The following is a 144179-nucleotide window of genomic DNA, read 5'->3' as shown; positions in this document are numbered from 1 at the left end:
CTTTTACTATATAGGATAGAGGCCTGGTACACGGGTGGAGGCCGGCTAGTTTGCCCTGAAGGGTGTCCTGGATCAGGGTGGGGGTCCCCACTGGGGTGCCTGGACAGCCTGGGTGAGGGGATGATGGCTGTTTGCAGCTGGTCACACGCCCTTCAGGGTGAGGGTCCCCACTGGGATGCCTGGCCAGTCTGGGTGAGGGGCTGAGGGCTGTTTTCAGGCTGGTGGGTGACTGAAGCTCCCAACCGCTCCTTTTTTTCTTTTTTTTATTCTGGGCCAGCTTTAGCTCTGAGGCTTGGCTCCAGCTCTGAGGTCTCTGCTGCTGAAAGCAGGTATCTGGTTTGTTTGAGTTCTATAATTGAAACACTGCTTCAACTCCAGCTCTGAGATCCTGGCTGGCTGACAGCAGGTTTCTGGGGTTTTGTTTAGCTTCTATATTTGTAACAATGTTTCAAACTGCAAGCTCAGAGGCCGGCAGTGGCAGGTGGGGAACGTTGGAGTCCTCCATCACTGAAGCAAGCAAGCCTCATGTTCGCTTCAAGCTGCCTGGCTGCCGGCCGCCATCTTGGCTGGCAGTTAATTTGCATATCGCCCTGATTAGCCAATGGGAAGGGTAGCGGAGGTACGGCTAATTACCATGTTTCTCTTTTATTAGATAGGATAGATATATTAGTAGCCCTGAACACGAATCCATGCGCCAGTAGTTCCCTTCACCCTCCAGCAGCTCTCCGCCCGCTGCCCCCCTCCTCATAGCTTGCTACCCTACCCCCTCCTGTAGCTCTCCGCTGCCCGCTGTAGCTCGCTGCCCTCCCTCCAGCTGATCCGTGATCCAGTAGTTACACAGTCAGTCATTATGTAATGACCATTTGCGTATTACATCTTTATTATATAGGATATGTGTGTGTGTGTGTGTGTGTGTGTATTTTTTTTACTGGCTTTTTTAAAGAGAGAGAAAGGGAGAGGGATGATGACAGAGAAACATCCACCGGCTGCCTCCTGCACACCCCCTACTGGGGATCGAGCCGGCAACCCGAGCGTGTGCCCTGACCAAAATCTAACCAACGACCTTTTGGTGCAGGAGGCAATCAACCACTGTGTTTCTCTTAGATGAATATTTGTCTCTGTCTTTCCCTCTCTCTTCCATTCTCCCTAAAAATAAATGGAAAAATATCCTCGGGTGAGGATTTAAAAAAAACACCAGCCCCATCCTGTTCATAAACGCCACCGAGAAGCCTGCGTGCGCTCAGCGACCCCCACAGAGTGGCTTGTGTGCGCCCTGTCCCTGGAAGGATCCGCCCGTTACATGTAATGGGCTTTGAGACTTCTTACTGTGGTCCATGAAAGCGATTAGTAAAATGAGAGATTGCCACCGCTGAGTGCCCGTGGTCCGTCTTCTCTTTCAGCTGACTGAGCCATTGGCATCGGGACTCCCGTAAGTCCCTCGGATTGTCTATTGACGAGGTCTCATAAGGAGTTGTTTCAAAGACCCTATCGGCCTCCTTTACTCCCGGGGCTGGGAAGGTGCAGAGACCACGGCCTTCCCACAGGCAGGGGCGTGGGGCCTCCCCACCCCTCCCACCACTCCCCCCACATGACGAGCCGGCGTCCTCATAAGCGTATTTATGAAACCAGAGCAACGCCACGCCTGGCAGCACGCAGTCCAACGCCCACTGCATCTCCCTTACTTGCAGGCACAGACACCACCGATTCCTGGAATGCTCTCCGGGGCACAAGTGACAACAGCTGCATCTGTCTGCTCACTGTCCCTCCATGTGCCCCCCCCCCCCCCGCGTGAGGGACATGCCCACACAGCCAAACAGCGGCTGCCTGTTCCAGTGGCTGGAGCCAAGACAGAGCCTGCCAGACAGACAGACAGACAGACAGACAGATGGACAGGCAGTCCCCGACCTGCACGGGAGGCTCCAGAGAACCGGCTGCCCCTGCTTCCCATCCATCTCTCCATAGGCAAAGGCGCTGACACCTGACCTCTCAGCCTCCGTCTCCTCACCCCAAACCAGGGCCTGCGTCGATCCTCTCACGAGGTCCCCCAGTCCCTGACCGCACAGAGCAAACCCACAGACGAACCAAAACTCCTCGAGCATCAGGACCAATCTCTGCCCAAACTCAGAGCCAAGTGGTCAGAGAAGGATGGTCAATTTCTACCCCAAGGGCCCCTCACTGGCTGCTGTGCCTTCCGGACATTGACTCAAATGGCTTATAACCCCTCTATCCAGATACCCTTCGTCAGATATGGACGTCGGGGAGGATGGGTGACAGACAGACGGACGGGAGGACAGGAACTAAGGTGGGGGTATCTTAAAATTGTCAAATAGGAATGAAGTAAAATGCAATATGCTCTCTCTGCATCCCTACCACAACCTGAGCCTTTATCTCCCCCTAAAGCTACACATTGTTGGAAGTTCCATGTGTATCTCACCAGGAAAACAAATTTTTTTTACACTGATACCAGCATCTATACTAACTAGTATAGAGATCCACTGCATGAAATTTGTGCATGGGGGCGGGGGGGGGGGGGAGCGGGATGTCCCTCAGCCCGGCCTGCACCCTGTCCAATCTGGGACCTCTTGGGGGATGTCTGACTGCCAGTTTAGGTCGGATCCTTGGGGGATCAGGCCTAAACTGGCAGTCAGACATCCCTCTCACAATCTGGGACTGCTGGCTCCTAACCGCTCACCTGCCTGCCTACCTAACTGCCCCTAACCACTCTTCCTGCCAGCCTGATCAACCCCAACTGCCCTCCCTTCCAGCCTGATCACCCCTAACTGACCTCCCCACCAGCCTGATCACCCCTAACCGCCTCTGCCTCAGCCCTGCCACCATGGCTGTGTCCGGAAAGACATCCAGAAGGTCTCCTGGAAGGTCTCCTGGTCTAATTAGCATATTACCCTTTTATTAGTATAGATATGCTTACTCCAAAGGGAACATAATCTACCAATATTTAGCTTTCTGCAGAATTCTTCAAACATACAGAAAATAATATATCAGACATCCATGTATGTACCACCCAGATTTAAGATATATTTGCCTTATTTTATTTGCTTCCAATCCAAAACAAGAAATGAAAGAAAGGAAGTGGGTGGGGAAGAGAGGGAGGGAGGGAGACATACAAGTAAAAGCCCCAAGTCCCATCCTGTCCCTCCTACGGAAGTAGCTATGACCATGAAGCTTGGTGTGTGTGACCCTCATGCACATTTTTGCAATTTTACTACAGTGTTATATCCATAAAAAAATATAATGTGGTTTTATGTGTATGTATTTTATATCATGTGAAAAAGATCATACTGAATATATCTTCCTAGAGCAGTGATGGGGTCCCGAGGCCAGTGGGTTCAAGGACACACGTGCCAGGAGTGTTTGGATGAGAGGGCAAAGGGAAGGAGGGGGACTGGGGACCCCACGGCCCACGGTGAGAACTTGGGATTGAATCCCACGTGGGATGGATGCCTTCAACAGTTCCACCAGGGACCTCTGCTCCCCCAGAGACCCCTCCTCCCCTAGGGACCTGCCCTCCCCCAGGGACCTGCCCTCCCCCAAGGACTTCCCCTCCCCCTGGGACCCCTCATCACCATGAGAGTCATTCATCCACTTCCCCAGCCCAGCACAGTGTCTGGCCCATTGAGGATGGAGTGAACTCACTTGTCGATACAGCCTCCATCCCCTACGCTGCCAGACATGCGAGATAGCTGTTGACATTGCCATTGAACATCCAGATGACTTTTCGGCTTAGAAGACAAAACCCTCCTTTCTTTGTGGCCGGTTCCCTAACATCCAAACTGCCAGCGTCTTCGCGGGCCTTGGGCCGTCCTTAAACTCACCTCCACCCACTTAACACAAAAAAAATCGCACCGTGTATCGCGGCCTGGACCCCTTATTTCCCTAAAGGTGATCACCCCCCACCCCCAACACACACACACACACACACACACACACACACACACACACACAGGGCCTCCCACCAGGAATGGGGAGGGCAGGTTATCTAGAGGTTTCTGACCACTAGGTTCCACAAATGTCACCCCCACTATTGGCACCTAAATGCCACTGAGCTCTCAGCAAACATGACGGGCAAGGGGCCTTGCTGAGCAAGCCTGGCGTTGCCACCAGCGTGATGAAGGCAGCACTGAGCTGGGTATTTTAAAAGAGGAGCGGGGGAGGGGAGAAGGTGGGGAGGCTACACAACAGCATTTTTCCAACCAATCAAAATCAAATTATACCTGAGCAACATAATTGGAGTTTAATGAGTAGTTTTATGTTTTGCTAATCAAATCACCATATTGATGGGGTTGATCAGCAGAAATACAATGTTAATTACTAAGGAATGCTAAGAAATTAATGCAACTCTGAAAGCAACATTCCACATCACACGCGAAAGGGGCCACGTGGACGGTCCGGGCGGGGGAGGGGTGGTCATTTTCCCTTTTAATGAGCCCGTGGCTGCCGGGCATGGCATGCTGGTGGGACGATGTTCATTTGCCGTTTTCAGTTAAGCATGGTCTCAGGGCGGGATGTCACCTGTGGGCACTGACGGGAAGCACTTGGAAGTGAGTGGACTCCAGCCCTGGGCGTTCATGGGAGGAAGGGAAGTGGCCCGTTTCTAAAGCCTCACCGGACCCCTTCGCTCTGGTATTCAGGGGGGCAGGGAGCCTGCCACGTGATGGCAAGAACAGCCCAAATCCAAAAATAAATAAATTCACTACATGCACTGGGATTGCCAAGGTCAACTGGATTCATGCGCTGCCATCCAAAAGAGACCTGAAGATGATCTCTTTTTCAAAAGAGCTGATCAATGAGGAATGGTTAAATTAATTTGTTCAATAAGGAATGACTAGCTCTAGTAGGTTCGGCTCAGTGGATAGAGCGTCGGCCTGTGGCCCAAAGGGTCCCGGGTTCGATTCCGGTGAAGGGCATGGACCTCGGTTGCAGTCTCCCCCTCAGCCTGGGCCCTGGTCGGGGCTCACGCAGGAGGCAACCAATCAATGCGTCGATGTTTCTCTCTGTCTTCCCTCTCTCTCCCACTCTCCCTAAAAATCAGTGGGAAAATATCCTCAGGTGATGATTAAAAAACAAAAAAGGGAATAACTAAACAGACAGCGCGGGATAATAAATTCAGATCTGCCGGAGGTGTCCACGTGTAATAACTTGCTACACAGCATCAGAGCACGACTAGGAACCACCGGGCGAAGGAGGCGAGGGCAGCGAACTCGGCTGAAGGCCTGCTCTGGAACCATGAAGTCCATTTCCTTTCTCCTGGGCGGAGCAGTGCTGCAGGCCTTGGGTTTTCCTGCGAGAGGGGCGGGAGGTGACGGAGGTCAGCCTGCGCAAGGGGAGCAAACGTTAGGGGGGCTGAGGCAAGGCCTGCGACCCAGTGACTCTCCACCCACTCGCTCCCTTCCCTCCAGCCTAGGGGGAGGGTCCCAAGCCACGAAAGCAGTGGTTCTCAACCTTCTGGCCCTTTAAATACAGTCCTCCTGTTGTGACACAACCATAAAATTATTTTCGTTGCTACTTCATCACTGTAATGTTGCTACTGTGATGAATCGTCATGTAAATGTCTGATATGCAGGATGGTCTTAGGCGACCCCTGTGAAAGGGTCGTTCGACCGCCAAAGGGGTCGCGACCCACAAGCTGAGAACCACTGTCCTAGAGGAAGCAGCGCGGGGGAGGGAGAACCTGGATCTGAGTGGCTGCAGGAAAGGCTGCCCAGCATGCCCTCGGCTACAAGCAGGCAGGTCAACGCGCTGCGCTGAGCGCTCTCTATGACTGGGCCCTCTGCTAGGCGCTGTGTGGCCATGATCACACGCAGCCAGCTGGTCAACCATCTAATGAAGGATTGATTCTTCCACTGAGGCTCCGGGAGGTTCCATAACCCGCCCCTCGTATGACTAATAAGTAGTGGAGGCAGAATCTGAACAGGACTGCCTGACTCCAATGCTAAAGGAATCTCTACCATGGGACACACTGTGCGCCAAGGAGGGGACAGAGGAAAGGTGCTCTGGGACATCAGAGTAAAAACAATTCACGTTTGATCAGGAAGAGCCACAAATGCCCCAGGAGGAGGGAGCCTGCGAGAGGGCCTGTGAAAGATGAGCAGAGTCGAACCAATTACAGTGACCGGTGCAATTTCCAGCCGAGGAGACGGCTGAGCACATGGACGGGTTTGAGAGGGGCAGAGCCCAGATGGAGGAAGAGGAGGGGCTGGGTGTGTCCACAGTGTGGGTGCAACAGGAGATGAGGAGGTGCAAGTGTAGAGACAGAGATTCAGTTTAAACCACGGAGGATCTTGGATGCCAAAAAATAAATAAAGGAAGGAATTTGTACTTATTATAGTAAAGGGTTTTGGTTTGTTTTATTTTAAATATGTTTTTATTCTTTTTTAAAAAATATATTTTATTGATTTTTTACAGAGAAGAAGGGAGAGGGATAGAGAGTTAGAAACATCGATGAGAGAGAAACATCGATCAGCTGCCTCCTGCACGCCCCCCATTGAGGATGTGCCTGCAACCAAGGTACATGCCCTTGACCGGAATAGAACCTGGGACCCTTGAGTCCGCAGGCCGACGCTCTATCCACTGAGCCAAACCGGTTCAGCTGTTTTTATTCTTTTATTTATTTATTTTTTTTGAGAGAGAGAGAGAGAGAGAGAGAGAGAGAAAGGGAGAAGAAAAGAGAGAAACATTAATGTGAGAGAGAAACATCGATTGGTTGCCTCCCAACTGGTAGTTAGCCAAACCCGAAATCCGGCATGTGCCCTGAGTAGGAATCGAACCGGCGACCTTTCAGTGCCTGGCACGACCCTCAACCAAATGAGCCACACCAGCCAGTTTCTTGAGCAGAGGAGCTATATAATCACAGCTGTCATCAGAAACCTGGCTTCACACAAGCTCACGGAAACACAAATACTCTCGTCCACACAGAAGGATCCGTGTCATTATATATCCATGTCAGGATCTGGGGTAGCAGAGCCACACCTGTGAGCACACGCGTGTGCATGGGTGTCTGTGTGTGACAGGGATGCTTTGCCCACGGCCAGGCAGCCACCAGCACACACAGGACGGGGAGGGGAGGGGCGGGTGACGGCCGCGTCTCCTGAAACACCGGCTGGCTGTTGCTTTTGCGTTTCACACGAGGGGCTGCGTCTCCTTTGCATTCCCAGCCCCCTCAGCTCTTCAGGGAGATTGTCTTTTCAGGAACAGGAGACCTGTTAGCCCACCCATGACCACAGCCGCGTCCACAATTTCAGGCCTGAGAAGCCGCGGGGCCAGGAGCCCAGACGGGGACTGCGGGAGGGCTGCGGCTGGCTGGGCTCCACTCCGGTCCCCAGACAGAGGCGGCCCTGTGATGGAGACGGGGAGGTGACCCCCGACGGCCCCCACCTCCGGGAGGCAGGAGCAGGAGCTGGGCGCGCCTGCAGGCAGTCGCAATAGGGACGCCCTGCTCAGGGTCCTGCAGATGACGTCAGGGGGGTAAGGGCCCAAGTGGTGGGTGGGCCTCTTCAGACAGCCACGAGGCCTGGTGACCCCGCCCTCCGTCCTCCCCCCACCAGAGACAGGACTGGCCTTGGCTCCTGAGCCCAGACGACAGGCTTTGCACCCGGATGTCTGGGTTCGAATCCTGGTTCAGTGGCTCCAAAGCTCCTGAGACTTCGAGTAGGTGACCTACTCTCTCTGAACCCGGGAGAACAGTGGGAGAGCGAAAGGGACCGATCGTTTATAACATGCCTGGCACATAAAGGGACTCGGTAAGTAATGGCTGTTATTGGCCAGAAGTTCCCTTCTCTCATGAAAACGCGTATTAAACCATATTGTTGAGATTTTTTAAAGAATTGTTTATTGATTTTTAGAGAGAGAGGAAGGGACAGGGAGAGAGAGAAACATCGATGCAAGAGTTCAACATCCATCTGCCACCTCCTGCACCCACCCCTCACCGGGCATCCAGCCCACAATCCGGGCCTGTGCCTGACCGGGAATCGAACCGGCAACCTCCTGGTGCCCAGAACCATGCCCAACCCACTGAACCGCACCAGCCAGGGCAAGGTCGTTGGGATTTTGGCAAGCCTTTCAGGGAGCCGGGAACTGTAGAGCAGTGTGTGACCTCTCTCTTGGGAGCTTGGACATAGACTAGGAATCGGGGTCATGTCAAGTCCAGAACTGGCAACCAATACATCGTCGCCAGCTCCTCCCCACCTCGTACCAGCTGGTAAGAAACCTTCGATGCCTCGTCCGAGTTGCCAAGGAAAACAAGCAACTGGCTGAGCTGGAGACAGAGCCGTGGGCATCACCCGGGCACCTCGGTGGTGACGTGGGTCTGACAGTCGGTGGATTCCCTTTGCGCACAGTTGCTGACAAAGGCCCCTCGCCCCTGCTTCAGTTGTGCCCCACCCTCCTCTCGTCTGCCAGGCTCTCCCGGGAGACTTGGTTTCATCCCTTGAGGAGTCCCGCCCGGGGCTCACCCACGACCATCCCCAGAGAACCAGGCCCCGGGGACCCCAGAGAAGCGGCCCCAGGGACAGAGAGACCTGCCAAATCGCCTCTCGTTTTTGGCAAAACGTTCCTGATTTCTGCCTGTTCCCTTTAGGGTGACTTTTGCAAAAGGACATCGGAATACTTCCCTTTAGTGCATCCAGGACCTGGAAGATGTGGCCGGAGTCCCGCCTCCTCCCCAGAGGTTCCTGCCTGAGGAACAAAGGGGTGCAGGGCTCATTTGCATATTCCAGCCATTAATCCGGCACTGGCTGCGGGCTGAGCCAGCCCTTGGGGTGTTTTGAATACATTTTAAGCATCATTGCAAATTTGATTGCCATCAATAAAATGGCAAACAATATAATTATATGTGTTTGCTTATGTTTAAGGGGGTGCACCCATGTGACGTGTGAGTATGCTCATACAAAAAACACACATGCACATGCATCATGCCTGTGCTCTGGGACCTCCGCAGCACACACACGCACGTATAGAACGTGTACAAATCATCTACTTCCCCTATGCGACGCCAGGGAAAAAAATCAAATCGGAGCACGAAGGGACTGAAAAAACTACATGTATCATTCACCTGATTTCAATTGTGCCTTCCTTTGAACCTCAGCCAAATCATTTTGTACATTAAAAATTGGTCAGGGATGATAAGATTCCATTTTCATGGTTGGCAATGCAGAACCGGGGAAAGAATACAATTACAGGCCCCTGAGTAAACTCTGCGAATGTCAACTTGATGTAAATGATCAAGTGTCGACAAAGGGGCCAGAGGAGGGAGGGCTCGAGCAGGAGAGAGCTGAGCTCTGGCCGCTGCAGACAGACGGACAGGAGAGACAGACAGGAGAGATGGACAGACGGAAAGAGCAGGGGACAAGAGCAGCAGCCTGGCTGGCCTTCATGGCGCGGCGTCCTGAGCTCCCGGAGCCAGGCGTTTGTAAAGCGCTTGCCGAGGGCCGGTGTTGAGGGCGCCGAGATTTAGCTGCTAAAGGCATGGACAGGCGCTCCCCCACCACCACCCCTTATCCGAGGGGGATCCGTGCCAAGACCTTCAGGGGATGCTTGAAACTGCAGACAGTACCGAACCCTGTAGGTACCACGTTTTCCCCCTGTGCATACACACCTTCCCATTGAAGCAGCACCCACGGCTTTTCTCTGGCACATCTGATTGCCAGCATCACTCCCCTTGCGTTTGGGGGCCATTCAGAAGTGACAGAGGGACTTGAACACAAGCACTGAGTCTGTGACAGTCCATCCATCTGATAACGGAGCTGCTAAGTGACTAATGAGCAGGGAACGCACACAGTGTGGGGACAAAGGGAGGGTTCACATTTCCAGCAGGACCGGACGGGACCGGATGGGGCAGGGCCGATGAAGCAGGACCAGATGGGGCAGGACCGATGGGGCAGGACCGATGGGGCAGGACCGATGGGGCAGGACCAGCTGGGGCAGGACCGATGGGGCAGGACCAGCTGGGGCAGGACCGATGGGGCAGGACGGGACGGTGCGGGGTGGGGCACGCTGCTGCTCCTGTGGGTTGGACCGTCGATGCAAGGCTCTGAGCTCCCGGACACGCCTCGGTATCTGTCTTCTGGCCACTAACGTGGGGGTTCAGGGCACTGGAGGTGCTGTCCACCTTAGAGTCCATGACCGGGGCTGTGCCTTGGATTCTCCTTGTCCTGCTTTGGGCATCTTCGCAGGAGAGTCAACTCTTTCTCCTCTGACCCTGGAAGTGCAGACGTTCCCATCAGGCGCTCCCCCTGCACCCCTGCACCCCTGCACCCCTGCACCCCTGCAAAAGACTCGTCACGTCCAACAGGACTGCCCTCTCGTCATCATCACCAACATCGGAGTCTCTGTGCCTTCTCCTTCCCCGGCCCCTGGAGCCCTGGAGCACGGTTGGAGGGAATGTGTGCCTGGCCGGGGGCCTGCTTCGGGAGGAGCTGAGCGGTGAGGCCAGGAAATGAGGACCTTCCATTCCACATCGGGGACCCTCCGGCTCTGGTTTAGAGAACGAGGCGTGTAAGACGAAGTGACTGTTGAGGTGGATCTCACAAAAGGGATCTCAAACCTCAGGCACAACCATCACTGCTTTTCGCTCTCTCTCGAGTCTCCTGTACCACCTGCGTAGCGGCCTGGCCAGGTGGGTGTGTGCTGAACAGGATGAAAATAGATTCTATGTCTTTCCCGCTGCTGACCTGGGAGGTGGGGTGATCTGCAAAGTAGGGACTTCCCCACCCCTCCCTCAGTACCTGGCCGTCTCACCACGGAGGAGCCCCGGGTTGCTCCATAAAACGCAAGCTTGGCCCCTAGAAACCCTTGGCTGGTTTGGCTCCGTGGATAGAGCGACAGCCTGCAGACTGAAGGGTCCCGAGTTCCATTCCGGTCGAGGGCACCTACTGGGGTTGCAGACTCGATCCCCAGCAGGGAGCATGGAGGAGGCAGCCGGTCAATGATTCTCTCTCATCGTTGATGTTTCTATTTCTCTCTCCTTCTCCCTCCCTCTCTGAAATCAATAAAAACATACGTATGTTAAAAAAAGAAAGCTCGGTGAGGCAGGCCTATGGGTCAAACCTGCAAATGGCGTGTGGAGCAGTGAAGACCGGGTGGCCAAGGGTGCGGTCGTGGGGGGCTGCGGACTGCGTCCTTGGGGGGACCAGCAAGAACAAGCGTTTTCCGGGAGAAAGAACACACATCTCCCCACCATCCCATCATCATTCAAAGGCTGAGAGCAAGACTGATTTTTCCAATTTATTTTGGAATTATCAGCCGCGCTGATTAAAGCCGCGATCGACTCCAGTTGTTCTTCGCCGGCGTCCCCGTTCCACGCCCGCGCCGTCCGCCGCGCGCAGCCCGCATAAATTATTGAAACGTTATTGTATTTATCCATCCCCCTGTGACAGAAATAGGTTTTCTGAAAGCAGATCTGTCCCTAATCAGTTTTGGTTTCCTTGCTTTTGCTTCCAAAGAGCCCGGTGGATTTGAGGCTGACAGATGTGGCCCGGGTCCGCGTCCTGGGGGCGAGCCAGCCGAGCCAGGGGGCAGGGAGAGAGGGGGGTCCTGCGTTATCTCGCCGGAGCCTGGGCGCTGACAGACTTCCGAGGGGTGTCCACATCGCGTGCCAGACGGAGAGGGCGTCAAGAGGTGGCTGCTGGGAATGGGGACCTTGACCTCCTCGGGCTTCGGGGCCAGTGGGCCCAGCTTCGCTTATTCTTCGCCTGGGCTAGAGACCCCCACTCCCAGGTGGTGGGTCGTGCCCGGAGCGGCCAGATGCCAGGGGCCGGCCGCAGAGCCTCGCAGGCCTCCTGCAGGACGCGGGCCTTGCTTTGCAAGCGCAGGGACACGTGGGAGGGTTTGCTTCTGGGCTCTTCCATGACCAGGTGGGTGGCTCAGGCCGGTCCGGGGATTCTCCAAGCGTCTCTCTTGTTGGCAAAGTAACGCTGCAGGGCGAAGTGGCTCTTCCTGTTCTTGAGGTTCCCTTTGCCTGGCTCTGCTTGGATTCCAGGCCTGGGCAGAGAACACCCCGGAGTGAGACCCCAGGTTCCCAGCCCAAACCCCCCCCACCCCACCCCGAATCCCCCCTTGGGCAGGATTGGCCGGGAATGTGGGCGGGGTTCCCATGCCCCAGCTCTCACGTCGCCCGCATTTCCAACCTCGGTCAATAACCGAATAAGAACTCGGTTTGGCCCATCCTCTGCAAACAAAAGAACCAGAAATGGCTTCATGAGAAGAAAATGGGCCGCTTCGTAATCAGCCCGAGAAAACGGCACATAATGGCGCTTTGCGCCTCCAAACTAATTTCTCTAAAATTTTTAATTTGAAGCGCAGAAAATAACTATTTTCAAAAACATGCAATTGCACGCCTAATTCCATATTAATGAAACCCAACATCTGGGGCTTCTCACATCTGAGAGAGTTAAAATATTATCAAATTAAAGCCTGGAATTAATTTGTATTGACTTATTAATACCTCTGAGCCATTAAAGTTTATTTTTCCCCAATTTGTGATTTCTTTGGTTGTTACCTAGCTCTGCGCCGTCCATCAGGGGTTGGAGAACGTGACCCCCTCTGGCCCCTCGCCATCCACACCGGCGTCCTCACTCCTGTCGGCTGGACCATCACCATCATCTTTTCACTCAACCCCGTTCCTGGCAACTTCATCTCTGAATGTCCCTCTACTTAGAATACCTGCGCCCGAACCCTTTTGGCTCAGTAGATAGAGCCGATGCCTGCGGACTAAAGGGTCCCGGGTTCGATTCCGGTCAAGGGCATGTACCTCAGTTGCAGGAACATCCCCAGTAGGGGGTGTGCAGGAGGCAGCTGATCGATGTTTCTCTCTCATCGATGTTTCTGGCTCTCTATCCTTCTCCCTTCCTCTTTGTAAAAAATCAATAAAATATATTTTTTTTAAAAAAGAAAAGAATACCTGCTGTCAGGATGAATTTGGCGCCATTGCCAACACAAACAGGTGTCCCCCTCCTTCACATACGCGTCGCCTTTCCTCCCTGCATTCCCCGCACGACATCCGGGGCTTTTTCTGCATCGTTCTCCCCAGCCATCCATGCTTCCGTCATTGTCCCCTCCACAGCCACCGATTGGTTAGCGTTACTATCAGCTACACCCGCGTGCTTTCAGCCGCTGTTATAAACAAAGCTCAGCCTTCCTCCTACGAGGGGCAGGGGCAGGGGCAGGGGGCAAGGGGCAGGGGGCAGGCACAGAGGTCCGCGCCTCCTCCTGCCCTCCTGGAGGTCACCGTCCAGGGCAGGCCACCATCAGAACCCACATGATTCTGAGCTGAAGCCAAGGGAAGTGTACGGACCCCACAAACTTTGTTTTCACTGACGCATCGCTCTTCACAATTGGGGGCCGACCCTGGACAGTAGGGCTTGGGCGCTTGTCACCTGCTACTCCTCATCTCGCTGGTGCTCAGGTTCCCCAGCTGTAACACCGGGGTGACGACAGCTTCTATCCACAGTGTCCTTTGGAAATGAGACTGTTGAGTGGCCAAATGAGCGTGTGCATTCACAGTACTAAGCACAAGGCAGTGAGCGCTCTGTGGGTACCTCTTGCATGGATATGTCTTCCAACAACTCCTTGCTGGGAAGAGCTTGTAAAGGAAATTCCCAGGCTTCCAGATCGAGGAAACTCACATGACGCTGAAATGAGGGGCCATTTTATCAAAGTATTGGCCTTAGGGTGGGATGTCAGGGTGCACCGCCACGTAGATGGAACAGCCACGCGTGGCCTGCATATCAGCCCTCTCTCCACTGACTTCCACTCTGATGGCCAGCACGGGATCAGGCTTATAAATAGTCTTTGTAGACTGTGAGGTGCTCTCCTCGGCTTCGGTGAGAGTCGCTGCATCGGCGAAGCACGTGGATAAAACTCCTACTGCCTCTTGATCTTACAGCTTCTGATTCAAAAATATGATTTTTTCATGGACATCAACATTCTCTCCTGCTTTCCGTAACACATCATGGCCAGAGATATTATTTTCTTTGCCTAAAGTTTGCTCAAAATTTAGTTAGTTTGCCTTACTTAAAAAAAAACCAAACAAGAAAAATCTAACCAGTTTTGTGGAAAATTCAGTGCTCAGATCTCTGGGGAATTCATAACTGGCATTCCCATAACCCAGCTGTCTGGCTGTCGAATGGAACCCTAGAATAAACAAATAAACTAACCCAGGACAGAGCAAACGCTCAGGCTCTGCAGTATTTACAAAAAGAAGAGGCAATCCCACCTCGAAATCAACTCTCTCAGGATGAGGTTACATACAATGGCCTTCTAGTATTTTAAGGGTTAAAAGTGACTTTTACCAACTCAAAACCTTAGTAAATGAGGGAAGACTCAAGATCTTTCTAGCACCATTATTTTAGAAAAGCCCCCTTTTTTTTCTGTAATTTAGGAAATGTTTCTTGACTCAGAATTTTCCAGGTTTTCTTTCTGTATTTTTTTTTCTTTTTCTGGACATTCTGAGAGGGCCTGCCTTGGGCTCACAAGGAAAAGGGCCTGTTATAAGAACAATTAGCAAGAAACGAACGTGAGGTTGGGTTTGCCGTTTAATTCCGCATCACTGGAGCCAGAAGAAAAGAAGGGTCGTGGAGTCTGTGGCAGAGGCTGCTGATAAATATTCAAAACCCATTTCCCTCCCGCCTCACTCGCAAAACCCCTCTATTTTGGCAGGTAGCAATTTTCCAACTTACAAAAAAAAAAAAAGCACACCTCCCACTTTCCCTTGCGATGGGGCAGCCCATGACATGGAGGTGGGAAATGTTGAGTGGGTTTTCTGGAACATTCTCTAAAGGAAGCTTGCTCTGCTGGGAGGTATGTGCGTTAAGCCTTGCCCTGGGACACGCACCTAAGAGCTGGAGACGCCGCAGCCATCTTGGCACCAGGAGGAAAAGTGCACAAACGCCTGCCTCTGACCTCCTGATGCTGAGCCCATGCTAGCAGCCGCCTCCCGACATTTCTCACTAAATGACAAAAATTAAAACCTTATTGGTTCCAACCACCATGATCTGGCCTCTATTGTTTGCAATTTGATTGACATAAGGTCCCTAGTTTCCAGCCTTTCCATTTTCCGTGAGAGACTGTAGATTTCCAAGTAAAATTCATCTGGAAAATCACAAAACAAAGCTCAATAACTGTGAGTATCTATATATACAAAAGGCTAAGTAACCAGCCGGCCAGCAGCTATGATGCACACTGACCACCAGGGGGCAGACATTCAACGCAGACGCTGCCAAGCGACAGCAACTTTGCAGGGTGGCCCTCTCGCACTCCAGGACCCCTCAGGGGATGTCAGACTATCGGTTTCAGCCCAATCCCTGCAGGGCAGGACGAGGGACCCCACCTGCCAGAGGGACCCCGCTCACTCTGCTGACACCTTGGGAGCTCCGACGCCACTCCAGGTGCAGCTGGCTGGGGGAGGGTCTGTGGGAGGCTGGCTCCAGGTTGTGTCCACCCATCTTGCCCAGTCCCGCCCCGCCAGCCACCTTCTAATTAATTTCCTTCAATGTGCACGAGTCCGTGCACCAGGCCTCTAGTTTTAAATAAACGTGCCTCCTCTAAGTCTCAGATTCACTGAATTTCAGCCAAACACTCCTTTCGCCTTTTGCACCTTCTGCCCCACTAACTCCTCCCTGTCTTGCAGGTCTCAGCTTGCATATCACTTCCTCTGGGAAAACCTCCCTTTCCCCCACCCCTGGGTGCCAAGCTGTGAGCACCCACAGTGCCCGGCTTTGCTGTTCCAGCCACACCTCCTCCTGTGCTCACTCTCTGATGGCCCGACTGCCCTTCTGGACTCCTTCTCCCCGTCAGGACCAAGTGGACAGACACCCTCCCCCTGGCATGTTCCGCATCATGATGAGTGGGTGAGTGATTGAAATACACGTTTCTTCTTATTTACTCGGATTTTTATAGATTTTTCCCTTTGTTGGTTGCCTCTTAATGTCCCCTTACTTCTGATTCCATAACCTATTGTAATCAATATTCCAGAGAGTGATAAGGACACACATTTAGAAGGAAAATAAACTCCATCGAGTCGCTGAAGGATCTCTTACGATACCTTTGGGGAGAAAGGGAATTCAGGGACAGCCAACTGCACTGTAAATTCAAAACTACTTTGACCCCCAGCTTCCCCTCCTTAAACAGTATCCTGCAGAAGTATTAGGGTATACATCCTGGGAGCATATATAAGGATGTGCACATTAGAGTTATTTATAACAGAAAATCTAGGACCCACATAAATATCTTTGATATAGAGTAACTAAATGACCTGAGTCCTATGTATGCCATGAAATAGATGCAGTAGTTATAAAGAGTGAGCTGGATACATGTGTCCTGCTATGGAAAGACTCCTTGAACATATTAATGAGAACACTTGGATTGTGTAATGTACAGGGGGTTACAATCTATGTGAAGAACGGTGTGAATATGCATGTGTACGTGGATACAAATAGCTCTGAAAGAAACATCGTCAGCAGTGATTGAGTGAGCCAGGATGAGATTCCAGGGAAAGAAGGAAGTAAAGAGGGATTTTCATCTTCTTAAAATTTATTTTCCTTCCTCTTTAAATCTTACATATTCTTGGATATTGCCTGCTATGTTACCCCCAAATAATAAACTTTCCATTTAAAAAGGAAAACTGATAATAAAAGATGAAGACGTCAGGGTGCTATAAAGCAAATGGTCACAGATTCACAGAAAGAGAAGAGGTGAGCATGACCAGGGTGTGTTCTTCTTTTCCACTCTCGTTCTTACTCCTAAAGACGCCAACGTAAACAGCCCCATGAAGTAAGAAGGACTGGAGTTATCATTTTCCTTAAAATTGAGGAAAAACTCAAAGAAGCTCACAGATGATAGGTGGTCACTCAGGACCCCCTAATTGGCTGGTCTTCGGGCCAGGCCTTCATTCGACAAGGATTATGGAGCCCTTAACACATTACTTAAGTTCTCTGAGGCTCAGTTTCCTCAACTTTAAGATGGGAAAGCTTATTGAGTTGGTTCAGAAGCGAATTAAATACAAACAAGCATGAGAATTCCTCACACAGTCTTTGTCACATAAACGCACATGTAACTGCCCCAAACTGACAGAACCAACTCTGTCAGCTTGCTGGTTTCTCTTTATCCTCACCTGTATCCTCATAGTGTTCTGTAATTGCACTATGATATGTCTAACTGTACATTTTTTACACTGCTTGAAGTTTTCAATCTACTCCTCGTGGCTCGACATCTCTTTCATGTTAGCTATTTCTATTTCTCTAAGGCCACACACACACGCAGGGGTGAGGGGAGATGTTACTCGCTTGTAGCTTCCACTTCACTAATTCTCTCTCTAGCTCTTTCTGATCTTGTGTTTACTCTATTCAACATTAAAGAAAAACTCTCTTGTTTCCAATTTTCTATAATTACTTCTTGCATTTAACAAGCTTTTATTTATTTTGAGGGTGATATTTCAACCTTGAGAATTATAAGCACACTTATTTTAAATCTTTTCAGATTTATCTGAAGCTGCATAGTAACATAGCAGTGAAGTGTGAGGGATGCAGAGGCAGTCTGTTTAGGTCAATTCCAACTCTGTCATTTGCTGTATTTCTATGTCTTTCTGCTTAATAAAGATGATGATGATAATGCATATTCCACAGAGTTTTTATGGAGTTTAAATGAGTTGATCCATATAAATCATGTGGAACCGTGCCTAGCATACAAACACTCAGCCTTCAAGACATGTTAGTTATTGTCATGATTTCTATTTCCTCAGGTTTGAATTCTTCCGTGTGATGGGTATACTGACTGTCTCTTGTTGCACTGAGTTTCTTCATGTGCTTTTTCACTTTTACTTAAAATTTAAAATTGCAGATAAGTGTTTCCATGAGGCCTTCTTTGCCCATTGGTTTCATGAATGTTACAGCCCAGACCTCCAATTGCCCAAAGCTAAAACACATTAGGGGTCCAGGGTCCTTCAAATTCCAGATGCCGTTGCTATACCTCTGCATCGCACAGGTCTCTGGAAATAACGTTTAGACCCAGCTTTTCTGATTCACAGGCATCTCAAGGGTGCAACTCAGCCTTCGCTTGCAGGGGGACAGGAATAAAGCTCCCTGAGGACAGGGCCAGGCCTGTTCTCCTCACCCAGCAAGGCACAGAGCCTACACACCGTTCAAGCCCTGTTAATATTATTCACTAAACATTAAAAGACATCTTGATGATTTTATATGTTTTTTTTTTTATTAACTCTAGAGAGAGGGGCAGGGGGAGAGAGAGAGAGAGAGAATCATTGAAGTGAGAGAGAAATATCGATTGGCTGCCTCCTGCACACCCCCTACTGGGGATCGAGCCTGCAACCCGGGCATGTGCCCTGACTGGGAATAGAACCAGTGACCCTGGATGCAAGGGATGACGCTCAACCAACTGAGCCACACTGGCCAGTTGATGATGATTTTTAAAAAGCCAAAATAGAAGAAGACTGTCACTCGTGGCCGGCCGGATGCTGCCATTTGCCAATAAGTGTGCGCTAAAGACGGTGTTGAGGTCTTAATGTGCTTGTAGATGCTAAAAGGAGAAGTGCTGTAAGCCTCCAAAATCAAGAGAGGACGCATAAGAGAGTCCCAACTCATCTAGTCCTCCTAGGGCCTTTAGGAACGGGACTGTTCTGTTTGGAGCTGATCCGGCCTCATTCTGTGAGGTTGCGTCCTGATCCTTCTTGTTCCCACCATCCTGTCCTGTTGATTTTTTGCAATGAATTCATTTAAGTGCTTAAGTAACAGCCAGCAATTGTTTCAGCATCTCCTGTGAAGTTGGCCCTGTGCAAGGCACGGGTGATTCAGAAGACTGTAAGCCAGTATGTGACCTCAAGGGCCACGTGGTCAGGCTAAAAAGATAAGTACTAGAATCCTCCAGAAAGCAAGAGCGAGATGTAACATTGAATGGGGAGGGAAAGAGGGCCCATGGGGAGATTGTGAGGAGACATGTGTGAAAGTGATTGTGCGTTCGTGGAACTATCTGGAGACAGAGTGGACAGCACAGGGAAGCAGTGAGCCCCCCATCCCTGGGGGTGTGCAAGGGAAGCCTGGACATTCTTCCATGAGAATACTGGACAAAGGGATCCTGCACACACTGGGCCAGCTGGTCTCTGTGGTTCCTGCCAATCCAGAGGCTCCGTGAGTCTGCACCTGACATCAGACGCTGCGGTATCCGATGCGATCAACTGAACTGCGTCCCCCAACATGAGGTCCCCCCTGCTGCCTTCAAATCAGGCCTGAATCTGAGATGTGATGGCTGCTTGGCAGCCAGAGCAGGGCTCCTCAGCAGGTGCGGGCTGAGCTCAGGTGAGCCGCACTTCCTGTACCTGCGATGAGGGGGTCCGTGGGGAGCAGAGATGTTCATGCCAGTCGAAAGGCCACGGGTCCCCCGCCGCGTGCTAAGGGGCGCTCCGGGCAAAGCTAAGCTGCCTGCAAACCCCAGCGCCTAGGAATTGTTTTACATCAGGTAACAAGATAGTACAAAGCTCGCACCATTAGAAGATGTTATGTGCATGACGCCAGAGCCATCTGGGAGGGCAGGAAGGCACAGGGCCCGCTGCCTGCATCCTTGGCTCGGCCCGGCTCAGCTCGGCAGGCCTGGCGAGGGAACTGGGCCGCCACAGCCCTCACCTCGGCCACTGTCTGTCCCCGAAGCCTGCGCATCGCTCCGTCGCCACCGCGGACACCAACCCGGCACACACTTCCGCACGCTCCGGCCTCCTCGCGGGCTCGCACAGCTGCGTCTGCAGGAGACGTGTTGCCATCTCGCCTGGGCAGGTTCGCCAGGGCTCTTTATTGGCTTTTGCTATTGTTTTTAAGAAGTCAGAAGCTTGCAGAGCTTTGGCACTTAATTGTGGGTGGGAAAAGGCAGCCCTTTCTCCCTTTCCACATCAGCTGCTGCCTCCACCCGCTCCCGCCTCCCCCAGTCACCCAGGCGTCACCTCCACACAAAGAACAGAAACGGCCCGGCCAGCGTGGCTCAGGGGTTGGGCGCAAACCTAGGAACCAGGAGGTCAGGGTTCGATTCCCAGTCCAGGGCACATGCCCGGGGTTGCGGGCTCGATCCCCAGTGGGGGGTGTGCAGGAGGCAGCTGATCATTGATTCTCATCATTGATGTTTCTATCTCTCGCTCTCTCTCCTTTCCTCTCTGAAATCAATAAAAATGTATCTTTAAAAAAAAAAAGGAGCAGAACTTCTCCAGTGGACTGGATCCCCTGAGGGTCCGGCAGGCTGAGGGGGTGCCCTCCCCCCCAGAGGCCCACGTGCCTCCTGGAAAGGCCCTGAGTCCCCGTGGGTGCAGAGAACGTCGCCATCATTTGGAAAGGCTGCAAATGCCAGCACTGGTGTGGTTTTTCTTCTTTTTAGGGGGAAAAAAAATACATACGCCTTGCCTGTGAACAGTAAAGAAAAGGAGACCAAATACCTGGAAAAAAAGTATTTACCAAAAAAAAAAAAAAAAAAAAAGAGTGATCCTGGCGATTCTTTTTTTAATTGGGTTGGAAGGGGTTACTTCATTATGCAGCAAATTAGAAAATTCATAATTTATCATTGCACCCAGTCGAAATGCCACCCAACTGAGTCGCACCCCTGTGAAAACCATCACATAGCAGCAAACTGTCAAGCCGGCTGCAGCCGACGGGCAAAATTAATATGCAAATGTATGCAAGAAATTAAAAAGCAGAATTACCCAGGCAAATGAGGTAGCTATACTTGAATTGTTAGAATTATGAATAATTACTGCGAATTTTCTGCTCCTAATATAACTTGTTTTTTGATAAACAAAGACTTAATTATCGAGATGCGCTGGAGAATTTCCGTAGCACTCATTAATCTTGCAAAAAAAACAAGTCCCTGGTGCCCATGCCGTAATGAAGAGCGCGTGCCCTGAATCTCCAGAAAGATCACAGGCACCGGGGTGCCAGGGCTGGAGAGAAAAAATGACAGTGCCAATGTCCCCTCCTGTACCCTGGAGTGTCATAACGTCTCCCACTAACTATCAAAGGGACTTATTTATGCCAGCAGCTGAGCTATAAGTCCAATTTACGGCGCCTTGAGCGGTGGGGAAATGATCTGTTGACGTGCGGGGAAATGCCATCTTGCAGAAGCGCGGCCCCAGCGACACCCCGCGCCGTGGACCTGCGCTCCGCGCTAATGGATGCCGCGTGACAGGCCGGGATCCACGCGAGGGACCCTCTTTTAGGACTTGGTCTCCACGGTTCTCCATTAATCTTGGTTGTGCCGCTCGCCGGTGTCCATGGGAACAAGGGCGTTATCGCCAACACGGGTTTTACATTCCCCGTTAAGAATGGCAACTCCGAGGAACAGGACTGGGCAGCCACCCACCCGGGCAGCCTCCACTGTCTGCAAGGCCCAGGGCCCGAGCGCGGCGGCTGGACCTCGGGGAGGGGGGGGGGCCTTCTTCCAGTCTGAGACCCCGAGGCAGAGGGGCTGGGCCGGCCGTGGGGGCCGTTTCTGAAGCTGGAGCGGCCACAGTGCCCCCCGGGAGCCCGGCTCCTTGGCCAGTGGCAGGGCCCTCGCCCCAGGTCCTCCCCACGCACCGCCAGCCGCGCGGCCTGCACCGATGATGACTTAAAGCCTGGCATCTGAGTGGATGCTGAGTTCCCCGCACCCTTAGGCCGATTAGCGCCATGATAAACCCTCACAGATCATAAGGCCAGATTACAAAACATCACTTCTGCGCTCTGAGGCCACCGAAGGCGCTCAGGCAGCCTGCGTGGCCAAACGCCTCCTCTCGGAATTCCAGTCCCCAAGTTCCCTGAGCCTCCACGGAGCCCTTCGCTGTGCGGCAGTCCCCTTTACACCCGCATCTGTCACTTCTATACCCACGGCTGCCTCTCCCTGCTCGCTGCCTCCCCCCTCTTCCTCCCTTCCCCTCTCTCTCTCTCTCTCTCTCTCTCTCTCTCTCTCTCTCTCATTCTCTGCCCCAGTTTCATGCGAACCCCTGGGGCCCAGCACCCCACCCACCAGGACAGGCTGGTGTACCCCACATTGTACTCACACAAAAAGCAGAGGCCTCTGCAGGTCCCACAGGAGAGATGTGCCGCCGCCATCACGCATCCCGGGTTGATTTTTATGCGGAACTCAGAGCAGCTTGTCTCGCATGCTCTCACCTTCTCCGAGATTAATTCTCACCGTGGGGCTGCGATGGGATCGTGAGGGCGAGAAGACATTGCGCTCAACGTCGGGAAATGAACCCAACTCAGCAACCCCGGCTTCAGCCAGGGGCCGACCCCCGAGGGAAGTTTCTGGAATCCTCACCCGTCCCAGAGTGGCCGCGGCCTCCATCCTCCCGTCGGACACAGAACCGAGGAGGGACACCGAGCAGCCGCGAAGCGCGGGAGGGACACAGCGGGATGTGCTCGGCCGCAGAGAGGCGCCCGGCTTCCTTTCAGACCCCGCGGCCTGCAAAGCTGTGCGGCCCTGAGCACATCGCTGCCTGTCTCTGAGCTCAGTCTCCTCACCTGCAAAATGGGGACCTCGCTGTGGCTGAAATTCACGGACGTGAGCAGGAAAACCTCCTGGAGGTGCCAAGCAGGATGGGCAATGTGTATTTTCATTATCAGCTGAAACAATGAATGAGGCATCATCCCACCTACCCCCGGGGGAGGGCAGAGTCCAACTGGGGTGGGACAGGGGCCAAGACCCAAACATGTGAGATGTTACATCAGCGGTTCTCAACCTGTGGGTCGCAACCCCTTTGGGGGTCGAACGACCCTCTCACAGGGGTCGTCTAAGACCATTAGAAAACACATATGAAATTACATATTGCTTTTGTGATTAATCACTATGCTTTAATTATGTTCCATTTGTAACAATGAAATTGGGGGTCACCCCAATGAGGAACTGTATTAAAGGGTCGCGGCATTAGGAAGGTTGAGAACCACTGTGTTACATGGTTAGCAATGGATCATGAGCCAGGCTGGGGAGCCCCCGCCTCGGTGGTCAGTGGGGATCGGGGTCACCCAGAGGGCTGATGGACAGCGAGCGATGGGTCTCACCCCAGCCCTGGCTTGTCCTCTCTGCTCTGTGACGAGGGGCCAGAACCCTGCTAACCTGCTACCCACAGGTCGCTACCAGCGGCCTGGCTGGGAGGGGGAGGGACTTGTGCTTCCTGCCGGCTTCCTGGCCCCTGAGTGTCACCCCGGTGTGTCCCTCCCCTTCCCGATACATTGTCTTCCTCTGGCAGCAGCTGAATCCACTTGGCACTTCTTGCCACTTGCCAAGCCAGCTGCCCCGTGCCCGGGTAGGAGACCAGGTTTTAGCGCAGGAAGTTCTGCATCCCAGGGCCCCTCAATGCTGGGCAAGCGGGGTGGTTGGTGGCCTCCCCCCTCAGAGATGCCAGCACCCACAGCACCTGCTTCTCTGCCGTCTTGGTGCTAGTAACCCCCCTCCCCGCTCCCCGGTCCTGGAGGCGTTGCTTCCTGACCCCATGTATCCCGGTGTACTCTGTCCAAGGACCAGAAACCCCTCTCTTAGCAGTTGCCACCTCTTTATCTTTAATTGTGCCAAAGCACACGTAACATACAAATTCTATTTTAAAAATAATAACAAAAATAAAAAGGAAAGAAAATGATGAGTCACTTGATGCCGCTGGAGTTTGGAGCCCGGGGGAGACGGGAACAATGAGAGTCAAGGTGGACAGGCCAGCTGGGGTTCCCGGAGCGGGACAGCAAGCCGGCTCCCTGGGGCTGGCCCGCCCCAGGACGGTCTGCCTGGAGCACGTGAGGGGGAGACCCGGGAGGAGCGGAGATGGGTTAGCGACGCCTGCCGTGGGCACGGGAGGGAGGCCAGCGGCCCCCGGGCGACGTGTGCTGTCTTAGCAGGGACAGCAAGCGGAGGAGTCCCATGTCATCCCGGGTGTTGCCAGGAGGTTTCCGAGGGGCTGAGGTCGGCCACAGCTAGGACAGCCCGTCCTCCCCGCCTCCTTCCTCCCCAGCAAGCACAGCGAAGCAAGCGGGGGGGGGGGGGGGGGGGGGCGGGGAAGGGGGGGCCTCCACGGGCAGAGCGCCGGCAGCAGCTCCCTGACAGGCCGGGCGCCGGTGCAGACACAGCCTTGGGCACAGACGCTTGCCCCGAGGAGTGGCAGAGGCAGGAGCAACTCTGAAAATTAATTTTTAATTGGCTCGCCCTGGGCTCGGCCAGGAAGAAAGAAGGAAGGAGCTGCTGGGACGAAGGCACCTTACCTCCCGGACTCGGCCTGCTGCCCCCGAGGGTTTGTGACCTCTGAGCCATGCTGTCCGCTCCGGCAGCCACGGCCACGCGAGGCCACTGAGCCCTTGACACGTGGCCAGTCCGAGTCCAGATGTGAGTGTCGCACACTCACCCGGTTTGGAAGACTTAGTAGAGACAAAAGCATGTAAAACATCCCATTAATTTGTTCATATGGATTGCAGGTTGAAATGATAATGGTTTAGACAATTCGCTTAAATAAAATACACTAACGTGCCTTCCTCTTTACTGAATGTGGCCACTAGGACACGCGGGTACAGAGGCTGCTGTGTGTGTCTGCGGGCGATTCTGCTCTGCACCCCTGCAGGTGACGACCGGACCGGGGCCACACACATGCTGAGGAGGGAGGCCTGGCCCCACCCCCAATCCCCGCCCCCAACCCCCGCCCCCGCCGTCCTCCCTCCACACTGGAGAACCCCAACCTGAAGTCCCACACAGGGCCCTTGGCGTCTCATCGGGTGAGATTTGTCTCATTCCAGGGGAATCCCTCTGTTTTCTTCTAAAAATTAGAATAGATTTGCCCGGCCAGTGTGGCTCAGTGGTTGAGCATCGACCTATGAACCAGGAGGTCACAGTTGGATTCCCTGTCGGGGCACATGCCCGGGTTGCAGGCTCGATCCCCAGTGTGGGGCGTGCAGGAGGCAGCCGATCCATGATTCTCTCTCCTCATTGATGTTTCTCTCTCTCCCTCTCCCTTCCTCGCTGAAATCCGTGAAAAACATATGTAAAAAAAAATAAAAATAAGTAAAAAATTGGAATAGACTTTCTTAGGTGTGTTTTAGGTTTGCAGAACGACGTACACAGTACAGAGGGTCCCCATGGACGCGCCCCGACACTCAGGGTTCCCCGATGCTAACCCTTTGCCTCGGTGCTGCAGCGGCATCGCTCTAACCGCCGAGCCGGGCGGGCGCACCCCGGTCACTGAAGCCCGCGGTTTACATTGGGGTTCACTCTCGGCGGTGCGTGTTCTGTTCCGTGGGCTGGGACGAATGTATGATGACGCGTGTCCACCGCGATGGTATCACACGGGTGTCACTGCCCTAAGCACCGCTGTGCTCCATCTACTCAGCCTCCCCTGCCCCCGTCCCGGGAACCCTCTCACCCTTACTGTCTCCGCGGTTTCGTCTTTTCCAGAATCCTGCCGCCTGTGGCCTTTCAGACGGGCTTCTGCCACTTTGCGGAGGTGTTTAAAGCTTCCCCGTGTCTTTGTGGCTTTGATGGGTCATTTCTTTTTATCACTGAGTTGTATCCCATGAACCATAGTTTATCTATTCGCCTATTAAAGGGTTGTGTGTGTGTGTGTGTGTGTGTGTATGTGCGTGCGAGCGCGTGCGCGAGTGTTTAATGGATTTCTTAAGACTGGATTCTTCCATTCTCCCCCTATTAGTAATTTAGCAGAATAATAAAGCACAGTTTTGGAAAAGTAGAGAAATGGTAGGCAATCTAATACAGCGATGGCAGGTGTGTGAATTGCTGCACTGGCCTCGGGGGTGTGACTGGGACGGGGGGGGGGAGGGGGTGAGGGGGGAGGAGGGAGGCGGCTGGGGGGGGCGGCGGGGGGGGGGGGGGGCTGTACGGAAGATGTCGTCCCAGGAGGCGGGGTCGGGAATGCCGCATGAGCACCTGCTGCCTAACGCCAAACCGGAGACGTGGGACTAGGTGAGCAACGGAGCTCAAAAGGCGGGTAGGGGCATGAGGGGCAGACATGAAAGGATGTTTCATCAGTGGAAGCCCAGCCAAGTGCAGGGGGCCACTCTGATTGGATCCCCACTGCAGTCTGAATCATTCACCTCGTCTCACAGCTCAGAGGAGCTGTGCCACCTGCCCAGCGGCACACAGCAAGCCACCCACCAGAGCTGATCTTGGGGGCCAGGCACCCTGACCCCAAAGCCAGGCACGTACACCGCAAGGTGGCCCACACTCCGCGGTGGGAACAAGGTCTCCATGGCTGGCCTCTTTGGGATGTGGCATTTATTTCCAAATAAATCCGACCAAAATTTCTATTTCAACCTCCTGGTACAAACCAGATTCCCATGAGAGTGTGGTCTCCTCTGGTCTTGTCACTATCGCATCGGCTGTGCCTTGCACAGTGCCTGTCACGCAGAAGGCGTTCAGTTGATGTTTATTGAAGGAAGGAAGGAAGGAAGGAAGGAAGGAAGGAAGGAAGGGAGGGAGGGAGGGAGGGAGGGAGGGAGGGAGGGAGGGAGGAAGGAAGGAAGGAATGGGACACGGCCTATCCCCTCTGAGAACTCACAGTTGAAGGGGGAGAAAGACAAGGCAATGCCTGATTGGAGCGGGTGACAGAGGGTGGAGGTGCTTGGTGCAGCGGGAACCCTCAGGTGGGGCCCCAGATCCAGCCTGGGGTGTGAGGGAGGGCTGCCCGGAAGAGGTGATGCTCATGCTGAGTCTCAAGGAGGAGCAAGAAGCAGAGGGAAGCCCACAGCAGAAAGGCAAGGAGCGGGACAAGAGGGTGGGTGGGTGGCAGGCCCACAGTGGGGCCAGGGAAGGAATGCTGGGGTCCATCCTCCAGGCCCAGGGCAAGGAGTCCCCAAGGAAATGCTACATGGGGTCATGGAGGGGAGTGGGCACAGGAAGGGGAGGACCAGAGCGGGCAGCAGAGACGCTGCCTCCTGCCAGGCTGGACCTGGACCGGGGCCGCTGTGTGACGTCACCTCTGGCGAGATGCTGCCTCGCCTGTAACGCGGGCGGGTTACACGGATGAACGCGAGCACAGGGCCCGGCCGGCGCGCAGGGAGTGGTGGGTACAGGGAATCATCGCCGCTGATAAATAGCAGCGATTATCGTTATTTATCAAACCGGCGCCGGGGGTTTCTGTGAAGGTTGAAGAAACGCTGCCCTCGGAGCTGGTAAGAGGGTTTTAAGGAAGACTGGGAGGGGATCCGGTCTGCACTTTGGAAAGACCCCTGGGCGGCCTGGCGGGAGATGGATGGGAGGAGGGCAGCTGGAGGCAGATGCCAGGAGGCGGCGTCAGTCAGCGGGTGAGAGCCATGGAGGCTGCGTGGCAGGTGTGCGGGCGCCCCACGGAGGTGTCGGGCAGGGAACTCCCGGCGCTGGTGACTGATGGGCCTCGGGGGAGGATGGAGGTGGACTCGCTGCTCCTGTGCAGTGTCCATCAAGAGCCAGACCAGCACTCGTGTGCGCGTGCACGAGGAAGCAGAGGGAAGGGACTAGGGGGCAGGAAGCAGGCCCTCTCCAGGGAGTCTGGTGGAAGGTCACGACCTCTGGAAGGTCACATGATCATCGGAGGCACCGTGACCCTGTTTTTCTTTGGAAACTGTTTATTATTATTATTATTATTGATTTCAGAGAGGAAGGGAGAGGCAGAGAGAGAGAGAGAGAGAGACATTAATGATGAGAGAGAATCATGGATCGGCTGCCTCCTGTGCCCCCGACTGAGGATCAAGCCCACTACCTGGGCATGTGCCCTGACCAGGAATTAAACCGTAAACTCCTGGTTCATAGATCAAGGCTCAAACCCTGAGCCACGCCGGCCGGGCTGGAGACTGGTGCTTAATTCTCGACCGCCTGTCCCCACACCTCCGACGGCGCAGCTCAGGGTACACAGCGCCTTGGAAACCTGTGTGTGGGGTGGGGACCCGCTCACTCAGGGGCCCCTTGGGCCTGACAGTCCCAGCACGATTTACGCACCTTGGCTGCAGTCGGAGAAACAGAACAGAACACGGGCCTGTGAAGACCCCGTGTTGGTTTCTGGGTTTAAAGTCGAGGTGGGCGTGGCCTTGTCAGGTGGGCGTGGCCTTGTCGGGTGGGCGTGGCCTTGTCAGGTGGGCCCGCGCACCCAGACTGCTCCCCTCCCCGGCAGACGTTCCTTTTGTTGTGTTTTGTATGCACATCGGCGATCACCTCGCACTTGAGTTCCCTCCCCTCGTCTGCCCATCAGGCCTCACCTTCTGCAGGTGGGTAGCTGGCCTTTCACAGCCAGCCTCTCTCTCCCGCACCTCCCCTGCCTCTCCCAGCTCTGCGCAGACAACAGACAGACCCTCCCCAAATTGTTTTAAGTCCAAGTTCATAAAAGTCCGATGCCCGGGAGGAACGGTGGGCGACAGCAGAACAAGGTCCCTCAACCCCGTCGCTGGGGACTCAGTAACAGATGAGCGCGCAGAGCATCCTCGGGACAGTTTTTACAAAACCGCGTGGAAGCACTCGCATGCCGCTAATCACGAGTTCTTAAAAACCCGTCTTCTCCTGTTTGTTCCAATCTCGCTCAACAGCCCTGCAAAGCCAGCCCGCGGTTTGCTCGGCGGACGCAAGCCGAAAGCATAATGCTCTCATTCCCATTTCCAGCCCAGACGTCGTGGTATTTTTTTTTTCCGCCAGCATTTCTCCAGGCCACTAAGTATTCCAGACGTACGAGGCTCCTCATTTGATTCATTCTAATAAGTTTTTTCATCAATATGACTTTTGAGAATGCACTGGTATAGCAAATTAAATATTATTTATGACTTTAATTTGGGTCCTATTTAGATTTTACATTCATGGGGCCAACTTGGCTATCATCGTTATCGTATTGTTTTAGACTCCTCCTGAAATTAAAACCCACTCCCGCCTTTAAATGTTTTATTGTGCTTGTCGTTCTCGTGTTGTGCTGCACCGAACATGATTAATTCTGTTAGCCAAGTGCATATGGTCTGCCTGGCCACCATCCATTATCCCCATCACGGCGCCTGCGAATGAGCACTTCATTACTCCTGTTCTCTTCTTCTCAATTACCGGCGGTTTTCCCCCCAATCTCGGGGGCTCTGCACTGTCCAAAGCCGAGTCACTTTGCAGTGACGTTGAGGCCTGTGTGATCTGGCCTCAGCCTGTGCCTGTCTCCCCCTCACCGACCACGCAGGCCTCTCCAGCTTCCTGTCAGTGCTCTCCCCTGCCTCTGAGCATCCCCACATGCCCTTCCCTCTGGTGGCAATGCTCTTCCCTCTTTCCCCCAGGGCCCTGTCTCATCCTGCTGGTCTCCTGAGGGTCTCCTCCTCAGAGAGGTCTGCTTAGGCCCTTCTCTAAATTAAGCTGCATCTCCACCACCGGCACATCCCCCACTTCCTGTTCCCCATCTGTAAAATGGGCTTATATTAGTCCCCCCAGAAAGAGCGTGGTGAGCGCTGGCCCTGCTCCCTCTCAGCCTTTGTACCGAGGACCGCAGTTATGCACGGAGGGTAACTAAGGACCAACATCTACAAACCACGCACCATCTCACTCTGTCCCAACCAAACCACGTCGACCGTGTCCTGCAGGCGACCGCGCAGGGGGAGCGAGGCGGTGCAGCACACGCGGAGGGAGCAGAGCGAGCCACGCTGCCCTCGCAGGTGCCTGCGTACTGAGAGCCGCTGGGACTCAGAACGCGTCCCCGTGGGGGTGTGCTTTGTCCCTTTCTCAGTGGCTCCTGAAACAAGCGGCAGCGTGAACACGAGCGATGCCTCAGGGAGGAGGACATGAGGTCACGGCTATCCACTGTTCCTTATTTAGTGCTTTCCATGGGCCAGGCGTGTGCTGAGTATTCAATGGGCACGATCTACTCTCATCCTTAAAACAATTCTCTGAGGTGCATGCTAACGGCCGCTTCACCAATGAAGAAACTAAAGCCCCCGGTGACCAGGTCGGCTGCTCGGAGTCACACGCTAGGGCATGTGTCGGCGTTCTCCTGAGCAGTAGAGCCAGTCCGACGCGGGGTAGAAGCCTGGATAAGCAGAGAGAGGGATGGGTAGAGAGGTAGGCCCACTATTTCCACACGCCCCTAAAAGAAAATGTATACAGAAAGACATTATATAGAGGAGATTTATTACATATACTTAATATGTCTATTACATGTCTGTGTAATGTTTTCAGAGAGAGGTGAGTGTCAGGAGGACCTTAGACAGTGGACAGTGACTGCCGCTGGGCACAGGAATTGGAGCTAGAGGCTGGGTCAGGGACAGATGGTTGTCACTGTGGCCCATAAAGAGCAGGTTGATCTAAAGGGCTCACATGTAGCCAAGAATAACAATAAGGTAAATAAAGTTCCACAAAAGGATGGTCCACGGGACTGTCACCAGCTTATCTTCCTTCGAATTCTCTCCGCACCACGGGGCAATCTCCTTGGCGGCTGGGGCCTCCATGATCTCGTCCGGAAACGGGCCAGCAGGCTGCCCGGACCCCGGGCAGAGACGTGTCCGCTCGTTCTCGCTCCTTAGAGACCCTCCGACAATCCTTTCCCAAGTTCACAGAGTAGAGAACCGACCAGATGCCAGAGTCGCCGTCTCAACCATCACGCGAAGCCAGCGAGGCCTCTGCAATAAGGGGCGAACCGCGGGCCGCATCACGTCTTGTTTAAAGCAACAGCAGCTGTGTGAGAGCCTCCACCCTGGGCGGGACCCACTCCCACGCTGTCCACACGCGTGTCTGCCGCCTCCCACGCCGCCGTTGCATCGTTGTCACCCCACCAGCCAAAGTGCTGAAGTCCCCGAGGGTCCTGAGCAGGTGAGGTGAGAGCTCCCATTTGACACCGCAGCTCAGCGCTCCAAACCCTTACATTCACCCTGTGTCCTGTGCTTCATCCTGGAAACAGGACGAGAGAGAGGGAGTGAGGGGAAAGGGAAAGGCAGTCGGAGTCTCCCAAACACTAACCCTAACCATGAACCTAACCCTAAACACAAACTTAACAGCTAACCCTAACCCTAACACTAACCCTAACACTAACACTCATCCTAAACCCTAACCTTAACCCTAACCCTAACCCTAACCCCCACCAAGACCTCCTGGACGCCAGCTACCTGGTGCAGCCAGGCTGGTGCCTGGAGGCCCCACACGTCCACTGCCCATTCCCCTCTGGTGCCATGCTGCTGGGGGCTGCGGCACAGAGGGCCCTGAGGCTGCCACTTCCTGCTGGTGTCACAGTGACCCAGGGGACAGTCTCGCAGGGTGGGGGCTGTGCTTGGTGCTGGGTGAGGTTGGGCAGTGCATGGAGGTGGTGCAGAATCACTGAGGCATTGGCCATGGGGCCGGACCACCTGCGTTCAACTCTCAGCTCTGCTACGTAAGAGCTACGCAGAACCGTGGGTATGCTGCTTCAACGCTCTGTGCCTCAGTTTCCTCACCTGTAAAATGGGGGAGAAGCAGAGTAAGTGACTCAAAGGAGCACCATGTGGCTCAATCCACTGAAGCACTGGGAACAGGTCAGAGGCCCCGGTGGGCAGCGGCTGCCCCTGCCACCAGCCGTCCCTCCTTTGCCCCTCCCCGCCCTGTGTGCCTGGTGCTCACCCCAATGATACCTCCTCTGCGGACGTGCCCCCTTATCAATAATCAGGAGGTTGCAGGAGCCGACTAGCAAGCCTCTTCCACTCCAGACCTTCCAATTCTGGGGTGCATGTCAGACTGCCATGTGGACAAAGCCTTCCCCCGCCCGCAGGGCCGCCCCCGAGTCACCTCCCGCACCCCAGAAGGAGCCCCCAGCATGAGGGGTCAGGGTCAGGGGTCACAGTGCAGGATGCTTCCGGTGCGAACAAGCAGACACTTGGCTCAGGTTCAAAGCTCTTCTCAGAAACCGCCCAGGCCGCTCTGTTTACCAACCAGGTAAGGCTTTTACTCAGGCCGAGTGGTGACAATTAGGATCGCGCTCTGTAAGGACGGCCCCTCCGGCCGGTGGGGTCCCATCCGCCGTGCTCATTAAGGGGAAACACTTGTTAGTGGCTTTGCAAGTGGGGGGGGGGAGACGGAAGATAATCAGAAGCAGGTGGGTGGGCGCCTGCCGGCTCCCTTGTCTCAGGCCGGCGCCTGCAGACGGCTCGCTTTTTCCCAGAGCAGCCCGGCCCCCTCCCCTCCACCTGCCTCGAGCCAGGGTTCCCTCCTGTCCCCCGGCAGGTGTGGCAAATGCTTCTAATTGTTCCACAGGATAATATGCTGGTTTTCAGAATAATTAGGCGGCTGGTAATGAGGGCTTGATGGTTCCTGGCAATTAGACGAATGGACACAAACACTGTGTTTTTGAACCTGAGCGGAGGCTAATGACCTCAGGTGGGAACACGGCAGCCTGGGCGTTTGGGAAGGAGGAAAAAAATAACCCTGGGAACCTCCGAGAGAAGAAATCACAGGGCGGCTCCTCCCACAGATCGGCTGCTCTCGCCGCCGGCCAGATGGTCCCCAGGCCTCGGTAATGAGAGGCTCCAGGCCGAAGGAGCCTGTGGCAGCCGTGGAGCTCACCCGGGTCGGCTTCGTTCTGCAGCGGCCCTGTCCGACCCGGAGCGAGCCCTCACCCTGGCAGCTCTCGGATCTTCTCTAACGTGGGGCCGGGGTGTCCCCTGAGCAGGGAGGCTGCTGTGAGTGCCTGGCGCACAGCAGAGGTGCAATCAGGTCTGGGTCCAGGTCACGGGAGAGGGGAGGCTCCGTGTGGAAGCATCAGAAGCCAGAACATGCCCGGCCACTGTGGCTCAGTCGTTGAGCATCGACCTATGAACCAGGAGGTCACAGTTCGATTCCCGGTCAGTCAGGGCACATGCCATGGTTGTGGGCATCGGCCCCCGGTAGTGAGCGTGCAGGAGGCAGCCAATCCATGATTCTCTCTCATCACTGATGTTTCTACCTCTCTCCCTCTCCCTTCCTCTCAGAAATCAATAAAAATATAAACATAAAAAGAAGCCAGAGTATGGCCGAGGCCAGGCCCGAGCAGTGAGGCCTCTCCCCCCAGCGAAGGGGCGCGGGCCTCTTCAGAGGTTCAGACAGCAGTGGCTGTTTCGGAAATGCCTCAAAACACGGGAGGAACAAAAAGGAACCCCGGCTGGACCGAGGCTGAGGAGACTGGATGGCGGGGCCGCTGAGGCAGAGCGCGTTGCCTGGGGGAAGCCGTCCCCCTCCATGTGCCTCGGCTCCCGTGTGCCCGGGGGGACCGGCCCCACCTCTCTGGCAGCCCTGGGAATAGAGACCTGCAGGCAGGCAGGTGGCAGGGGTCCAGCCACAGGCTGAATGTGGCAGGGTGACCAGTGTGGGGCCAGCGAGTGGGTCCCCGTGGGCCGTTCTCTTCAAGACAGGTGGCTCGGTGGTTGAGCGTCGACCTATGAGCCAGGAGGTCAGGGTTCCATTCCCGGTCAGGGCACAGGCCCGGGTTGCGGGCTCCATCCCCAGTGGGTGACGTGCAGCAGGCAGTCAATCAATGATTCTCTCTCATCACTGATGTTTCTCTCCCTCTTTCTCCCTCTTCCTTCCTCTCTGAAATCAATTTAAAAGTATTTTAAAAAATTGAAAAGCCAGGAGGCAGGGCGGACAGGCAGGTGATCCCAGGGCTGGGCCGGTGGACAGCACGGGGAGTGTTTGTCCGCGTGACACCTCTGGTCTGCTCGGGTCCCAGCTCACGCTTGGGGTACAGAGATCAGCGACGCCCAGCCCCTGCCAGGCACATTGTGGTCATTTAAAGTGAAAGGCAACATAAGTGAGATTTGCAAGGAGCGGGGGACGGATGACCAGCTCTGCCTGGACGGGGGCGCTTCCTGCAGAGATCCGGCTGGGCTTGGAAGGATGAATCCGGAGCCCGGACCCTGGGGCCCAGCATTTCCACTCAATTCCTAGAGCAGCGGTTCTCAACCTGTGGGTCGCGACCCCTTTGGCGGTGGAACGACCCTTTCACAGGGGTCGCCTAAGACCATCCTGCATATCAGATATTTACATGACGATTCATCACAGTAGCAACATGACAGTTATGAAGTAGCAACGAAAATGATTTTATGGTTGGGTCACAACATGAGGAACTGTATTTAAAGGGCCAGAAGGTTGAGAACCACTGTCCTAGAGAGAAAAATCTTTCTGGGCAACAGCGGGTATGTGGGGAAGGCGATTTCTCTGCCTCCCAGTCCTTCGTGGCTGGACTGCTGCCACCGCCTCTGCCCAGCCTTCTCCCCGTCCTCACACTCTCCGCCTTCTCCACCAGCCGGGAAACCCCAGGAAGTTGGGTCAGGAGTCACCAGCATCAACAGAAGCAAGGGAACCTGGGGGGGGGGGGGGGGGGGGGCTCAGCACCACGGACAGAGACACGGGTTCCTGGGATGGGGGGCCCTCTGAGCTGCCTGCGCCCCTCTTCCCTCACGCCCACATGGGCCTCTGTGAACTGCGCAGAGCCGCCTGCTCACCGCCCCTGCAGCAGGCCAGGCGCCGCGCTCTGCTGCAGCCCATTCACATGTGCAGGACCGCTCTCCGAGACTTCCGGCGCCATTCTGATCCAGGTTGGCAGAAGCTCCGCCAAGGAAAGGGGGTTGTGACCCCCTCGGTGAGTGTGGGAGCGGGAGGTGGAGTCCACCAGGACCCTGGTCTCAGGGCCAGGGGAGACGAGGGGGGGATGTTTAATCGACAGCAAGGAGCCCGGGGCTCCCCCGGGGCCTCGAGTCCCAGGCCGATGCTGCCTGTAATCCCCCCATTAGAGGACAGAAGCCCCAGGGGCCCTGCTCGGTGGGCCCGGCGCCTCTCTGCCCCTGGGGACCGCCTCTCCCGCAGGAAGGGTGGGGCGGCTGCAGAGAAGGCCCTGAGCGAGGGCCATGCCGAAGGTAATTCCATGGAGGAGGTCAAGGTCACTGCTGCAAACTCAAGGTCAGCCCGAGGAAGGGAGGGCGTGAGGCTGACCCCTGACACACCACACCAGTCTCCCCGAGTCAGACACTGGGTGCACCCGTCTCTCTCAGGATAAACCAGCAGGAAATGGTGGGGCTTGGCGCTGAACCCGGGTTCCGCCGGAAGCCCTGAGCCCCTGCTTGCAAGCAGGGCTGCCTCCAAGGACCACCAGCCGGAGCGGCACCCAGAGCGGCCGATCCGATGCTGCAGAAACCCTCAAAGTCTACTGTTGCTGGGGCAGAGCTCGGAGGGGGCCCGGGGGGCGGAGGTCCCAGAGCTGCTCAGCTGAGCCTCCCAGGACAGAGGCCGCGACCCCACGGAGCAGCCACCGGCCTGGAAGTCAGAGGCCCTGGTGCTCACCTTCCTGTCACCCACCCTCACCCCAGGGGCCACCTGAGGACGTGGGCATTGGGATCATGACACCTGCCTGTCCGCAGCGGGGCAGACAGATGGTGGAAGCTTACTGACCCTACACCCACACTGCCCACCCCTTGTGCCTCTGGAGACAAAGCCGCCATGGGCCTCGCAAGACACTCCCACGCACCCGCTGGCCTCTCATTTGGACACACTGCATGGCTTCCAGGAGCAGCATTTTAACTCTGTCACCTGCTGTGGGCCAGGCTCTGGGCTAGGCGGCGGGGTACATGGTGGGCAAGGGGACCCCACAGAGTCACCCGTCAGGTGTCAGATGCCTCTATGTGATCATCAGTATCTGGTGACTCACCTGTCACTGGGTAGACGGTGGCTTTCCGATGCCCTAACTCCAGGGCCTGGCACCTCCGTGACCACCCAGCTGGTGCCCCATCAGCCAAATGAATGAAGACCACTAAGATATTGTGAAAGTACCCTACGGAACGGTGCGGATGTGAAGTGTTGTTACCAACAGAAACCACCCGAAGTGTCCCAGCTATTCGCCCGAGGTGTGCGAACCGGCAGTGGCGGGAAGGAAGGAGGAGGGCTGCCTGTGTTCCAGTTCACGGGCGAAGGGCCCTGATGACGACGAGAAGTCTAATCCATAGCGTTTAAAGAAGAGTCCTCCCAACCGCGGTGGCCGGGGAGCCCTCATGGTGGAGGGAACGGCAGCTCGGAGACGGGGTGCGGAGCTACGGGTCAGGCGTGGGGAGTGCCCAGGGAGCGGATGAGGGACCAGGACTGGCTGGGGGGACAGGCCGGCAGGTCCGTGGGTCCCCCAGCTCGGGGGACACTGGTTCTCCTTCACCTGCTGCTTCCCAGGCCCCTCCAGAACCAGCGTCTACAAGGCGGGGGTCCAGGGTCTTCATTTCACCGATTCCTACCCAGGATTCAGATGCAGATGCAAAGCTGGGCCTCGGGAGGCACCCACTCGTTCATAAAGGGACGCAGCGTGGGGTGACCGGCCGAGGACAGACCAACACTGAACGCTCATGTGATGACACCAGGGAGCCACAGCAGGCTCTGGAGCAGTGGTTCCCAACCTTTTCTTGGCCACGTCCCACCTAAGCATCTCTAAAACCCTGATGCCCCCATGACATATAGTTCTTATTATTCAAAAAGCGAACTCCTACTCATGTAAAGGAAGCCCAAAAGGCCATTCTTTTGGTCTAAACAAGCTTCCAAAGAACATGGCATCCATGAAAGAGAAAAAGAAAAAAACGAAAGGACAGTTGAAGAAATCTCTAAGAAATCGTTTAAAAAATAATAGGAAGTGATATGAAAAATTAGCAAATAAAGTTTCAACACACGTAATAGAGAGCTGAAATGCATAAATATGTCACAATATATATTTATATACTGCATAGGAGGCCCCTAGAACCATAAGAAGTGCAAAAAAATCACTGTTAATAACTCATTCTCGAATTGCCCCCCTTAAAAATCAAATTGCCCCCCTGTGGTGTGTGTGCCCCAGGCTGGGAACCACTGCTCTCCAGGGAAGGAATGGAGGGATCAATGCTGTGGGGAGGGGGGGGGGGAGGGGGGGGAGGGGGAGAGACAGGAGACTACAAGACTTCCTGAGGACCTGTTGCCACCATCCAGGCATCAAGCAGTGACAGGGCCCAGGCCGCAGGTGGAACTGAGAAACACTGCAGAATCGGCAGGGCTCGGCAGCTGATCGGGCGGCGTGAGGGATGGAGGTGAGGGGTGTCAAAGGTGACTTATTCAAGATGCCTTTGGTCTGTTTGATATAAACATAAACATAAACACGCAACATCTTACGGTCTTTAGTGCTGATCTGATCTGGAGAAACAGCCCCCGTCTCTCAGCTCCCAGAGGAGCACAAGGGGCCAGTGTTAGCGACGAGGCATTTTATGCGCCTGAACTTTGCCGTCTGTGACGCAGGCATCAGCAAGTCACTATGAGCAAATTGACAAGCTTGTCAATGAGTGAAATGCTCTTTTTCTGCTGCATCACTAAGCATCATTTCAGAATGTCATGGTCATAATATTCACCGTCCATTCTCGTGGCCGAGCGGTGGCGGGAGAGCGAAGTTAAACTATGGAGAGAGACGGCTGTGTTGTGGCATCTAAGGCACAGAGCACACGCACCCCTCCTCCCCCACCGCCCGCCCCAAGCCAGGCGTTTGATCCGGGGGGCACAGAGCCCCCAACACCTTCTCTCAGAATCTGCCCCATTTGCAACTGAGACCTCTGCCCTTGGAGTGTGAGAAAATGGATTTTAACACATTGCCCAGTTTTTTGTATTCTTATGTGTATGTTTTTTAAAATATGTTTTTATTGATTCCAGAGAGGAAGGGAGAGGGAGAGAGAGAAACATCCATGATGAGAGAGAATCATGGATCGGCTGCCTCCTGCACGCCCCACACTGGGGATGGAGCCCACAGCCCAGGCATGAGCCCTGACCGGGAATGGAACCGTGACCTCCTGGTTCATAGGTAGACACTCAACCCCTGAGCCACGCCAGCCAGGCCACATCACCCAGTTTGCACCTGAACGCTGGTGTTCTCCGACGGGACAGAGAGATGGTCGGGCCTGGGAGGAGGCCAGAGAGATCAGGAGTCCAGTCTCCGCGTTAGAAAAGCAGGGCGAACAAGGCTTACAGAGGAGGCCACACAGCCAAGCCAAGGCCGCAACCACAGCTTTCAGCCTGGAATCCCGCCGTCGTCCCCGGGCCTGGCCGAGCGCAGGGGGTGGAGCGTCCGCAGGCACAGGCCCGGAGCAGAGAAGTCAGAGACGCTTGGTGCTTGGTGGGTGGAGACCATGCAGGCAGGTGCGGTTCATTCACCCAATCGCCGGACGGCTCATCACTGAGCACTGACCGTGGGCAGACGCCACTGTGAGCCGTGAACTTGGGAGAAATGTCCCGTCCTCGGCCAAAGCGAGCTCCCTCCTGCCGCCTCTGCCTGGGCCGGAGGGAGGAGTTACGAGGCTTCCCAGGTGCCCCTGGGGGCGCCCTTGGTGCTTGGGCGGGACACAGACCGGGAGCCGCAGCGTGCAGACGGGTAGACAGCGCTCTTCTTCCCCAGCCTCACACGCCGGACAGGAAGGCATCCGCTCCGGCCACGCCAGCGGGCTTTCCCCTCCTTGTCCAGAGCAGCAATTGCCTTGTGCAAACAGGTGGCCTTCTTGCTAGTATCTCCTCTAAATGTGGGGTTTTCCCCCCCGCTAGTTGGCAAGATGGATGGCACGGATGGATCTTGGGAGCAAACGTCCGCGCGGGCTGTGACCGTGGCTGTGCAGCGCGGAGCAGGCAGCCGGGCAGGGAGCTGCTCCGGGAGACGCCGGGGACCGGGTTTCTGCACCTTGTCCTTCTGGGCCGTGCCACTAATTGAAACGTACTGTCCCCTTAATGAGTTCTCTCTCCGGAGATCCGGCTGACCCCTTCGACGCTGAAGTGCTGCCTAATGGACTATTGAACGCCGGCGCGCCCGCACGGCCTGCCTCGAGCCCCCATTAAGTACACAGCAGTCCCCAATTAACCCCAGGTTGGAGAAACAGCGGCGACGCGGCTCCCGGCCGCTGCTGGGACCGGGGCTAAATTGCTGGGAGGTAATTGCTCTCCCTCCTGGAAAAGGCCAGCGTGGCCACCATCTGGGCAGTGGACGCCCGGCCCCTCGGTGGCCAAGAATCAGTGTCCGTTCCCAGGTGCCACCTGTGCAGGCCGCGTCACTCAGGCCCTGGCAGTCACCAGGAGGGTGGGGCTCGCGGGCCGGTGTCCACACCGCTCCCCGCTGCCCAGAAAATGGGTCCATGATGAGAGCGGAGACGAGGGAGAAAGGCCCGTCCCCAGGGACACCCAGGGGCAGAGGCAAATAAGTGAGCACCTCCCAGCTCGGCTGGGGTGCGGGGCCTCCCAGAACCTCCTGTTTTACCTGCGCAGCCGCCCAGATGAATGCTCCTCTTTGTCCAGCTAAAATGCAAAGCTGCTCACACCCCTGCCCACGGGCCCGCATGGCTCCCCACGGCCCTCACGGAAAATCCAAGCTCCTCGTGGAGAAAGCAAAGCCTCCAGCTCACCGCCCCCCACGTGCCCGCCATGTGCCCCCCACGTGCCATCTCGGGAAATACCTATTGTCACGTGCCCTCCCGCCCTGGCCTCGCTCAGCTGCGCCTCCCTGCAGGTTTCTGCCTCACTCCTTCCCATAGCCCAGGTCCCTGCAGTTTACACACACACCACCACCACCACCACCCCCATGGGAAGACTTCTCCCTCGAGCCCTCTGCTCCCCCGGCTCAGCCCAGGCTGAGGTGGAAGTGCATTTGCCCTGTTCCCACCACAGCATCTATAAACCGGTGACGGAGACCCACACTGTTTCGGTGTCTCTGTCCAAAGAGCAGGGTTTCACCTGGCCAGTGTAGCTCAGTGGTTGAGCATCAGCCTATAAACCAGGAGGTCATGGTTCAGTTCCTGGTCAGGGCACAGGCCCGGGTTGTGGGTTCAATCCCTGGTGTGGGGTGTGCAGGAAGCAGCCGATCAATGATGCTCTCTCATCATTGATGTTTCTCTCTCTTTCTCCCTCTCCCTTCCTCTAAGAAATTAAAAAATAGAGCAGGGTTTCTCAACCTTGACTCCATCGCATTTGGGCACTTGATTACCTGTTGTGAGGGGACTTCCTGTGCATGTGTCACGCCAACCACAGTGCCCCCTCACACTGCCAGACGCCCCCAGGGGCATTAGGCCCCTGGTGGAGTGCCCCTGGGCTAGACTGTCAGCTCCAGCGGCTGCGCCCAGTGCAGGGAGAGGAGCACAGGGCCAGAGGCAAGTCCCTCGCCACCCTCCTCACCAGCTGAGTGCCCCCACGCCAGCTGCTTCCCTCCCGAGCCTCAGTTTCCTCGCCTGTGAAATGGGGACAGCAGTGTGCCGCTGCCACAGCTGCTCTGACTTGCTTCTGTAGTGGTTGGAGTTGGCAGTCGATGCCCATCGCTTCCCATTGGCTGGCTGTCCTACGCTAAATGCCTAGGAAAGGTGGTGTCTGTCCGTCCGGCCCCTAGCCACCACGGAGCCCTGCCGTGTCCCGGGTTCTTTTCCTGTGCGCTAGCTATCCCGTTCGGCTCTCACCATTATGACTGTCTCTATCCTCTGGACGAGGAAACGGGCCCAACGCCAGCTGACGTGCCCGGGATCTAAGTGGTCACCTCGGAGCTCAGACTGGAGCCCCGTCTTCGGGCTCCGAGATGGTTGGGGCCTGTCTCCTCTCCAGGGCCTGGCAGGAGCGCTCTGGCCCAGCTCCATCCGCCCTGTCCAGCCCCAGCCTCGGCCGCGGCTCCTGTGAGTGTCACTGTGACGCTGTCACCCCTCCCGCTGACACAGAGCCCGGGGGGCTGAGTGCGGGACTGCCCACTGCTTTGTCCTGAGACATCAGCACGCACCACTCACGGAGTGAACTAACGCGTGAACACGCGGCCGACAGAAAGTGGTGAAGAGCTGATGGGACTGACCTCCAACCAGGACCCTGGCGCCCGGGCCGGGGAGAATCCTGTCCGCGGGTGGTCTGTTCCTCTGCAGGGGTCTCCCAGTGCTTCCCCTTTCTAGCAAACACAATGTCCCACAGCGCGGGGACAGTCCCCAGAGATGCTATGGGGCCTGCGTTTTCACAAGTATGGCTCCAGCCCATCGACACAGAGGACCCAGGAGAGGCCCAGGCCCAGCCAGAGGCCTGCCAGCGCTCAAGTCCCTGGGACAGCCATCCCAGGGCCCATCCGGTCCGTGGGTGCGGGGAGCTTCGCCCAAACGCTCAGTCCCCCCGACTTCCTCCAATTCCCACACGACCCCGTGTACTCTGAGCCCCAAGCCTGCCTCCTACTGCTCCGGCTTCCTCCAAACACCTGTGCTGCACGCCTCCCCCTCCCGCCCATGGGCTCCTGGATGGACCCTCCTTCCTCGCGTCTGCGAGGCTCCCGACAGGCCTAGAATCTCCCCGGCACCTGTCTCCTTCCTCTGCACACGGTGGATGGCGGCCACCCTCGTTCCCAGCTCTGTCCCTGCTGCCCCAGCTCCCCAGAGCACAGGTGCTCGGGAAACGCATCTTGCAAAGGGGCACACGTTCAGGCTGGGGTTCCTCTGTGCCACTGGACACCCAACCCGCTGCTGATGGGCTCCCAGGGGGAGAGGACCCCTCGGTCGTGACTCGAGAACCCTGACTCAGGCGGCATTTACAATCCTCGCTGTCAGCTGGCACACTGGACTCTGGGTGCCTGAAAACAGAACCAGGTCCCAGGGGATTCCCTACAGGAGGGCATCTCGAGGCGTGTGCGCACCCCGCCCGTCCTCTCTCCCAGGACAGAGGGTGCGAGGATGCTCCCGTTGTCCTTTCCCAGCCCCAGGAAGGGCAGGCGAGCTGGGAGGCAGGGAAATCTGCCCTCGCCTGGAAAGGAAAGCCGTGTGAACGGGAAAACATTGTGCAAAAGCATCTCTTCCCACAGGAAAAAAAATGCAAACATCTCTTCAGGGGGAAAAAAATACTGTTTCTTAAACACCCCTGCATACAGTCTTTGTAAATGCATTTTATTAAGATTTACACCGCTTAAGGATGGCTTACAGAATCACTAAGTCGTACTATTTTAGTAGTAGAAAGGTTGGAATATTTCTCGTTCAAGCCAGTAAGAACTCATTCTTCAGTGGTGTGTGGAACTGTGTCGTGTGGCAGCGTTCAATTAATGTCAGGCCGTGTGGGTTTCAATCTGGCTTGAAATTTATTTAAACAAATGAAGTAGATACAAATGTTGGCGCTTCGGCCAGCCCGAGCTAAAAACCCATTTTCTATCCCACTTATAACAAGGACTAATTTGAATGTAATTTATCTAAAGCACAATGTTTCCTAATTTTTGCATGCAGCCATTACTTATAGTTTAAGTAATAGTTATATCCATGGATCTTGGGTCTGGGTGCACTTAATTGAAAATGCATGTTATTAAAACGCAAGACTTAATCCTTCAAAAATAAAAGCATTATCCTAAAGAATAATTGAATACTCAGACTCAGAGCAAGAGAGAGCAGGAGCGGGGGGCGGGGGCGAGCTTTTAAAACAGAAGCCCTCCCCCTTTAAATACAGCACTTCTCTCGTTCTGTGTGGTATCAGAATTGTGTCAGAGTGAAACCAGCCACTCTCGACCCGGTATTTCAATTCCGATTACGACCGCCTCTCATCCAAGTGTCAGGCTTGGCACCGGAGTCAAATCCGTCTGCCGGGGAGTGACATGTCAAGGGTGACAGTGACAAATTGTCACTAAGTGAGGAATAGCACATGACAGGGCATGTGTCCGTAATGAGGCATCTGCATGCCAGGAGCCCGGGGACCCGCGCGGCTGGGGGCGGAATGCTGGGAGCGCCCGGTGCCGCCGGTTCTCATTAGGGCTGCGCGCCACCGAGCAAGGGGTTTCCATCCTTAACATAAATAAATAAATAATAAAGACGCTCCGAAATGAACAACACGCGGGCCAAGCCCCTCTGTGTCGGTTTTGTTTTTTAAATAATCCCCGTGTCGGGGGCTGTTTCCGAGGCTGCGAAACACGACGAGGCGGTTCTCCTGAGCTCTTTCTGCACCTGCGTGGTGTGTGCCTTCCTCGCCCGCCTTGGCACTCCCTCCGGAATGGAGTGATGCTCCCCGCGTGTGTGTGCGACTATTCCCGTGCGCTCTGCGAGAGACGGTCCATTTTACCAAGCGGAGGCTGTCGCATGGCCATTTCACAAACGCACCCAAAGAGTGGGTCTCGTATTGGCTCGGTGCAAATGACCATTTTTCACCCCAAGCAAAATGCAAACGGTGGGGGGGGGGGGGCGGGACGGGGACGGGGGGAGAGAAAGTAAGAGGAAACATTGTGAAAAATTAACTCAAGAGGCCACAAAAAATAGAAAGCATTAAGAAAGGGAGATGGAGCCTTTTGTTTTGTTATCCTTAATTTCCCATATGGGATTTCTGGTGTTGTTTGTCCCAATAAATAGCAACGTTTTTATGCATGAGTCACAGGGATACATAAAGATGTATTATTGGATTTTATTGGGTGGGTGGATGGATAGATTTTTGGATGGATGGATGGATGGATGGATGGATGGATGGATGGATGGACGGACGGGCAGATGGATGGGTGGGTGGATGGATGGATGGGTGGATGGGTGGATGGACGGATGGGTAGATGGATGGGTGGATGGGTGGATGGATGGATGGGTAGATGGATGGGTGGATGGGTGAATGGGTGGATGGGTGGATGGATGGATGGGTAGATGGATGGGTGGAGGATGGATGGATAATGGATGGATGGGTGGGTGGATAAATGGATGGGTGGATGGATAATGGATGGATGGATGGTTGGATGGGTGGATGGATAATGGATGGATGGGTGGGTGGATAAATGGATGGGTGGAAGGGCACAGAGGTAAGACAGGAAGGGAGGAGTCCACGGGCATGGCTGGGGCAGCTCCTTGGGGGAATCACATGTCCTAAAGGAGCTTGGACTGTCCGATGTGATGAAGGACTATTGGGATTGGAGTGACGTGAACAGGCCTGCATGGTGGAGAGATCGCTCTGGCTTCCGTGTGCACAGTCAGGGGGTAGGTGGGAGTGGGGCAGGGTGCCCAGGGGGCAGCTGCTACAGTCTTTGGGTGTGAAATAGGAACCCCCAAGCTAAAAGGCCAAGAGAGATGACAAGAGTGGACGGATGGAAGGGGTGCAGGGAGAAACAGCCCACAGGCACTGGTTAACCAGTTGGATTTCTGAGGTGGAGATAGAAATCCCGGGTGATTCCCGGTTTCTGGGAGAACGACGGAGCCACTGGGCAGAGCAGCAGGAGTTTGAAAGCAAGGTTAGAGGGAGCGCAGACCACCTCCTGGCAGAGATGAAATCTTAGCAAGGAGCCGGGATTCAGGAGCCTCAGCGCAGTGGTGACTGAAGCTGCAGGAGTGGAAGGAATGTGATCAAAGGCTGTATTTCGGCCAAACTGGAGCTCAGTCTGCTGTCCTGCCTCTTGTACAGCCACCACGTCACAGCTGTGGCTGCCAACAGCCCGGAGGAGGTCACTGCCCCCAGGCCGGCTCTCCGCAGTAGTGCCCAGCGCCCTCTGGCCTGGGGGAGGGGCTGCTGCCTGGGTTCCCTCTGAGGCAGCGGTTTCCTGGAAGCCTCGGACAGAACAGAGAACTGAGCATCTGCTACTGGGGGGCCTGGGGGCCACAGCCCTGCTGCTCCCTCCTGCAAGCCTGGGCCACTCAGCCTAGCCCGGCCCTCACTCCCTCTCCAAAGTGCGACTGTCTGCAGGGCAGGTGGCCATGGGCCTGGCCTCACCCTCCGGCCCAGCTGCACAGAAGCCCGGAGCCATTGGCAGCTGCACTCGGGGCATCTGTGTGCATCCACGGTCTCACCCAGGAGGCACTCCCAGCAGCAGGTGTGGCGAGCAGACAGACGGATGCGCAAGACAGACCTGGGCAGCTTGAGACCCCTGGGACTGTCCGTGACTTCCCTGAGTCTCCTGGCAGGGAGCTCACTGCAAAGGGGCTCCCAGGGCCCACCCCCTGATGAATTCCCAGCATTTGGGGAAATCGGAGAAAGCTTGCTGAAGACAAATCTCGCCCTGCACTTGGACGAGGCTCCTCCTCCTCGCTCCCCCTGCTGGGTGCCCCCTAACCCCCCCAGTCTAGTTCTCCTGCAAGCGTGTCCCCTCCAGTCCATCTCCTCCCTCAGGGGCCCTTGCTCCCCGGGGCCAAGGGGCTGGTGTATTCAGGTGTGGGACTGGCTGCAGGATGGGCGCACCGGCCTAGAGGCTGAGGCCCCATGTGACTGCAGAGGTCCCACTGAGGGGGGCCCTTCCAGGGCCCAGGTGAGACCTGGCAACCAGCTGAGTGCTGTCTGGGCACCAGGGGAAGCGAGTGCCAGACACAGCATCCCCCTGTTCAGAGCAGGCCGAGGAGGCACGCCACGGAGGACAAACACAAAAGACCAACAGAGAGAAAATGACAAACGATGAGGCACAGGACCCTGGGGTCACTCGAGGGACAGTGGGGGATCACGGGCCAGAGCTGTTAAGGCATCGAGGATGAGGGGAGAGGATCCAGGGGAGAAGGAGAGGGAAGGGGAGCATGTACGCGGGGGGGGGGGGGGGGGGGGGCCACAGATGAAAATGAGCGGGGTGCTCCAGAAATTGGGAAAACCAGAGTGCCCGGGACAGTGTGAGCGGAGGGGAGAGGCCCCAGTGAGCGAGTGCTCAGAGAGGTGGGGAGGCCCATGGGGCAGGGGGAGGCCCCTGCCATCTCCCCCTGTGGAACCGGTGTCCACTCTCCCTTCCTGAAGGACAGGGCCACCCTAATGGCCTTATGTTGACCTGGTTACTGTGTAAGACCCGCTCCAAGTGCAGATTTTCCGGGACTAGAGAGTGTATCTGTGGGGGACACGATTCACCCATCACATGGGAACAACAGCAGGAGGCACTGCTGTAGCTTCTCACGTGCCACCTCCCAGGAAGCCTGGGTCCCTCCGGGCTCACCGGGTCGCTGAGGAGGTGGGAGGGGACAGAGGAGTCGAGGGTCAGGGTCACGGTGGTGAGGGGTCAAGCATGTGGCCTCGCGGCCTGGGCCTGAGACCCCAGCTTAGCTCTTTACTAACTCAGGGGACTTGGTCCACCTCCTGAGCCCCTCCCAGCCCCAGTGCCCTTCGCAGGGGGGCTGTGAGGATTGAAGGAGGGGGTGCATCAGAGGCCCAGCCAATGACCGCATGGAAGACGCCCTTGATAGTGACTGTGCCTGCGCCCCCAGGGTCTTGCACATGGTAGCTGCTTAATCCATGCACCAGGGTGAGTGGGAGAGTCCCAGACTATATCCACACAAACCCCTTTTTACCGGCTCAGAAATGACCACTCACCACCCTCGCTGATGGATAACGAATGTGCCCGGGGAGCCGGGGAGCCCGCCCGGTCCTTGTGCGTCGTGCTCTGCAGGAGAAGGCAGCGTGGGGCGGGCCGTTGTGGGACTGGTAAGTGTTTTCTGCATGTTTAGGAGGGAGAGCAGTTCCGTGTGATTGTCCCGTACACAGGCTCACTATGAACACACAGCACCGTCCCCTGCTCCTGGGAACCAGGCCCAACTGTGAGCTCAGATATTTGTGCAGGCTGAAGCTGGAGCAGGAGCAGGAAGGCGCAGAGCCGTCCTCAGAGGAGAAGGAAATGGCCATGCACTCCTGGTTAGAACTGCAAAGCCTGGCTGGGCCCGACTGTGGAAGGGCTCCTTCAGGCAGGAGAGAGCACCTTCAGGGAGGAGGGAGAGCACCTGCAGGGCAGAAAGAGAGCTCAGGGAGGGAGGAGGGAGAGCTCAGGCAGGGAGGAGGGAGAGCTCAGGGAGGGAGGAGGGAGAGCTCAGGGAGGGAGGAGGGAGAGCTCAGGGAGGGAGGAGGGAGAGCTCAGGCAGGGAGGAGGGAGAGCTCAGGGAGGGAGGAGGGAGAGCTCAGGCAGGGAGGAGGGAGAGCTCAGGGAGGGAGGAGGGAGAGCTCAGGGAGGGAGGAGGGAGAGCTCAGGGAGGGAGGAGGGAGAGCTCAGGGAGGGAGGAGGGAGAGCTCAGGGAGGGAGGAGGGAGAGCTCAGGCAGGGAGGAGGGAGAGCTCAGGGAGGGAGGAGGGAGAGCTCAGGCAGGGAGGAGGGAGAGCTCAGGCAGGGAGGAGGGAGAGCTCAGGCAGGGAGGAGAGCGCTCAGGGAGGGAGGAGGGAGTGCTCAGGCAGGGAGGAGGGAGAGCTCAGGGAGGGAGGAGGGAGTGCTCAGGCAGGGAGGAGAGAGAGCTCAGGCAGGGAGGAGTGAGAGCACCCGGCCTCTGACCGTCACCTCCTCTGGGAGCCCACCACCTCTGACAGCACCCGCACTGCTCATGTGCACAGCACACCTCCCTTCCTCGCTGGAAGGGGACCACCTTTTGTCTTTGCTCAGAGTCCCTCCAACCACGGCACCCACAGAGGGCCAGGCAGCAGCGGGCACTGGGTGACCACCTGCTGAATAAGCCAGTGCAGCAGTGAAGGTGGAAGGGGAGAGGGATGGGCATGAGCGAGCAGGTGCCTGATGGGACCATCACAGGACAGTGTCTCATCGTTGGGAACACGCTTGGGGTTTGTATGTCATCCCCAATGCACAGATGGGGAGACTGAGGCACCAAGTGGTGGAGACGAGATCATGGCTCCAGCCGCTGCACCGTGAAGCCGTCTCCTGCACCCCACACCAGCACCCCGATAAAAGGCGCAGTGTGTATGCGCAACCAGAACCCCATACAGCACCCATCTGAACAGTCACCGAAGCTGTTTTCAGAATGAAAAGGGGACCCGAGCGCCGGGAGGCAGTCCCTGGGCTCACTTTCCTGACAGCTGATGGGAGCCCAAACCACGGCCTCTCACCTGAACTTCCACTTGGCCTGACTCCGTCTCCAGTGACCCTAGTGAGCCATCTGTCCTGGGCCCGGCCCGCAGGGGAGCTCGGGGGGCAGATCTAATCTCCCCCCCGCTTGGCCTTGACATACAAATCCTCGGCTCTTACCAAGAGACAATAATGCCTCTATGCCTGGCCCCTCCAGATGGCTGGCTGGTGGCCGGCTCCGTCTGCCCTCCCTCCAAGACAGAGAAAGGGACTTTAAAGTGAGGGCAATCCGCCCAAACTGCGGACAGAGAGCCTCTCAATGGGAGGGGGTGGGGAGGGGAGGATGGGGGGGCCGATGACACTCGGGAGCCTTGGCCCCAAGGCCAACTTAGGGAACCACTGGAGAGAAACACGGACCTGGGAGTCGACTGGCTCGCACCCTGGCTCTCTAGTGCCCACTGTGTGACCTTGGGCCGGTCCCTCTACCTCCCTGCTCAGCGCTCTGAGCTATGAAGAGCTTCTTCCCGTGGGGCCGCTCGCTGGGAAGACTGGGTGCACTGGGATACGGATGTAAATCGCCTCCATCAGACCCAGTCTGAGCTCACTAAGCCGCAGGCGCTGTGAGTGGGTTACTCAAGACTCTGGGTTTGCAGTGTCTAGAGCACCTTCCTGAGCTTTCCTTCTTGTTGCCCTCGGGGTAGGATCGTGACTCAGAGTCCTAAGCCTGCAGCATTTTTAGAAAATAGCCAATAGGAGAGACAGTACACAGTCAGAGCTCCAGAGGTTTCTAGGGAGATGGGTGGGAATGAAGCCAAGGGGCCCTGAGGTGCTGGAAGAGGCCCGGTGACCGAGGGCTCAGAGGCCGCAGGGAGTGACTCTCTGACCATCACAGGAAAGGTGGTAAATGCCGTCAGCCACCACGAGGGGCTGGACCCTGCACTCCCGTCTCCCCGTGGGCACGCATGTGTCCATAGGCGCGCGCGCACACACACACACACACACACACACACACACACGAGGGGGTGTTTTGCTAATATACTGGGTGAAACTCTATGCACCTATTTTAAATGGTTGTGAAGATGGTGCCGGTGAGGGAAAAGGAAAGGTTCTTAATTGTTTCTTTACCATCACAGCGGCAGGTCCCCTCTGCTCCCCTTCGGTCCTCCGATGAAGCCACCAGCGCTGGGCTCTGTCTGTGACCTTTCAGCGCTGTCGCTAGGCCGCACGTACCAGGGGCCATGTGCTGGCTTGTCTGCAGTTCTTTTTTACTGTCTGGCAAAACGTTTTACACACGAAACCCAGCAAGACTACAATTCTACCAGAAGGTGCCTCAGATGGCTTAGCTAATAATTTTGATCCACCGAAATGGAGAAAAATATCATTTCAATGATTCACTTTTCAGAACCTGTCAGTGTTAAGTAGGAATATTAAATGCCCCTTTCTTCCACCCTCCGTCACCATCGACCAGACAAAACCCAACCCCAAAGAACCCTCACAAAAAGGAAAAAGGGGGCAGGGGTAGGCAGTGACATTTTTATCGACTTCAGAGAGAGGAAGGGAGAGGGAGAGAGAGAGAGAGAGAAACATCAGTGATGACAGGGATCATTGATTGGCTGCCTCCTGCACGCCCCACACTGGGGATCAAGCCTACAACCCAGGCATGTGCCCCGACCTGGAATCGAACTGTGACCTCCTGGCCCAGAGGTTGACACTCAACCACTCAGCCATGCCAGCCGGGTGGCAGTGGCATATTTCAATAAAATCTTGTTGACATTAGTTTCTTGCCCCTGGAAATTGCGTCCGGCTCACCTGCCACTTTGCTCGCAGAGAGGAAGTCCCTTCAGAGCGAGGGGGAAGCTGAGTGGCCGACGCAGAGAGGGAAGTGCAAGCCGCCATATATTGGCTTTTGTCTTAATAGCCTTTTAACCAACTTTGTTAATGGACTGAATGCAATTTAGATATGGAACTTGGCTAAAACGTAGCTTCAATTGGCTATTAAAATTTAAGAGCCAACTAAGATAGCTAATTACGAAAAAAAGCGCCAGCGATAATGCTAACAGAATTAGTAATAGCAAATGACAGTCTGTCTCGCCTTACTCCCACGGGAGCGCCTCGCGGAGGAGAAGCCAACCAGACACTTGCGCGGGCCTAACTGCACTGCGGTCCGCGCGGATCTGGCCAGGAGGGCGACGGAGGAGTGTCAGGCTCGGAACAAAGCAACTGCCCCTCTCCCCCTACCTGCTGCGGCGGATCGGATCCCGGGGGCTGTGTCTTCATGCAGTTAGTTATTCCTGCACAAGGAACACTCCTGGAGAGCCTAGCGGGGACGGGCGGGAGGAGGGAGGCACAGACCTTCCCCGGTCCTGTGCACAGAAGTAGATGCTCCTTAGGCAGGCGGCCTGAGGACCAGTGACGCCTGCGGGAAAGCTGAGGTGGAGGGGCCGCTCCACTCGGGGCCTCAGCACGGACGCCCTCCTTGCCCCGCGCCGTGCGGTGGCCAGGCAGCGGAGGCACTGGAGTCTTTAACATCCCCTCGTCAAGTGCTCCCTGCTGCGCCTGTAAATGTCAGTCCGGTTCTTGCACGGCTGCGCGCACAGATTAGAAACAGCAGGAGAGCGGGGAGTGCGGCGACAACACCAGGAAGGACACTTGTCTTCGTGGCACTGCTCAAGTGGTTCTTGGAATGCGGGGCCCCGCTGTTTTCTAATATTTACACACAACTGGAGTCGAGAGCGGCAAATGCAGTCTCCAGGCAGCGCTTCTTTTGTTAGGGACTCTTCATTCAAATGGGGAGAGCAACAGGAACACCGGGAAAAAACACCATTTTTTCAGTTTCCTATTTCCCCCCAATTTTGCTGCTAAAAGACCAACCGGGTATTAGGGTGGCTGCTCGCTTAGCTTGACCCCCCTGGACACATTTCTGGGTGCAGCTCACAGCGAGCTGGGAGCAGCAGGGGCCTGGGATCCCTGGCGCCTCGCCCTGGGCTCTCCTGGCTGTGGCTTCTCTGATCCCACAGGACAGGGCCCGGGAAACCACGTGATGGAACTGTGGCCACCTCTGCCTCCTGAGCACTTGGCATGACATATCAAAGGCTTACCCGCAACTGCAGCACCTCGAACAGACAACTTCTGCCAAAAACCTGGTTAGAAACTTTAAAAGGGGGGTGAGACCACTGGGACTATATGCGTATCTTTCAAAATGTCTGCATGATCCTTCTTTAAATTACAAATAGTGGGATAAATGACATATTTTTATCCTAAGCCTTTACATATCCGCCAAGGCTGTTGGACTAGAGCCCCATGGGGCTGCGGGAGGAGGGCTGTTGGGAGGGAGCAGGTCCTACCTCTGCAGGTGCTGCCCAGGAAGGACACACAGTCCTTCTCCAGGGGTGACTGGTGCATGAGCACCAATGTGTTCGGGGGAGTTCATCACATAAAGAAGGCAGAGCTTTTATTTGGGGCGAGCAGTGGGGAGGAGAGGGGAACCAAAATGCCCCAAACACAACGATCCTTTCTTAAGGGTCTGGAACATGCATTTCTCCATCCAGGAAAGTTCAAGTGACCGGCCCTCTCCCCTCTGCTCACCACGCTGTGTGCAGGGCTTCACAAGCGAGGGCACAGAGCAGCCTGTGCACTGAAGGAAAACACAAAACCCACAAAACTTCACCCACGCAGCCGCCTGAACTGTGAAATGTAAGTCGGCGTGAAGCAGGACTCAAAACAGCACAGCCACAGGACCAGAGTTTGACTTTTTACTTTTGACGAGATTATGTGTAAACTTTTCTTTCATTTTGATCTATTTAATGCACATTGGGCAATAAATAAGAATTAGTAAGTTAAATGGCATTAATAAATCAGTGTGGTGGCATAAGAACAGACAGATCAATGAAACAGAACACTCAGTCCAGAAACAGACCCCGGAGTAAGAACGTAATATGTAACACAGCAGACATCCCAAACCAGGGCGGGAAAGAGAATCTATTTAACAAATGAACTGAAACCACTGGTTAGCTATTTGGAAAAAAAATCCGTTGTGAGTCTTACCTCATGGCATACACACACCAAGGTAAATTTCACACGGATTAAAAATTTGGAAGTACTAAAACAAAAAACCTAGAAAAAGTTATGGTACATATTTCTGATTCCAAGATGGGAAAATTTTAAAACAGTGGCAGAATTTATCATGAAAAAGATCAATAGATTAAGCCATAAAAATCAAGCTTCATAAGAAAATATAATAAAAAAATAACACAGAAAAAGTTAGCAACGAACATGACAAAGGGTTAAGATGATTACTATACAAAGAGTACAGCCAGTCCAAAGAGAGAAGAGAATGAGCAGATTACACATAAGAGCTGCTCAGGTTTACCCGCCATTAAGAGAATTTGTTACCGAATTATGAAAACTAGTACTGCTCCGGAGACAGGAACGTGAGGAGCATGCTGCTGTACCGAGCACGTAAAGGTCCGGGGACAGATTTTACAAGGCAATTGGATAACAGGCATCAGCAACCTTCTTCCATTCTTCTAGTCTTTGGCAAAGCGGTTCCCTTCAGAAAATCTAAAGAAATACTTGTACATGTGGGTAAAGGTTTCCGCCCACTTTTATTAAAGAGTATTGCTTATACTATTCCATACTGAAAACAACTTAAATGTCCAATATTAGGGAAATGGCCATGAATCCATAAGAAAAAAAATTACACTTACTATACTTATCTGTAATAACACAGAAAATATTAAAATTCGCTTTAAAAAGCAGAATATAAAGCTGTCTATCAAGTTTGGTAATTATTTCAAGATAAAAGTGCCTGAACAGACTAACAGCCGTGGGCAAACTACGGCCCGCGAGCCGGATCCGGCCTGTTTGAAATGAATAAAACTAAAAAAAAAAAAAAAGACCGTACCCTTTTATGTAATGATGTTTACTTTGAATTTATATTAGTTCACACAAACACTCCATCCATGCTTTTGTTCCGGCCCTCCGGTCCAGTTTAAGAACCCATTGTGGCCCTCGAATCAAAAAGTTTGCCCACCCCTGGACTAGAAGAAACTCACGTCCGCAGTGGTTGTCGAGGGTGGTACGGTCGTGGCATGGCCCATTTGTCTTTGCACAGTTTCTTTCTGTATGTTCTCAATTTCCTACAATGACCATGTGTTATTAATACTTCTTGATAACCAGACAAATAAAGGCCACTAAAAATAGAAGCTGAAAGGATAACCAAGCGTACAGTCTCAACTGTATATACAGACACACACCAAATGCACTAATTTACTTCTATTTCCGCCACTGCTGTATCACTGGGGCTCAGGTCTCTACAGGCAGTGAACCTAGTAACTCAGAGGAAGCCGCGGGCTGGTCTGTCTCAGAGGTGACCCCTGAGAGCACCGGACGCTCCCTTCCTGCAGGGCCCGGCAGCTGCACCCGCTGCCTGGCTGCTGCCGGGCCCCGGGGCGCACGGCTCCAGTGGGTGAAGGCCAGGAGCGGCACAGGTGTTGGTCCTCCACGGACCTGAGAGAACGGCCAAGCAGGCGACAAAATGTGCGAGGAGCACACGTCAGATATGGAAGCCCAACTGTGACGGGGGAACAAAGAATGGCGAGCCCCACTGAATGCGGGGACTGGAAAGAAAACAGAAACAACGCCAGACGCACAGAGTTAGCGCAGAACTGGAAAAGGCAAAAAACACGAAAGCATAACTCTGATGGCAGGGACATTATTCACCCTTTTTTAATTTTTTTTTAACACAGGTGGTAAGAAAAACCAGCCCAAGGCGGGGAAAGAAACCCAGCAGCAGAATCAGGCTGGCTACTATGGCTACTAGCTCTCCATTTCTGCAGTCCTGCCAACAGAGGAACATTCGAGAAAATGCCAGCACTTGTAAAAACAATATGTGAGGAAATATTTGTTTTCTTAATATTTAACCAACAGGTTTTGCTATGTTTTTGTGTTTTGAAAAACAAAAAAGGCTAAGGCATATACACAAAAACACACCACACACAGTTGATCCTATTTTAGGCGTCAATGTGTTTGAAACAGAACTTGAGAGTTGATTTAAGTGTTACAAATAAACTTGGGACCATAGCACTGGCGAGGACTAAATCCAACATTCTCCAGAAAGCAGAAGTCTCTGCCCAGAGCCGAGTTCCCTCTTCTGGAAAGACACAGGGCCCTACAACTTCGCGAGGCTTTTGAGACTAACCTCATAGGAAAGTCTGCCGTCTGTTCCACACTCGTCAGTGTCTGACCACGTCAGGGGCACCTGCTTCAGAGGCACCTGCTGCAGGGACAGCGGAGTGTCCGCATCAGAGAGTGCAAGTTCCTGTCTTTGGGTTGGTCCAGAGCTGCTCACACTTGGTACAACCTGGACCATTTTTAGCTGAAGACATCCCACCCGCACTTAATATTCTCTTCCGATCAAGGCCCTTTTAAAAAACTAAAGTCCCTAAATGAGGCTTGTCCTAAGCAGTACAGAGAATCACCAGTTTAACATGCTACTCAGATTTTGAATATGTATTAGAAATAAATGCTTAAAGACTTAAATAAAAGTGTGTCTCTACACCATCTGAAAACCCTGGACATGACACAGCTGGTAAAGGTGTGCCAACATTTAGCGACGCCAATCCAGCCCCAGGTTCTCTAACAAAGCAAATCTTGAAACTGTTCATAAACGTTTAAATTCCAAGTGTTGGTTTCCAGGGCAACTACAAAAAGTCCACATCTTAAAATTTCTAATCACCAAAACTCTCAACTGCTTGCTTTACTGTACAAATATGATATGCTACAAAAAATGAAACTTTTAAGAAAAATAATCTGTGAATGAACAATTAGACATAGAGATAGACCCATTAAACAGACAGACAGACACAGACAGACAGAAAGCTATAGAGATTTATTTCACAGTATTTCCTTATGGAAGTGTCTATATATAAACTCTGTGACCGTGCCATCACTTGGCAATTACCCCATCTTCTTCCCACAGAGCCTGCCCACTTACATAATTCTTACATAACCTCGCTTTCAAGCATGTGTATTCGACCAGCCCCACGTGCTCATTACCCACCTTTTCTTTCACTTCCTTCCCCTTCTCTGTATCTCCTGCCTCATACAGCGGGTGCTTACATGCTTGTGGGACTGAACAAAATCAATAAAAACCAAACATGGCCACAGCAAACTGAACTTGTATCAAGCAAAAAGACCCCTTTATTTGAAGTTTCGCATTTCCTTAAGAGGAAGGACTCGGCCAAACATTTGACCCTCTGGGAAATACACACAACTGGAAAGTGCACCTCACAGCAGTTCTTCCAAGTACCCAGACCTTTCCCACAGCCGGGCAGCTTAAAGAGTACATGCAACCTAAACATTCTGAAATTTTATAAGTTAGCCTTTAATAAACTGTACAAAGCATTTATTCCAATAGAAAATTTGTTTTTCAAAGACATAGGTATTTCCCTGTTACCCCCACCCACAAGACCCACATGAAAACACGCAAAACAGAAAATGAAGAAAAAGCCGAATGACAGGAAGAAAAGAAAAACTGGCTCACAGCATGTGGTTTACTTCTGGACTCTCTTTCTCGTTTTTGAACCTTGAAGAGAAAACAAAGACATTTCAAGCAGTAATCATTAACTTACAAAAGCAAAAGAACAGAAATGTAAGTATTTCCACACATTGTTACTAATATTTTAAATTTTATTAACCATGCTGATTGGTGGAGATGAAATTCATACACAAAAGTGTAACTGTTAATGCCCCGAAAATGGCAAAAATATGCTAACAAAGTCTCTCTCCAAGTTCCATCGGCTCTCCCACTGGCAAACAGCGATTTCCTGGAGTGCGTCTCCCAAAGTGTACGTGCAGCAGGAACATTAAGCTCACATACGGCAGAGAAGAACGTAAGGACTGTCTCCGTGGGCGCTGACGGGTTAGGCACACTAAGGGAAGCAGGAAGGCTTATTCTAAAGGTGTTGCCTTTGACACCTGCCACCGGTGCTCTCAGGCAGGCGAGCCCAGACTCCTCAACAGCTTTCCACCAGGAATGACACAGGGGCCACTGAGCAGCCTCGAGGAAAGCATCACACCTGACACTGGGCTAAGGGACTTCTGACAGCTTCGCCCCGACCTCCTGGTGGCATAAACCAGCAATTCTTTATCGAGGGCAGGGAGTGCTGTTCCCCAAGGACTTTGTTCCCAGCCACCCCACGCCACCCCGACGCGAGCACGGCAGTCAGAGGGACGTGGCTAAGGCTGATCTCGATGCCTAGGACGCCTAATGTTGCGCTCTGCCAGGAAGCAGCAATGGCCCGTGAGGGCAGCGGGTGGCTCACCATCAATCAATGCCCGCAACGAGCAACGAAGAGATCAATACTTCCTTTCTGACATGGACAAACACTGTGAACCTAGGACAAAGTGTCTATCACACATGTCTAATAATGAATAGTGCCTAAAGGTTTTCTGATTACAGATTTATTTAGTCCCTTAACTGGAAGATCAGCAATTTAAAAATCAGTGGGTTTTTTTTTTTATTTTTCCAAATTCTAGTTTCTAGTCAATTGCCATACACTAAATCAGCGACTTCCAACTGGTGGGCCGCAAGAATTTTTAAAACATGTAGCACCTGACTAGTTAGGGGCATTGACTTTTCCCTTAGATCAGTGGTTCTCAGCCTTCTGGCCCTGTAAATACAGTTCCTCATGTTGTGACCCAACCATAAAATTATTTTCGTTGCTACTTCATAACTGTAATGTTGCTACTGTTATGAATCGTCATGTAAATATCTGATATTCAGGATGGTCTTAGGCGACCCCAATGAAAGGGTCGTTCAACCACCAAAGGGGTCGCAACCCACAGGTTGAATACCGCTGCCTCAGAATGTCAAATAAAAAAAAGGACAACAGCCAACCCCACAATAGCCATCCGGTGTGAATAAATCAAAATTATACCTATTTCTTGGTCAGATCATCAAAAATGTATTTTCTGGTGTGCTGCTGAACTTCAGTAATCAGTTTATGTGTGCTGTGAGATGAAAAAGGTGGAAAATTGCTACACTAAATTAAAGCAAATTTCAAAGGGATATGAATATCTTTTTTTTTTTCCTGCCACTCAAATACATAGCCTGTAACTATGGTTAGTTTAAACTGAGTTTTTTCTTCAATGATTGTGATATAGCCTTCTTTTAAAAGTATCCTGTGATAGATTTTTAGGTTTATAGTTTGAGAATTTCAAAATTAATTTGGCGTAGAAAACCGAGAGTGCTGTGACTCTGGGACTGGTGAAACGGGCAATCCCAAGATCCAGGCCAGAGTCAGCACTGGGCACAGCAGCCTGTCCATGCCCTGAATGCAGCCACACACTAAGCACGCCGAAGCTCACACAATTACAGCCGTGTTCCAGCAGCACTGTCCCACTACCGTCCTAGTGTGACAGGTCACTCTTAAACACCATTGCTGCTCACACTCTTCCATCTAGATTTAAAGTTCAATGCCACCACCACCTGGAATTTACTATATAATCAGTATATGCAACTTAGATACTTTGCTGCACGTATCAATTCCATAGTTTCCTAATAATCAATTCTGATTGCTGCAGAGAAAAGTCAATTTCTCATCTCTTTTAAAAAATATACTCATTTTCATAATACACTACTAGTGGTAAAGTTCTAATCACAAAACAAGTATGTGTGAGATTTAATATTTGAAAAATAAAATATACAAGTTTGAGATACCCTCCTATGATTTTAATAATGAAGGAAAAAACAAGTGGGAAATGTCCATGTATGTAGGGTGCCCTTAAAAATACCTCTTGTACTAGAATATAGATATTCAAGAGGTAAATAAAAACCATTTCATCAAAGAATCCTCAAGAATGATCCAAAATGCAAGGCACTTCAAACCTAAAACTAAAAAGCACCCACAAGACTTCTGTGTACTGACCATTCTATGAACAGTAGGGACAAAGGACACTAGCCATAAATATCATGGTCACATTAACTAATTTTTAGTCCAATTCTGAAATCCTGGCATGGTTTTGAAATGCCAGAATACACATGGTTTTTATAAGGCTTATCATTTTGTGCAGGAAAGAAATTACCTGCAGCAAATAACCAAATTTTCTCAATTGGTAAAAATTATGCCTTGCATAAAAATAAAAGGATTAGGGCCTCTGTTCTTCTTGAAAATCGCCCGTCACCCCCTCTCCGTCTTTGAGAAAACCCACACAATACACACTTTGAAAGCTTTCAGAATGTGTTCGTACACAATAGACCCCCAACTAGTCTAAATGAGTTTAGGTGTATCAAGAAAATTATACACGTTTTAAAATGGTCTAAATAGATATTAAAGGAAAGCTGCTCCCATTTTGCTAGGCACAGCATTCTGAAAGATCACACAGTGAGAAAAATCTCTCACCATATTGTAAACCATAAATTGTGTTTGAAAATAAAATTGTTAATGAAGAAACTGACATTTCTAAAGCTGCTGTTGGAGGTAACCATTCTTCAAACACATTTATGACACAAAATCTTAAAGCTCTAAAACAGTATTCAGTGAATTGGATTACTTTTTTCTTTAAATCAAATGTAATAATGTGCCTTCTTCAAGTTTCTTTAAACTGATGAATACAACTATATATACATTTTCCTGTGCCCTTAGTTTGTGTGTGTGTGTGTGGGGGGGGGGGGTTGGTTTTTTGTTTTTTGGGGTTTTTTTTTTGGCTAGAAGCAGTAATATTTCACCATCACAGGTGATAAAAAACATTTTTGAATATTTAGATTATAAAATACCTTAACAAGCCTTTTACTTTAGGGAGAAAATGAATTACAATGGGGAAGTAGACAGCATTTAAGTAAAGCAATTCCAAGTTTATGTGAATAAGGCAGAATCTGATTATTCTTTATCTGCTTTTTTATACCAAAAAGATAGCTGGATTGCTCTCCTTAAATTAGCAATGGGATTTACTCTCTTCTTTTGTCATTATTAAATAAAACAAAAAAAAACTAATATATTTTCTCACAGTAAAAAGTATCAGTATAAGGACCTCTGATTAAAAGTTTTAGGTATAAAAAACTCATTTATAATTATACCCCAATTTAAAATCATTTAGGTTTCGAAACAAACCCCTCTGATGCCCAGCCAGCAGAGCCCAGGTAACGATGACGCCAGGCAGTGGAGAGGCCCGAGTCCCAGACATGTCTAAATGGGTGTCAACCTTCCTAACACTGCAGGACGTCTCCTAAACGAAAACCGCCAGGTTTAGAACCTAGGGGGGTTTTAAAGTAAGACTCTTGCTCTATCTTTATAAACGCTGTTTAATTTTACTCCCACTCACTGCCGGCTGCTGCTCGCCTCTGGCTGAGACAGGCCTGGCTGTACTGCTCCTCAGGGCTCCTCACTTCCTAACAACATGAACACGGCGGGAGGAGGGAACCATGGAGAGCGGAGGCGGCAGCAGAGGGGAGACGGGCTATTCAGACCTGGGGACCCAGAGCGAAGGGACACTCACTCTCCAGACACCCCCATGTTCTCGAGTAAATCCAGGTGGACCGTAGGATGCTCTACCCAGAACACACGGTGAAGAAGAGGTGGATGGAAGGGGCAGAGATGGCCCTCCTGGCAAGGCAAATGGCTGCCTCCGCAGCACACCCTGGGCCAGGGCAGAGGGGAGGTGCAGCACGCCCCGGACCTGGCCCAACAGAGCCTCGCGCCTCAGTGAGACGTGACCTAAAATAAGCCTTCCCATTGGAAACCAAGGGCAACGCAATACCAGCCCAAGGGCCAGAAGAGCAAGGGCGCGTAGCCAGCGTGGAGTCAAAGGAACCTGGGACATGTTTCCCTTCCCTGGTCACCCCGGGCCTGCCTGCCCCTCAGAGGAAGCCCACCGCCCAGCCTGTGGCCTCGCTCAGGTTAGCTCTGGACCGGCTCCGCCGGCAGCACAGCCTGTGAGACACCCGGTGACCTTACACCCTGCTTTTTGGAAAATGACGATGCAAGGCTTTAATCCTTGCACCCGAAGTGTAGAGAGAGAAAGGCTGGCACTTTGTGGGAATGACCAGGCAAGCAGAGCGGGGCAGCTGAGGGAAGTGCAGGAACTAAGGACTGACCCCTGGTGTTGGACATGCGCTCCTCTCCATCCCACGCGTGGGAATGGAGAAAGGCTGAGAATCAGGAGTGCTGGTCTCTAAGGCCACCCCCTTCTCAACGACGCAGTCATTTTTGTTTAATCCTCACCTGAGGAGATGTTTGATTTTTTAGAGAGAGGAAGGGAGAGAGAGAAACATCGGTTGTTTGTCTCCCGTTTGTGCCCCCACCGAGTATCAAACCTACAACCTAGGTATGTGCCATGACTGGGAATCGGACCCGCAACCTTTAGGTGTACGGGACGACGCTCCAACCAACAGAGCCATCCGGCCAGGGCGCAACAACTCTGCCACCTGAACGCTCGGGGTCTTGGGCTCCATATCGGAAAAATGAGAGAAGCTCCCGGCGCCAACTTCATGGTCACTGTCAACAGTAATAACACTCTGCACGTACAAAGCCCCTGGGATACACACTGCACAGATGGAAGGCCTTCCCCTACGATATTGTATTATGAAGTCGAAATGTGACGACCTGAACAGCGGAGTCCTATTAGCGGAAGGAAAGGAAACCTCATTTACGCGTGGAGAGAGGTCGCAGCGAGACCGTCCACTTACGCGTCTGCATGGCTTCCTCCGTGTGCGTGTCCGAGCACTCCATGTCTTCCACACCTGCTTCTGTGCTCTTCTCAGCCTCCTTCTTCCGTTTCTGAGATGTGAAAACGTAAAGAGAGAAAGCTGAGGTCTGATGGTCACAGAAGTAAATACTCAAACTCACTGTATATTAGCATACACATGAACCTATGTAGGTGTGCTGTCAAAATACACAAAACACATACCCAGTAGCCCCCTTCTCTGAAGGCTTATGTGCCAAATCCTATACACAGTGCGCTACGTTTCCCCATAAACACACACCTTTCCACTTAAAGGGAGCACCTGACGGCTTCTCCTTGGCACATCCGAATTGCCGGCACCACCGCTCTTGCGTTTTGGGGCCATTAGTAAAATAACTGTGACCTGAGCAAGCACTGTGATACTGCGACAGATGCTCCGACAACCCAGACGGCCACGGGGTGACTAACGGGTGGTGGAAAGTCTGGCCGATGGATGGCTCACGCTTTGGGCAGGATGGCAATAGTTCATGCTACTCAGAGCAGAGGGCAAGTTAAAGCTTAAGAATTGTTGATTTCTGAATTTTCCCATTTAATATTTTCAGGCCATGGCTGACTGCAGGTAACTGAACCGAGGAAAGAGAAATATGGATGGGGGCTACAATACACAAGTGCAAGGTAGTGGGGGCCTAAGGGAAGGGGGGCAAAGACAATGGGATTAGAGAGCCTTCAACTACTCAGTGTGCCTGAAAGGTGGGTCTGTTTGCTGTTACCCGCCTCTAACTTTATGCCTCACATAGTTCATTATGGAAAGCTGCGTTTTAACCCTCAGGACTGGTGATACAGAAACTCTCTTAAAGCCCAGTGTTTTATAAACTTGGCATCACCCCTCTCTGAGGCCAATGATACTTATTCTCCAATTTTACAGTGTGTATCTGTGGGGGTATATTTCCTTCTGGAATGTTTTATTTATTAAGAGTTTAACAGGGCCAAAAACCTTGCTGTAAGGAAGGCTCTTAAAAGTACACAGGTCTGCTAAAATCTCAGAAACAGTTGGTTTTCCCACCATTCTCTCAGGCCTTTCCTATTTTCTACTTATTTTTCCAGTTGAGTGTGACTTAGGAGAGTTAATGCTTATATTCTGTCACCATCCATTCTCCCCAACTGTTCATTCAATTCCTTATTATTATTTTCCAATACTATACTATTTCCTACCTAGTTCATTCCTGTGTAAAGTTTTTAAATCACCTAACATCTCTACATGTAACTATAACTATAGAAGGACCTTAGAGATCATTTAAAACTTTGCATTTTGCATGTAACTTTATCCCATGTAGTCTCAAATTTAAATGTGTTAAAATGCAAATTAAAAGTCAAAGCTTCTCTAGGTTGCCTAAAATAAGTGTGTGTCATGTAGGGAATCATCTGATACTTCGCAAGTTTCACAGATTCACATCGCATCAGAATGTCCTCATTTATATTTCCTAACAATTAACATTAAGTTGAACCTCATCTGAGAACCTTCCTTGCTTCGGGCCATTGTGCGTGTGGCTATAAGAGTGTAATACCTGCTGACAGCACATTGTTCTTCTTCCTAATGGCAACCATGGCTCTGTTCCGAAGAGAGCTGCGCAGGGAGGCCCAGCCCCGCTCAGACCACATTATCTTAACCCTCCAAACGGTCAGAACTGCTATTATCTCTGTGTAACAATTAATCCCACTGTTTCCAACGATGCTTAAGGCGGCTGTGAACGATGAGGACTCAGGGATACCAGGCTCCTAAAGAAAAGGCTCCACAAACACAAACCTGAGGGCTGCACTGAGCTTAGGAAACGTCAGAAGCAGCATCTGCTGAGCAGCTTGGAGGAAGGAGGGACCCCTTCTCAAAGAGAGCTGCCCGAGAGGCTGCGACTTCCTACAACGGATGAGAGAAGGGGCAGTGCCTCCCATCCTCCCTTTCCAAAGTGCTGCTCCGTGACTGCCATCCCAGCCCTGCTGGGCTGAACAGATTGGTTCGATAATTACATACAATAACTGCAGTGGGCAGGTAACCCTCAGCTGGCACGGGCAGCTCCCCTGTGAGGGCTTCCATATGCAAACGGCACTGATGGAGTGCATTAGGTGCCTCCTCCCTCCGGCGCGCAGGCCTGATTAACGCCGGCCAAGACTCCAAGGTTAGCATGTCAGCAGATTCGTGATGCATTAGGCAGGAATAAACACAGACACTTTTGTTCGTCCGGGCCAAAATTAAGGAGGAATATTTCAGTACTATATTGCTTTCCACACAGGAGAAAATGCTTTCTGCAGGTTTAGGAGGGCAGATTTCTACATGCTCATCATACAGGGAGCCATCCAATACATTCTACCCAAGAGCCCAATGCATTCATCTTGTTTCAAGCTTATTTAATAAAAAGGAGCTTCCTTCATCTCCGGGCAGGTAAATGACGCAGGAATGAAAATCAGACAGTATTCAACCGACAAGAGAAACACCTGTGATTTCAGCAGGGGCACCAGGTTAGGCCCTGACTTCCATTCACCCGCCTTCAGCTGGCGTCTCCTGCCCAACTTTCCTGACAATGCATGCCATCTGGATAGGAAGAACCAATGGTCTACAGACTATGATCTATTTTTCTTTTTTTCCAAAAACAAAAACCTTCAAAAACAAAAACAAAAAAATCTTCAAGTTTAATAGTATCTAAGTACGAACTGCCAGTTACAAAAACAGCCACGGGATGTAAAGTGCAGCATGGGGAAGAAAGCCAATGCTATGCCGTGACTCCCAGTACGCACGGGGTCAGATAAAAACTGGATAGGAATTACTTCCTGCCACTGTTGATCAATTCTTGTAGGTGTTACCATAACGGATATCTGCTAGGAACACAGAGAAACATGTACTGAACTTATTACACCTGCCCCTTTCCAAAAGAGATTTGAGTCTGAGAAATAAAAAGAACATATACATTTTTTCTTATTTTTTTCCTAAACTTACTGTGGTAGTCATTTCACAATATATTTAAGTCAAAGCATTATGCTGTACCCCTTAAACTTATACAGTGCTGAATGCCAATTATATCTCAATAAGACTGGAAAGACTAAAAATAAAAAATAAGGCATGAGCAAAGATTTCTATAAACGTAAATGCTGTCAGACAAAATCAGCTGAGTTGCAGGAAGCAGTGTGTAATGAAAAGAGTCAAGACACTTCAGTTCTGAAGCTTCACTGCGTAAGTCACATGACCTCTAAGGCCCTTAGAAATCTAAAAATGGATTTTCAAGAAATGAATAAATTCCAAAGCAAAACTACAGTTAGACATGGATTATCTGAATAATAATCTGAAAAAAACTAAAAATTATGACAAAAAGAGTAGTGAGAAAATCCGCTAATTATAAAGATTAACACTATAGTTTCCATAATCAGAGAATCCTATTTAGCTGTGAGCTTCCTGGTAACCAGAGCAGAGAATGCCATCCTGATTGCATACCCCTTGCTAAGGAAGAAAGGGAATTCTAGTTTCTCAAAAGAGAAGCTTTTCCTTCTAGAGAGCCCCCACTTCTCAGCCAGTGCAGCACTGCTTTTGCCAGTTTTAGACATGTGGCATTTACAGTTTATTTGGGAAAACTGTTCTAGGGCTTAAAAAAGAAGAAGAAAAAGAAAAGTTTAAAAGAAAAACTGGTCTGGTCCAATTTTTTCACTTTTATAAACAAAAAGACAAAGGGCCAACACATTGAATAACTCACCTATATAGTTACATGGCTATCAAGCAGCTTCATGATCTTACCTAATCCTAGCTTTTATTAACTTCTTTTTAATACCAAGAATAGCCCTGTGTCAGCCATGAAGACAAGAATAAAATAAAATATAAAACAAAGCAGTAAACTAATAAAGGAAACCTAACAGTTCAACTTGGTATTCATATATTCCCCCTACGTGAAGCTTCAGGCGTGTAGGGCATGATCCGACAGGACTTGTCCAGCCTTCTGAACTACCCAAGGACACAGGGGATCAGGCACAGATGTTAGCTCTGCAGCAGACTGACCTACTCAGCTGTAAAGTCAGCCAACCTGCAGAAACCAAATTTCTCCAGCACACAGGTCCAAACAGCGATTTGCAAAGAAGGGGGATGGCACTGAACAAGTTCTCACTGCAGCAGGGATCTTTACTTCTCAATCAGCTAAATTTTAGGAAAAACACTCTAGAAGCGAGCTATAAATATAATGTAAAGAAATCTGTCCGGCACACGAGGATGCACGCTGTGTGTTTACCCATGTATGCAAACTGTAAGTTACTGCCTCACTGAAAATTCCATCAGGCTTCCAGTCCATCCCTTCATTTCAAAGCCGAATGTAGCTGTTAGCACACTTGTTGACCACAAAACTGAGCAGATGCAATTAACACAAAACTTGCAGGGGGAAAATGTCTATGTAGATGAAATGTATAATTTTCGATTCCGTGATGAAATTAGAGACCTACTATTTGCCAAAAAGTCATATTCATGATCCAATTTCAAAATTTCAATCTAGGAAGAATTATAAAAATCTTTTAATTTGCTGTTTCTTGTTTTAAAGAGATAATTTGTTTTAACCCTTTTCCTCATAGTTTGGAATACACAATTCCCAAAAGAAGCTGCTGGAGCTTTCAGAATTAACGACAGTAAGACTGGTCACTAATGTAAAAAATGTATTTCTTCTGAAAGTAGTTTTCCTTTTCCATATAAAAGCAGATGATACATTTTATTAAATGATTTCAAATTACAAAGGAAATCAATAACAATTACTAGAAATAAACAATAAACCAAAAAGTTAATGCATACCTGTAAAATCTAAATATTAAAGTAATATCAGGAGTTATTCCCCATAAAGTACACTATTTAACATTTCTCTCTTAAAAAGTAAGCCCCTTATATGCATATACACTGCTTTATATAATGGCATTTTGGTAAAGAGCAAAATCATATTCAAATGGTAAACAGATCAATAAACAATAAACTTTCAAACTGTAACTTTTCAAATACCAATTTTCAAATAATGAATTCTTTGACCACACCAACAAAGACAAGATCAACCCTAGGGGCTGACTTGAGGGGGGAAAAACAATACAAACTGTGAGCTGAGTGCCCCTACCAAAATCCCTCTGCCAGGTACCACTATCCCAAGCTAGAATCTCTTGAAAAAATTTAATCACTTGCTACTGTACATAATCTATATATATAAAAGCCTAAGCAACCGTTACGACCAACTGACCGGTGAACTGGTTGCTACAACACGCACTAACCACCAGGGGGCAGACACAGGAGCTGCCCCCTGGTGATCAGTGTGCTCCCACAGCCAACCTCCCGCGGTCCCTCCCCCCAGCCAGCCAGCCCCAATCAGCCCCGATAGGGACTGGGTGAGATGGCCCCAATCGCCGGCCAGGCTGAGGGACCCCACCTGTGCACGAATTCATGCACCAGGCCTCTAGTCTATCTATATATATATAAAAGCCTAAGTGACCGTTTGACCAGTAGCTATGATGCGCACTGACCACCAGGAGACAGATGCTCCGACTGGTAGGTTAGGTTGCTGGCCATGGGTTAGCTTGCTGCTGGGGCCTATCGGCCCCGAATCTGGTTCACCTGCATCCTGGACCCAGAGAGGAGGGAGGAGGGAGCCCGATTCCTCGCAGAATCGGCCATCAGCTTGCTGCAATATTAAAATATTTTTTCTAATTAATTTCCTTTCAATGTGCACGAATCTGTGCACTGGGCCACTAGTAAATAAATAAATGTTCATTTTTTTCAACCCTCTACATATTTTTCTTTATCATAAAGAGCTTAGCCTGCCCTTAGATAATGAAGATAAATATTTAATTGCCAGCAATCTGTTATTATTTTCTTTCCTGAGCTACTCACCGAGTTACTCTACTGAAATCACTATTTGTTGCAATCACAATCTCAGGCAGTCCAAAGGATAGTCAAAAACAGAATTCACCTTGGTTGTCGTTCTTGCTTTCAGAGCTCCGTTCTCCAAAGCCCCAAGTTCCAGTTTGCCATCATCCTTGCTTCCTATAGACTTTAGTCCTTGCAAAAGAATGTCTTGTAAATTCTGATAAAGGGGTTTCTCATCATAGTCCAGCAATTTCACTGTTTCCAGGTATTTAGCAATTTCATCTAAAAAAATAACACAATTATTCTATAATTTTAAAATCACAAATACAATATATTTATCCCTTACTTCAAAGAAAATAACTTGTGTTATAACAGAATTAGAAAATGGATATTTTGTTAAACGATCTTTTTTCAATTACTTCTTCATTGAAAAGTGTGCTTCTGAACTCAGAAAATGTCAGAATAAAAAATATACTTTAAGGTATGATGTAAAAAACATTTTTGAAATTATAAGGAAAAAGATATACTTAAAATTTAAACATTCACAAAAATAATTGCCATAGTTTTAAAGCTATCAAAAACACACAGGAACCTAGAATATAGATTATGAAGTAAAATGTGCTTAAGTACAATGAATATCATAGCCAACTTTTAAAATTTGGGTTCTTCATGTAAATGAGAAATAAAACAAACCAAAAACAGGCTGAAGAAAGAAGCAAGGCCTCGTTTTCCCAAGAAAGAGAAAAATCACCTTCTGAGTGACAGGTTAACTGTACAGAGGCAGAACCACAGCCATAAAGAGAAACCTTACTAGTCCAGATCACCACCTCTCAGCACCAAGAATCCACCTCTAGGCGACTGACTCACGCATACGTAGCCCCAGCCTCGCCCTTGCCCTGACCTGCAGACTGGTGCACACACTGCCTCACACAGTAGCTCTTGGATGTGTAACTGTCATCTCAAATCCCAACAAATCTGAACCTAAACCCCTGACCTGCCCCTACACCTGCCCCCTGTAGTTTCCCAGTCTGGGTGACTGACACCTCCATCCTCCGGCTCCTCAAGCCGGCACTCTTGTTCCCACACCCACACCCAACCAATCAAGGGCTCCTGCCAGTGCTACATGCACACGGAACACATTCACTCACTCAAATACATACTAAGCATCCATTACGGATCAGGTAAGATTCTAGATACTTGACATAAATGAGTTAAAAAGAGAGAAAACAAAATCCTCTTTTCAACTTCTCAATCTGATTAAGGGGATCTATAAACCTGAAGCATCATCACTGAGCTTGGTCAACTACTGAAAATTCCCTCAGAGAGGAAAATGTCCAGGATGTCCTCTTTCACCAATGTGTAAGGCACAATAGTTCTGTGTGCTTTTAGCCAATACAGTAAGGCAAGAAATAAAAGGCACAGCATAGAATGCCAGCTATAGAACAGTTTATTCACAAACATGATAGTGTATATAATATCCTAAGGAATCTTTTTAAAAAATACTAGAATAGCCGAAACGGGTTTGGCTCAGTGGATAGAGCGTCAGCCTGTGGACTGAAGGGTCCCAGGTTCGATTCCGGTCAAGGGCATGTACCTGGGTTGTGGGCATATCCCCAGTGGGAGATGTGCAGGAAGCAGCTGATCGATGTTTCTCTCTCATCGATGTTTCTAACTCTCTATCTCTCTCCCTTCCTCTCTGTAAAAAATCAATAAAATATATTTTTAAAAAAATACTAGAATAGTAAACATAACAAGGTCACAAAAGGAAGGTAAGTATATAAAAATCTATTCTATTTCTGTATACTAGCAACAAGCAATTGGAAAATATTTTAAAATATATATCCCATAACATTGCATCAAAAGCATGAAACACAATGAAAGATGGGCAAGATTTTTTGCAGAGTAAAGTATAAAACACAGATGAGAGACACAGAGACGAAATCGAATGGAGGATATACCATACTGGTAGACTGGCACCCTCAATGTTGTAACAATACTAATGCCCCCCAATCAGTCCACAGTCAATGCAACTGCACTCAGAGTTCCAGCAGACTGGGGATGGAGGGGTGTGTGTGAACGTGACAAGGTGATTCTTAAATTTACATAGACATGCTAAAGACCAAGAATAGGAAAATAGCAAGGGCAAGTTTAAAGAACAGTGCTGGACAACTTAACCTTCCAGATACCAAGACTTAAGATAAAGCTACAATCATTGAGGCAGTATGGCCCAAGAAGAGGCTTTTCCAGACTTCCCGAGCTTACTCCCTAGCTCCTTCCTACAATGCTAATGGCACCTGGTCAGTGAGGCCGTCCCTGCCCCCCCATTTCAAACCCCAGCCCTCCTCCCTACTTCACTCCCTAGTTCTACTCTGTGCTTTCTTCTTTTCCATTGCACCGACCACGTAAGATACTGCAATGCACTCATTTCTTCACTGTGTGTCTCTTCCAACCAGAGCGTGAGCTTCATGAGGACAGGGACTTGCATGTCTTGTTCACCGGTGTATCTCTGGTGCCTAGAAGGGCCCCTGGCACACAATGAAGCCTCAATAAAGAAACAGCTTCATGAATGAATGAAATTTGGTTCCCCTCCTGAAAGCAGTAAGTAACTGAATGAAGCTCAATGTAGCCATTTCTTTTTTGATGGGAACAGGCCCCATTACAATTTCACCTGAACTCTCACATTAAGGAATATCCAATGAACATCATGACTTTCTCTCAGAAAACAAAACCCATGTGAATATATAAGAAGTCTTTTCCTACCTGGCTTATTTTTCTCAGGAAAACATTTGTCCATCAAACCTGCAATATTTTCTCTGTATCTGTTAAAAATTAAAGAATGAGTCACTGTTTGAAGCTTGATGCCATAGAAAGTTATTAATATTTAATGACAGTAAATAGCACACTAAGCAGCACTGTGCTATATCCTAAATATCCTTATAGACATTCTTCTAAAATAAATTGAACACAAGACCAAGAAACCACCCTAGCCAGTTTGGCATAGTAGATAGAGGGATTGGTCTGTGGACTGAAAGCTCCCAGGTTTGATTCCGGTCAAGGGCACATGCCCAGGGTTGCGGGCTCAATCCCCAGTAGGAGGCATGCAGGAGGCAGTTGATCAATGATTCTTTCTCATCACTGATGTTTCTATCTCTCTCTCCCTCTCCCTTCTTCTCTGAAATCAATAAAAACGTATAAAAAAAACCACACACACAAGAAACCTCACTATTTAACAAGTACTTTGTTATTTCTATTTTAATATCAGTTAAAGCTACAGTTCCAGTAAAGAAATTCCGACTGGGAAACATTTGCCTTATCATGAGCTTCCCAAAATAATTTGTGAGTCTCCTTTACCTAATTTTGGAATCTCTAACATAGTTGGGATCTTTCAAATTATCCTCCCAGGGCAGGTGGCCACTGAGCCACTGGACCATGCAGTAACCGAGTATTTCCAGGTCGCCACGTCTTGATGGGGCTGTGAACACAAAAGAAGTAGATGAAGCACACTGAAATCATTTTTAAGGTGCAATTTCAATTATATATAAAGCAAAAAGGTAAAACAGTCAACTCTACAGTCTTGTTTTTCATGAATTCTGCCTGCATTTAAAGAAAGTATTGAATATTGGATAATACAAAGAAATAATTTACCCCCCCGGCTAATAAGTTATTTTAAAAGCCAAATTGGCAAACTCCAGAGTTCCAAATCAAGACTATTAATCTAGGAAATAAAATATAAAATAATGCCACATTTAATATTTAAGATATTAAAAATGCTACGAGCTATTAAGAGGCCCAGAGAACTGGGGGTTTTAGCTCCCCCACAGAAATGGGCACAGAAAAAAGAAACAACAGCTGAAGAAAGAGACCAACTTATTAACAGGTGACGAAATACAAGTTTACCTGTTATAAAGTTGTAGCTACATGAAAACTTAGATTTTTTAAGGGGAAAAACAACCAACATTCTGACTAAGTTAAAAGCAACCGAAAAGAAACACTCGCTGCAGTGACCGAGCCACTTCGCTGCTGAGACACTGGCGCTCGGGCTCAGAGAGAGCAGAGGCTGCTGCAGGCATCCGCCTCCCCTTCCTCCTCTCACTTCGCCTCTTCAATCTTCTCTCCTTAGTTACGTATGCAGAGCTAAGAACCGTACGGAATCCAGGTGAAATGTTAGCTGTGCATTTCTTGCTCAGCTGCTGCTGACATACCCACGCCATTGTGCGCGTCGATGCTGGTGAACTCAATAGTGCCATCATGACATCTTTTGGGGTCTTCCTTATACTCTTTATGACTTCCGTCTGGGCAGTAGCGATAAGCAAGGCCATAATCTACCAGGTACACCTATAAATTTGTAAGCGCAAATTTAAGCCAGGAGACTGCACATACCCTCCTACAAAACCACAGCATAGCACCCAGACAAGGTAGGTCCTGTATGCAAACAACAGCAAAGGCTTACTTCTGAAAGGCTCTTTACTTAAAGGAGAGTGTCAGATGACCATGTAGCTACAGTATAGACAATATCACCTGACTTTGATTACTTTCTGGATAAGTATGTTATACTTCTCCTTAATCTTCTACTGAGCAAGGATTATAAACCCCCTACTTCTCCTTACAGTATGAAAAAAAAAACACAAAAAAACTGAGCACAAAGCAAACCATTGTACTTGCTGAGATACAACTGCCACACTCTAGTATAATCCTGCTAACCTTCATTCCTCTGCTTCTTCACTTCTAAAATAATCAAATATCAATTCACTTCATAAAAGTGTTTCAGATCATGATTTAAAAAACTTTTAGATGAGGTTCTTATCTACATTTAAATATTATATATTAAAGTCAAGTCTTCAAAATTAAAGCTACATTTTAATGTTACATATACACACATCTCTGGACATATACATGTGGGTCTGATTAGCATACAAATCTAATAACCTGGGCTTTCTCTATGCCAGAGCCTCTATTCCATTCCTAGTTCTGGGAACTGTCTCACAAATGTATGCAGCTGGTCACAAGAGGGAAGTGAAGTAAAAATATGGGGATGGATCTAGCACATACGTCTAATACTAGAAAAATAATCCCATCCAAAGCATATGCCCAAAGAATAAGAGAGCTGCAAAAATACTTCCCTAGAAACAAAAGGCAGCAGGTTTTAGCCAACTGCAAACTGAAATAGGCTGTACTATTATTTATGATATTGCTTAAGTCCAGTCTACTTCAATTAATAGAATCCTTACCATTTGGGGTCTTAGCTTTGTTTTGTTTGTTTCTAATCTAAAACAAGATGGCTCGCAATTCTGTGACTGCCTTTAAGCTTTCTGCATGAGCATGCTTTAGTATAGCAGCTTTCTTCTGCATATGCATATAGATCTCTATGGCCACCATAAAGGAGATGGGAGGGGAAGCAAATATATGAGTGATAGAAAAAGAAAGAAGAGCCTAAGTTAAAAGGAAAAAATAAGCAAGAAGTTAAAGACAGGTTTGAGGGAAAGAAAAATGAAGTACGGACTACTGCCATAAACACATTTAAAATGTTTAAATAATCTTTTCTCATACAAGATCAAGTTAGTAGAGAACATACAGAATGGAACAAGTACAGTAGCCCAACAGTGAAATGTCAACTAAACCTTACTTACTAAAATCATAGAAACAGTTATAAGAAAATTGTATAGATCCACTGACTCCAACTAAACTAACTCAAATAAAGGTAAAGTAACATTAGCTTTTCTCCTTTCCTTAAAAAGTAAAAATTACAAAGGAAATGTAATAAACTAAAAAAAAAAAAATGCAAATTTAAATTTCAAACACTAAGGGCATACAAATTTAGACAGCTACGTTATTTCTGTAAACCAACTGATTTGAATAATCAACATGTTAAAGACCAAATTTCTCAACAGAACACTTACATTTGATGGATTTCTTGAACAAAGGAAATAAAAACATGACAAAGCAGACAGGCAAACATAATTCATTGGTGCACTATATAATTTTAAGCTTCCACCCCCAAATAGCTATTTGAAATTCATTTTGTATCACAAGCACTTCTTCTGAATATTATTTAGGGCAAAATAGCCAACTTGATAAAGTGCCAACAAATAGCATCAACAATGTAAAATGTTAACTAGAGAGAAGTGTCAAGAAAAAATATTATTATTACCATATCTACTTCAAAAAGTAAAACTTCTGCATGGGTTTGAAAGTTCAAAGCAGCCATATTTGTTTTCAAACAATAGGTTTCAAATTGTAGAAGTTAAAGTTATAAAACTACCTGGTCAGGATCCTTGCAGCTCAGAAGAAGATTTGAGGCCTTGATATCTCCGTGCACATATTCATGCTCGTGAATATATTCCAGAATATCCAACTGAAAGCATCACATAGAGTAAGTTAATGCAGTACCCAATACCAACCAGCAGAGGACCAAGCTTCAACACAACAGCTTCACTGGGTTAAAAACAAGGAACATGTAGCTCACATACAATTCTTAAGCTTAGCTGCAAGACAGTTTTCCGAGAAAACCTTTTGGCATTTGCTTCATATATTTTCTGAAGGTCACTCCCAAAGCGATCCATGATCATAAATCTGTAACTGGAGACAAACAAGAAAAGTCAATGGACAAACCAGACCTCTGGAAAACTGACTGTAGTGAGTACTCCTGTCAGAGTGATTTTTCAAGGCAATGTTTAGGAAGAAAGAATAAAGAAAAGGAAAGAAAGATAAACATTTGAAACAGTTTTTTCTGACTATAATTCTCAAGAGCGTCCTCTTGGTCTCATCTAGTAAGAGGAGACCATATGCCATGTAAGATAACGCCCACAGAGAATCCAACAGATTCATTCACAGTAAGGACAAAACAATCTGAGGGAGAATATCACTGTTTTTTTCTGACAGTTAAAGTTAATGTATGTTTCTGGATATTAGCTTCCTTCCTGTGACAGCTTTTCTCAATCTGTAAGGCACATTTTAGCAATATTAGTACCATTCTGTTTAAATCAAGACCGTCAAGAGATGCTGTATCAATAGCTAAATTTAGCCCGGCCGGTGTGGCTCAATGGCTGAGTGTCGACCCAGGCACCAAGAGATAGCTCGTTCCATTCCCGGTCAGGGCACATGCCCAGGTTGTGAGCTCAATCCCCAGTAAGGGATGCACAGAAGGCAGCCAATCATTGTTTCTATTTCTCTCCTTCTCCCTTCCTCTCTGTGAAATCAATAAAAACATTTTTTTTAATTTTTTAGATAAATTTAATAAAATTGTTTAAATCGTGCAAAAGAACTATATATTAAATACTCAACAGACAAGACTTGGAGAAGAAAAAAATATTCTGAATGTGAAGATTTTTGGTTTTGTCCTGGCCAGTGTTGCTCAGTGGTTTAAAGTGTCAGCCTTCGGAAAGAGGGGCCACAGGTTCGATTCCCTGTCAAGGGCATGTACCTAGGTTGCAGATTCAATCCCCTGCCCCAGTCAGCATGCAAGCAGGAGGCAACCAATAGAAGTGTCTCTCTCACATCAAGGTTTCTCTCTATGTTTCTCCTCCTCCCTTCCACTCTTTCTAAAAATTAGGGTGGGGGTCCCCACTGGGATGCCTGGCCAGTCTGGGTGAGGGGCTGAGGGCTGTTTTCAGGCTGGTGGGTGACTGAAGCTCCCAACCGCTCCTTTTTTTCTTTTTCTTTTTTATTCTGGGCCAGCTTCAGCTCTTGAGGCTTGGCTCCAGCTCTGAGGCCTCTGCTGCTGAAAGCAGGTATCTGGTTTGTTTGGGTTCTATAATCGAAACACTGTTTCAACTCCAGCTCTGAGATCCTGGCTGGCTGAAAGCAGGTTTCTGGGGTTTTGTTTAGCTTCTATATTTGTAACAATGTTTCAAACTGCAAGCTCACAGGCCGGCAGCGGCAGGCAGGGAATGTTGGCTTCCTCCGTCACTGAAGCAAGCAAGCCTCCTGTTCGCTTCAAGCTGCCTGGCTGTCGGCCGCCATCTTGGCTGGCAGTTAATTTGCATATCGCCCTGATTAGCCAATGGGAAGGGTAGCGGAGGTACGGCTAATTACCATGTTTCTCTTTTATTAGATAGGACTAGAGGCCCAGTTCACGAAATTCATGCACTCGGGGGACAGGGGTCCTTCAGCCTGGCCTGCGCCCTATCGCAGACCAGGAGCCCTTGGGCCTAAGCCAGCAATCAGACATCCTTAGCGCTGCCACAGAGACAGGAGAGGCTCCCACCACCGCCGCTGTGCTTGCCAGCCATGAGCCCAGCTTCTGGCTGAGCAGCACTCCCCCTGTGGGAACGCATTGACCACCAGGGGGCAGCTCTTGCATTGAGCGTCTTCCCCCTGGTGGTCAGTGCGTGTCATAGCAACCAGTTGTTCTGCCGTTCAGTCATTTTGCATATTAGCTTTTTATTATATAGGATAATATTTGGGTAACAATAACACAGCCTCTACTGACAGTCTGAAAGAGGGCTGAACCACAATTGCTTAATTCCTGGAAACTTGGATAAACAATGCAAATAATGGGAAAATATAAATCAGTATAAATAATTTAATAATGATAACAGATAACCTTTTTATACAATCCTGATACTGTTCTAAGCACTATACACATATTAATTCAAATCAGTTACAGGGAAAAGTAAAGATTTCTGGCACACAAAAAAGGATTTTTGTATCTGTACTTTTAGAAGAACCAAAGTGATTATTTTTAAGAGACTCAACCTAAAAAGCAAATCAATACCTTTGAGGTGATTAATGCTCCATTTTAGGAGACACTTGCAGCCACTTTATGTGATAGAAGGAAGAGGCTGGGAGGCAAGAGAACTACTAGTAAATGGTGCTCTAAGGACTAAACCTGCGTGTCTGGTTCCAGAGTTCCTGTGCTCCACAGCACCCTCCAGTCCATGCCGGGAGTTCTCTCCTGCAGCTCCTGTCAGCTACCTTAGGGCCAACCGGCGACCCCCACCACCTCCCCAGGCCTGATCACTTCACAGGAGCCACACACACAAGCCCTGTTTAACTGGCTCTCTGCTTTATCAGACAATAAGTGATAAAACTGTATAGGCAAAATGTGCTATGATAGTGGGGCAACTTTAAGAAAAAGCCCCATTCCCAACCCAAAAGAAGAAAGGGAGAGAGGAAAGGGAGGGAAGGAGGGAGGGAAATGATATGATGATTGCAACTAACATTTTTTTAATACATTTTTATTGACTTCAGAGAGGAAGGGAGAGAGAAAGAGAAACACCAATGATGGGAGAGAACCACTGATCAGCTGCCTCCTGCACGCCCCCTACTGGGGATCGATCCCGTAACTCGGGCATGTGCCCTTGACTGGAATCAAACCTGGGACCCTTCAGTCCGCAGGCCGACACTCTATCCACTGAGCCAAACCAGCTAGGGCACAACTAACATTTACTGAGCCCATACTCTGTGCCAGAACAACCCCCTTATGAATTACATTTCAATTTCATCTTCATAGTAACTCCATAAAGTCCTATTATCCCATCTTAACTTACTTAATCCTTGATCTATACTATTTCTCCAGAAAATTCCATAAAAATATAGACTCTTGTTCCAGCAAAACCATACATAACAAAATATAATCTATCATATTTTGGGGAAATCCTAAGAGGTGCATGCTTCCAGAATGAGGACCTTCAAGGAGACCTCTGGCTCCCACCCAACACCAACCTCCACTCCACCTTTTCTACCCGAGCCCAGGTCTGGCTCGGCATTCTATCCCCTCCCACACAGCCAAGTGCCTCCCCACGCCAATCAGTGACTGCCTTGCATGCCCGAAACTGGTTTCAGAAGGACCTGATGAAACTCTGACCAAGAAAACAGGACAGGCCCTAACCGGTTTGGCTCAGTGGATAGAGCATCAGCCTGTGGACTCAAGGGTCCCAGGTTCGATTCCAGTCAAGGGCATGTACCTTGGTTGCGGGTACATCCCCAGTAGGGAGTGTGCAGGAGACAGCTGATTGATGTTTCTCTTTATCCCTCTCTGTAAAAAAATCAATAAAATATATTAAAATAAAAATAAAAATCATCATTCTCCCCTTTAAAAAAAAGAAAAGAAAACAGGACAGGAAGACTGCCACCAGACTCCCAAGGGTTTTCCTGACCAGGAAACTGAAGCTTAGGGAAGCAATACCAGTTTCTGCTATGGCTACTGTCTATATACGAAGCCTAGAAATGTGGCCGCCACCTGAGACCATACGACAGCGAGCAAAGCAAGGATGAGAAGGACAAAAGGGCAAGAAAAAGGAACCTGTGCCCTTGGTAATTACATAAGAGAGCTGAGTCAGTCTCCTTTATTTGTAGATAAAGACATTCAAACCCCTTCCAAACTAAATCCATTCTTCAAATCTCAGCTTCTAGCCTTCTTCCATGAAGTGCCATTCAAATATTTAAAAAGTATTGTTTATGCATCAAACTATTGGAGATTTTCTCCAGCGCTACTATGCCAACAATATTCTCTACATTCTCTGAACTCCTAAGACCCATAAGAGTCAGAATCACAGAATTTAGCACTTAACTGTTCCCACTGTTTCATACATGTTTCATTTCGTTTTTCTCACCAGCCAGACTGAAACCTCATAAAAAGCAAGCCTCTGTGGGCAGCTTACAGATCTAACATGAAATACTAAATTAAAAGGAATCCACTTTACATAAAGGACATGAAGTTGTTGTTTGCTTGTTTATTTTTAAAGACAAAAAGATGCCAGACACATTTGGATCTGTTCCTACTTGTCATCTGGGTTCCAGGCAGCTGTTCCCACACTGTACACGTGCCCTGGACGAGCAGGGCCCCCTCTAACAGGGCATGGCAACCTGCTGCTATGGGAAGCAGAGGGCAGCCACAAGGCTTTGCTGGCCTCTGTCGCGCACACTCCACAGCCCAGAGGGAGGCCGAGCAGGTACTGTAAGTGCTCAGAGCACACTTCTTGGCTAAACCAACTACACAGTGAATGCTCAAAAAATGGAAGAGAAAAACAAAACGTGTATTTTTACCTTTTTCCATTTTTATCATGTAGACCAGACCCCCAATACTTAGGAACACCCAGGTACTTCAGTTTGTGGGTATGAATCCATTTCCGAACTAAAAATCAAAACAGATGCTTCTGATTTCAATTCTGTTAGACATAAATAATCTTTTAAATCATTAGGAGAAAAATGTACTTATATGCATAATAAAATTTCACTTTTATTTATTCATAAAAGAAAACAGTATTTTATGACCCATGCGTAAAAATTCGAAACATTTTTATTAACCCACAATATCTTGTTATTCTGCCCTAAACATTGTCTTTACAATGAAAAATTTGCAGAAAACATTTTTTAAAAAATCAAACCACAGAACTGTGGTTGCAATCATATCCCTAAGTATACAAATGTTTACTTGCTTCCACAGAAAGGCTTCTCTTTTACCCCAATCTACAGGCTTAATACCTCATCTTCAAAGCCCTCAACCAGGAAATAAAGCTCTGGGGAGAGATGAGAGGCTTCCTTGAGATTGCCAGGCCTATTCCACCCAGGAGGTTGCCTGGGGTCTTAGGTGGGAGCAGAGGGGGTGGGATGAGAGGGGAGGGGAGGAGAAGAGAAAGGAGGGAGGACAGAGTAGGGAAGAGAGGAAAGGGTCTAGAGTAGCTAGAAGAGGCCCTGCTCTTTACCTTGATAATCTGCTCTGTTTCATCAATTATGACACCCCAAGCCCACCCCTGGTTATGTTCCCCAGAATTCAAATAAAATACCCAGAAAGATTCAGAGATCCTTGAGCCATACTCATGGGTTAGGAGTTTTTTCCATGTTTAACATTTTCTAAATTATACATCATTACTACTTTTAGTCTGTATATCAATACAGGTAAAATCTTATAATAAACTCATTGAAAGGTCAGAATTCTTTCATACAAACCTCATGTAAATAGAACATACTTATAAAGTAACAAAGAATCATAATATGAGATGCAATGCCCTAGTCTTAGCTTAAGCAAAACGAAACAAGCGGTGGGGACGTTAAGGTGCAAACGCAGGCGCTGTGTTTCTTACTTTGCTCTGGTTTGGCAGCTCGCTGGTAGAACTTTAGTTCAGTAAAAAGCGGTCCATTGTCACTGGGCTCCTTGAAATACAGGCATCAGTTAGTACGAGCAGTTGTTAAAATTACTGTTATTTTCAGCAAACTTTCAAAAAAGACTAACAAATCAACTTTTTTTATCAAACAATGTAGTTTTGATACTTAAGTTTATAACTATATTTAAGATTAAATCAAACTCTTTAGAAATGTTTCAGATATTCTCAGAATAGTCTATATTTTATTTTTCTCCAGTTCCAACTCTTTAAGTGATAAATTATACAAAATTAGACATATGACTCAGTCTTTGCAAAAGTTTAAGAAAAATCTTTAAATTTATTTTTATCTTTATTTAGCTTTCTTTTAAGAAAAGATGAGCAACCATGTTAATTGTTTAATCGAGGCAACAAGATATTTCTGAGATTCAATAAAATGTCAACAATTAACCAATTAGTAGCAAAAATCCCATTCCTTTTGTGTTTCTCCTGACAATTATACATAGTTTATCGGGACTGACAGAAGCTGGCCTTCCCATGAAGAATATTCTGGAACTGCAGAAAGCACATACTGGCCATTTAACTGCAGCCTCTCCTTTCGGACCCTGATTCCCATGTAGCAAACTAAAGGGCCCTACAATTTACTTCCCACGTGACAATTTAAAGTCAAGAGGAGCTCTGGCCGCGTGGCTCAGGTGGTTGGAGCGTCCTCCCGTGCACCAGAAGGTTTGGAGTTCAATTCCTGGTCAGTTGCGGTTTGATCCCTGGTGGTGGAGCATTCAGGAGGCAACTGGTCAATGTCTCTCTCTCTCTCTCTCTCTCTCTCTCTCTCTCTCTCTCTCCCCCCCCCCCCCCTCTAAAATCAATAAAAACATATCCTCGAGGATTAAAAAAAAAAAATTTGGCACTAGCTGGTTTGGCTCAGTGGTTAGACTGTTGGCCCTCAGACTAAAGGGTCTCAAGTTCAATTCCCGGTCAAGGGCATGCATGTACCTTGGTTGCGGGTTCCCCAGCCCCAGTAGGGGCATGTGCTGGAGATAACCAGTCAATGTCTCTCTGGTTCTCTCCCACTCCTCCCTCCCTCCCTCCCTCCCTTCCATTTTCTCTAGGAGTCAATGGGGGAAAAATATCCTCAGGTGAGGATTTAAAAAAATAATAAATAAATAAAACCACTCTAGACACATAGTTCTAATATCTCAGATTTCTTGTAATTCAGAAAAACAGGAATCCAAGTTAAAGTACTTACAGAAAAACTACTAAGCCAACCTGCAGAGTCAGGCAGGACCTAGCTAAGACTGAGCATTCAGCAGCAAATACGTGACACACAGGACACTTGGATCAGGACCAGCAAATAACCTGGCCTGGGTGTTACTGGTCAGTATACTTTCTCAGCCCAGCCTTGGGAGAATATCATCACCTCTAAGAAGCTGAATCTAACCATATGCCAGGGGGGGAATGCCAAATCACCAATTTTCAGTCTCAGTACCTCAGGTGTCACCGGAACCTGTGGCTCATTTCCTAGCAGCAAAGGAAGCTGGATAGACACGTGCATGTTTAGAGCTCACGACTGAACACAGGCCTTCAGCAGGAGTAAGAGACTCAGTGTAAGAAACAAAGAAATGGAAATTCAAGGGGAAGAATTTTGGTAAAGTTACTCTCCAAAGGCTAACTTTTAGAATAGCTCATTAATATAATTCAGGTTTGAAAGGGGTTTTCCTAACACAAATCCAAGCTTATTATTCATCAGTATAAAATTCTAATTTATTCAACTTCAGCCTGTGTCATACTAACTTTAATTTCAGTCTTTCCTTCAGGCAATAATTTATTAAACTTATAATAATGAGAATCAGCCTATAAAATCAGGCTATTATAATAAAAGCCTCACTACAACGAATGCTCTCTGAGCTCAGCTCAGACCTTTCTAATCCAGCAAGATTCCATAACAACAAAATAAAGGAGCTACTTTCTTGCATCGCACTCTAGCCAAAGCTCACTGTTGCTGTTGAAGAAACTACCTTAACTCACAACTAAAATTTTATTAACATATTTCAAATCTAAAATACTTTGCCAACTCTACAATAGCCAAGATTTAGGGAAAAACTCGGGGCTGACATTTTAACTAGAATATCACTAAACGTTTCTTTAAGACTTTTAAAGTGTCAAAATGAAGATGACAACAGAAAAAAATTAAAATGTGATATATTTCAATGGCACCATCTAAAAGCAACTGGCTGCCATTTAAAAATGAAGCTGCATAAAGTTTCTCCTTCCTACCAGAGAATTCTGATATATGAATTGGAGATTCAGGTCACTCCTCCTAACATCAGTGAGGAACTTAAACATCAGTTTGCAAAATGCTTTCCATGGAACTTCAAAATGCAGGTTTCCATCAGTTCATACTGGGAAGTGGCCATGACATAAAGAACTGTTAGGACCCCAGGCCCAAAAGCCTGCCCTTCCCCACCAGCCCTCTCTTGCAAAGGGAAGTGTAACTGAAAGAACTAATTATTACTAAATCTGTTAACAAGAAATCACAAGAGAACTTTCCCCCTTGGTTATCCAACTTATTATCAATCTTTCCATTTACTTTCCTGAAATAAAGAGAGAGTGTCTCTCCCTTATCTTCAGGGGAAACACAAGTCTGCCACCTCCACCTCTGACCCAGCACCAGGATCCACGGCTGCTCCCACAGGTCAATAGGATTAAGGCTCTGAACCATACACACTCATTTGTAGAAGAAAGAATCGATTTAGCATTTACCTAAACATCTATCGTGAACATGTACTTCTTAACTTCATTTCAAAGTTAACAGGAAACAATTTGTGGGTTATCTATCTAGAGTTCTTTCATAGAGCAGACATGCATGTTAGCAGCAATCAGATTTTGGACAAGTCCCCATGTGAAGGTGGAAGCCCTGCCAGAAGCACGGGTGCCTGCATGCCCCCACTGAATAAACGGATCCCCACCCAGCCATTGGCTCAGTGGGTTGAGCATTGTCCTGTGCATCAAAAGGTGGCCGCTTCGATCCCTGGTCAGGGCACATACAGAAGGCAAACAATTGATGTCTATGTGTCTGTCCCTCCCTCCCTCCCTCCCTCTCTTCCTTCCTTCCTTCCTTCCTCCCCTCCCTCCCTCTTTCCCTCCCTCCCTCCCCCCCTTCCCTCCCTCCTTCTAAGCATGTCCTTGGGTGACAATTAAAGAAAAAGGATCCCCAAACAAAGATAAACATGAGCATGCACACATGGTTCCACTGGACATAATTAGGTGCTTTGTGCACCAGCCTCTACCAGTGGTTCTCAACCTTGATACACAAAAGCCTCCTCTGGGAGCTTTACTCACCAGGCCCTGCATCCAGAGATTCGGATGGCACTGTACAAGCGGAGCTGAGAGCCACGGTCTGATATGCTATTAAGTCTAATGTCACATTAAAGAGCAATCTGCCTTTGGTTATTTTATCTCCCTTTGACTTTTTTCTCTAAAACGAAAATTTTAGAAAATCTGAAAATATTTTGATGTTTTCTTCACATACATAGCTATTTTATAGAACTCCTTATTGCTGCGGCCAGTTTGGCTCAGTGGATAGAGCGTCGGCCTGCAGACTGAAGGGTCCCAGGTTTGATTCCGGTCAAGGGCATGTGCCTGGGTTGCGGGCACATCCCCAGTGAGAGATGTGCAGGAGGCAGCTGATCGATGTTTCTCTCTCATTGATGTTTCTAACTCTCTATCTCTCTCCCTTCCTCTCTGTGAAAAATCAATAAAATATATTTAAAAAAAACAAACTCCTTCTATACTATAATTTTGTATCTTGCCTTTTATTTAGTAACTAGAGGCCCAGATCACAAAATTTGTGCATGGGGTGGGGGTCACTCAGCCCGGCCTGCACCCTCTTGCAATCCGGGACCGCTGGCTCCTAACCGCTCACCTGCCTGCCTGATCGCCCCTAACCACTCACCTGCCTGCCTGATCGCCCCTAACTACTTGCCTGCCTGCCTGATCACCCTTGACTGCTCTGTCTGCCTGCCTGGTTGCCCCTAACCACTCGCCTGCCTGCCTGATTGCCCCTAACCGCCTCTGCCTTGGCCCCCACCACTGTGGCTTCGTCCGGAAGGTCGTTCGGCTGTCCAGTCTAATTAGCATATTATGCTTTTATTATAATAGATTAATCATAAAATTTCCCCCAAAGAGTAACATTTATTCTTTGAAAACATGATTTTTAATAGTCCTTAATGTTTTATATGGTAAATGTTCATAAGTAGTTCAGATTCTAATACTGAAAAGATTTAATACTCATTTTATATGCTTATATTTGATGAACCATTTGAACTTTTAATATAAAGTTCTGAGAACAAAAGAATTACAGAATAGTGATGGATAGAGTTCTGGCATAGCATGTCAACACATAAAGGCAAATTAAAAATGAGCCTACTCTAAAGGCACAGACAGGAAACGAAAGTGGGTGGCATGAAGACATTAAAAGGTGGCAAGAATCATGGCTACAAAGTTTTCAAAAGAATATAAAATAGGCATTTAAGGGCAGTTTAGAGAAAACAAAGTTGAAAACAAGGCCCTACCCATGAAATAACTGAAAATCTAGTTAGGGAGAACTAAAAACAATTAGTGGCATGAAAAAGATATTAGCATGTGAAATTGTAAGATAAATGGAAATAGAATAAGTGGTACAGGAGTTTAAAGGAGTTCAGAAAAGATAAGTACCCAGGAACAAACAAGCAAACAGCAGTTACTAAACTGTCCCTTGGAGAAGAAAAAGAAAGTCAGCAATATCATTTTGTTTATGGCATTCTTTCAGGATGACAGTCAAACTCCGACACTGAAAACGTTACTGAAATATTAACTGCAAAGGAGAAATATTTATCGCTGTCCTAATTACAAAGAAGAGTAATACAGGCAAAAGGAACCAGAACTACATTAGGAGACTGGAGAGGCAAAGCACAGAACCAGGTTTAATAACAAATGGCTTTAAACTTGGAAATGTAAGGTAATTTGCTACCTTAAGCTGTTAGGAAATACTTGTTACTACACATTTTTCATAACTCTAGGTAAAAATGGTAGTAAAAGTGAAGTTACACTGAATCTCAACTAAAATACTTAGAATCACCCATAATGAAGAAGAGTATCATAATTCTAAAATAAAATGCAATTTAAGGAAGCCCAGGTACTAGAGAAGGAAGACATGACTCCACATGTTCCCCATAAGCTTTGGCGCTGGCACACCTCCCTACCAAGACCCAGAGATGGCTCTGCAGATTAGCCAACTGCGAAGCAGGCAGGCAACCATGGTTTTTACCTCGCTTTCTTCTCACAATGGAAACTTTTTAAAGATCCTAAGGAGAAACTAATCTTTCCCATAGATTTCAATATTTTAATTAGTTGTACCAAAGACAAATGCAGTTAATATTCTGCAATTCCATGCAAATGACCCAATTTAACAGTAAGAACGTTTGTTCCACTGATACAGCAGCAAACCAATTATTTCAAAAGGAATATTATTCTGCAAATGAGGAAGAAGAAAAATCCAAAATGAAAAGGCATGAAGAAAAGTGAATGGCAGGGGAGACACACCAAAGTTACCAACTTCACTCCCGCTTACAAACCTCACGAAGTAGCTGGATCCAATTAGCCCTCCACTGTAAGCAAACATAAAAATTGGGCAAATACAGGAAACTACTCTTTTCATACATAAGACAGAACAGGCAGTCCAGACAGTGACCTGTAACAGCTGGAAATGAAAGTGAGCCACGACAGCCCAGCTTTGTCCAGAGGCACCCGGAGGAAAAGACAGAGACTGAAGACACAGCGGGGAAAGTGGGGAAACCAAATACATTGTTCCAGCAACCCTGACACCAAAGCCATAAAGGAGATTGGAACGTTTTTTAATTTAGAAATATCAGGAAAAAACTAAAAACCAGTATCCCTCATGAATAAAGATATAAAAATCCTTAAACTATTAGCAAGTCAATTCCAGCATTATTAAAAAGCACAATACACCATACCTAAGTGGAGTGTATGTTAAAAATACTAAGTTAGTTCAACACTATCAATCAATGTAATTACCACATTATCAGAATAAAGGAGAAAAATCCTATGACCCATCTCAGTAGATGCAGAGAAAGCATTAAGAAAGTAATTAGCCAAACTACAGAGTGGAAGAAAATGTTTACAACACATATATCTGAAAAAGGGCCTGTATCCAGAACACCTCTCTTACTACTCAATTTTAAAAACCAAAACAACCTTGTTATTTTAAAAAAAAAAAAAAGTGGGGATGGAGAGGTGTCAAAAGATTGATGAAGGGGTGTCAAAAGGAAAATGTATGATTGGCTAATATGCACAATGAAAAGGTACTCAAAATCAGTCACCAAAAAAAAAAAGTGCTCAAGCTGAAACTGAGACACTACTACACACCCAACATCATGGCTAAGTAACCAACCAAGCAACCAACCCACGGGCTGTAAGTGTTGAAAGGACGTGGGGCACCCGGAACTCGCATATATGACTGTGGTTGTGTAAACTGACACAACCACTCTGGAAATCTGGCACTTTCTTAAAAATTTAAATATGCACCTTCCCTATAAACAGCCAATTCCACATGTAGGTAAAAACTTACATCCATAAAAACGTCTGTACAGGAACCTTTATAGACATTTATTCGTAACAAACACTGGAAACAATCCCAAAGTCTATCAACAGGAAACGGAAAGCAAAATATGTCCATACGATACAACACAACTGAGCAGTAAGACTGGACAAGCAACTGATACACCAACAACATGGATGAACCTGTGCAACCTGCACTAAGTCAGAGACAAAATAGGACACACTGCACACTACCATATATATGATGTTCTAGAACAGGAACAACTAATCCACAGTGGAAACTCCAAAGATGCAGGAAGAAGGGGTTCAACCAGAAAGGAAACAAGGAATCTTTTTGGGGTGATGGAAATAGTCTATATTTTAATAGGGGTGGGAATTACAAAGGTATGTATACTTGTCAACAGTATTCAAATTGTTCATTTAATATCTACGTATTTCCTTGTAAAAACTATACCTGAATTAAAATATTTTCAAAACAATCACTAAAACAATTAGGTCCAAAATAGTTCATTCATAAGGAATCATGTATATTCCTTTTGAAAAGAGAGTAAAATAAAACAAATCAAAACAGACAAACAAACAAAAAACATGGGGTAATTCTAATTCCAGAATTCTGTAACCTTTAGCGAAAGAAAGGAGGGGTGGGAGACATCTGTGGTAATTTGCTCAAATAACAGATACTGTTATCTCCTCTATGTAACAAAAACATGTTGTATAATGTCTGAAAGAACTCTGAGAGAAGGGAGTTACAAATGCTGGTAAGAAAAAAAAAGCATTCATGGATAATAGAGACCATTATAAACTTTTGAACAATAATAGATTCAGAGGCAGAGCTGCCTCAAACAGATTGTCAAACTGCAGTGGGAAGGCCAGGGAGGGTTGGGGGGCAGGAGGTAGGGGGGTAAGAGATCAACTAAAGGACTTGTATGCATGCGTATAAGCATAACCAATGGACATAAGACACTGGGGGATAGGGGAGGCTGGGGGACTGTCTAGGGCGGGGGGATAAAATGGACACATATGTAATACCCTTTGTAATACTTTAAGCAATAAAAAAATTTAAAAAAAAAAAAAAAAAAAAGAAAAAAAAAGCATAATATATTGATAACAAATAAAGAGCAGTTAAAATGTCTTTTAGTGCACCAGTTTATAAATTGGCCTGGATACTCAAGTATGCTATGTCAGATGAAAGGTTGTCGACCTTTACTCATCTATTTATATAAAACCCTAATATGCAAATAGACCAAATGGCACAACAACTGAACAACCAGTTGTTATGATGTGAGCTGAACACCCGTGGCGGGCATTAGCCACAGCGGGATGGAGGAGCAGGTGAGGGGGCGCCAGACCAAGGTGGGGCACCAGTTGTTGTCATCAGGGTGAGCCTCTGGTGGTTACTGAAAATCCTTTGCTCCCACGCACCGCAGTCCCGCCTGGCGCTCACACCTGCTCCTGACACTGGAGCCGCAGCTCACACCCGCTGCCAGCGCCCGGCACCCGTCCTGATTGCCTCGGCACCGTCAGCAGGTGCAAGCGGCGGCTACCAGCCCCAAACGTCCCTGAGGTCTTCTCTACCTCCCCCTGCTCCTGAGGGGCGACTGGGGCAGCAGCCACCACTGGCACCCACAGACAGCACCAGCCCCGCTCGAACCCGCTGCTGGTGCAGGCCCCAATCACTCTGCACCGTCAGCAAGTGCGCGTGGGAGCGGCAGCGGCAGGAGCGCGGCTGCTGGCAGAAGGGGCCAGGCCGGGGTGTGGAGGATGGGCCGAGACCCACCCCTGTGCCCACCGCAGCCTCACGGCCCACAGTTCCTTTCAAGGTGCACGAATTCATACACTGGGTCCCTCGTCTATATAACAAAAGCGTAATATGCAAATCGACCGAACGGCCGAATAGCAGAACGACCACACTATGACATGCACTGGCGCCAGGCCAGCCAAGGCGGGTGCAATGCGATTGGTCAGGGGGCCCCGCCATTGCCCCATGATGGCTCTGCAAAGGGAGGCCAGGCCACCGGCCAGCAGGGCGATCAATCAGGGGGCTCCACGATTTTCCCAAAGAGGGAGGCCCAGGCCACCCTCTGCACGGCGATCGATCGGGGGGCTCCACAGAACTGGGGAACCAGGGGTGTGTGGCAGTGGACACCGGCAGCGCCAGGCCAAGGCAGGTGCAGGTGGGGGGCCGGGGCTACAAAGCCAGGGCTGCGAAGCCGGCAGCCAGCGGAAGGAAGGCCTATCCTTGCACAAATTTCGTACATCAGGCCTCTAGTTACAAAATAATTTCAATGTTCTCATAGCCAAAAGAAGGTTCAAAGTGATCACAATTAAATAATTTAATTTACTAAAATAGAAGGGGAAAGGAAGAAAATTGGAAATACACAGAAGTAATTGACCAAGTACTTCAGAAGCAAATGCAAGATAAAATACAATAAAATTTCATTAAGGTAGTATAGTCTTATAGGACATAAGTATAAAAAGGCATCTCATCTACTGTAAATATAGCTAAACTAAAAAGAATGAGCTGAATATTTTCAGTCCACATCTGCATGCCTCTATGCTTTCACTCATTTCCCCCCAAATACTAGTACCACTCTAATTCAAGACAGGAGACCGACTTTTTGAATTCAAATTATTTAAAACTATAAAACTACTTTGTGTCTCATTAAATATTTATTAACATTATTAAAAATGTAATACCTTATGGTTTAATTAATTCTAGTTATCAAAGAGGATGTTTTGCAAAATAAACACAGTCCTACACTAAATCAACAACAAAAAAAAATATTTTCTTACCACTTTTACAACATAGGATGCATCATTGCCCACCGATTTTGAAGAATTCTTATCAGCTGTTTGAAAAAAGTGATATATGTAATATCAAAACAAGAAGTAGCATCGTGATACATAGCCTATTACTTTTTATTAACAGTTAGGTCTGTATTATCTATAATCCTTTGATAGAATAAATTTCAGTTTCCAAATACGCAGTGTTTCAGCTTATCAATACAGTGTATATCATCAACTTTAAGACTATTTTTTTAATGTTTTAACATGTCAAACTGGAATGTATCTTATAATGGCTAGTATCTTCAATATGATCATCTACAAAGTATGAAAAACTCTAAGTTAAACTTTTAACTTGAAAGTATGCATGGTCTTTGATATGCTAGCATACGTTGAGAATTCCCAAGATAATAACTGATGCAATTTCTTACATTTAATAAAGCAAGTGGTTAGAGTGTCAGCCTGTGCACCGAAGGGTAGGTTGCATGTTCAATTCCTGGTCAAAGGCATGTACCTGGGTTGCAGGTTCATCCCCAGACCGGGTTGGGGCATGTGCAGGAGGCAACCAATCAATGTTTCTCTCTCTCTCCTCCCCCTGCTTTCCCTCCCTCCCTACCATCTCTCTAAAAATCAATGGAAAAAATATCCTTGGTGAGGCTTCACACAACAACAAAAATAAATGGATATACATATAAATTATGTTTGATGGTGATAAGTGCTATAATTAAGCAGGAAAGAAAGGCAGGCAGTGCTGCAAGATAGTAAGAGAAACCTCACCGACAGGGTGTCACTGGAGCAGCGGTCTGAACACAGTGAGGGAATGAGCCATGGAAATGTCAGGGTGAAACCATTCCAGGCCAACCAGCACCTGGCCCTGATGTGGGAGCCTTGACATGTCGAAGGAAAGTAGAGAGGCCAAAGTAGCCGGAGAAGAGTGACTGCGTGGAAAGCAGCAGAACACACACAATGAGCTTCACTGGTGACATCTGGGAGTTTGGGGAAGAGGACTGGCAAGGTCAGACTCTGCCTTATGAAGAATCCCTCAGGATGCCTGCGGAGAATGGAGAGTAGAGGGCACGGAGCTCAGTACTCGGGTGAGGGATGGCGGTGCCTGAACCCGAGTGGCAGCAGACAAGGTGGTGAGAAGCGGTCAGATTGTGGACATATTTTCAAAGAAGAGCCACAGGCTTTGTGGGTGAACTGGATATGGAGTTCAGTGGGAGAAAGGAGGAAGGGTAACTCCTGGCTTTGGCCTGAGCAACTGGGAAGAGGAAGCTGCTACTTCCTAAGACGGAGAAGACCGCAGGAGAGCTGGTGCGGTGGGGTGTCTCAGTTTGAGATGTTTATTAAATATCCAAGGTCGGATGTTAAACAGGTAGTGGGTATACGGGGTAGGGTAACAGTAGGTTTACCCTGCTTGTATGGAAAATAATACAATAATTAATAAATGATAATACAAGAATAAACTGTTTCACATACTCATTATAAACCTACTTTGGCTCCACCCTGTACAAGTCTTAGTTTCAGAAGAGTGATGCAAGTTAAAAATAAATGAGTCATCAACCTAAGTCATCAATCTACTCACTCCAAGCCCATGAAGCTGGAAGAGCTCCCCAGGAAATGAGTGTAGAGAGGAAAGAAGAAATCCTAGGACTGAACCCTAAGGCATTCTCACATCAGCAGGTGAAGAGATAGGAGGGACAGGCAAGGTGAAATCAAGAAACTCCAACCAGCTGGGAAGCAGCAAGAATACTTCCGTCTAAAGAAGAAACACAAAGTCATAAAATTGGCTAATGAGTAGAAGGAAGAGACAAGGAACGTCACTTAAATACTGGATTAGTAATAAAGCACAGTCAGATTTTAGCAGTTAATATATTAAAATGAAGCTAGTATACTAATAATACCGTACAATTCAAATGAAGAAAAAGGGGAAAAGAGGCTCAGTAAGCCCTGGCTGCTTTGGCTCAGTGGATAGAGCATCGGCCTGCGGACTGAAGGGTCCTAGGTTCGATTCTAGTCAGGGACACATGCCTGGGTTGTGAGCTCGGTCCCCAGTAGGGGGCGTGCAGGAGGCAGCCAATCGGTGATTCTCTCTTATCATTGATGTTTCTCTCTCTCTATCCCTCTCCCTTCCTCTCTGAAATCAATAAAAATATCTTTAAAAAAAAAAAAAAAAGCTCAATAATTCATTCCAACAATATGTACTGCAAAATATGCCAGGCACTGAGAACACCATAAGAGCTGTCCATCGTCAAGAAGCACATGTTTAACCCTGGGTGGTGTGCTACGTGGTTAGAGCACCATCCCACGCACAAAAGAATCGTGGGTGCAATTCCTGGGTCAAGGGCATGTACCTGGGTTGCAGGTTTGATCCCCACCAATCCATGTGTCTCTCTCACATTGATATCTCTCCCCCTGACCCCACGACTCTCTCTCTCTAAAAAAAAAAGAAAAGAAAAAATATCCTCAGGTGAGGATTAACTAAACAACAGAAAGCTTATGTTTATTCTGGAAGGAGGAAAAGTAATTTCAACACAGCATGGATGTACTATGAGAGGATGAACACAGGACACAGAGGGACCATAAAAAGACAGCACTTACCCTGAACTCAGCTTTGGAAAATCTAAACAAAAGACGCATCACATACAAAAACCAAGAGGCAAAAGGCAACATTATAGCTGAAGCATAGCTTTTGGGGATAAAAGGGATGAAGAAAGTTACTTTAGAACCAGACTGTATGAAGGGTCTTGTATGCCATTCCAAAACTTTGTCATTTATCCTAAGGGCACCAGGGAGACATTAAAAAACGTTTAAATGGAAGGTCCTATGATCTGATTAGTGGTCTGGGTCACTTAAGCCCCAATATGAACAAGTAGATGCAAGGGGACAAGACTGAGCAGAGGATTCATTGCTACAGTGAGAATCCAGACGAGACATGGAAATGACCTCCACTAATAAGGTAGTGGCAGCAAAGGTAGAGAGAAATAAAGGGATCTGAGGAGTCACTCAGGTAAAGCGACAGAACTAGATGAGGTACTAGGGGTGTTAGTGAAGGAACACTTGAGAATGTCTGCCTCAATGTTATTCATGTGGATAATCCTCTCCTGTGGGACATCAGGTCCCTTTGTAGGACACTGGCGATGGGCCTGCACTGTCAGGGTCAAGTCCTAGGCTATAGAGAAAAGCTTTTGAGAAGAGGACTGGCAAGATCAGACTCTGATTTGGTAATCAACAGTAAAGAGACAGTCAGAGAAACTGGGAGACTAGAGGACATCCCTCAGACAGAATATGGAGAAGAAAGGTGAGCCACAGCCCTAGCCGCTTTGGCTCAGTGGATAGAGCGTTGGCTTGCGGGCTGAAGAGCCCCGAGTTCAATTCCAGTCAAGGGCACATGCTTGGGTTGCGGGCTCTATCCCCAGTAGGGAGTGTGCAGGAGGCAGCCGATCAATGATTTCCTCTCATCATTGATGTTTCTCTCTCTCCCCCTCTCCCTTCCTCTCTGAAATCAATAAAAAGAAAAAGAAAAAAAATTAAAAAAAGAAAGGTGAGCCGAAGAAGGAAAGCTGGAAGATGACTAAGCACATTGAGAGGGAGGAGGAAGGCCAGAGGGGAAGGTACTTGTCATGAAGACGATGGAAGCAATTTCTATTTGTAAAAGATAAACAGTATCAAGTCCTGCAGAAAACACCCAAAGAAAATGCAAAAGCAACTTGTTTAATTCATGAGCAGAAACTGCTGATGATCTTCAGTAGGGCAGTTATGGAGAGGTAAGCTGGAGGCAGCATTAAGGTAAACCCTTCTCCGGAGTGATCAATCCAGGCTTGTCACGGGAATCTTTCAAACCATCAAATACGAAAAATACTATTAAATGGCATTTTCTGGTGATAAATACAAATACAAACAAAATAGCTAGCACACATGCAAAAGCAAATTCCCTATTTGCCAAAGGTTACAAAAGTAAGTAACTAATGCAAAATTAAGAACCAGCTTGTTAAAGACAAGTTCCCATTCCTACTATGGGATGTCCTAACCCACACATTCTGCCAAGAGACGGCCTAATAATCTACCATCTTTAAGTTTCAAGGTCAAACAATATATACCTGACTAAAAAAACTTCTAACCTTTCATGGTTTACAAGGATTTTCACGTTAAATCAGAGATAACCTAGTTCACTGTAATGGGTTTGGCTCTGAACAAAACTAAAGAATCAACACCTATTTCCCACTGACCTAGAGGAATCATATTTATAAAATACTAGGGGCCCGGTGCACGAAATTCATGAACTGGGTGTGTGTGTGGGGGGGGGGGGGAGTGTCCCTCAGCCCAGCCTGCCCCCTCTCACATACTAGGAGCCCTCAGGCGTTGACCCCCATCACCCTCTGATCGCCTGATCGGCCCCTTGCCCAGGCCTGACGCCTCCGCCAGAGGTGTCAGGCTTGGACAGGGGACCCCCATCTCCCCCTGATCACTGGCTCTGGCCCCCACCCAGGCCTGAGGCCTCTGGCCCAGGAATCATGCCTGGGCAGGGGACCCCCATCTTCCTCTGATCTCTTGCTCCACCCCCCGCCCAAGCCTGACGCCTCTGACCCAGGCTTCAGGCCTGGGCAAGGGGACCATCATATCCCCCCAATCCCCGGCTCCGCCCCCCACCCAGGCCTGATGCCTCGGCCAGAGGAGTTGACCCTCATCACCCTCCAATCACCAATCACCGGATCGGCCCCTTGACCAGGCCTGAGGCCTCTGGCAGAGGTGTCAGGCCTGGGCAGGGGACCCCCAGCTCCCCGCGGTTGCAGGCTCCGCCCCTGCCCAGGCCTAACGCCTCTGGCCTAGGCTTCCGGCCCGGGCAGCGGGGACCTGCAGTGGCAGCGGGGGGCGCCACGATCGTGGGCTTCGCTTTAGGCCCAGGCAAGGGACCCCTAGCTCCTGGGACTGCCAGCTTCGACCGTGCCCAGCTCCCATCGCTGGCTCCACCCCTACTTCCTGCTATCACTGGCCAGGGCGGCAAAGGCGCCTGATTCTCCGATCATGGCTGGGGGGCAGGGCAAAGGCGGCCCCAGGGCCGCCTTTGCCCTGCCCCCCAGCTCTTAGCTCCCCCCTGGGTTTCCGATCACTGTCCGTGGCAGGGGGCTTCTTCCTGCTTTCCCTTTCACCTCCCTGCATTGTGCCTACATATGCAAATTAGCCGCCATCTTGTTGGCAGTTAACTGCCAATCTTAGTTGGCAGTTAATTTGCATATAGCCCTGATTAGCCAATGAAAACGGTATCGCCGTACGCCAATTACCATTTTTCTCTTTTATTAGTGTAGACTAGAGGCCCGGTGCATGAAAATTTGTAAACTGGGAGGAGGAGGAGGTCCCTCAGCCAGGCCTGCCCCCTCTCACAGTCCGGGAGCCCTCAGGGGATGTCCTACTAATGGCTTAGGCCCACTCCCCATTCCTGCTCTGTAGGAGGCAACCAGGCTGATCAGGGGAAGGCGCTGTCCCCATAACCCCGCTGCTGCTGCCACTGTTGGCCGTGGCAGCTGCCTGAGCCCCGGGCCTCACAGCTGCCTGAGCCCACAGCTGCCTGAGCCCCTGGCTACCTGAGCCCATGGCTACCATGAGCCCTGGGCCTCACAGCCACCGGGGCTCATGGCTGCCGTGACCCCCGGGCCTCGCAGCCACTGTGGTTTTGTCCGAACAGATGTCCAGATGTCCACCCTATTAAGCATATTATCCTTTTATTAGTATAGATGATTAAAAGCAGTGGCTTTTAAGCTGTTTATGACCATACCCCTAGAGACCGGCTAACCCACTGCAGCCCGTGGGTCCTGGAGGAGATACAGCTGCTCGTTTATCTCTGTCAGGGGCTCTCGAGCTTCAGCATGCATGGGCCCTCTAGTTTCTGATTGGCAAGTCTGGGTGGAACCTGAGAACTGGCAGTTCAAACAGGTTTCCATGTGATGCTAATCTACACTACAAAATTAGTATCTAAGAAAGATATTCCTTCAAAGAGAAAAGGGGTTCCACTACTAAGAGCAAAATTTTATAAACCTCCAGGCAGAATTTCAATAATTAAATGATGGACTAGCTGAATCAAGATTAGAGGTGGAATAAGAACACAGAAACGTTAGAGAGAAATATCAAAAGCAAACATGAAGTGTGTTGTATCACTATAATATTCTTGGTGAAGCAGACAACTTTAGAAGTAGTCAGGTAAAATATTTTTTAAATCAACAATTTAGTTAACCTACAGAATCTCAGGGTTCCACAGTAGGTCCCTCCAAATTTCAAGCTAAGTATGCTAAAAATAGTACATTAAATCAGGACTAACATGAATTTCTAGATTATTCTCCTAATTCCACAATTACAACTTATTAGGGTTGTATAGGAAGAAAATAAATACCTATAATGGTTAAGATCTGAAAATTGCCAAATTAAACCAAAACAGAGGGAGTAAATCCTAATTGGGTGGAAGTAGGGGGAAAAATGTACATCAATTTCTTTGCATCTCAAAAAAGATTATATGGAATACCTTAAAAATCCAAAGCCATGGTGCTCACTAATGACAATATTACAGATACTTTATAATCTTTCTACTGTGACTAAATCAACCATCTTCTCTTCCACTCCTGACAGAGATGCATTTTTGCCTAATCAAATATTGACTGTAGTTTATTAGAAATATCCTGTAACAGCTCAAATTGAGAAACTATTTTGATATGAAGCACATAAATCTTTGGCTTGACAATTCATTAGAAGCGGTCATACACCTACCAAGATATATACAACCAAAGCCACCTTGGCCAATGGGTAATCCTAGTTTCCATTCCTTTTTTGCCAAGTCGGTGATTACCTCCCCAGCTGCAAATTGTTCTGCAAGACGTCTCTTTGCAGGGCCCTGTCTTCCAGCTTGAGCTGCTTTTACACGAGGCATTTTCACTAAAATATAAAACAAAGCAACACTGAGAATTATAATCCCAGAAGTGTTCAAAACATTTCCCACTAAGGAAAGCTTCTGTGCAATACAGGTACTATTCAAATTCTTACTAACTCTAAAATTTAAAGGACATCTGTTCTAATTTATAATCCTCTTGGATTATCTCTTAATTTTGGAGAGAAAACAATAAATAAAATGAGCTATGCACCCTGGCCGGTTTGGCTCAGTGGATGGAGTGTCAGCCTGCAGACCAAAGATTCCAGGGTTCAATTCTAGTCAAGGGCACGGACCTTGGTTGCAGACTCCTCCCCAGCCCTGGCCCTGCACAGGGCTCGTGCAGGAGGCAACCAATCAATGTATTTCTCTCACATCCATGTTTCTCTCTGTCTTTCCCTCTCCCTTCCACTCTCCCTAAAAACAATGGGAAAATATCCTCAGGTGAGGATTAACAACAACAACAAAAAAACCTATGCAATTACTTTCAAGAAAATATTTAGTTTAAAGTTTCAGTGATCTAATATCTATAACTAAAAATGCTATTTAACACACAAAAATATGCTCTATGAAGTTGAGGGGAAAGGTGCATCCAATTAGTATGCACACTTTATCATAATGCAGTAAGTTTATGAAGGTCAATACCAATGTGGTAAGAGCCCAGTACAGAGATTGAAAACACAAGACAATTAACACAAGGGGAAAGGGAACGATTTTTCTGTACTTAAAAAAAAATAAAGATCAAAATGAAAGGTCACACCACACACTTAACAAAATTCAACCCAGGATAACCAACACTAAAACACAACTTAATAACATTACTGAACTTAATAGTAAAAGAAAATATTCTCTGAGCACCCAGACCAAAAAAAAGGATATTTTATGTGAAAAATAAAATCAGATTGTCATCACTGACAGCAACACTTTATGCCAGGGGGAAAAAAGTAACGTATTTAAGACTTGAAGATAGAAAACATAAGCCAAAGATTTTATACTCAGTTAAATTTCAACTATAAAGACTTCAAAGTGTTATCAAAATGGAAAAAGGGAGTCAGAACTTACTAGAGAACAAGCATCACATATCCAAAATGACTAACGTAAGAACTGACAGTGAGCAGTAAATAGATATTTACTTGTAGAACCAACAAAGGCAATAAAGGAAAGAATAGAATACATAATGGCTATATGTCTGACAATTCAGATATAGTACAACTATGAAAAATCAAGAGAACATATGCAAAAAAGTAATTATCCAGTAATCATATTGTGGTGATACTTGCTTTTGTTAACTAAGGCTATTGTATGCACAAATGTGGAATAATGCAAATGAGTAATTATGTGATATTTGAATTCTATCATCCCTTTGGATCCTTAAAAATCAGGATTCAAAAATGGAAGAAAGAATACAGATGAAAGACCAAAAAGTAAGGTTGAAATGCTGTGTATTTGGAAATATTCTTAATTCAGAAGGTATCTTATCTTTTATAAAAACCATACACACCCCTTTGTATTTCCTAACCCCATTCACAGAAAAGCTTGGAAACAAACCCAGTAGCAATGAGCATCCCTGGTACATAAATTGTATTCTTGGAATACCAATTCTTATTAAAAGAAACCAGACTGAAGAAAGGACTGACTCCAGGTCTGAAGCTATACATGCACAAGATAGACTTGGAACACCTGTAGTTTCTAGACGTCAAGGAAGCTATCAAAAACTACTAGCGCTACGTCAAATACGTCTAAGGAGTCAACTTGAAAGATGTTCCCACTGACCAAAGATGGGCCAATCTGTGTCAGTAAAGATAACACCACAATGGCTGAAGACATATAAAATGGGTAAATCCAGGAGTTTATAACAGTAAGAAACCCTAAGCGGTCACCTCTAAAGGATAATAGAAAACCACTCAATTTTGAAAAGTGATAAATATAAATTATACCACTGGGTAACCCACAGAAGATGAGAAATTTCTTTTTACAGAAAAATTTCCGCTAATAAATGACCAAGAATGGTTTAAGTTAACACCATTCCTCCCTCCTAATGAATTAATGGATCTACACATTGAGCCTTGACAGCCACAAGCATCAAAATATAACAGATATCCAGGCATTATATGCCTCCTGATAAAAACACAACGCTACCCATGAAGCAATCTTGCCAAAAAATAAATTAAAAATAAATAAAAAATAAACCCTGAATCTGATCAAGCCTACCAATTCTCAAGCTATGAAGAGAACAGAATAACATGATAAACTGTAATACAGAAAAGCAATCTGCACAACCCTAACTGTGGAAATCTTACAATACACAGAATCCCATTTCTTCACTAAAGGAGAAAGAGAAGAGATGCAGGAGAAAAAAAAAAAAAACCCTACATTTTAAAAGGCTTAAAAATAACATGCAAAACAAAATTAAATCAGGCAAATCTAAGCTACAGTGTTTAGGGAGACACATTTGAGTGATAAAACTATAAAGAAAAGGAAACGACTACCATAAAAGGTAGAAGTTACACTGGAAAAGCATAAGAAAGTTGTGAGTAGGATGAGGGACATAGCTGGCAAAGTTCTATTTCTTGATGTGGGTGGTAATTATAAAAGTACCTTATAATTCATTAAGTCTATATTTGTTTGATAAGGTTTTCTGTATTGGTAGTTTATGGCTATAACATTAAAAAATTACTGTTCTTATAATTAACAATCATCAAGGGATCAAAACTATACATCTTTTCATATTCCATGAGCTTGTCCAATCACACAAACAAAAAAAGGAAGAAAGAGAAGACCCTCCCACCCCCACACCACCCCCAAGTAAAAGCTGTAATTCCTTTCCTGTGAACTACGGGTAGCATTTTGCTTTCATTATATTTTTAAAATTACCCCTCTGTATTGCAAATATCCTTCCCAAATTAATTGTCTTTCGATATTGCTAATTTTGAGCTTTTGGATTATACATCATCCTTAGACCTCACCCAGTCAAATTACTTTTTTCAAGTATCTCCCATGTTTTCTTTTAGTTGTCTTATAGTTTCATATTTTGCTGGTAAAATTCTGATCTGTCTACACTTACAAGGGTTTAAGATAGTGGTTCTCAACCTGTGGGTCGCGACCCCTTTGGGGGTCGAACGACCCTTTCACAGGGGTCTCCTAAGACCATCGGAAAACACATATATAACTACATATTGTTTTTGTGATTAATCACTATGCTTTAATTATGTTCAATTTGTAACAACGAAAATACATCCTGCATATCAGATATTTACATCATGATTCATAACAGTAGCAACATTACAGTTATGAAGTAGCAACGAAAATAATTTTATGATTGGGGGTCACCACAACATGAGGAACTGCATTAAAGGGTCGCGGCATTAGGAAGGTTGAGAACCACTGCTTTAAGATATAAAGTAGGATTCCACCCTTTTCCAGATTATCCAGCCACTCACCCCCTTCAAGAGACCCACAGTGTTCAAGACCTTATACCAGTGCAAGTAAACTAAGTACAAAGTTCATATGAAGTTGTTCAATGTAGGTCCTAAATTACCAGCTTCTCTGCAAACAAAAAAGAAGAAAAATATATTTATTAATGAGTATTTGAAACTAACTTGCTGCCTCGGTGAAAACCTCCCTGACAATTCGGTCCATTCCACATGAATGTGAAGAAGTCATTGAGGTTTTTCCCAGTGCAGCAAGCTGAGCAGAGGCAGCCACATACTGTGGGTAACTTATAGGTGCAGACAGGTAGCCAGGAGGCCAGGAACCTTTAAACCAAATGGCAGCTTTCAACAGCATCAGAACAGGATTCAACAAGCTTCACTTTTTTCTTTTCTTTTTATTTTTTTTACTTTTTACTTTTATTGTTAAAATCCTTTTTTGCTATTGTTTTCTATTTTTCCCTTCTTTTTTTGTTAATATTTCGTATTTCTCTTCCCTTTCTAATCCTATTTTCTTTCTTTTTTCTGTTTTTACACTTTTTTTTCTTGGTTTTCTTTTCCTAATCTTTTTTCTTCTTCTTTCCTTTCATATTTTTTTCTTCTTTTCTTCTTTTTTCTTTTGTCTTTTATTATTTCTTTCTTTCTTTTCCTTATTCTTTTTGTTGGTGGTGGTGGTGGTGATCATTTTTTGTTTTGTTTTTCGTTTTACTTTGTCTTGTTTTGTTCTGTCAGCACCTGTACAACAACTTATTCGATGTGGTCAAAGTTGAGCCTCACGGTCAGCCACCCTGAGGGTCAATCCGACACATGAACAGGCCAACAGCAATCACGACCCAATTACAACAGGAGGGTCCGCATAACTCACACAAGGGGCATTCCTAGAGCGTCTGGCTCTGGAGATCAAGAAGACTGCAGCACTGGGCCCACAGGGCACCTACTACATAAGGCCACCAAACAAAGAATAGGAATCATAGCAGAGCTATCTAATACATAGAAGCAAACAGAAAGAGGCACCCAAAATAGGGAAACAAAGAAACAGGCCCCAAATGAAACTCAGGAGGAATCGCCAGAAAAAGAGCTAAATGAAATGGAGGCAAGCAATTTATCAGATAACGAGTTCAAAGTCATGGTTTGGAAGTGAGTAAGAATTACAAGAAACTTAGGAACACAACAGCATGAACAAGGAAATAGAAACCATGAATAAGAATATTGAAGAATACCATAACATCTATAATAATAAAAACATAATATGCTAATTAGACCGAATGTCCTTCCAGACAACCTTCTGGACGAAGCCAGGGCTGCGAGGGAAGCCTGGGTCCCGGTTGCCAGAGGGAAGCCGGTACTGGCAGCTGGGGGAAGGAAGGCCTACTCTTGCACGAATTTTGTGCACCAGGCCTCTAGTCAAGAATATATTGGAAGGAATTAAAAGTAAACTGGATGAAGCAGAGTTTCAAATCAGTGATTTAGAAGACAAGGGGGAAAAAAAACAATTAGAACAGCAAAAACACTTGAAAATAATGAGGATACCTGAAGGAAACTTTGGGACAACATGACACATAACAACATCTGCATCATAGGGAACCAGAAAGAAGAAAGTGAGCAAGAAATGAAGAAACTGTTTTAAAAAATAATGACAAAACTTCCCTAACCTGGTGAAGTTGAAAAAGTCACACAAGTTCAGGAAGCACCGAGAGTCCCAATCAAGATGAACCCAAAGAGACCCAAACTAAGACACTTCATAATTAAAACGGCAAACATTAAAGACAAAGAAAGGCAGCAACAGAGAGACAGAACGTTATCCACAGGGACTTCCCATGAGACTGTCAGCTGATTTCTGAACAGAAACACTTCAGGCCAGAAGGGACTGGCATGAAGTATTCAAAGTAATGAAAAGCAAGGACCTGAATCCAGGACTACTCTATCCAGCAAGGCTATCATTTAAAATTGAAGGCAAAATAATGAGCTTCCCAGACCAAAAAAAAACAAAACAAAAATACTCAAGTACATTACCACCAAAACAGCACTGCAAGGAATGTTAAAGGGAAGTCCCTTTCTCACTATGCCTTGCAAGTGTCCCTCCCTCATCCTCTAGTGACAAAACCTAACACTGCTGGAAAAGAAAAAAAAAATGTTTATAGTATCTAACGCAAGTATCCCAAACAGAGCAAAGAAAGGTGAATTTGCAGTTGAGAGGCAATTAGCTGAAAGTGTGCACAAGACTGGTAAATTTTACACATGTATATACACCTGAGCAACAACTACCTGGGATCAGGACTCCGAGAACATTTTCATCACACCAGCCCCTCCAGCCCCTCTCCTGCCAACACCCATTCATTCCTCTTCTTTCAGGTGATTGGCGAGGCCACTCAAGTTGTGCCACTGACTTTGGACAACACTACTCTGCCAGCTTTGTCTGAGATCTGCGTCTCAGACCTGATGTCCCTTTGCAGCGGCCTCCCATGCCCCTCTCTGACCTTCATTGTATTTGGCAGCCCCTCTTATTTTCTGTTTCTGGTTCAGGGTGACAGAAGTCTCCTAGTTTTCGAGAACAGGAAATCTGTGTTTCTCAATCTACTTATCCCTTTTCAGGTGATTTGTGAAAAGAAGAAAGTAGAATTATTTAAAACCAGAAGTTCCTGCTCAAAAACTATGATATATAACAGAACCATAGCATTTGCTTCAGTAAGTCAGTGAATTCTCTAAAGAGCTTAAAATATTAATTTGAGCTGTAACTGGTTTGGCTCAGTGGATAGAGCGTTGGCCTGTGGACTGAAAGGTCCCAGGTTCGATTCCAGTCAAGGGCATGTACCTTGGTTGTAGGCACATCCCCAGTAGGGGGTGTACAGGAGGCAGCTGATCGATGTTTCTCTCTCATCGATGTTTCTAGCTCTCTATCCCTCTCCCTTCCTCTCTGTAAAAAATCAATAAAATATATTTTTAAAAAAATATTAATTTGAATTAAACAACTGCATTAGTACATTATAGGCTTCTTCTAATAATGAACCAATGACCTGCTTTAAGATTTCTATTAAACAATACATCGGAGAGCACAAACCTCAACCAAATTAAATCTTTCCGCATAATTTCTGCCCACTTGGAGCAAAGAAAATCCACTATTATGATAGCCAATTCAACAGAGATGCTGCAAAGAAAAAGTTTACCATCACATATAATCCACTACATAATCCGACCACCTTTTTTCCCACTGAAATGAAATTCAAATGCAAGTGAAAAGCACATCCAAATGCAAATCAATACCGCCCTTTGCTGGAACCACTCACTGGTATAGTCCATATTAGCATATTCACCAAAATCTAATTGTAAACAGAGTAATTATGGTGGTAAAGTTATTAAATACACAAAGCAAGCTTGGAACTATACATATTCAAATAGAAATTCAGTGGCAGATCAACTTTTATATCCGAAACAATACCCTAATTAATAGTCAGCTCTGATAATAAAATGGTTCTTTTTCAGATAACGTTTCCAAAAATATTCTGCTATGAATATTAAAATAAAGTTTTGTGAAGAGATTTTTAAAATATTCCATAGCTATATTTATCACAATACGTACTGTCTTTAGACAACTGGCATTTTTCAAGTCCTGGATTCAAATTTGAAACAATTTCTTTTTTAATCTCTGCTGAAGATAAATGTTTGAATGATTCAAACAATTCTACTGACACTTAATGAGCTCTATGAATTCCTCACAACCAAACTGGAAGATGGCAATGCCGTATAAAGCTTATTACACACTGGATGCCTAGTCATGCATTTTCCCTACAATAGGTATGCACATAAGTTCCTCTGAGTGGGTCATAGATTTTCACGATGTTTTCTTGAAAGTCATAAGCTCCTCTGATGCCTTTAAACTATGTAGCCACACTGACTCAAGGATACTTTTGCACCATTGGACTATTCACCATTCCGTTAACATGGTACCAACATAGTCTTAGCTCCACTCTTCAGAGTATAAAGCTAATTCTTGCCCTCCAACGTCTACATTTACTGAAATATTTTCCGCACCCAAATATCTCTCTTTCTCAGTCAGATAGGACCTCTGGTTTCAGCAGTGTTCTTACTTCTTATTGCATTTGATAAATGTTCCCTGTAAATTTATAAGCTCCCTGAAAAGAGAACTATCTTACAATACATTGCACTTGGTAAAAATTCCAAAACTGTGTAAAAATAAACAGCAAAAAGTTACTTTTTTTTTCTTTGAGTACCTGAAGTGTAACTTTGGATGTAGCCACTCCTTTTAACCACTAAACAGAGAGTTACAGAATAAACTTACGAGCTTTTCTTTTATTCTTTTAACTTTACACAAGCTACTTCCCTCCATCCCACCAAAAAAAAACCAAAAACAAAAAACAAGTCTTCAGTGCCAAGTAGAAACAATTGATATTAGTGACAGATGGTCCAGGAAACATGCTAATCATTTTTACTCTAGATTTCCTCAGCTCTATCTTTATGGCAATGTAGTTCACCAGGAAACTAAACATTTAAACTCTTTTATTCCAAAAGCATTTATAAAACACCTCTGAAATATGTGCCAAAACTGTGTGAGGGGCTGGAAATACAAACAAGAATGAAATGCAACATTCGGACTCAGAAGCTGCACTAGCTTCATACAGAAACGCCATCACACAGTTATGATTTCATATTACACTGTCAACCTCACACAAGGATCGATAAAAAGCCCTTCAGGTAAAGGATGTTTCCGAGTCCTTGATAAAACTATTTGTTAAAGACAGTGAGCAGTTGCAGACATCTACAACATCAAACTCTGCTAGTTTCATGGTGGGGAAAAAGTGCCTCTTCCAGTGATGTAAATTTTTAAGATATTAAGAGCTATGAAACTCCTGTTTTCTCTTTTTCAATCAGTGCCACAAAGTGCAGAACAAACGAATAAACTCTCTTACATGCCTACCCATCATCTGCAGCAGTGCTTCTCGGCCATAGCTGTCGATCATAATCCCCAGCGGAACGTGAGATAAGGCCCTACTCCCCAAGGGCCCCGTGTCTGGATGCTTCAGTGCTGCACAGGGGCTGAGGCGCAGACTGGACCACTGATCTAGGTTCTGGTACATCTGCCTTTCTTCATTAAGTCCTTCACTCCAAAATAACGGCTCTATTACCTACAACTCTACTGGATTAGATAATTTTAATAAAAGCCATCTCCAGTTCATTTTAGAAGTTGGGAAAATATATAAATTAGTGAATGAGTGACACAAGAGAAGTTAAAAAAAAAAAAAATTGCCCTTTTCTCATCCTACTGCAGCCCAAGCCCAAATCCTCATTTGTATTTCAAACTTATCTGGGATTAAGAAGTAATTACATAGTTTGGTGTAAATGGCTTCCTGCCAAACTACAGTAAGTTAAAGAATAAAATCAAACAGGAGACAATCATTCAACAAAGAACTTCAGCACCAATTTTGCTAAATTACATCAGGAACAATTTGAAAGCAATACATCTAAAGACAATTCTCTTACAAATGAGCCAGCTAATCAGAAGTTAATCAATGCATTTGATTAGTGCTAAGAAATCATCTGAAAAATAAAATACTGAATCATAGCCACTTCCCAATAATATAAAGGGTCTTCACATATTTACTTAATTTTGTCCACACAAATCCTACAGTTGAGACAGAACAATAAGGATAGCCACAAGAATAAAAAATATACTTATTACCAACACCATCCTCCTACATAATAAAAGCCTAATATGCAAATTGTCCCCTCAGGCAGTCATTCGACAGGGAGACCGGGAGTTCGACCACTCGCTATGACGTGTGCTGACCACCAGGGAGCAGAGCAGAGCATGGCAGCAGGCGGCAGTGGAGGCACCGCCGGCCCCTATGGGCCCCAGTGAGAGCAGGACTGTGTTGGGATGGTGGAGTAGGTGAGCAGGCAGCACCAGGTCAAGGCAGGTGCAACCAACAATGGTGGTGGGGTCCAGGGTCGCCACCTAGCTCCCAGACACAGAAGCAGCCCGGTGGGGAGCATGGCCCTGATGGATCGTGCCCACAGGCAGGATGGTGGAGCAGGTAAGGGGGTGGCAACAGGCCAAGGCATGGTGTCAGGCAGGGCTGCAGGGCTGAGGGACTGTGGGGCTGGGGGCGCGGGCTGGGGCCCAATCTCTGCAGGCCACGCCAAGGGATCCCACCCATGCACAAATTCGTGCACCGGGCCTCTAGTTTAACATAAAACCTGAGACACTGGAAGGTGAACTGTGAGTTCCTGTTAGGGGCATCCAACCAGACCTCTGGTTTCACTCCGAGAACCATGCCAATGAATAAAAGTATGAAAGACATTCATGTTTTATGGTACCTTGAGTAACTTTAAAATAAGAGTAACACAACAAACCATAAGAATATAGAAGTGAACCTCCTGAAATAAGATCCCATAAATCCATAAATTTATTCTGGAAAAACATTAAGCTAAACTCAAACTATGACACAATTTTTGTAGCAACTGCCACACGAGTTATTTTCACACCTAAGAGGGAAGGAACTAGGTGAAGACACTCACTTCTAACTCTGAAAAAGGAAGTATCTTCAGAGAAGAAACATTTCTTCCTAGCCATGATTATTTTCACTTGTATTAGGAAAGTGATTAATGTTACATTAAATTTTTGGTATAGTGAATAAAATTTTAAAATACAGTATCAAATATACATCCTCAACTCTCATTCCTTTAAGTGATATCTGAAAGAGGAACACTAACCGCAGAATTAGTTTCTAAGGGAGAACACGGACTGTGGCACCATTTCAAACACAAGCCCAGGTTGCTCACTGCCACCACTTCCCCAAATGGAAGGGTCCGTTCACTTCTCTTTCTGAGTTTTGATGCAGTGAGTGGCTGATCCATCCCTGGAGTCCTAACAAGTCTCCAGGAACCAACAATGAAGCAGACACTGCTTCATTGATCCCTGCCCCCACCCCCGGCTCCCCTCCACCCCCCCACCCCCTCCGATTTTAAAAACTAGGAATTTCCTGCTCTGCCTATGCAAAGCATCATACATGTACGGCAAGAGGGATCATACATGTACGGCAAGAGGGGAGCAGTCTAACGAAGTGGACCTCAGCAGGCAGCTCCTGGGCCATCGCGCACTCCCTCCGTGATGTGGAAAAGCCTCATTAAAACGCCCTTCCCCCACTCTCTGTGCAGTTAATCATGTTTTCCCACAGGCTCAGGAGAGCAGCCTACCTGCGTCTGAAAGCATTACCTAACCAAGACGAGATCATCACCACATTATCCTTTGACTTGAGATTGTGAAAACACTCAAACATTTCTTCTTCTTACAGATTCTGGGGGACCAACCAACCTGCATCCTAAAAAATTACTGCAATCCTCACTCTTTTCTCATCAGATACCCTGGTGGTTGATGGTTTGGAGGAAGCTATACACTGCGAAAGAAGAAATAAAACGCATCTACAAAAGAGAGAGACAGACAGACAGAGACACATGCAGAATTCAAAGGGAAGTGGCGCTGGTCTTCTCATAGGCCCTAAAAGGAAAAAGTTGAAAAGAATGCTTCTTTATGTAGAGCAAACACTTCCTAAAATTACAAATTCTGCACTATATTGTTAATATTCTTACATAACATTTAGCATAGTTTGACAGTTTTGTAAATGATAGATTTCCCATTAGTTCTCCCATTTGGGGGCAAAATTACCTACCAAACTTTTTTTTGCAATTATTTCCCTGGGTGTTCACTATTGAGTCTATATGAGATAACTACTGAGAAACATTTCTCCTTATATATTCTTACAGCAGGCTCAAAGGGAGAATATTTCTAACTACTTAAAAGGAAATTAGGATTACCAAGTAACCAAAGTATTATCAGAAGTGTACTGCAGTCATTAAAAAATCCTTGATAAAAACATAAAAACTTTTCAGAATCTGAGACAAGGTTTTTCTAAGCAACACACAAAATAAAACACTCAAGACATTAGGAAAATTGCTAAATTTGACAAAATAAAAATTCTCCAGATAAAAAATACTATAAACAAACTCAAAAATAAAAAAAAAATCTACAAAATATGACAAGAGGCTAATTTTCTTAGTACTTAAAAATCCTTCATTATGAGGAAAAAGATAAAAGAAAAATGAAACTCACAGAAAAAGAAATACAAATTGCTTTTAAAAAATTCTTATCAGAGGAGTTCTTAAATATATAATAAATGATATAATAAACTCCCATGTACGCATCACCTAGTTTCAACAATTAGCAATCAACACATGGCCATCTGTTTCTTCTGTAAACCCCAGTCTACAACCAAACCCCAGATATCACATCATTTCATATGTAATGTAAACACTTCTAACAGGTACTTTTAAAAAATGTAACCACCATATATTACTGTCACCCCTAACAAAATTAATAATAATTCCTTAATATCTAAAAAAATATGTTCAAATCTTAATTGTCTCAAAAAATGTCTTCTTATAGTTGATTTTTAGTCACTGCATCTGGCTGATGTGCCTTTGAATCTTTCTATTTTTTTAAATATATTTTTTAAATATTTTTATTGATTTGCCGAAACCGGTTTGGCTCAGTGGATAGAGCGTCGGCCTGCGGACTGAAAGGTCCCAGGTTCGATTCCGGTCAAGGGCATGTACCTGGGTTGCGGGCATATCCCCAGTAGGAGATGTGCAGGAGGCAGCTGATCGATGTTTCTCTCTCATCGATGTTTCTAACTCTCTATCTCTCTCCCTTCCTCTCTGTAAAAAATCAATAAAATATATTTTTAAAAAAAATAAAAATATTTTTATTGATTTCAGAAAGGATGAAAGAGGGAGAAATAGAAACATCAATGATGAGAGAATCATTGATCAGCTGCCTCCTGCACGCCCCACACTGGGGATGGAGCCAGCAACCCAGGCATGAGACCTGACTGGGAATTGAACCATAACCTCCTGGTTCATAGGTCAACCCTCAACCCGAGCCATGCCGACTGGGCACTTTGAATCTTTTTAATCAACAAATGCCACCCATCTCTCTTATTTTTTTTCCTCCCCTAGTCATCTCTTCTGAAAAATTTCCTACATTTTGAATTTTGCTGTGTCACTTAACCTGTTCCCCTGTAATTTGTTGTTGTTGCTCAAATTGTCCTATCTCTGGTGGCAAAGCCCTTCAACCAAAGACCACAGAGAACACATCTGTACTTACACAATTTAGGAGAACAAACACCAGAGGGACCAGTGGTACAGCTCAGTAAGAGAATCGACTATAGAATTTGGGCCAGCTGGGTAATGTGGGGAGGATCTAGGGAAGGAGGGCTTTCTCTAAGTTGGATGCTGTCAGAAAGGGAGGTTATTTTATGTTTGGGTATCTCAAGAAACCTTTTCTAAGGGAAGGGACACTAGAAGGAAGATGAAGCTGTAATTGGTAAGGAAGCAGCAGTCACTCATTTTAGCCAAGTATCTGGTGGGTGGCCCAGCGACCTTGGTTTTACTCGAGCTTGGTCTCACTTTATCATGCACTCGGAGGAACCTTGTCTGCAGTAGCTGAGGCTGTTTACACTCAACTGGAGAACAACATGGTCTATCATGGCCATGCCAGCGTCTGAACACCAGGGCTGCTCCTTTCTCTCTTCCTTTGCACTAGGCAACAGAAGTCCTTCAAGTTGGCCACTGTGTCCTTGTACATGACCCCAACAGTCTCAGGTATTTTCCTTGCTTTCTAGCACAAGATATTCCAGGTCCCTTATATACATACGGAATGGCCTCCAAGATATAGTTAAATGAAAAAGTGCAAGGGAAGAACCATGTGGTAAAACATTTGTATCTATCCTATATAATAAAAGCATAGTATGCAAACTGTCCCCTCAACTGGGAGTTGTCCAGGAGTTCGACCAGGGGGCGGGGCCGGCCAGGGGAAGGGAGGGAGTGCCTAGCCGGCAGCCAGTAGCCACTAGGGACCCTACCCGTGCATGAATTCCGTGCACAGGGCCTCTAGTATAAAATAAAGAGACCTATTATACATATGTATAAAAAAACCAACATTTCAATAAGGAAAGAGATAACCCAATTTGTTAGCAAATGGGAAGCCGTGGCCTGTGTGGGTGCGGCTCAGCTGGCTGGGCATCATCTGCGGACCAAAAAGTCGTGGGTTGATTCCCAGCCAGGGCACATGCCTAGGTTGTGGGTTCCATCCCTGGTGGGGGTGCATATGGTGCATTCTGTGCATACAGAGGCAGCCAATGGCTGTTTCTCTCTCCCCGCCACTTCCTCTCACTCTAAAATCAATTAAAGCATGTCATTGGGTGAGGATTTTTTAAAGGGGGGAGGGAAGATTTGACAAGCACTTCATAACATAGGATATCCAAATGGCTAACCAGTATATGAAAAGATGCACAAATCACTAGTTATCAGCAAAATGCCAATTAAAGCCACACTGAGATCTTCCACACAATCACAGAATGAAGATTGTAAAATATTTAATGTTTAACCAACAGTACCAAGTGGAGGCACGGATGCAGAAGAGCTGGGACTCGGACACTTTGCTGGTCATAGCTGGTATGACCACTCTGGAAAACTGGCAGTATCTCTCTATTAAAGCTAAAGATACACATACAGGCCAGCAACTGTACTCTTAGATACTAAAATGAACACACGTGAACCCAAAGATATGAACAAGAATGATTCCAGCAGCATTATTCCTAAGTGCTACAAATTAGAAACTATTCATTCACTACAACAGAATGGATAAATACATTGTGGCATATAATTTGTGGTGATTTTTTTAATGGCCAGAACTTCTTGACACACCTCCCATGAAGACATGAGGTCTATGCTTCCTACCCTTGAAACCAGGCTTGTGTCTATTCCAACCAAGAGAGTCTAGTGGGAGTGATGTGAAGTGACTTCTGAGAATACATCACTCTCATCTCAGGAAGCTTCCTCTGGGGTCCCAGCCAACATGCTGTGAAAAGCCCAGGCCTCATGCAGAATCTGCAACCTGGGCAGAGCCACCTTTAAAGCAACAACAGCTGGTGATAAGAGGTGAGTCTTATTCCCAAAACAGAAGAGAAAGCAAATGCACTGAAGAAATTATACCACCAATTTAAGCCCCTACACATGCAATGTCCAGTTTAAGCTCAGTGTCTCAATTACAAGGGCCCAGAGTGAAAATGCAGGAGCTCATCTCCAAATGCTGTGACTTCACCCAATACCAGAGAGACTGTGCTCGCCTGGCATTTCTTAAAAGTCCTCTCCTCCTCCCCTCAAGGGAAGCTCTGCCTCTAGACACTGACATGACCTTCCTCTGGTCATGTACGATCATCAACCCCATGATAACCTTTTCAGTAGCAATATCTGAACACTAAACAGTTCACAGAGGACTCAAAAGTTGTAAAGAAACAAAGAAAGTTTCAAGTGGAAGTTCTGTCTCCACTGACACGGTGTCTAAAATGTCACTAGTCCATGGCTGAAAAACTCCAGAGGTGGAGTTCCCTGTCATTGGAGATATTCCATTGCAGACGAGATCATGTGATAATATCTAATATGTGGATTTCAAGAATGATGGAAAATGGGTTTTTTGAAAAAGATTCCCTGGCCCAAGCAGTGTTGCTCAGTTGGTTGAGCATCATCCCATACACCAGGAGGTCACCAGTTCAATTCCCGGTCAGGACACATGCCCAGATTGCAGGCTCAATTCCCAGTAGGGGGTGTGCAGGAGGCAGTGGATCAATGATTCTCTCTCATCACTGATGTTTCTAACTCTCACTCTCTCTCACTCTCACTCTCCCTCTCCCTCCCTCTCTTTGAAATCAATAAAAACATATTTTTTGAAAAGATTATGTTTCAGGTAACTCTCCAGAGAAAAACAGGGATGTTAAAGTGATGATGATAAACATTTATTGAACACTGACTGTGGGCAAGACATTATATCAAGTAACTAGTGTACATACTTCAGTTAATTCTCACAACTACCCTATGGAACAGGTATTGTTTTGCCTTGATTTGATGGTAAAATTAGGTTGCCCTAATGTCACATATCAGTCAATATCTGAACTCAGAGCTACCTAACTCCAATTATATACATCACTGTCCAAACCATAAATATTAAACGACTGACAAAGCTGTGCACTCTAGACAACAAACAAAGCCACACGTTCTAGACGTAGGGGGACAATGTCTGAACAGGTCTGTACTCACGGCAAACCTAGTTGGCTAGGAGAAAGGGGAGAAGATTATTTGAAGTAGTCCTGAGATGAAGGAGAGAGAAATTATCATGACTGTCCCCAACTGCCTACTTCTGTGAGAGCCACGAAGCTCTTATACACCACGGAATCTCAGTCAGAAGCTGAGATTAATGATGACATCCCTGTATCCACAGGCGTAAAAGCTCAGGATGGACAGACGTTTGAACAGCCCCGACTGGGAATCCTGCCCTTAACAAATACACGAGATGCAGATACATGGTTTCTTGGCTGCCTACACTCACGCCCATCTGTCAGGATGGCACTGTGCCTGCTCACATGTTGGTCAAACTGTCACTAGGGCATAGGTGCCAAGCAATGATAGTTTTAAATGGGCAGCCTGCATTGCACTGTAAGAGCCTGCTCTTCTACAGGAAAAAAAAAAATTCTCTGTGGTAATACTGAAGGGTTACAATCATAAGTGAAATATTCTTGGTCAATCTTAACATTTCAGTGGAAAAAAGATCTAGACTGGTAGAAAAGAATCAGATGAAGGAAAATTAAATCAAACAGAAAATACATGTCGCAGTAATCTCTTATGCAATAAAATCCTTTGCTCAACAAGTCATCATTAATTTTTAAATGGAATAATACACTTTTCCATGCTCTAAATTAAAAGTAGAAATGTACCGATATTTAGTAGTCTGTCTGACATTAAATAAGTTCTATTTTTTAAATAACAGAAGTCTAATCTATATCCAAAACAGTCGTTTAAATACACAAAAGAAAGCAGAAACCAAATGAAATTCCCACAGATAAATAGAAAAAGAGTATAATTTGTTTGGGGAAAGAATCAAGCAGTGACATGGGTGCTAAGAATAAGAAACTGAGTCTTTTCAGTCACCATGAATTGGGACTGAGGCTGTCGCCTGTCACACCCCCTGCTGTAATGCTCCTAACCTACAGCTAGATTCCCTCTCTGCCTTTGGAGACTGTTTGGATCGCTGGATGAGTGTCTAGCGCCCCAGGGCCTGCAAATGCTTCCCTAAGACTGAAACTGGGGGCGCTGTTTGAGCCGTCTGTCCTTACTCAGTCCTCGGTGGTTCTGAGGAACAGCTGGCCATCATCATTCTCTGCACAGTTCTTCATCGACAGTATCGGAACACACTGATTAAATAACCCCCAAGTCTCCTCTTTGCCAGCATAAATAAGAGTGATTCCATTAACATTTCCTCTTTGGAGCAATTTATCAACCTGTTTTCAGTTGCTCACCTCTTTGACCCTTATTAGGCCTGATAAGAAATGTCACCCACGTCAACAAGCCAAAAAAAAAAAAAAACTTCCTTTCTTCCCACATGTACAACTTACTAAAGGTAGAATTAATATGAAGGAGTTCGAAAGTTCAGCAGAGTCCTCAGTATCCATCATTAGGGTTAGGCAAAGAGCTCTGAGACATGCATGACACCAAAAACACAATCCACATATACTTTTGTGCTGCAAAAGACACTGTAAAAGAATGAAGAAAAGCCATAGACTAAGAGAATATATTTACAAATCATACATCTGGCAAAGGCCTTGTATTCAGAAACATGAAGGACGCTCTAAATGCAACAATACGGAAACAAACAATCCAGTTACAAAACAGGCAAAAGATATGAATAGACAAGTCACCAAATAAGATATTGATGGCAAATAAGCACATGAAGAGATATTCAACATCATTAGCCATTAAGGAGATAAAATTCAAGCCATGATGAGCTACCACAACACACCTGTTATAATGGTTAACAAAAAATATCGCCAACACCAAATGCTGACAAAGATTCAAGGAAACCTTGTGTCTCATACAGTGATGATAGGACTGTAAAATGGTACAACTACTCTAGGAAAGTCTGGTAGTTTCTTAATAAGTTAAGCATACACCTATGTCTTCCAGACAGTCTATGAAGACTAAAAGTCTAATAGCAGTCTCTAACCCTTAGCACTGTGAAATGTGGTCACAATGCATTTATACACAGTACCATCAAACAATGACTTTTGTTTAGCTGTCACTTAGAAAAACAATTTGAGAAAAGTAATTAACCTGAAATAAAGCTAGAGTTATCTTAGATTTCTACCTTCATGATTTTTTTTTTTAAATTTTAGACATAACTGTCAATTAGATAGATAAGAGGGTATCTTTTGGGTTCTTGAAACCAGGAGATAGGTCAAGAGCAAACTTATCTACCCCACATGCAAACAGCAGCAAGCCCGCCAGTCTGCAATGAGAAAATAAAATAAGTACACGGGAAGAAATTATGACAGAGTGAGATGGTGCCACCCTCGTTCCTAGTAACTTTCCAGTTCTCATTTAGTCCCTGTGGGACCAACTACATTGTTCCAGATATTGAGCTCCACAAGATAAATGTTTCCTTCCAATAATGTATAATTTGCCTTGAAAGTATATGACAGAACACTCCCAAATCTCAAAGTAATAACCTTGCAATTATATGACTTCCATCTAGTGTATCTTTCCACTTAATGTACATGGCTTACTGATAAGAATTTTAGTATGGGTTTAATATTCATCCTAAATATTTGCGAATGTGCAGTGTCTTAATTTTCAAATCCTAGAGTACTGGTTCCTTTCCTATGGGCCAGAGACCCATGGACAGATGGGAGTTACTGCAAAGAATCATCAAAACCCAAGTACCTACATGAAGACTACATAAATATTATGACTCACAATGCATTTTTCCCAGCTGACAACGCTGATGCTGCGGCTAGTAAAACTCTTAGTAAGTTTACTGAAGAATATTACCAAAGGTCGTTTTTCATTAGCATTTGTTTATTGGTGAGTATTAAAACTCTAACTCCTATTAGGGAGAAAGGCACACCTCATCTCTCTCTAGAGAGGTGTTTTTTTAGAGTGTTGCCCATGTCACCCAGAACAAGAATAGGACGTGCTTATGTTTGAGTGCAAAGAGTCACAACAACATTGGGAGAGATGGGCAGGAGTAACTGGGAAAGTGCATGAAGTTACTTCAAAACATCAAAACACATCTTTGTTACACCACCTAGCTAGGTGCTTTGTTGGGATCCTATCACCTTTCTAGATGAATCTTACATCCTTATTAAAAAGCCCATTGTTGCTATACTTTATCAACAGTGTAGTTTTTCAAGTGTGTCCTACACATTTACTGACTTCTTGTGGGCTGGATGCTAAATAACTTAAGCAAAAAAGAATGACGTCTATTAATTTAAAACAAAGAAAACTTGCTTTGACAAAACACTACAATAGCAAGAATAGACTGCACCTAGCAATTCCTGACACAGTAGGCACGTGATATCTGGTGAGCAAATGAGTCCATTTCCACTCACTCTGAAGAATAACCTCAGCAAGTAAAATATCCGACCAGTTTGAACAATATTTTCCAGTCCTCTTCAGTTACCAATCCAATCTCAAAACCCATCCAGATTAATTTTCCTGAAAGACACACACACACACACACACACACACACACACACACTTTAATTCCTATTAAGTTTACCGCCTGATATATGGAGGTAGCAGCATTTGAACTTCTGTATAAATTCAGGAGTCATCCTTCATTTGATATAAGGTACACTGTAAAGCTCTGCCTCACTTTCAATAAGTTTTATTCTTCAAGTCAAAATTCTATTCATAGTAAATTATATCTTAGTAGGGATGGCTTTAAGGAAAAAAATATAGTTGTCGAAATAAAAAGCTTTTCTCTTTTCTAGACATCTGGGACATTCACTTATATATTATTATTTCACATTAGTTCTTTTAAAAAAAAATAAAAGCTGGCCTCTTCAAGAAATTTAATTTTAGGAGCTGTCAACATTTTGGATGCATTACGTTATTTTTAAAATATACACTTGCACCCAGGAATAAAACCGAGCATAAGCTTTTCATATAACCGTAACCGTTTCCTGGGCACTTACTGCCTTACTCTATGCCAGGTTCTCCGCTTGACACATTACCCCATTATCTCATGTGTTTAACCAATACCCTCTCTTCATTTTTGCAGCACTGAACGTAAGAAGCCATTGCACTATACACATGGTACGACTAGTACTAGACACCAGCACTAAATTGACAGTAATGCTTAACACAGGTTTACTGTTAGGAAATTCGAGTTGCTTCCCGTATTGACGCAATGTGGTCAGCAACGCTGAGCTGCAGAGAGGATGCCATCTGTGGGAGCCTGGGCAGCGCGAGCCACGACTGAGCGCGTCGGGGACACCCCCTCCTGAGGCAGCCGGTGAGCACAACCTCATCTACCCAGAAATTCAATTCCAGTTCCTCCCGGCCCAACAGCACAGGCACAATCTGCACAAAAGGATCCTACAAAGAACCCTTGCTTCCCTCTGAAACCGCTTGAAAATGGTAGACTGAATCCTCCCCCCAAACGACCGTGCTCCGCATGTCCTAGAAGGAAGGCGCCTGTTTTCAGGACTCCTTAACAAGTGCTGCTCTACAAGTTATTATTTTTTTTTTACGCTTACACATTCCAGACTCAACAGATGGGCAAGTCCAAGTTTTTAAAAAGGAGAAAGGGAAATAATGAGAGACGCTCTTCCGCGGCGCCTCCCTAAAAGCACCCCCCGCCCCAGCAAAACTGGTCTGTCTTTCCAAGCTGTTCCCCCAAACAAGGCAGGTGGGGAGGGGAGTACAGTCAGACAAAAATGGTTGGCTTGAAGGCGAAGTCAGAAAAATGGGTGGCCTCAACAGGAACCCAGTGTCCCTCCTCCTCCCCCCTCCCCCCTCCCCCTCCCCAGAGACTCGGGTGCTGTTTGTCGGAGCTAATTAACTAGGTCACCTAGGTCCAGGAGCTTTGAGACCAGGGCCAGAACCTATTCCGACGGTAGCAAACACTGCCTGTTGCCCTTGAACACCGGAAAGGGTGCTACCCCGCCGGCTCGGGAGACAGAAGGCCGGAGCTGCCCGAGGGTTACGCAAACCCCTCGAGAACCACACACACACACACACACACACACACACACACACACACACACACACACCCGGGGCTCCAGGGCCTGGCAGCGGCCCTGCAGGGCGAGCTCGCGGCAGCCAGGGGCCAGGGGCAGGCGGGCAGGCGAGGGGCGGCCCGGACGCTGTCCCCAGGGCCCGGACTCCTGATCCCCGCTCAGGTCTCCAGCCCAGCGTCACGGCCTCCGGGCTGCCCCACCTCCCCCCGTCGCCCGGGCCCCACCATCGCCTGCCCTCGCTTTAAAGGAGCTTTTCGGCGCCTGCAAAGGACCGTGCTTGCGTCTATCGCGTTTACCCTCCAGAATGTCAGCTCCGAGACAGCACAGGGACCTCGTCGGGCCGGGCGGGCACGGACCCCATCTCTCAGGCCCGGCCCGGCCGCGCCAACACGCCGTCCAGAACGTGCAACTAAGCCTGGGGGCCAGAGCGAAGCCCGGGCCGCCGCGGGGCCTGAGGGAGACCAGGCTGAAGGGAACGCCCGCGTCGCGCCGCCCGCAGCCCCCGGCCCCGCCCGAGGTCACGGCCACCCCGCGCCTGCCCAGCCCCCGGCAGCCCCCTGCGTGACCCCGCCTCGTCGCCCCGAACTCGGACCGCGCCGGCCGCAGCACCCCTACCCCGAGCCGCAGAAACGTCTCCTCCTTCCCAGTATGAACTTCCCGCCGCTTTCGACTACTCGCAATTCCGCTGCGGCGCCAGCCCCGGCGCACTCTGCAGTATGGGGCCTTCCCATTGGCTCGGCGCCGAGCGGGGGAGGCGGGGCGAGCGGGAACGTCGCGGAGTGGGGCGGAGTCTGCGCTGGCCCCGCGGCCTCCGCTGATGCTGGAAACCGTGGGCCCGCGTTCCCACTGCATGCTGGGAAATGGAGTCTTTCACAGCCGGAGCTGGATCTCAGTCCATCTGCCCCCATGGGTTTCTGGGAAATGTAGTTTACAAGCTTTGAGTCAGTCCTGCTCAGTGCCTTAGGAACCGAAATAAGGATTGCCAATATCCGCGGTGGCTTTGATTCATTCAATAAGTGTTGGTAAAGGGTTAGAGGTAAAAGCAGTCCTATGTTTCCATGGGCCGAGTGTCTCCTCTGCCTGTTGGAACTGGCGCTTTCCCACCTCCGGTGCACCTTACGGGGGTGCTTGTGCCACAGCCGATTGCTTCAGTGTACAAGGACCTGCCTCTGGAAGCAAACAGCGGAGCCAGTGGTTCAGATCCTAGCTCTTCCACTCTGTAGCTTTGTGACCTAAGCTACTTAACCCCTAGGAGTCTCTGTTTCCTGTTTCTGTTAGGATTGAATAAAATAATCTATAGACAGTGCTTCGTACATAGTAGGTGACCAGTAGCAGATAGTATTATATTATTCTGCCCAGCCATTGCCATGTGTCTAAATGCTACCTGTCTTTCAAAGCCTCCATGTGCACCTAACCTTTTCTAGTATTGTATCTGTAATTCTCTTAGGCCACGATTAGCTTTGTACTTCGAATCAGTCATCTAAGCCTGCTCCATCATGAGACTGTAAGCTGATTGTGGACTGGGACACTGTTATAGGTCAAAACCACCAAAGCCATAGGCAGAGGGAGATGTACAATGAAGCTAATGAAGCACAAAGCCCAGAGCCTCATTGATACAGGTCCTTCTAAGGCACTGGGTCCTTCTAAGCCTTAACAATGTGGTTACATGTTGTTGGGGTGGTTTGGTTAATTGGTTGGTTGGATGGTTAGCTTTTGTATTTGCCATGTAAGATATTTTTGTATGCTTTTCTTAAAGAAGACCTCCAAAATTATGTGAGCTCAGTCCCCACAGAACCTGAAACACGCTGTCCATTGCACAGTGCAGCATTGTGCATGATGCCGTACACTTGCCCCTCCAGATCCCCTCACCTGCTCCAGATACTTCTCCAGCCTGCTCTCCGCCCAAGGTTCCAATGACCCCTGGCTTCTGTTGGATTAGGCCAGTGGGGACCCACCCCCCTCCAGAGGATTGGACAGAAAGAGAGAGGTTCCTGGGGGGAGATATTCCCCTGGGTCCTCGGGAAGGTCGCCTCCAGTTGGCTGGGTCCCTTCGTTGAAGGCCACTGCTCCCTGGCTCTCCCTGGGGCTTGCAGCGACAGCCCCGCCCTCCCTTGGTACCTCAGATCTTCAGACGAAAAACCACAGGCTGCTGCTGACACTCCAGTTCCTGTTCCATTCCTGCGGTTTCCACTCCCACACCTTTGCGAGTAATCTCACTGCACATAAACCTCCTGAAATCACCCTCTTTCAAATGTGTCATCTGCTTCCTGTTGAGACCCTGACGGAAACACATGCACAAGGTGAGCCCTTGATGAACGTCTGTCGGTAAAGGGGACTTGAGATTCACACATCTGATCGGCATGGACTTCCCCAGCAAGACTCTGTGGCCAGAATCCATTGAGAGGAGGACATTCCACCGTACACATATGCGGGCCCACATGCACACTCACACACACATGCACACTCACACACACATGCACACTCACACACACATGCACACTCACACACACATGCTCACTCACACACTCATGCACACTCACACACACATGCACACTCACACATACATGCTCAGAAGCCTTGGAACAGAAGTTATCTGGCACATGTGACCATGTTCCCTTAACCTCACCACACACGGGCAGAAAACTGTCCCTGCTTCCACACTGGGTTGCCAGTTGGCTGGCCTCACAGCACAATTAAATCAGCAGCAGTGCGTGAAGTATTCCAAGGTGAGAGGGGAATGTATTTCATCTGGAGCTCACAGCTCCCTCACCCTCAGTCGGATGACTCACTGTTAAACGCTGCCTAAATGCACCCAGGTTCCAAGGCAGCTGCCAACACCTCCAGCACCACCCACACGTGTCTTAGAGTGCAGAGCACAGCAGGACCCCAGTGCAAGCTGTGAGGGTACAGCTCGGGGACATGGGAGAGCCTCAGTGAATTTTGATGAGTTGATAGCTTGGTGTCAAGATCAGTGTCGTGCAGAAGGTTGACCAGTGAGAACTTGCTGTGGCTGGGCCTTAGACGTTCAGAATGGAATTAGGAAGGGCAAGTTCATGAATATAGTCCTGCCATGTATTCAAAACCACCTCTACATTCCACCCAAAGGCTCACTGAGCGCCTACTGTGAGCCAGGGATTGGGCTAACTGCTGTGGACTCTGGGATTCTGGTTAACCTAACGTTTAAGGAGGCCCTAATATGTGTTTGGTACTGTGCTTTTTTTGCATATAATACTTCAAGTCTTAAAGAGAAAATAAATCTCAAAGGGTTTCAGTGATCCCAGGCCCCCTGAATCTACTTCCAACTCTTGTTTGTACTGCCCCTTTATGCACAGCTTCAGTAAATGAGGAAACTTCTTATAAAGAAATAATTTCAGCCTGGCCGGCGTGGCTCAGTGGTTGAGCATCCACCTATGAACCAGGAGGTCACTGTTCAATTCCCAGTCAGGGCACATGCCCAGGTTGTGGGCTCAGTCCCCAGTGTGGGGCATGCAGGAGGCAGCCGATCCATGATTCTCTCTCATCATGGATGTTTCTATCTCTCTCCCTCTCCCTTTCTCTCTGAAATCAATAAAAATATATATTAAAAATAATAATAATTTCAGTGCTGTGATAGAGATTTGGAAATACTGGCATAGTCAGGTCATGGGTTTCCTGGCCAGCAGATCATCGTGGATAAAACAGGGTGACCCATGAGTGGGTTCAACCCAAGGAATAAAAGTTTCCAGCCACCTAGCAAGGGCAGACCAGCTAAGTCTATCCATGTGATCAGTATTGACTTGCCCTTATTTCCAGAAGCCCCTCCGAGCCTCATAACCCTATCACAGAGGCACAGAAAGGTCTCAGTAGCACAGGGAAGTTTGGGAAAGGGAGACGAGGTTGGTATAGACGGGACCATGGCAGAAACTAAGTCTGTGAAGTTCAAACAAACGTGAGAGCCACTAGTAAACAACACTTCCCCAGCAGGCTGCCCAGCGGATGCCGGCTCCACCCGGGAGTCAGTCCCCGAGCCCTTGGCCTTGTCGCTTTCATCTGTAGAATGGGAGCAATCATCCTGGCCCAACCAGTTCTCTGCCTGCCCAGGCGGTGGGAGGCAGGGGAGACAATATGCGAGGAGAACTTTTGATCTTCCTGGAACAAAGCTGCCAGGGCCTCACTACTCAGTGCTGGCAACTGAACAATGACCCAGGAAAATACGAGCTCCTGGGAGGAGGGCAGAGGGAGAGGGATGAGAAGCAGAACGTCTCAGGGGTCTTCTGAGGACCCTGCCCTGGTTCCCGCTCCTCCATCCCCTTTTGATGCCTCATCTCATCCCAGGTGTCCGGTGCCCTTGTTTCCATTTCGGGAAGGATTTTTGAGCATCTACCGTGTGCCAGGCACAGTGTCCAGTAGGAGAGGCAGACGTGCCCTCCGATGCTATAACGACGCTTTTTTCTTGAGCACCTATTGCATGTTGGGAAAACCATCTCACGTAACCCTGAGGACCTCAGTGTCCCAGTGAGACACAGCCCCTGAGAAATGGACTGACGTGCTCAAGGTCACACTGCAGGGACCAGCAGAGCGGGCTGACTCCGTGTCACCCTGATACCAGCCGCAGCTGCGGACGCTGGAAAAGGCAAGGAGGTAAGAGCTAGCTGTGGGCACAGCTCTGTGCAGTGAGGATGCAGGGGAGTGGGCATGGGGTCCTGCCCGGCTTCACAGACACGGGGACTCGGACCTGCTGACCTGCTGAACGAATCCACTGGCTCCCACCGTCCTTGCAATAGGTTCTTTCAGATTTAACGCCCTAATCATTGATGATTATAGATTATTCTGAGGTCAGAGGTGGATGAATGGGGTTTTAATGTTTTAGGAAACCTTCAAATGGGGGGTTAACGTTTCCTCCTCCTCCTTTCCTTCATCCTGATAATGATGACATTGATGGTGACGATGACAGCTTCTATTTTTTTACGTTTATGAAGCATTTTCCAGGAATTGCGCTAAGAGTGTACAAACAACATTTCAAGACATCTTCCCAGTGACACTTGAAGGTTGATAGTGTCCCCTCCCCACTGCAGCGATCGGGAAGCGAAGCTCAGAGAAGGGAAGCGCCTGGCTCAAGGTCACACAGCCAGTAAGCGATAGTCTGGCTTTAAGCCTACGTTGCGATTCTCCGCGCAGAGCACAGCCGTTCATTCCTCCTGCGGCGTGTGTACGTCTCCCGAGCTGGTGCTCCAGCGGCCGTGGTTATTTGTCTTCCCGAGTTCTGAGAGCTGAATGGGAGGGGAACCTGTAGTGTGTGCACCTCCAAGAGTGACTGGGTCGCCCCACAGACTCGGGTGCTGGAGGCGGTCGGAGCCGAGGGGGTGTGAGCTGCCTGTGGATGGGCGGCTCCTGCCCACTGGTCAAGAGGCTTGGCGGAGGGCACTGACACGCAGCACACACCCTACCCGCCCGCTCTCCCTCCAGTGAGGCCACGGGGCTAAGCCCGGCAGTTCCCAGACACCCACCCCCTCGTGCTTAAGGCTCTGGATGCAAATTGGGTTCTGTCTGTTAGGTCCTCCAGGGAGATGTGAAGGCCAGGACGAGGGGTCATGGTCAGGGAGCCGTGGGATGTTCCTGAGGCTGCCTTCCCGGGCCTGGCGTCTGCCTTCTGAGAGTCAGAAGCCAGCTGTGTTGGTGGCAGTGGCAGCGCCCTGGTCCCTGGGCGCAGGGACAGTTGGGGGTTTGTGTAGGACAGAGTTTAACCTCGTTCCAAACAGCTCCGGCCTTCCTCCTCAGCTTCTCAGAGGTGATCCCTCAGACCTCGGAATGCCACCCTAATCGGAGTATCTTTTTGGCCTGGGATCCTCGAGTCCCCGATAGGATGCGGGGCAGGGGCTGGTGGTGCCATCTGTGCTGGGCGCTTGGCGTCACGCAGCAGCAGTCAGCCCCGGCAGGGCCTAGAGGCTGAGGTCGGCCCACTGGCACTCGGTCACACCCTGGTGACGAAGCCCCAGGAAACACCGGGGACCCCGAGGCTTAGGTGCCGGCTGGCACTCCTCCCGCGTATGGCACATGCGGGTGCTGGGAGCCTGATGCCGCCGTAACTCCACGGGGAGGGGACTGGACTCCCCCGGCCTCCGCCGCGTCTGCTCGTGGCCCGTTTTAATCTGTGTCCTTTCCCCACGAGAAACCACACCCATGCGTGCGACAGCTTTCAGTGGGTTCTGTGAGTCTTTCTCGTGAACGATCAAAACTGAGGGGGGCTCGGGGGCCTCCCCCAAACTCACGATTGGTGTCAGAGTGAGATCAATGGTCTGTGTTCCCTCCCTCTGCACAGTTCACTGGAACTCCCACCGTGTCCCTACACTCGCTAGTCCCAGTGGCAGCCTCCTCCTTCTCGTCCTTTTTCTTTCTTTCTTTTTTAATATTTTTTACATATTTTTATTGATTTTAGAGAGGAAGGGAGAGGAAGAGGGAGAGGGAGAGAGACAGGGAGAATAAGAGAGAGATAGAAACATCAATGATGAGAGAGAATCATTGATTGGCTGCCTCCTGCACGCCCCACACTGGGGCCTGAGCCCCGCACCCCGGGCATGTGCCCTGACCGGGAATCGAACTGTCCATAGGTGGTTCATAGGTGGATGCTCAACCACTGAGCCACGTGGCCGGGCTTTCTTGCCCTTTCTCGTGGTGGCACAGCTGGTGGCTTCCCTAGCAATGAGGTTCTGCAGTGCCCCGGCGGCTCCCTGCCAGCCCAGCCCAGCCCAGCCCAGCCCTGTGGCCATGTTGTGAGTATTTGATTCCCTGTGATAGTATTAAATCCCTCGGTGCTCAACACCCCTAGAATGGTTCTTGTGTCCTGTGTTCAACTCACCAACACGGAAGAGGCACTGTCCCTGATAAATGGCATCTCTCAGCAATCCTAACACGCAAGCTTTTCACATGTTAATGTCTCTAAAATTCAGAGATGTCTTGCAATCAATGCCGGCTGGAATTAGCAGTGACTTGATTTCTTCTTTATTAATAACACAGAAGATAAGGGGGCCTCTTACAACGACGGACTCAGATCTGATGAAATTCCAGGACACCTGGCGCTTGCTGCGTGAGAGCTGCTCTCCGGGCCCCACACCCCATGTTGTGCAATGGCTCCGACTCCCAAACTCCCAGGGGCCTAGACCTTCCCTCCTCCTCCTTCTCCACACGCGTGGCAATGGGACGGGAGCTTGGGTTTTACGAATGAGACTGACCTGAGGCTGAAACCTCCTTCTGCCACTTCATTGCTGTGCAACTTTATAGAAACGATCAGCCTCTCTGAGCCTCCCTCCTCAGCTGGACGAGTTTGTATATTTGGGGATTCAATGCAACAGCATGGGAAGAGTTCTTGGCCCCGAGTAGACACCTGGGGTGGTTGTTTCCTCCTCCCTCTTCTGCTCGCCCCTAACCCATGTCCCTCCCTCCCTCTAAACACCCTGAGGCCCACCCCTCACGTCACTCGGGCTCCAGGAGCCAAGCTGCAGACAGCTGTCATCATTCACTGTCAGTGGCAGCCACAGACTCGGGTCAAATACACGTACGTGTTCACATGCAGCTGCCAAGTTGCAAATGAGGAAAGGAAGGCAAGCTTTTCCAAAAACAAAAGCAAATTGTTGCTGTTATTTTTGCCACCATCCAACTCTTGTTATGTTTTGATTCCGGGGCTGCTCCAAGACGCCGGGACAAAAGGCACTATATATAAGCATTATTGTGAGACTCAAAGGGGCTCTGAGCAAAACAAAATCCTTTCATCACAAGAGAATCGGAGAGACTTGTTGCCAAATATAGTCACTGCATGGAAAACGCATTTTTCCTTTTTTTCACACATCATCCCCATCACCACCACCTGCTTTAACGAAACTCATCGCCTATCAATCTATAGGAAAAATATTTTTAAACTAGAGGCCCGGTGCATGAAATTCATGCACTTGGGTGGGAGGGGGGTCCCTTAGCCCGGCCTAAGCAGGAAGCAGGCCTAAGCTGTCAGTCAGACATCCTTAGCGCTGCCACGGAGATGGGAGGGGCTCCCGCCACTACTGCTGCGCTGGCCAGCGGTGAGCCCTGTGGGAGCACACTGACCACCAGAGGCAGCTCCTGTGTTGAGCGTCTGCCCCCTGGTGGTCAGTACACATCATAGCAACCAGTCATTCCATTGTTTGGTCAATTTGCATATTAGCCTTTTATTATGTAGCCTAGATGCCCAATGCACAAAATTCGTGCAAGAGTAGGCCTTCCTTCCCTCAGCTGCCTGCACCAGCTTCCCTCTGGCACCCAGGACCTGGGCTTCCCTCGCAGCCCCTGCTTCGTCCAGAAAGTTGTCCAGAAGGTCGTCTGGAAGGACGTCTGGTCTAATTAGCATATTACACTTTTATTATTATAGGAGATAATAATAATAATAATAATAGACATATTTCATCAGTTACCATGTGCCAGGCACAGTCAGAACCACTTTCTATCTAGTATCTCACTTGGTTTTCCCAGCATTTCTTTGAGGTATGCACCATTGTTAGCCCATGTTACAGGAGAGGACATTGAGCCTCGGAGAACTTCAGCAACCTGCCCAAAGTCATAAGGTAACACGTGGTGGAGCAGGGATTGAACTCAGCTGTACTATTCCAGCGATTATGCTCTGCCTCTATGTCAACGGGACTATGAGATTAAACAACGGAAAGTCGAACACGGACCCTGATCTTCAGAAACCTGGGATCTGGTCACTGAGACCAGCGTTGCACTCAGGCGCAGTGAGGCAGAGGCCGAGGAGACAGTGTGCAGGGACCATGTTTTGTTTGTAAAGTACTTTATACCTCTCTCCTTCTCCCCATCAATTTCTCTGTGACATGGAGCTTCTCCCCAGTTCAGGCCACAAAGACGACCCCAGCTCTAAGCCTCAGAGGAGGGGTGCCCCAAGGGTGTGAAGCAGAGAACAAGAATGGAAAGTCTCCGTTTTCAAACTTTAAAATATGCTTTTGCAAGTCAGGGCAGTAGGAATATAATTCACAGAAGATTTGTGACTCAGAAACCTGGGCTTCTGAGCATGGAAAGCCAAGGTCTGGAAGGAAAAGCAGAAGTCCCAGCAGACTGCACTCCATCTGAGACAGGGAGGGAGAAGGAAGAGGAAGCAAAGGGGGAAGGTGCCCAGGTGTGTCTGAGAGGCCCTGTGTGCATCCTGCCCCTCCCCCCCAACCCCAGGCAGTGGTGGTGATAGAGCCCCTACGGGACCCACCTTGTCCCCCAGGCTCTGGGCTGCTTGCTCTGCTCCCAGGAGCCATGGGCTGAATTGTGTCCCCACCACACCAAGTTCAAAGTTCATGTGTTGAAGTCCTGACTCCCAGTGTCTCAGAATGTGCCTGTATTGCAGACAGGGCCATCACGGAGGGGATTACGTCAGAACGAGGCTGTGGGGTGGACCTGAACCCAGTGGGGCTGGTGTCCTCCCGCCAAAAGGACACTAGGACACAGACACACGTGTCCTAGTGTCCTTCCCTCCTTCATCCGAGGGAAGACGGATGAGGATGCAGGAAGGTGGGCCTCGGAAGAAACCAGTCTTCCAACGCCTCGACCTCGGACGTTCAGAGAAAAGGAATACCTGCGCACTAAGCCGCCCAGTCTGTGGTGTTTTGCTGTGGCAGCCCCAGCACGGGAACGCACATGGTGACCAGAGTGTGGAGCCACCGAGCGGGGTGGCTCTAGGCCCCGAGTCTGCCCCCACCCTGCAGAGAGCTTGGCGCTCCTCTGCACCCATCTCTGCTGGGCACCAGCATTTTGCTGCCACCTGGCTGGGCACCAGGCCCGGGCCCTTTCTTCTGTCACTCAGTTCAGAAGGCACCTCCTATGAGGCCACAAGTGAGAGAGAGACGTTGGCACAAATGTGCCTTAACATGTTATTGGTTTTAAATTTTATTGATTGATTGATTGATTGATTGATTTCAGAGAGGAAGGGGGATGGAGAGAGAGAGAGAGAAACATCAATGATGAGAGAGAATCATGGATTGGCTGCCTCCTGCATACTCCCACTAGGGAGTGAGCTCGCAACCGGGCATATGCCCTGACTGGGAATTGAACCCGGAACCCTTCAGTCTGCAGGCCAACACTCTATCCACTCAGCCAAACCAGCTAGGGCTTCACATGTTAACTGGATGGACAGAATTCCTAGAAAGCAGCAAAGGGGACGGGAATGCAAAAGTGTGGCCCTTCCGCGACAGGAGGCCTTGCGAGGCAACTGACTTGTGTCACCCTCACCATCAGCCCTGACAGGCAGGCGTGGTCATGACCTAAGGATGAGGAACAGGTCTGCACCTGCGCTCACGGCCAGTCCACGACAGGACGGGCTTCCTGCCCAGGGCTGTCTGGCCCAGAGCCATGACAATGCCACCTGCCTGTGACACTCGACAAGTGGACATCCCCGGCCCCACCCCCTGTCTTTTTCTGCCTGGCTGTCTCTGCCTAACACCTTGAGAAAGAATGAATAATCAGCAAGTTGGTAAATCATGCCCAGTTCAGGCAAACAAGCCACGTGGTTGGCCCCTCACAGGTGAGGCTTGATGGCAGAACATCAGTGATCATTAATAAAAGAAGCCCAGGCTGCAGGCCGCCTGCACGTTTGGATTCCTCAGGGTTTGCACCTCACACCAGGGAGCTGAGCTCAGCCAATATTTTGATAAGCGTAACGCGTGATTGAACGGAGGTACCGTGTATCTTTGGGAATTAAAATATAAACCAAAGGCCGATTTGTGGACCCGATCATTCTTTCTCCTGGCTCTCACTGGCCTCCGCGATAAGGCCTCGGCTGTCTTCACATCTGCCGAGCAGCTGTAAGAGGAGTTGGGACACATGGCGCCGCCCTTCGACGTACCTCCTGGTGTGACTTGGAGTTTATCCGGTTGCTGTTGAACAATGGTTTGCTGAGCACCCATTTGCCCCAGGCGCGGTGCTGGGTTCTCAGGGTGGGGATGAACCTGCCAGGATTGCCGTCTCTCAGGAGGCCACGCTCTGCTGGGGCAGGTGGACACAAAGCCAAAGCGACCGTTACAGGACAGAGATGGCTGGCTGCGTTACAGGAGAGGATGGCGGTCTCCACCCTCAAGTTCCCATGGGAAAAGTCCTTTCCACGCCCCGAGGAGGGTTATTAGACATGAATTCCAGCTCTTCCCCCACCCACTCCTCCCGAATAAGTGGCTTGTCTGATTGGAGCACTGGGAAACAGAACTCAGATGGGGCCAGTGCCTTTCTTCCTCTCTCTCTCTCTCTCTCTCTCTCTCGCTCTCGCTCTCGCTCTCGCTCTCGCTCTCGCCTGTTCCTACCTCCCAAGGTAAGAAAGCTGGGGTCTGGACCAGTCCTGCCTCCTGACTCAGGTCTGTTAAGGGTCACAGGTGTGGGCAGAGCCCCCCTGCACCTGGCTGTAGGTGACTTGCTCAGGAGAGTCAGGTCCAGATCTGGGACCGCAGTCTAAGGAAGCCCATTGGGCCACAGGGCAAGCCACAGTCGCCGACCCAGCTCTAGCCATGATCAGGCTGGCATGTGGATATTCGTCTACTTGATTCTATGACTGTATTTCGATTTATTTCAAAACTCAAAGGGACGGTGATGAAGTGTTAGTTCCCTAAACCCCATGAGCTGTGACAGAGGGAAGTCGGAGGGGATGAAGGAGCTAAAAGGGGGAGAGCGGCCTAACCTAACGGGCTGGTGGGCAAGGCTGGGCCCCGAGTGGAGCTCTGAAGGTGAAAGGACACGAGTCAAGCAGACAAGGGTGGGCAGGGCGTTCCTGGCGGGGACAGGCACCCGCGGAGGCGCGGAGAATGAAAGCAGCTTGTGCTCTTGAGAAACTGTGAAGAGCTCCCCCATCCCGTGGCCAGCGCCTCCTCTCGCTGAGGCCCCTGCTCCGCCTCCTTGCCTCCGTCCACGCCTCTGCTTCTCCAGTTCCTCTTCAGCCCTCGCCTGACCTCTCCACCGCGCCATCTGCCTTCCTCAGGCCCCCGAGAGCATGCTTGCCCTGCCCCCAGGGACCACGTGCTACTGATTCCAGCGACCACTGCTGTTTTTAAAAAAATTGATTGCAGAGAGGAAGGGAGAGAAAGAGAGAGATAGGAGCGTCAATGATGAGAGGGAATCATGGATGGGCTGCCTCCTGCTCGCCCCACACTGGGGATGGAGCCTGCACCCCGAGCGTGTGCCCTGACCCAGAATTGAACCGTGACCTCCTGGTTCCTAGGTCGATGCTCAATCACTGAGCCACGCCGGACGGGCATGACCACTGCTCTTACCCTGCCAGCCTCTTCACCCCGTTGCCCATTCCCTTCCCTCCCAGCACGTTCCCCCTGGGCCCTGTGACGGCGCTGCCCGCCTGCCTTCCCTCCTCTGAAAGCTCTTCTGCAGGGCCTCCCGCGGGCACTTCACCTCGGTTCCAACCTCTGAGGCTCCAAGGCCCTGATCTCTGCCCTTATGTTCACATCTGCAGATTGCGGGGGGCCGGGGAGGAAAACGTGGGGACCGCCGCGTAGGGTTGGCTTGTGAGAAATGAGAACGGATCACCCAGGAGAACAGACGAACTCCCCCAAGGAGCGAGTGTGGATTCAGAAAAGAAGCGGGGTGTCCGTGGTGATGGCGGAGTAGCTCACATCACACTAACCTCCCGCCGGACAGCAGCCACGGGCGGGCAGGGACCCAGGGGGCTTGGCCCTAAGAAGGAGCCGCGCTGAGGGAGACCCACATCCTTCTGACTGTCCCGCTGAGGCCGCTCCTGGGACCACGTGCCTCACGGGGGCTCGGACTCAAGCAGAACGTTGCAGTCTCAGCCTGAGGATCCACAGGATGAGTATGAACAGCCAGAGCGATTGGAACTTGGGGAGGTGGGACCCCAGAAAGGGGGTGATAGGGGCAGCCCTAACACCTCCATCGAAGACCCCTGAAAGCCGTGGCCGATGAATGAGTTGCACCCGCGTGAGCAAGACCTCAAGTAGCCCAAGACCTGACAGCAGGAGGGCCAAAGGGGCAGGCGGAGATCGCAGCTGCCCACCTCGTCCCCTCTCACCCCCCTTGTCCCCCTCGCCCCTGCCCCCGCAGGGGAGACCGGGTTGGAGCCTGAGCCCTACCAACCTAGCGGAGCTTCATCAACATTCCGGGCTGCCCACTGAGACCCCCCAAAAGACCAAGACTTAGGAGGAAAGCCTATGTCCAAGGCCTAGGGAACTGGGAAACTGAGGCACGCCCATAGCAGGAGCGGTCTTAGGTGCACAGCTAGTGAGCAGCAGGCCTGGGATCAGCCCTAAGGGCTCTGGCCCCAGAGCCCATGCTCTCCACCACCGCATCCACGCAGCTCTCTCCGCACCGCCTTTCCCTGTTTAAAGCGCTCATCCCCGGGTTCAACATCCAGTGTCCTCGCCCATTCAGCTGCCGGCCTCCTGCACGGAAGATCCATAACAGCGGGAGCTTGACCCGGGGCGGGCACACAGTCCAACAACATTTGTTGAGTAAAGAAATGAATGGTTTGGGATGGCTAACTCACCAAAGCCTGTGCATGTATAATGATGCATTAATACATTTTTATTGGTAAAGACATGATTAAACATGCAGTCCTGCCATATAATTTCACCTCCACCCCCACCCTCCCACCCACACTTTATGACCTGGATTCACTTATTGGTGAATTAAATCACCAATAAGCACTCTGGTTCGTGGCCCGGTTTATTTGTGTGTATCTGTTACTGATTTTTTTTTTTTTAATTCTCACACAAGGATATTTTTCCATTGATTTTTAGAGAGAAGGAAAGACAGAGAGAAACATCGACGTGAGGGAAACACGTCGATGGGTTGCCTCCTGCACACGTCCAAGGCCCACCGGGGCCCAAGCTGGGGAGGAGCCTGCAACCGAGGCACGTACCCTTGATCAGAATTGAACCCAGGACCCTTCGGTCCGCAGGCCGACGCTCTATCCACTGAGCCAAACGGGCTAGGGCTGTTACTATTTTTAAGCCGGAACAGGAATTTCTAAGTGCAATGAGAATGACTCAGTATTTTGATGAATCAGCTCAGTAGGGAACATTTCCACGGGTAATCAGACCGGACAGAAAGATAGGGCTCACGCTGAGAGTGAATGGGGAGGAGGGGAACGAGGGAGAGAGGGAGACAGAGATAAAACCTTTTTGTAGTCAGAAAGGCAGTTGGCGTCCACACTACGGAACTTACAGAGTTTCTGCTTTATCATAAACTTGGGCTGGCAGCTGTTTTAGTTTCCCGTGGCTGCCACGACAAATTATGGCAAACGTGGTGGCTTAAAAGCACGGAAATGTCTTCTCTCACAGATCTGAAGGCCAGAGTCCGAGATCAAAGTGTCAGCAGGTCTCGCTCCCTGCAGAGGCTCCAGGGGGGTCCTTCCCGGCCTCTCCCAGCTCCCGGGGTCCAGCTCGTGGCTGCCTCTCTCCAGCCTCCATCTCCACCTCCCCCTCCCCCTCCACCTCCCCCTTCACCAGGCCTCCTTCCTGTGTGCATCTGATCTCCCTCTCTCGCCCTAACCGGTTTGGCTCCGTGGATAGAGCAACAACCCTCAGGCTGAAGGGTTCTGGGTTCAGTTCTGGTCAAGGGCACATAACCCAGTTGCAGGCTCGATCCCTGGCCTTGGTTGGATTTGTAGGTTCAATCCTGGGCCCTGGTTGGGGCATGTGTGGGAGGCAACCAATAAATACTAGTATCTCTCTCTCACATTCTCACATCGATGTTTTTCAGTCTCTCTCCCTTCCTTCTACTTTCTCTAAAAAAAAAAAAAAAAAAAAAATGTATCTCCCTCTCTTGCCTTTTTTAAGGACACTCATTATTGGATTTAAGGCCCACCCTACATTCAGAAGGATCTCATCTCAAAATCCTTAACTTGATTCCATCTACAAAGAGACCTTATTTCCAAAGAAGGTCACAGTCCCAGGTGCAGGGCCTAGGCCTTGGTCATATCTTTTCGGAGACACAACGTACCAGCAGCCATGGCCCGTGTGGCTGCCATAGTCCCCTTTAATGGAACTAAAAGAGGAGGCCCCGCTGCCAACCTCTCACTGTCCCCAGGTGTTGCCTGGCATGTCTCCTGCTTCTGCACGTCCTTCCTAACCTGGAGCCCGCGCTGGCCCAAGCCCAGCCTTCCTGCAAAGTCCCCGCTCTCCAGAGAAGGACACAGAGGTCTGAAAAGATGGCATTGGCTGCACAAGGTCACACGCAGGGAGGAGTCGAGGCTGACCCAGGTGGGAGTCCAGGCTGTCCCACACGCCAGAAACACTCCCGCTGTTGGAGACCCCACACTGTGTTCTTTAAACTCATTTGTTAAAATACAGACGACGCTTCCTGAGGTTTCCAAGGAAACCCATTTCATAGACCTGAGTATTGGATCACCTTCTTCTCGACATAAGAGATGGGGGGGTGGGGGGGGGCGGGGCACAGGGGGGTGCCTGTGGGGAGAGAGGCAATAAAGGGGAGCTTTGATACGAGGGCAGATTTACAAATTGAGAAACTGATGCCCAGAGAGGTTAAGTGACTTGGCCAAGAGTGCACAGCAAATCGGGTGCATCTAATCAGAAATCTGCAGAGGGAAACTTGAAAGGCATCAGCCAACCTGAACTATCCCAAACTGGCTGTGCAAAGGGCTGCTGTCAGCAGAAGCAAGTCGAATTAGCAAGGTCCCCGCCAATTCGTCAGGCACGGCCAAGGGGCTCCCCTGCGTCAGTCCCTCCCAGGAGGCCTCCCTCGCTGCGCAGTTCTAAGAAGAGAGTTCAGGGGCGTGGGGCTGAGGGAAAGAGGCCGAGCTTTGGCAGTAGGCCTGCCACGAAAGGCGCAAGTGACCTTGAGCAAGTCCCTTCCCCCTCTGAACCTCAGCCTCCTTTCACTTTTCCTTTTTAAATCCTCACTTGAGGGAATGTTTCTTCACTGACTCTAGAGAGAGAGGAAGGGAGAGGGAGAGAGAGAGAAACCTCAATGTAAGATAAAACATCGATGTGAGAAACATCGATTGGTTGCCCCATGAACACGCCCGGACCAGGGATCAAACCGGAAACCTGGGTATGTGCCCTGACTGGAATTGAACCCGAGACCCTTCAGTACACGGGACGATACTCTAACCACTGGACCACACCTGTCCAGGGCTCCTTTAACTTTTGAAGCAAAAAAAAAAAAGAGTTGTACTTTATAATCTCAAAAGTGCCTGTAGTTCTAAGCATTTATTATTCAGAAGCTCCTGCAGTTTGGGCAGCTGCAGGGCCAGCTAGAGCCCGTTCAAACCCAAAGGATCCCTGTGGCTTCCTCTGCCTGCACCCTTCCCCGTCCTCTGTCAGCAGCTCCCACTTTTCCATGGGAACCGTCCCCCAACTTTCACTCTACAGTTGGCTGGGCTCACCCTACTCCCGCCTCTGCCCTAGAAGGGGCATGTGAACCAGGCCTGGCCAATCGGTGTGGTTTGCACCCTGAAAATGGTGATTGGTTCAGGGAGAGACTTGTCATCTGATCGGAGCCAATGGGATTCAATCCAGGGGCTTTTGTGAAAAGTTCTGAGAGAACGAAGTTCTTATGCTGGAGTTGCTGAGCCATGAAAATGGGAACCTGGGCCAAAGGGTGGGAAGCATGAAGGGGGAGCCTGGCTGACCACGATATCAAGAGGCGGTAACACTGCCGAGCCCCTGGATGCACCCTTACCTGAACCCGGAACGCTTCTGAAATTTTTAGTTACACGAGACATGATAGTCCTTCCTTCCCCACTCCCCTCTTTTCTTTTGCTTAAGTCACTTTCAGTTCTCACTTGCGACTAAACATTCCCTGGTTGATTCAAAAGCCCTCATTTTAAAGATGAGGAAATGGAAACCCAGAGTGGAAAAATAGCCTTTTCATATAATCTGACAGCAGAAAGCACTTCAGAGCCCATCAAGTTCAATTCCCACTATTTACAGATAAAGAGACTGGTGTCCAGAATAAGATGGAACTTGTTATGCGTATACAACACACACACACACACACACACACACACACACACACACACACACACACCTTGCAGTATCAGTCGCCTTATTACAATGCTGAGAAACTCTATTTATCATCAAACATTTCATACATCCTATTACACGTGCGAGAATTATTATCTAGCCCGGTGCCGTGAAATGCTTTTCCCCATAATGGAATTTCACTCTGGAAGTGTATTTTGGCATTAAAAGGTTCCACTTTAGAATGTCGATGGTTCAATCTGTGATCTAAAAGGCACTTAAATGCTTTGAACAAGAGGCATAAAAAGCTTTTACTGCAGAAGCCTTGCTGGATCTACCCACTCCGCCATTGATCCTTTTCCCCAGAAGGCTGCTCTGGGAGCAGCCGACGCAGCGGCAAACCCCGGGGCCAGGCTGGACCTCCAGCCAGCGAGTCAGACACATTTCACAGGCCTGCACTTCCCCTGTGCCCATTGGCAGAGACCAAAACCATCCTGGCTGGGCTGCAAGGCACTTTGCTCAAGAAAGACAGCCAGGCCCTAGCCGGTTTGGCTCAGTGGATAGAGTGTCAGCCTGCAGACTGAAGGGTCCCGGGTTCGATTCCCATCAAGGAAGTTGCAGGCCCGATCCCTGGCCCTCGTCAGGGCTCGTGCAGGAGGCAACCTCTCACATCGATATTATTATCTCTCCCTCTCTCTCTTCCTCTCTGAAATCAATAAAAATATATTAAAATCAAAACGAAAGAGTTGGCTGTTTTTTTAAGGCAGAAAGACAGCCGAGCCACCAGAAATGGGGCTGAATTCTGACCCCTCATTACTGCAGCGCGACCCTTGGTTCGGTCACTTCACCTATTCAGGTCCCACTGAGGGAAGTGGGGTCGTGGGTAGAACCCCACTTACAGTTCAGCCCACTGACTCTCGTTCTACCCCAGGCCAGCCACTCACTTCTCTAACCTCCTCCTCCTCACTGTGAAGGCCATTTGCCACTGAAAATGCCACCGAGTCGTCCTGGTCACTCGTGCTGTGGGTGGACCACCCCTGCCTCCACCTCAATTCCCTGGGGCCTTCCAGCTCAGTCACCTGCTACGGAGGAGCGGGTACGATTGGCCCCTCTTGGTCATTGGCCCGCCCTTTGCCAATAGCTGAGGAGCAAGGCTATTTGGTCCCCTGTCTGCCTAGTCAACGGGGGCTAAGAGCAGGCGTGTCCCCTGAAAAGGGTGGCGGGCAGAGCAGCAATGACAAGTAAAACAAAACATAACGTTTCCCAACGGCCCCGCCAGAGTTCCCGGATGAAATCAGTGTGGGAAGCGTGGCATCCGCACTTCCTGTGAGGAGGCTTTGAACGAGCCGTAAAGGTTAAAGATGGCAGCACATTGTCAAACTCTTGATCAAGAGGTGGCGCTCCCTTCCCTCCCCCCACCCCCCACCCCCACTCGGGTCCAGGACTTGCCTCTTAACGGCTTGGCCAATAGCATGGGGAGAAGGGACACTGGAGTTGCCGCCCAGCCTTGGAACCCGGCCTCCGGAGGGGAGCCACCTGCCCAGGTCCCCCGGGGGGAACCTCGCTGTGCAGAAGCCCGAGCTGGCCACGCGGGGAGTGTGTACGGAGAGCCAGAAGCCCACGGCCCCAGCTGTTCAGTCGCCTAACCCAGTCATCAGACACGTGAATACAAATGGCCATCATGGGCAATCCAGCCCGGCAAACAGCGTGGGGAAGAAGCGAGGACCAGGGCCAGTAGCCAGACCCAGGCCACGCTCCGCACCACCACCCCCCCCCCCCGCACCCCCCACCCCCCCACCCCCTGCAACGCAGCCGCGGCTGGGCTGCTCGGCCACCTTCAGGTCAAACCATCCGAGCTTCGGCCACGCCACTGGGGAGCAGACTGGCTGCCTCGCGTCCCTGCCCCAATGCCCACCCCGCAAAACCGTGCATGGAGTTAAATGGCTGCTGCCGTACGTCACTAAGGGGTTTTGGACACAGCAAGACATAAACAGAACAGTGGACCATCTCAAAGCATCAAATCTAGTAACAAATGTCCCGTGAAGATAAGAAGTAGTGCACGAGGGTGCGCGGGGGTGCACGCACACACACACACACACACACACACACGTGCACACACCACACACACACACACACACCCACTTCTTAGGCACATCGATTGCATCATTCATTCCCACCCTGTCTCCTGCCTCAGCGTGTGTCACGTCCCAGCCACAGTCCTGACAACATAGGGCCCAGGGCCCCTGCGGGAAAGAGCACGGCATAAGTATGGGGAACATCATTAGTGGGTGGGTTTCATTAACGAACGAGAATTTAATGCCATTCCAGGAGCCAAGCAATAGCGCCATGTCAGTCGGTGTTTCGTTCCCACTGCAAAGCCATCGCTACCACCACTGCTCGTGTTCCTGGGCCGCATCCGAGAAGGCGCTCCCTCGCCAGCAAACCCTCCCTCCCAGGAAGGCGTGTGGGTGATTCCAAGCCGTTCCCCTCCACCCACGGCTCACCCTCCACCCAGAACAGCCCAAGGCAAAGCTCAGCCTTACCTGGGTCTCTGGAGTCGAGGGTTCGGGCTGACACACGCCTTGGGGTGGGGAGGCCATGCTGCAGGGGAGACAAGGACATTCCTGGAGGCCCCGGAGTGTGCTGGTGAGGCCACTGGGAGGCCCGGCCTGTGCTGGAGCGGAGACCCGTTCACATGCCAGCTCTCATGCCAGCTCTTCGCAGCTGGGAGTCTGCAGCAGCAGCGCTACTTCTGTCTCAGGGGTATTGTGAGGCCACAGAGAGGCAGTGACTGCACGCTCTGGGGAAGGAGCCTGGAGACCAGCCGAAGGGGTGAGAGGAGTTGAGTTGTGTGTCCCCGAAATTCAAGTGTTAAAGTCCTAACTCCCACTGTACCCCGAAAGTGGCCTTTTGAGTAATAGGATCATCGTAAGTGTCACTTGTCAAGGAAGGTCATACTGGAGCGGGGTGGACCCCTAATCCAGTGTGACCAGTGTCCTTGTAAAAGAGGGACATCTGGGCCCTGGCTGGTTTGGCTCAGTGAACAGAGCATCTGCCCGCGATCTGAAGGGTCCTGGGTTGGATTCGGGTCAAGGGCACATACCTTGGTTGCAGGCTCCCCGGCCCTGGTCGGAATGCGTGCAGGAGGCAATCAATTGATGCATCTCTTTCATATCGATGTTTCTCTCTGTCTCTCCGTCTCCCGCCCACCCTCTCTAACCACCAATGGAAAAATATCCTCGGGTGAGGATTAACTAACTAAATAAATAAATAGAGAGGGACTCCTGGGCACAGGCACTCGAAGAGTGGGGTGAGACTGTCACAGCCGAGGAACGACCAGCAGTGAGGAGCCAGGCTGGGACAGACCTTCCCGGGGCTTTCAGAGGGCGCAGGCCCTGTGACACCTTGACCTCTGACCTGCACCCCAGAGCTGGGAGAGAACACAGTCCTGCCGTCTAAGCCACTGGGTTAGTGGCCCCAGGAAAACACACGGGGTCATTCCTCTAACACAGTGGCTGGCAAACTGCGGCTCGGCAAACCACGGCTTGCAAGTCACATGCGGCTCTTTGGCCCCTTGAGGTGGCTCTTCCACAAAATACCGGCTCTTCCACAAAATACCGACTTCTGCGCATGGGCTACGAAGTTTCAATCGCACTGTACATGCGCCTGCACGTGGTATTTTGTGGAAGAGCCACACTCAAGGGGCCAAAGAGTTGCATGTGGCTTGAGAGCTGCGGTTTGCCAACCACAGATCTAACATACATGTGCTGGGCCTCAGACCCAGACCAATAAGACCTGGTCCTTCCTGGCACTCGGGGGCCTTCTGGAGAGAAAAGCTTCTACCGAGCATCACTCTGGGTTCACAATAAAGGCAGGAAAGAGGCTCCCGACAGCCCCGGGCCCGGGGGGCTCTGAAAGTGGCTCTAGGTCTGGGTGACTTCCAGGGCCGTGGGGGACACGCTCCTCCTGTGCTGAGTGCCGCCGGCCACCACGGGTCCCTGGAGGGCTCTGGCATTCAACACGTGGCCCCATCTCAAGATGAGAATCCTTCTCCACGAGGGGTTCTAGTGAGCGGAAGAGCAGCCGGAGAAGGTCAGCGAGGCCCTCCTGTGCCCTCGCCGCTCCCTAGGAGCCCAGGGGGCAGACAGGGGATGTCGTTTCTTGGACTCTACGCCCAGCAGGGTCCAGATCAGAGCCTGGCGCCCTGTCGGTTCTCTGAAAATGTTCACTGAATTGAAATGAGAGCAAAACTGAACCCCAGCCCAGCCCATTCCTGGGGCATGGAGACAGCTGTGACCACCTGCTCCTTCACATCTGGCCGTGGACCTACCCATCAGGTCTACCCATCTGTGGCCTATGCCATGGGTCAGAGGTGGCGGGAGAGGAGTTGGCATCATACAAAATGGCAGCCAATTGGGCACAGGGTCCAAACGGAGCCAATGAGTCCCTTCCTTCAAGGATTTGGAATTGAGGAGATGGGGCAAAGAGATGATGAAAGAGAGACAGACGGACCCAAGAGAGCCCCAGACAGAGAGTAAGACAGAGAGAGAGTGAGAGAGAGAGAGAGAGAGAGAGAGAGAGAGAGAGAGGAGAGAGAGAGAGTTTGGACAGTCTTTGTCCTTGGTTCCAGCTACTTCCTGAGGCTGGCAAAGCTCACAGGAGTCAAAGATTCCTTTCATTTCTGCCCCCAACCCCAATCCGCGGGCTCCCCTGGGGAAGAACAGGAAGGGCGCCCCCACAGGTGCCGGGCGGGTTATTTTACAAAGGCACAGTGGAAAACAAGAGAAATCTTGGCAAACTTGAAAGAAAATAGAGTAATTGCCACCGACAGGCTTCCTTTCGGCGCACAGGCAAGCGCTGGGTTAGTCCCACGCATTCCTGTAATCAGCCTGCCAATCACATTTTGAAATATTTCATTTTTGACATAATTACAGTCGAATACCCACACCCCATCAATAATATGGATAAGGCAAGACTGATATTGTGTTTCCGAATGGGACCTGACAGCGCCTTGGGGGCTTTTGTTCGGAGGGAGCAGGAGGGGCGGGTGCATCTCCCTCCCCTGTTGTGACTGGGTGCCGGGCGACTGTCTGGCCTGTCACTCAGCAGAGGCTGGAGAGCCCCACTGGTTGGAACTGTAATGGGGACTTTTCAATGATCCGAGCCTCCTAGCTGTTCTCCTCATCGAGTAACACATTCAAGATGCATGCTCCAAGCCGGGGCGTTGTGCGTAGACATATTGTGACATGGACGCCTGTTGTGAATGGCTCTTGTGTGTGCATGTTCCTCATTTGCCTCCTTCGTCCCTTGCTGTCCACCGGTGTATTCCTGTCCATTGCTCTCAAAAGGAGAAACGACAGAATTTGAACTTCCCACTTTCCCAGGCAGGTCGGCCACGACCACCCTCGCCATCACTCACAACTTTTTGTCTTTTCATATGGAGGTAGAGCTGGGCTTTTATTCCCAGTAGTGAGCCTATGCCCCAGACAGATCCCAGGCTAATTGTTCAATGAATGGTGTGGGGTTTTGCATACAGGCTTCTGTTCTTTCAGGAGAAACATGTACTTACTCAAACCTTGTTTCTAGAAGCATCCCTTAATACGGACAGTGTTGGGCATGTCTGACTAACAAAACTGGACATGAACTAGCTCAAAAGCAAGTCCTCAGGGCTGTAGGACGGAGGCTCAGGTGAGTCAGCGGTGTGAGTTGGAAGTGGCTACAACCTCAAACGGCTTTGCACGGCATTGAACGCCCACCCTGGGAATCACACCCTTCGCGGCGAGGCAGGACACCTGCAAACCACCTCTGGTACCCAATCCCTTGGCCTCACGCTTGTGGCCTCTGGCCTGGGAGGCCATGCAGTCCTACTGTGGAAGCCTCGCAGCTCGTGATGAAAACCCGGACTGACTGATGGGCCCAGTCAGGCAGATCACTGAATTAACCAGAACCTTCGTTCCCAACGCCCCTCCACTCCTGGTTAGTCAAGGCTGGAAGAGTTGTCTTACATCATTTCATACAGGCGCCTCGGGGAGAGCAAATAAATAATAGAAATGGGAAAGAGGCAGAACTACAGACAGAGGAGTTTTTCAAAATGTAATTCATTAAAATGGCAGCTTATATTAATTAGATGTGGAGTCTGTGGGTGTAGCAAGAACCCATGGTACCCCGGCTGGCATGGCTCAGTGGTTGAGCATCAACCTATGAACCAGGAGATAGTGGTTTGATTCCTGGTTAAGGGCACATGCCCAGGTTGCGGGCTTGATCCCCAGTGTGAAGTGTAGGAGGCAGCCGATCAATGATTCTCTGTCATCACAGATGTTTCTATCTCTCTCTCCCTCTCCCTTCCTCTCTGAAATCAATAAAAATATATATAAAAACTTTTTTTAAAAAAGAAGAACCCACAATAAGTGGCTTAAACAAAACAGAAGTCAACATTTCCTCTGCACAACTGTTCAGAAGCTAGCATGGCGGCCTCACAGCCCTGAAGACTCGGGCTCCATCTGCTCTGTTGACCCACCATCCCAGTTTGCTGCCAGTGGACTCCCCTCTGGGACCCCTTTCCGGCCAGCACATGGAGGGAAGAAGGGGAACACTCACATGTAAAAGCATGTGCCAGAAGTGGCACACAAACATCCCTGCCTTTGCCACCTGAATTCTGAATTCTTTCCAGCCTGAACTTTGGAACTCGGTCATATCTAGCCATGAGAGAAGCTAGGGAAACTTCGCATTGCAGGCATGTATGCCCAGCTACAAATCAAGGCTCCTCTTTCTTAGAAAAAGGAGAGAACAGATATTGTGGACCATTAGCTGTTTCTGCCAAAGGAGCTAAAGATCTGTCTCTAAGAAATCACCATGCCAGATGGTTTTAAGAACAAATTCTCCCAAGTCTTCAAAAAAAAAAGATAGTTTCATAATATATCAATTTTTCTAGAGCATGGAAAAAGGCAGGCAGCTTCCTGGCTCATGCTTTCAGGTTGACATGGCCCTGATACTAAAAACAAGACAGGTGCACACATAAAAACTATAGGTTCATTTCATTTATAAATACAGAAGCAAATCCTAAATAAAACATGATTAACAGTCTGTTAAGGGAATAGTGCAACTTGATCCAGGTAGTCAAATCCTAGAAATGCACATATGGTTTCAGTCCCCATGATCTATTCTCTCCCCTTTTTTTTTTTTTTTTTTTTTTTTTTTTTTTTTTTTTTTTAAATATATTTTATTGATTTTTTACAGAGAGGAAGGGAGAGAGATAGAGAGTTAGAAACATCGATGAGAGAGAATCATCGATCAGCTGCCTCCTGCACATCCCCTACTGGGGATATGCCCGCAACCCAGGTACATGCCCTTGACCGGAATCGAACCTGGGACCTCTCAGTCCGCAGGCCGACGCTCTATCCACTGAGCCAAACCGGTTTCGGCCCTTTTTTTCAATTGTAGCTAACCCTAGCTTTTCCTGGCAGTCTGGCCACTGAGCCAGAGACATTTCCCAGCCTTCCTTGCAGTTGGTTGTGATCAGGTGATTATGTTTAAGCCAATGGGATACGAGCAGAAATGATACCTACTATTGCCAGGTCATTGCTCTAAAGAGGAAGCTGTTTACCCTAGACATCCCTTTCCCCCTTCCTGCTGGCTGGAATATGCAAGAGTAGAGCAAGTTGGCGGAGAATGGCAGGCCCAGCTTTGGACTGCTTACCCTGGGCTATCACTGTGAATTCTTACGTAAATGAGAAATTCGCTTCTATGTTATCCAAGCCATGGCATTTTGGAGTATCTTTGCCGTACCATTCAGCCTATGCCCTAATTAGCACACTGATATTATAGTTACCAGAAATCACCACAACCGATTTCCAGTGATGAATCATCGAAATGGTCTCATTAAAGTCGGGAACAGGAAAAGGATACCTGCTATCTTATTACTCAGCATCTCACTGGATGCCCTACCCAAAGCAATTAGGTGAAAGTAAGAGAATAAATATTAGGAAGAAATTTAAATTTGCATTATGTGTAGGCTATTATTATCTGCTTTCCTACTGGAAAAGTGCTACAAATAATAAGAGATTTCAATAATTGGCTTGACGATGCACCACATACTGACGTCTCCGTCAACGATAGGCCACACACACGATGGTGCTCCTGTAAGATCATAACAGAGCTGAAAAATTCCTATTGCCTAGGGGACATCACAGCTGTCCTACCGTCATAGCACAATGCCTTACAGATTCACTCGCCTGACAACCTAGCCTGTGTTTGAAGACCTCCAGGGTCAGAGAGAGCATTATCCTCCTACAGTCTATCCACCCTCCCACCCATCTACCCACACACCCATCCTGCCTTCCATCCACCTACCCATCCATCCACAGCACCATTGCACAAACCCTTACTGAGCAAGTATTATGCGCCAGGCATAGTGGTTGACACAGGGGCTTTAGAACTGAACATATCACAGTCAGGCTTTCCAGGATCTCAGAGTCTGGTGTGCATAAAGGAATAACAATCACACATTGTGACAAGTGCCATACAGAGTCCCCTTTGCACTGTCACCGGAGAATGGCGATAGTAACTTCTGGAGTGTCAGCATTTTGGCCAGGAGTTGAAGAATGTCTAAGAGATATTCCCCAAGCAGAGAAGAGAGGAGGAGCTTTACAGACAGGGCAAACAGAAAACTGAACACCGAAACATACACACACAGTATGTTCAGAAAACCGAAAGAAATAGGACAGAGGTGAGGATGCATGGGAGGGAAGGGAGAGAGGTGGGAGGAGGAGTGTCAGACAGGAGGTCTAGAAAAGCGACAAGAGGAAAAACTCTGAAAGACCTAGCAATTTTAAGTTAAAATTTTGGTGAGTAGAACAGCCATTCTCTAGAAATCTCCTTAAGAAAATATTCAAAGAATCCCCATGATGTTCTACATTAATCTGTGCTGCCGTCTTAGGCTTAGATGCAGCTTTGCCGAATATATTTTTTAAAGTTTCATTATGCCACTGTACATCAAAATAGGGCAATATAAATTATAATATGGTCATGCCAATGGGACTTGCAAACACAATATTTTAAGTTTATATTACATTCCAAGACCCATAAAAATTATTCTGAATGGCTGTTTGCTTTTTGAAGCCAAATGAAAAGGTATTTGCAATTTGATTATTAATAAATCAAATCACTGATATGATATTGGATTCGGTACATCTCAAACTGACGGAGAACGAAAAATCCTCAGTGGTCAATTATGTAGCATGGCTGGTTTATCGTTTCCTGTGTGTCATTAAGAATAAGCGCCACAGCCAACTCTGATTTTATTTTTATTTATTTAACCATTTCCATACTCTGAGAGTTTCTCTCTAGGCCTCTCCCAGGCAATGGAGCTTTTCTCTGACTGAGGTTATTTTGGCTGTAACAAAGTGGATAGTTGATTATGCAAATGGAACAATGGGTGGCTGGCCAGGTGTATAGATGATTGGATGGGCAGATGGATGGATCTCCAGGTAGATAGATGAATGAATGGATGGCCAGGTATATGAATGGTTAGATGGACATATGGATGGATCTCCAGGTGGACGGACAGATGGATGGATGGATGGATGGATGGATGGATGGATGGACGGACGGATGGATGACTGGGTGGATGGTATGAATGTCAAGGTGGATGGATGGATGGATGACTGGATGGATGTCCAGTTGATGGATGGATGATCAGGTGGATGGATGGGTGGGTGGGTGGATGGATGTCCAAGTGGATGGATGATGGATGGATGGATGGATGGATGGATGGACGGACAGATGGATGAATGGTTGGATGTCCAGGTGGATGGGTGGATGGGTAGATGGGTGGATGGATAGATAGATGGATGGATGTTCAAGTGGATGGATGGATGGATGGATGGATGGCCAGGTGGATGGATGGATTGCCAGGTGGGTGGATGGATAGGTGCATACCATTTTAATGAACACCAGATTTTAAGAATTAGAAGCTCAAGAACTGAGTTGCGTTCATATTGGAAAGGTTGGTTTCTAGCATTGAGATTTTTTATACTGCCTTGTGCTTTTGCCCTGTGTCCTTGACTTATGTAAAAGGTTCTTTCTTTTGATATGGCAGGGCCTTTTAAGAGCAATGGCCAGCCCTAACCGGTTTGGCTCAGTGGATAGAGTGTCGGCCTGCGGCCTGAAGGGTCCCAGGTTCGATTCTGGTCAAGGGCATGCACCTTGGTTGTGGGCACATCCCCAGTAGGGGGGTGTTCAGGAGGCACTAATCGATGTTTCTCTCTCATTGATGTTTCTAACTCTCTATCCCTCTCCCTTCCTTTCTGTAACAAATAAATAAATAAATATTTTTTTAAAAGGAGCAATGGCCAGACAGAACATAATATATATGCCCTCAGGTAAATGGGTCATCCCAGATTGGGCTTCCTGTGCAGTGTTCAAAGGCAAGCCTCCTGCTTCCAGCACAGGTACCTGCCTTGCCCCTTGCTTGAGCGGAGGCCTGGATTTCAGGGAACCCACAGGTGATCCGAACTCTGCTAATGCACGGAAAGGCACGGCGAGGGAAGGAGGATAAAGGCCTCCGGCAGGGTGGGGCACGTGGGACACCCCTTCTTCCTGCTGACCTGGAAACCTTGCGTGTGGGTTCCTTCCCTCACTATGGGCAGATCTGGGTTTGGGGGAACCACAGCTGGCCCCACTCTGCTCGGTTTTACGCTGTCAGCGGGTCAACAGTCACCTCCTCAGGTAGATACTGTGGCCGGCTTTCCCGCTGGGACCTGCTCAAGCCAAGCCTCACAATCTATTGGGCAGGACAAGGATGATTTCCTGACTTTTCTAAAATAAGAGGAAGCCAAGATTTAGGAAAGGTAACTTCCTTACGTAAGGTCCCGGGAAGGGACATCTGTGCGTGTCTATCCAGGGCCCATTTTCCCTTCTTTGGTAATCTCCCCCTTGACTATACTTTTAGGAAGTGTCATCCACCATGCTCAGGCCACGGTTTGGACAGGAAGTCACCCCTTTCATGTCATGTATTCCCACTCTTAGGCGTAGAGAATGTTCCCTCCCGGCCCTCCCCTCCAGCCCCATCAGGAAAGGTCATGAAAGATCGTGGCCCTAGGCCAATGAGAGGTGTTTTTAGGAATTTTGTTGTAATGCGGAGGAAGTGCAGGTCTGTCCCCTGGTATTGCTGGGAGCAGGAGGGAAATGAGCGGGGAAGTGCAGGGGAAGATCAGGGGGGAGAGGTGGTCAGGAAACAGCCAGCACAGAAAAGAGCAAGGACAAGGAGAGGAAAACAAGCCCCAGCCACATATCGGAGCCCCGGGATCCAGCCATCCCTGAAACCAGGCCTCCCTGGACCTCTGAATCCCATATAGACTCTAGTTCTTTATTGCTGCATCACAAACCATCTCAAAACGTAGTGGCTTAAGCCAGGAATTCGTTATCTTCATGGTTCTGTGGGTCGATGGGCTCAGCAGGGATGTTCTCACTTGGGGTCTTGCATGCCGTTGTATTCAGATGTCACCCACCCTTCCCGGGCAAGATGGCGTCTTCACTCGCGTGACTGCTGGCTAGGTTGGTGCAGCTGGACCAGCGTGGGGCTGGCCGGGCACCTCTCCCCATGCAGCCGCCCACGCGGCTCGCTCGTACTTCCTCGTAGTATGGAGGCCCCATCCCGCAGCGTCTGGCTTTCCCTAGAGCGAGTGCTCCAAGAGAAGAAGCAGGGAGCCGAAACCCTTCTGCCTCCCAAGCCAGGCAGCATCATTTCTGCACCTTGCATTGGTTATAAGGGAGTTTGGAGGTCAACCCAGGTTCAAGGGGAGGAGCCTATTCAAGGCATGAATAACCGAGGGGCATGACTCCTTGGGAGGCCATTCTTAGGCACTGGCTACCCCCAGGTGCCAATACCCTCAGTGCCCTCAGAGCTGGGTTTCCATTCACTGCAACCAACAGCAAGTGTGAGCAGAGCCTGGATTAGGATGCAGGCCTGCTCTGACCTCTGACCTCTTCCCTGTTGAAATCCTACCTGTCAAGCCCACATCATATGCCCTTCTTGGTACACCCCTCCCCCAACTTCTGCTCCCCTCCCCCCCCATTTCTCCTCCCTAACCAGAAGTCGCCACTTCCTCCTTGATGCCACTGCACTGTTGGGTACCAGTTGGGAGAGCTGGACAGGACCTGAGACCTCACTGAG

General features: G+C 48.8%; 1 protein-coding gene across 6 annotated transcripts; it reads right to left on the bottom strand.

Annotated features, from left to right (window-relative positions):
• Window positions 1-30051: 30051 nt before the first annotated feature.
• On the bottom strand, window positions 30052-134780 carry VRK1 (VRK serine/threonine kinase 1). 6 transcript variants are annotated; one of them, XM_081101499.1, is made up of 14 exons: window positions 134551-134724; window positions 94342-94506; window positions 87595-87650; window positions 78169-78238; window positions 77132-77219; window positions 72613-72721; window positions 72405-72497; window positions 70348-70480; window positions 69497-69617; window positions 68906-68964; window positions 66249-66427; window positions 60290-60380; window positions 55148-55189; window positions 30052-30828 (listed from the first exon to the last, which is right to left on the bottom strand). In XM_081101499.1, exons 1-13 carry the CDS (start codon window positions 134627-134629, stop codon window positions 55158-55160), a joined length of 1275 nt encoding a protein of 424 aa, XP_080957625.1. In that variant the 5' UTR covers window positions 134630-134724; the 3' UTR covers window positions 30052-30828; window positions 55148-55157. The 6 variants fall into 6 exon arrangements, with proteins under 6 accessions (XP_080957625.1, XP_080957629.1, XP_080957624.1 ...); XM_081101503.1 differs by lacking the exon at window positions 134551-134724 and adding an exon at window positions 115689-115789; XM_081101498.1 differs by lacking the exon at window positions 30052-30828 and having other exon boundaries at window positions 54777-55189; window positions 134551-134780.
• Window positions 134781-144179: the final 9399 nt, after the last annotated feature.

The sequence above is a fragment of the Myotis nattereri genome (genome assembly GCF_964212035.1).
Source record: "Myotis nattereri genome assembly, chromosome: 1".
NCBI classification, from domain to species: Eukaryota; Metazoa; Chordata; class Mammalia; order Chiroptera; family Vespertilionidae; genus Myotis; species Myotis nattereri.
The sequence above is the reverse complement of the archived record's forward strand: the minus strand, read 5'-3'. Positions and strand labels throughout refer to the sequence as shown.

Coding starts and splice junctions, on each gene's coding strand:
- VRK1 (XM_081101498.1), bottom strand. CDS start 134,629: ATGTCCTTGTCTCCCCTGCAGCATGGCCTCCCCACCCCAAGGCGTGTG. Junction 94,507..134,550: donor CCTCGACTCCAGAGACCCAG/GTAAGGCTGAGC, acceptor TTTATATTTTAG/TGAAAATGCCTCGTGTAAAA. Junction 78,239..87,594: donor CATCCTATGTTGTAAAAGTG/GTAAGAAAATAT, acceptor CTGTATTTCAAG/GAGCCCAGTGACAATGGACC.